This window comes from Poecilia mexicana, unplaced genomic scaffold (assembly GCF_051168715.1).
Source record: "Poecilia mexicana isolate PSO_F unplaced genomic scaffold, ASM5116871v1 scaffold_4, whole genome shotgun sequence".
NCBI classification, from domain to species: Eukaryota; Metazoa; Chordata; class Actinopteri; order Cyprinodontiformes; family Poeciliidae; genus Poecilia; species Poecilia mexicana.
The window spans coordinates 652,610-761,130 of record NW_028263373.1 but is presented as its reverse complement, the minus strand read 5'-3'; the positions used below and the strand labels follow the sequence as shown (position 1 = coordinate 761,130).

Below are 108,521 nucleotides of genomic sequence, written 5' to 3'. Positions count from 1 at the left end.
GGGAGTGAAGGAAGAAAGGGAGGGGAAGGGAAGTGAAGGAAGAAAGGGAAGAGAGGGAGGGAGGGAAGAAAGGGAAAGAGAGGGAGGAGAGAGAGGGAGGGAGGGAGGGGGAGGAAGGAAGAAAGGGAGGAAGGAAGAAAGGGAGGGAGGAAGGGAGTGAAGGAAGAAAGGGAGGAGGAAGGGAGGGAAGGAAGAAAGGGAAGAGAGGGAGGGAGGGAGAGAGGGAGGGAGAGAGGGAGGGAGGGAGGGAGGGAAGGAAGGAAGAAAGGGAAGAGAGGGAGGGAGGGAGACAGAGAGGGAGGGAGGGAGGGAGGAAGGAAGAAAGGGAGGGAGGAAGGGAGGGAGGAAGGGAGGGAAGGAAGAAAGGGAGAGAGAGAGGGAGGGGAGGGAGGAAGAAAGGGAGGGAAGGAAGAAAGGGAGGGAGGAAGGGAGGGAGGAAGGGAGTGAAGGAAGAAAGGGAGGGAGGAAGGGAGGGAAGGAAGAAAGGGAGGGAGGGAGGGAGGGAGGGAGGGAGAGAGGGAGGGAGGGAGACAGAGAGGGAGGGAGGAAGGAAGGGAGGGAAGGAAGAAAGGGAAGGGAGGGAGGGAGAGAGAGAGGGAGGGAGGGAGGAAGAAAGGGAGGGAAGGAAGAAAGGGAGGGAGGGAGGGAGGGAGGGAGGGAGGAAGGAAGGGAGGGAAGGAAGAAAGGGGAGGGAGGAAGGGAGGGAGGGAAGGAAGAAAGGGAAGAGAGGGAGGGACGGAGAGAGGGAGGAAGGGAGGGAAGGAAGAAAGGGAGGGAGGAAGGGAGTGAAGGAAGAAAGGGAAGAGAGGGAGGGAGGGAGGGAGGAAGGAGGGAGGGAAGGAAGAAAGGGAAGAGAGCGAGGGAGAGAGGGAGGGAGGGAGGGGAGGGAGGGAAAGAAGGGAGTGAAGGAAGAAAGGGAGGGAGGAAGGGAGTGAAGGAAGAAAGGCAGGGAGGAAGGGAGTGAAGGGAAGAAAGGGAAGAGAGGGAGGGAGTGAAGGAAGAAAGAGAGGGAGGGAGAGAGAGAGGGAGGAGAGTGAAGAAGAAAGGGAGGGAGGAAGGGAGGGAAGAAGAAAGGAGGAGGAGGAGAGGGGGGAAAGGGAGGGAGGAAGGGAGTGAAGGAAGAAAGGGAGGGAGGAAGGGAGTGAAGGAAGAAAGGGAAGAGAGGGAGGGAGTGAAGGAAGAAAGGGAAGAGAGGGAGGGAGAGAGGGAGGGAGGGGAGAGGGAGGAGGGAGGGAGGGAAGGAAGGGAAGGGAGGGAAGGAAGAAAGGGAAGAGAGCGAGGGAGAGAGGGAGGAAGGGAGTGAAGGAAGAAAGGGAGTGAAGGAAGAAAGGAGTGAAGGAGTGAAGGAAGGAAGGAAGGAAGGAAGGAAGGACACCTACTTCTCAACAGCCGAGCGTTTTCTGGACTTGCACTCTGTAGTTGAGCGCCATCTTGGATTCCATCCCTGTCTTAAACGGCACCACCCTGCAACAGCACAGCAGGTCCAGGTAATTACACCAACCAAACGGTCAAAAACACCAGATGATTCGCTCACGAAACAACCGTTTCATATCAGTCATTATCAATAAGTACTGATTTGTTTTTTTGTTTGAAATATTGCCAAACTTGTAGCTTGACCTTTCCTGTTTCATCCAGTTTTCTCTCCACTGGGTTGTTTTTTTATTTAAAACATTTCAGAGGCGCAGTGGAGAAACCTGAAGCTGCTGCTGCGCTAGTTACTCAGCAGGCTGTTGCTAGGTACCCGGAGTTGTGGGGAACCTGAGGCTGCTTCTTACCCAGCATGCTGTTGCTAGGCAACCAAAGTGAGTTAGCTGAAGCCACCAGAATAGCTTAGCTAGCTGTGAGAGGTTGAGCTGCCATCAGTGAATATTTGATATACTGAATTTTCTTTCAGTCATATTGTGTATTGATGTTGATCATGTATAAAGTTATTTATTTATCTTTGTCTTTTCTGGGACAATGTATTTTGTTTTGCTCTCTTTTTCAGACTCACCAAATATTTCTTTGGTATTTTTCAACCTGGCCCCTCGGAGCAGCAGGTTCTCTGGACCCAGCGGTCTAAAAACGAAAGAAAACAAAACAAAGGAAACACAGAACTGGTTTAGAAAGAGGATATTGTAAACAAGTATTCCCATTTATCTTTAATGTTGAGCAGATCTGGCTCAGCAGGCACAAACGTTGGCGTGTTTTTCATTGGTCTGGTTTGATACGTTCAGTTAAACAACTAGTTCCTGTAGCAAATTTCATGTGTTGAATCTGCTTCAGATTTAAGTTTAGAAGATGTTATTCTCAGTGTCTTTTTGTTGGAGTGACTTGAGTAAAGACAAGTTACAAATACGCTAAGCAAAATCAAACAGATGCTAATTGAATTTCTTATCAGTCTTTTAAAAAGCGACACTTTTGACAGCTGCTTAACAGCATCTATCAGTGACTGCATGACTGTTTATTTATGTTTTTAAAAGGAGAAATAAATGCGTGGCACCAGGTTGTAGCAAAATATTCGAATTCCCACCTGCAGTCGCTGGACAGGCTGATGTAATCAAGAATGATTTAACAGATTTTGAATTTAGATCTCACTAAAAAAACTACAAAACAACAGACAATAATTTGTTGTCTTCACCAGAAGGAGTAGAAATCTGGCCATATTTTTGCTAAACGTCCAAACATTTTATGACCAAACTAAAACATGCTGTGGCGGTGTTAAAAATGTTCTTTTTCTTACATTTCTAATTAAAACATTTATTTTTACTTTGAGGTTTTCAGCATCTCCTCTTCCTAAAGCATAAAAATGCATCCAAGCAATCACTTAATTTTAGATATTGTTTTTATGAACTATTTGGGGCCAAATATGAGAGAAGTGTGTGACCGACATGCTAAATCTTTTTAACTTCTTTCTACTGCATCATAATGTTACAAGCTGTAGTAGTAATCAACCTAATTCCAGCCTTATTTTGATTTATTTTATAAATTCCTGTTGGTTCAATAAATTGGCAATTAACAGAAATACAGAAGACCAATCAGGCTGATCTGTAGCTAACTTTGACGTCCAAACTGAAAATTACGGTTTAGTTTTTGGACTTTAGTAGAAATGAGTAAAATATGAAGCAGGCTCTTCAGAATCCAGAAGAAAACAAAGGTTTTACTATTTTGTCCTAATTTATTCCTCTAACCTCCATCTTGTTTTCAATTAACTCAATTAGCTCAGTAATTAGTTCAGATGTTTATAGAACAGAAAATGACAGGAGCGCTTTGTTTTTGTTATTTATTTGCATCTATTAGAATAAAAAATAAAGACTTTCCACCTGCTGATCTCTGATTAGAACCAATTAAGGAAATAGGATCCAATTACAACCTCTGGCTGATTGATTTGTTCAGCTTTAGAGGGAGGAGTAACTGGATAAAACTTACCGGACGATCTCTTCGCCATGCTGCGTCACGGTTACACGTCCAACAAACCTGGAAGGCAGAAAACACATCTTACCACCGAGTGGAAACAAAAAATACAACTTCAAGCTGAGGAAGAATAACTGTTTATAAAGCAACATGAAAGGCATTTTGAAATCGTTTCACATCAACATCTGAATAAACATTTAACTAAACCGCCTGACCTTGAACTAATAAAGACAATCTAACCCTAAACGTCTATAGTGAATAAATACGTTCATGTAATCAATCTCAGTTTGATTTTTTTATTTTATTTTTTCAAAAATTGGTATCGGCCAAAATCGGGATCAGCAGGTCAGGCCTTTTAAAGATCGGAAATCAGCGATTAAAACTGCAATCGGTGCACCACTAGTAGAATGATGTGTGCATAGAAGCATAGATTACATATAAAATGTATAAATAAAAGCGTAGTTACCTGTAGAACGACGTATAGATAAATACAGTGCATTACGTTTAGAATGAGGTGTGAATAAAAGCGTAGTTACCTGTAGAGGTCGGCCTCTGGCTGCTGACACTCCACCACGGCCTGCAAGGCCTCCAGCTGGGACACCGACTGACACACCGACGTCTCTGGCACAGAAAAATGGGTCTACAAGAAAATCAAAGTTTAATATTGATGGGAAATTAGAGAAGCTTTTAAATAAATATACAAGCAAATTGACAACTAACAGATAAAATGAAAACAGTTTTTGTTCTTGCGAAGCAAAAACCATTTTTGTCTTTTAGACAAGAACAAAACAGGAAATAAATGTTGGTATGTTGTTAGGTGAGCATCTACAGTTAATCAATTAATTAATTGCACGACAGATTAAATGGAAGTCGATAATTGTCACTGTTATAATTAATATTTTTTGAAGGCCAAATTTCTTTATAGGGATCAGAATCCATTTTATTTATGGTTTCGGTTGTGTGTGTGGTTTTTATTTAATGTTTTTGTGTTTTATTTTGTACACTGTCTTCCAGTTTTGTACAAAATTAAAGTTTACTAGAGAGAGTGAACTTACATTATTATGTAATTACCAATATGTTAGTTGAAAATAACCTCAAAACATCAAATATTATCGTTCACAGCAGTAATTTCTGGAACAATTTGTCGTCCAGTGAGATGTGTAATCGTGGCTTTCAGTAAGACAAACCTCTGCTTCTGTGAATTATATTCCAAAAACAGCAAATGTGTGTATATAAATACTGAAACGCATTACAGCAGACGCAGTATATAAATAATAATGAACAGTATAAGTGGATCTGAACAGATCGATCGGTCCTGATCGGTTCCTTTAAATCAGTGATCAGCCGATATTTACATATGGAACAGATTTTATTTTCCTCTGAAAAAGTCTGAAAATCAGCCGCTGCTCTTTTTGTCAAAACAAAACACACAAACAACCAACGGAGGCTTCCTGTAGATAATTCATCTACTATCTTTGATCACATGAGGAGGTCAAAGTTCACTCTGCATCTAATCGAGTTTATGAAGGAGTCGCAGGTCAGCAATGATCGAGATAAAAGGTAAGAGAGGCTCAAAGAACAGCTGGACAGGGTGAAGAACGGACCGGCACACTGCAAAAAACACAGAATGTTACCAAACATTTATGATGCAAACATCTTGATGGACTTGAAATAAGACTAAACTAACTTACAGGCAATTCTTCAGCAAGATTAGGAGTTTAAGTAAATAATTCCCTAATACTGATTTCCACTGGCAGATTATTTCACTTATAACATGGAAAAATATCTTAGTAGTGAAATAATCTGCCAGTGAAACTGGAACTTTTCATCAATATTAAATGATTATTTACTGAAAACAAGCTCCTATATCTTGCAGAAAAGTTACTTGTAAATTAATTTTGTCTTATTTTAAGAGTATAAAAATATTTGCACTAGAACCTGCACAGAAATACTTGGTAAGATTTTGTGTTTTTGCAGTGACTGAGCCTAGGAATTACATTCACCCTGTTCATATTCTAGATTTTGGAGTCCTTTTATGCTGATGGTTGTACGTTTTATTTTGAAAAAGTGGAAGCACACGTTTGCGTCCCCACCCGTCTTCCAGAAGACGGACCCGTTCATTTGAATGGCCCTGGTTGGCGCAGAGGCGTGCATGCAAAGACGTTGATTTGATTACAGTCTGCAGACGGACCTTCAGGTTGGTTTCTCCATCAAGGCTGGCTGTGGTGATGTGACAGGTGCCGTCCGCGCGATCCGACGACAGCAGCACCAGGTCAGCTGGGAACGTCTCATCCTTAGCGACACGGACAATGTCCCCAACCTGAACATACAGAGTTAAAGCAACAACAAAGGTTGGTGTTTTGGGATAAGTTTTTTATTGCACTGTGCTGTTGAAATGGTTGGCGGCATCATAAAGTCACAATAAATATACCGATAGTTTACAAAGATTCAATCTTGTTGCTCAAATCTTTTAGGTTTTATTAATATTAGAAGTTTTTTAACAGATAATATAAAGGCAGTTCTGCTTATGATGAGGGAATAACATCATAACATGAAGCAAAGCTCAAAAAAGTCAAGTTTACTTAACACTGCCCCTTTAACGGGAGTCGGCGCTTCGGCCGTTTTTCAGTTTTCTGGACGTTTGATCCAGATTAGTGGAGCATAAAAACTGAATGCTGCTTCTCCCTGTTTGGTTCTGGTTCTGGGGATGCAGAGCAGAACCAGAACCAGAACTTAAATAAATGTTTGTTATGGTGTTTTTCTCACCCTGATATTTTTGGATCTCGTCTGGACCAGACTCCCACTGCGAACCACAAACACTGGAGCTCCGTTCACCTCGTTGTCCGCTTTGTGCCTCAGCCAGTCCTCATAGCCCTGCAGAGAAAAGAAAAGTCACTGCAGCATATAAAACAGTTCCAGTGTTAGAAATTAAAGTTTATTGAACTTTCAGCATGTGTTCTTCCATCATCATCATCACTTATCATGATAACTTCTGGGACAATTTACTGCACAGCAAAATGCGTTATGCATTTGTTCCTTATTTTAAGTGGACTAAGATATTTGAACAACAAACTAGACCAAATAGCATAGTGAAATAAAGCACTTTGGTTTTAGTTCCACATTTTCGGCACAAGCAAGAGGAAGCGAATGTTTACTTCTGTTCTCACCTGTTTAATAGCCGTAACTGTGATCACGAAGAGGAGAGGCAGCCCGCTGGTAACTGGGGAAGTTGGAGTGTCTATCATTAACTGCAAAGAAACAGAGAGATGATGGGAGTGGAGACGTGAACGACGTGGAGCAGCGAGCCGCCGTCATCGGAGCGGAGCTGGGCGTCGCCTTTCACAGAGAAACCAGCCAGAAACGCGAGAGAAGCAGCGGCTGCAGCATCAAACAGGAAATCTCTACAAACTTCCCTCAAGTGTTAACTGGCACAGCTGAGGAAGCGCCACACATGCATGTGTTTACACTCTGCTTTCTTAAAGTCACTGAAGACGTCACGGCCGAGGCAAATGTCCCAACGACGACAGCTGGGACATTTTATCTTTATCAGATCTTAACATCTAAAGTATCATTAGATTTTAAATAAAGAGAAGTTAGAGTTTAAATTCAAGTGAATTTCTAATAATGCGACAGTCCAGCTGTAAATGTAAAACCTTGGCTAGGATTTTAGTTTAGTCCTGGGCGCATGCAGGTGGTTTATGAAACAGGAAATGACTGAAGGCGACCGAACAAAAACAAACGTATATACAGGTCATGAGTTTGACACATATCTGGCTCTTCAGAGCGGCTCGACCGCCACCTCGTATTTAATTTCCTGCAAGGCTTTGAGGAACTGCATCACATCAGTATCTGATACATTTTTCTAACACTTCCTGGATTATTGCATTATCTGCATGCATTGGTGTAAACAAATGTGTTTTTTATGTTTGGTTTTTAATTATACAACAATGTAATGTTTTTTAATTACTGCACATATCTCCACATTTACATCAAAAAGATCTGCAAGGGGTGAAATAGGTATTGAATGCATCATATCTGTTTTATTTTCTAAGTAAACATGTTCCTAATGGTGGATTTGATATGAAATTATCACCAGATGTTTAGTAACAACCCATTCAAAGCAATCAGACCACAGATGTCCATAAGTTCAGTTATGAGTAATAAACTTAAATGGTAAAGGAGGAAAGTATGAAAACAGTGAAATGTATTTACTGCTTGGTGCAAAAGTCTTCAAAATGGCTCCCGTATGGAGAAACCAGTCGCATGCATTCAGGCGGGATTTTAATCCACTCTTCTAAATCCTGACTGTTCTGCCGTTTGGCTGAAACATGGAGGCATTTATAAAGTAAAACTGCTGCCATGGCGCATCAGAAAGGTCGGTGGACGTCAGCGACGTCTTCGTGTCGGGGTTTTTTCCTCACCGTCGGCCATGTTTGTTTACTCTGTGCTCACGTTTGGTCTCGAGATTTAGTGAGATTTCCCATCTGACCTCTGAACGTTGGTGAATGAAATCAGTTTGTGTGATCAGGCAAAAAGCAATGAATCAATTAATCAATTAAAACAAGTGGAATAATTTCCGTCTGCATAATTTATTGTTTTTCTCTTTTCTACCAAACTGGATGATAAAAGTCTTCAGTCTGGTGTTTTGGCCTCGGTTTGCCCCTTTCTGAAGGATAATGTTGCTTACAGACTTCATAATTCATTTATTTGCTGTTTCTGTTTGGTTTATTCATTTTGTTTATTTAAAGAGTCTTCCAGTTCCCGTGTTAAATTCATCAGAATTTAGAGTTTATCTCTAAAATCGTGTTCTTGCGTCGTTACTCAGCCATTATATTACTTGAAATTATTCCTTAACAATATTATTGTTTACTGCAGTGACCTTTATCATCCTGTTATCGTGACAGGTCTGTGTGGTTTGCACTGAACCTGCCACAGGTCATTTATCCTCATATCTTTGGTCTCCAGGCGTTTGAAAATCTTGGACGTTTTGAAATTACTGTGTAAAATCTTGCAGCGCCGCCTGGTTCTGGCCGGTTTATGGGGTAATGAGGTTCTCTTAAACGTCTGGATTATGATGCAAACGGCGCTGACTGGAACCTTCAGTGGTTTAGAAATTCTTTCATAATCGATACCATCAGCATGATTTGCAACAGGAGCAAAGATCTCGTTGGTTTTCCCCATTATGAGACGTTATTGCTTTGGTGCCTTTTTACAGACCATCAAAAATCCAGATTACTGACTTCAAGAGGCTGAAATGTTTTATAATTACTAGGTTTCAGGATTCTTCCTTTCTCTTTCCATTTTGTTACACATAACTTAATATATTGGTGTTATGCTTTGTCAACATTTTCTATTCCTTTATAATGTACGATTATCATATCGCCCATTTCTATCAACATCTGGTGAGACATTTATGACTAGACCCGTCGCAATAGACCAATTAATCGCAGGATAAATTAGAACAGACTGAATCATTTTTATTTCCATGATTTATCATTTTCCTCCTTTCTTTTTCTACCCAAAACTGGACGATAAAAGTCTCAAATAGTCCTTTTTTTTTTTTGGAAGGATAATTTTGTTTACAGAGACTCCATGATGTATTTTATTTGTTTTGTTTATTTTGTGTATTTAAAACAATTTACGTTATAAGGAGTACTTATCACTTTGTTATAATAGTACCACAAAATATAGTGGTAATATTTTTTATCCAAAAATGGGGTTTATTTTATCCTGAGCAGGTGATGCAGAACATTTCTAACTATTTTATTCAACATAAGGATGTTAAGGAAACAAAGACATTTAATTTGTTAGATCAAGAAGAGGAATCCCTAAAGCTGGCAGTAATTTAACATTTAAGCAACAGGCTAAACTGTTAAAGGATAAAACACACAGTAACTAAATCGTTTTGCTTGTCAGAGTAAAAATTTATGTATCTAGGAATCCCTTGGAGATAAATTTGACCCAAAAAGCTCAAACTGTCCATTTGAGAAAATGTCCCCTTCACTTCTCGCCGTTTTTCCTTCAGATTTCAGGACCAGATGTTTTCAGTTTCACTGACAGCTCGAGTGGGTGAAAAGACAAATCCTGAGAGGAAGCCAAGTTGATTTCTTTGGAGCATCAGGGCCACGGCAGAAACGTCTGAGAGCCAAAGCCATCGTCTGTGCAGGCTGACTGATTCGCTGTGAAAGCCCGGCGCTTTGGGCCGGACGCAGCGACACAAATATTACCAAACGTGGGCAGCGTTTGTTTTTTATGTTTATAAATGAAAACACGAGGCAGACCTCTCTACCTCCAGGTCCTTAAGAGTTAATGACACGTCCACTGACACACACACACACACACACACTAATATGAGCAGCAGAGCAGCTGAGGTCACACATGACTCATCACCAGCTGACGGAGGAAAACAGGCACTCCCTGAACCGATGTGTGTGAATTTACCTGCACAAGGAAGATGATGAGGAAGTAGAAGTTGGCTATCCTGCGAAACTGCTCAAACAGATTCTTGGGGACAAAATTCCAGATTGTGTACTGAGAGAGAAAGAATGAAAAGGTTTATTTATCTGGATTACATTAAAATAATCCGAAATACGCTTTAAATTACTCTTCCAGCACTGAACTTAATGTTTTCAAAATCTTTTCCTGTTAAAATCAAAACAGGTCAATAAATCAGACATGAAAAATCACAGTCTGCTGTCAGCAAGCAGACAGACTGGACAGTCTGGACTAATTCACTGTTTGCGCTTTGCTCTGCCACCAAGTAAAGCTGGAAACTTTCGTTTTACATCAAACTACAGGCTAATGGAGATTTCCCTGGACCCTTCGTCCCTTTACCGCAGCTGCTGTCACTGCCGAGGCAAAATAAAATGAAATCAACTTAAACCAACTTATACTGAAGGAAATGAAATATATTTTCTATCAGTTTATGCTGTTTATGGCCTGGAAGAAACAACAGTAACAAAGCTAAGCTTAAAGGGACCGTGGCAGAGACTAGCTTAGTTTAACAGCCTGAATCAGGAAAGCTAATTGGCTAAGAACGGTTGGTCCTCCAGCCATAACATTTATGGTTCTGATACCTTGGATGAGATGATTCTGTTGTCTGCGAAGCGCTGCGGTATGTAATGGCCATGCTCAGGGAAACGGTTTGCTACATAAACAGTCCTGGTGTCACTTTGATGAGGAGGGTCAAAGCCCTGAGGAAACGGAGACAGAAGGGAGGAGAAAACAACTTACTCTGGTTGTTCCTGCAGCATGAACACGTAGATGTTAAAACAAACACAGCAGCTAACAGAAAGAGGCACGAAATACACAACGATTACATTTTAATCAGAACCATTCCACAGAAACAATGGCTGCAAAAACAGAGTATAAACTGATTTACTTTATTATCAATAATAAACATTTTACTGCCTAAAACACATTTATTTAGTAAACGCCAAATCATTTGTAGCAAAAGATGAATCTCCAGTTAAAAGATACTTCTAACATCTCAGCACTTTCTGCTTGCCTTAGCATAATTACAGCACATGGCTAATCTGATGCTAATTTTTTGGATTAACCGATGAATTGTTGGATTAGGGAGGAACCGATCCACGATATCTGAAGTTTAGTATCGGCCGATACCAATTCAATAAAAAAACAACAGCTGAATGTTTTTATTAAACAAACACAGACATGATAACTCTGCACCAGGACAGAGTTATCACACCGACAGCTTCTCCAGTTTGGTCAAACATGTGAAAACAGCTTTAATTTGTTCAGTCAGCTCAATTAGCAGCAAAATTGGTAAAGTAAGAATAAATAATAAAGAAATGGAAACTGACAAAAACAACAGGTTTGGTCAAACGTGAAAATAAACATCAGCAAATGTTTCCTTTCAAATGGCTCAGGAAGTAAAGTTAGGAGTTCTAGACATAATTTAAATAAACAATAAGGTGTGACGTCGCTCAGAGCACAAAGCGTAGAATCAAATAGATCTGCACTTACAGATCAGGTATATTGTCTCCAATTCCCGGACTAGAATTTTTTTTCAATATTGAATCAATACAGATATTAATATTGGATCGGTGCATCTCTAAATTGGTTCTTGATATGAGATTTTTTACTGAATTTGAACCAGGTGAAGCCAAAACTATGCCAGCTGAGTTTCAGATAAACATTTACGCAAAATGTAAATATTCTTTCTACAGCTTTGGTCTAATTACTGCTCTGACTGTGTTGTCCTTTCAGCAATTCTTCAGTCTGTATTTTCTAGTTAATTAACCGATTAGTAAATTAGTTGATTCATCTGGTCTCACCAAACCAACACAGGTAATATAATTATTGACAGCGAACTGCATCTCCCAGTTTTTACTTTGGATCAGTGATTTGCAGAAATTTCTCATCTGGTCAGAACTCTAAAGTCTCACAGGGTGGCAAAGAGCAGAAAAGAAACAGCTTCCTAATCGATAAGACTAGCATAAAAAAATAAAAAAAGCTACGCAGAGTAACATCCTGGTTATGAATGACCTACACTGAGACTGCTGTACCTGATTCGCCTCTGTGCTGGGGACTGCTGCGGGTGATTCACAGGAAAGGCTCAATTTAAGATGAAGCTGAACTCGAAGGCTGAGGCGCTTGGGACTCATGATTTACTTTGGACACCAGAGTTTCTGTTTTTGAAGAACCTGCAATTGATGCTGTTGGATTTCAAAGGGAAGTTGTGAAATAAACTGAACGGCTTGGCACCAAAACGCATGAAAGAGCCGCCGTCGTTGCCACAGCAACCCTCCAGACCGCCCAGGTCTCCTCCCCAGAACCAGAACCAAATACAGAGAAGCAGCAATCAGCTTCTCTGCTCCTCTAATCTGGAACAAACTTCCAGAAAACTGCAAAGTTGCTGAAACACTGACGTCCTGCTTAGCATTAGCGGAAAAACTTTATTTGAGCATAAAATTGACAACACCCATCACAAACATGGAGGAGTCTCCGTCACAATGTTTATAAGTGTTATCATGAATTTAGTGATGGCATTGACTTAATGTAATGTTTTGATGACTGATTCTATATTTCATGACTGTGTTTTTGTGTTTGTTATGATGTAAAGCACTTTGAAATGCCTTGCTGCTGAAATGTGCTATATAAATAAAATTTGATTGATTGAAGTGTCATTTGGAAAATAATGACAATTTGTCTTAAAAGTGTCATTATCAAATAATGAAAAGCTATCACTTTTAATGCATCTTTTAATGCAACTTATGCTTTAAAAGCAGGGCTGAAACGATTCCTCGATTGATTCGAGTTCCTCGATTATTAAACGGAAAATGTTTGTTAAATTACGTTTTATTATTTAGTGACAGTGTTCCGGCCGGGTGATTATTTGTGTTGCGCAGCACTCTCACTTCTGGCTGAGTTGTTGATAAAAACTAAGTGCATAACGTCCAGTTTTCAGGTTCGGCCGTGGGGATTTTATTGACTGATGACTTGGATTTTATCATTTAATGTGGGACCAACAAGCATCCTTAAGATGACGGGAGCGATGCCTGGAGTACGGCAGCCTTTCTCCTCCCGGAGCTGCTGGTTCAGAGCGAACGGCGGGAAGAGCGGTAAAGGTGTATTTATACAGGTGAGCAGACAGATTGAACATGGTAGACTGACTAACGAAGGTTTCAAATTCTGTCACTAACATGAACACAAAAGCTACAAATGGCTGGGAAAGGTGAGAGTTCATCTATTAAACTGACTGAAGATGAACAAACTAAAAGCTGGAGTACAGACACACACATATAAGTGTATTTGTGAGCCTGCCTCTTTAAGTTGAATATAATTTCAGATTTTTGTATAACTTTTGTTCAGCTTACCTTAGAAAGTGAGCTGTTATTGTTACAGGTTAATTTTCTAAACTACATCAAAGTTAGGGAAGTTCAAATATGAAAAACAGGACTGATGTTGGTATCCGATAGCAACACTGCCGTTATGCTAGACTTACCAATGTTTTATTTTACCAATTGTTTTTATCCAATTACTCGATTAATCATAAGAATAATCAATAAATTACTTAATTACTAAAATATTAGTTTACAACAGCCCTATTTAAAAGTATCATTATTTATTGAACAACGCTAAGTTGACAATGGACTTTCAACTTTGCTTTAAAACATCATAATTTACTGAATGACACTTCATGACAACAGTTATAAACATTTACAAAGACTCCTTCATGTCAGTATTAGGAGTTACCGAGTTGCCTTTGATTCCTGGAACGTTGATCAATATATCTGGTACATATTTTCTTGATGATTTTGATTATATTTGATCAAATGTAAAGTTTTTACTTGTTTCATAACTTATGTAAATGATGAATTGCCTTGTTGCTGAAATGCGTCAAACAAACTTGAGTTGATGGGCAGAGTCTTTCATTTCAAGGAAGGCCACAGATGGTAAAGAAAAGCAATTATAATCCTGTGAATGATTTAAACTTTCTGCTGAAAGTACTTCATTAAATAGTTACTGAGCAAAGTAAGCAAAGCTGTAGTTTGAAAGTATAAACTATAAATAGAGGATACTGAAGGAAGTCCAGGCCAGAAACCCAACATACAGCAGAGCAACTGCTTGGTGACTCAGCTACATCAACAAACTATTATACATTTCCACATATCCTACATGAACCGTATTATAGTATGTCTGGAGTAACACGCCGTTCACTTACTGTTGCATTAAAGGACTTAGAGTTTGGAAAACATTTTCCATTAATATCAGCATGGCAATTAGGCAGGTTGACTAAGAGCAGATTGCCAAATCACTTTTGTCTTTTAACACAAAAAACTTTGACTATTTGTCTGACCACATAGACACATGACATCAAGCTAACAACGTCCTCGCTAACGGTGACTACCATTGGTTTTAGCTGCCAAGTTGTCAACATAACGCGCTAAATCTTTAATGTGCGCCTGATATACAAAAGCAAAAGGGACGCAGTGCTTTGCTACCAATTGTCAAATACTACGACAAACAGGCAACAAGGTCAGGAAAAGTTTTAATTTACCAAAAAAAAAAAAAAAGATAGCGATAGAGAGGGAAGTAGGTCAGTCATACTAGCGTGACTCTGGAAACATTAACTTAGATGTTCTGCAGAATTCAGCGTTTCGGTTCAGTTAAAACATTTTTAAAAACTGCGACCTACACACCAACTCTGGCAGATTATCACCAGGACCTTACACTAGCTAATTAACCGCCGCTGTGTTAGATTAGAAACCTGATACATTAGTGGCATTCTTGTCAGTTGCTATGGCAACGAGTCTATAGCATCGCTGGCAAAGAGAGCGAGAAAAAAAGAATAAAAGTGGTTTTGAGTTATTTTTCCTCTTGCTATGGGGCTCTGCACTGAACTAAAGCCAACACCAGAGTCTCTTCAGAACTTTACTTGTTGACATCGGACTGAAGTTGCGCCACTGTTTTGCTTTCATTCTTGACAGCCTGGTATAATTTCAGCTGGCCACCTGCCATGACTATTCTCAGACTGAAGCATACAGTCTTTGTGCTTTTTAAGAACAATTAGATGGGAACCTTTAAAGCGTTAGAAAACTTCATCAGCCCATTACTAGAAAACAGAAAAATACAGCAGTAACTACATGAGGCGCTGTGGACACTAAAAATTAATGGAAATCTGCCAGTTTCGACAAAAACTCATATCTTTCGAAAAAGTTTTTTCTCTAGGTTTAGGGGGTTTGTCAGCTTTATCAAAATTTGTGTATTTTGCAAAACTGCAATGGAAATACCTTTTAAGCATCACGCGAGTCACATAACAGGATGTTGCTACTGGTGGAAATGACAAAGAAGGCAACAGGAAGTAGTTGGAGAATGACGGCAGGCATGTTTTCAATGAAGAAAACTTATCCATGTGTGATTTTAGATTAGTTTTTTTATCTAATGAATATTGTGAAATTTTGTTTTTTGACATTAGCAGAACATCAACAAAGTTGTAGTAGAAACTCAGTTATTGTCACAGAAATGCACCAAGCTAAAGTAGGTATGGAGGTTGCACATAAACCTGGAAGGCTGAGGTCAAAGGTTATAATAACTGTGGCTGGACTGACAAAAATATATTGTTTCAAGGATCTTAAAAAGTGGTTTCTGTCATTGCAAAGCCAAAACCTTATTAAAAAGATGTTTGCATATTTTTAGGCAATGACTTCAACATCAACAGAGCTTGTTTCCTCTGATTAGGCAACAAATTTAACTTCTGAATGTGGCCATCGAGTCAAACTTCAAATGTTTCTGACCACAGCTTCTACCAAACGTTCATCATTTCAGAAATACCTCCAAACTCAGAAGGCTGATGTCTAAATGGGAACTTTAAACATTTTTTTTTTTGCCTCATCTAGATTATTGTAATGCACTTTTTACACATTATATGTAAAAAACGCTTTGTGTCCGTCCTCATAACTCAAGTAGATCTATTTCTAGATTGGGCTTCCTTTGGTTTTTTTGTTATTTTGAGTGTAGCTTCATTTAAAAAGCTGCTGAAAGGTTCTTATTCAAAAGTGTTGTGGCTCTGTGAAGCCATTTTGTAAATACACATCTACCAAAGGAGTCATGAAGAAAATTTACCTTACTGCAACATTTATTGCCAGTTTGCAACTTTGCAGCAAAGGAAAAATGAAGGCACTCAGATAACAAAAAAATGTAATAGTCCTGCAAATCATAGAGATGCAAAGTAATGCTAAGGAAGATCATCTTGAAATATTTTCTAGAGTACAGAAAGAGGTGAATGTAGGAAGCATTTTAAACAGATTTCACTAAACCTTTTTTATTAATCTTACACTTTACAAAAGGAAAAGCTGAAAACAACTTGTACTAATAAATTGTAATTTTGCACAACTGAATTAAAAGTAAACACAAAGCGGCTGACATTAGACCTTTCATTCCTTCTCTTCCAGACTCAGATGCCCACATCAATTTAAAGGCAGACAGATAATTACTCCCTGCCTAAAGCCTACAATTCCCAGAGTGCATTGGTGGAGTCACTGCCATGACGAACATCATGAAAAACAGCCAGAGCTGAGCTCAGAGTCGTGTTAAAGACCAAAACGTTTTCTGACTGAAGCAGAAATCATAAAAAAGAACAGCTGCTTTAAACCTCATGATTGATAACAGCCACAATAATTGCAATGATGCACAGAAATGCAACAACATGGCAGGACAAAGCTGCACTCTCTGAAAGCAGCTACTTTATGCCATCCTTTATTGATACAGCACAGTTATAAAACTTGTTCTGGAATGAATTGGGTTGCAGCCACCCTTAGTAATATGCTCATATTTTCTTTCTCTAGCGTTTCTGAACATGTAGCTAGGCCTGTCGCGATAAACGATAAATCAATTAATCGCACGATAAATTAAACCTATCGACCTCATCGTCTTTATCATCTCTTCCTGCCTTTTTTTCCTTTCTCTTGATGACACTGAATGAAAACAGGCTCAGCTCCGGTCTCTCCACTGACCCTCCCTTCCTCATTTCCTTAGTCTAATGTCCAGCGCACACAAGTTGTCTGCCGACTGTCACCTATTTTCAAAACCTGAGAGACACATTAACCGACAGAAATCCTCGGTATAACGGTTCTATCGGGTTCGTTGTGCCGTGTGGTGTCCAGCCACATGGGCACAAAATAACGGCTTCAAGTCCAGTTAACTAATTTTAAAACCAGGCATTAATCAATGCTTTACTAGAATCTACCTGTGATGCATGTGGATAGATTCAGCGTAAAGTTCTGACTGAATGAAAATCATTGTAACTTATTTATGTCACGTTAACGAAGATCAGCTGAAAACCTACCGGGTTTATCAACTGCGGTAGCAATTTGGCTTCAACTCCTCTCCCTGTCATTTCTATATTCTTTGCACGAAATGTTGAATAAATATTAATGTTGTTTCCACATATCATCTCCAATGGCCGCTGGACTTCGGGTTGGGCCGTGTCAGCTGTTTGGGATTCCCCTCCGTAATTTCCTCTCAGAAAGCAGGAGGAGAATCCGTGCTTTCTGATTGGCTACCTGTCACATTCAGCGTTGCGCTCCCAGTTGGGGGAACGGCCACGACGATCTACCGTAACACACCACACACTGCAGGATGATCGGTTAGATCGACCAGCGATCTAAGATTGTCATAAGGGGAAAACGGGCAAAAAATGGTGTAGTGTGAACTATTGCATTAGGTAGTGGATGTGCCCGTTTTTTCTATTTAAATCTAGAGATTACTGAAGGGCAATACAGACTTCATAATCTGCACTCTTTTGGTTGAATGCACTATTCATTGTTTAGTTTTTATTCAAGTACGTTTTTTTTTGTTAATGGAGACTGAAAATCCATTTTATTTTTGTTTTTGGTTGTTTCGTTTAGTTTATCAGTTCCAGTGTTATGTGTTATTTTGAAAATAAGGTGGATCTATCAGGAAATTGCATGTATTTTTAGTCATTTCCATTAAATCAGTGTCAAAAGGTCTTGAAGCAATATTATCGTTTATCGCAATAATTTTTTTAGACAATTAATCGTCCGGCAAAATTTGTTATCGTGACAGGCCTACACGTAGCATCAATGATGGAGTGGTACAAGATTATTTTCCAGTTTTACTGCTTTCTGACAGTATATTATTAGAGTTTTTATGACAATGTCTGTAAGAGATCCTGCAGGAAACTTCAAGTAACGACGCCCCGCAGGAGGTGTGCAAGTCACTAATGTTACTCTTTATGTTACGGCTGTGTAGCAGAACAAAAAGAGTCCGTGTGAGTTTTCACAGATGCTCGTTACATAAGCTATGATTACAGAAGGTTTTTATGGTGTAAATGCAGAAGTCAACGCATGATGTCAGCTCTGCGTATGTAGGAAGTTTGACATTAAAAGCCAGTCGAGCCGCCACTCTGACATCCTTCTCCTCTTTTCTGTGTCAAAAAGAAACTAAAGAAGAAAGAAAAAGCAGCAGGCGGACTGCCGCCTTCTGACAAGCCTTTTAATTAGGCCAGGTGTGCTAAAGTGCAATTTAATTAAACTCTTAATTAACTGGGCAGGTCAGTTATAACAGAGAGGTTAAATTAGCCGGGTTTATCTCAAATTAGGACCCAAATTCTCTGGTCAGATAACAGCCGAGGATTAACCTCTGAAAACAGGAAAAAAACTAAAGTTTGACGTTTCTACAGAGTCAAAGAGTCAGTGGTTAAAACTAAAGCAGCAGGAAGTAGTCAAGTTTATTATACTCAACTAAATGTAAATGCGGGCCTCCAGGCTTTACTTTCGCCCCAGCCAGGCTAAGCATTGCTTACTTATTTTAGCTTAATGTTTGCCTTTTTAAAGTTAGAGATTTAATAGTTGGTGTTTAGGTTAATCATGTCTTCCAATAACACATAATAACCTAGTGACATTTTCAAATTTCCTGTCAAGTCAAGTTTTCTGGGGTGAAACCCTCATTTCTGCACCTAAAATTTAACCAAAGCATCAAAAAATTAAAACTACTACAACTCATAAAAACTAATCTAAATCTAAACAATATTTATCTAATAAAAACTAGAAAACTCACTAAAAACTAAATAACACCAATTGAATTAGACACAACGAAACAAAGCTAAACTGTAATGAAAGACCCAGTAACCCTGAGTTGGTCAGTGATTAACACATGGGAGTTAAAAAAATAAACTGAACTCAATCTTTACTGTGACATCATGGTTTAAGCATGAGTAACTTATCTCACGTATTCACACTCCCTGCAACCGTCTCTCCATTTATTAACCGGATACTGAAAGTCAATGAAGGCCTGGATAAAGGTAGCATTGATACAGGCCGCAAAACAAAGAAAAACTTGCTTACTTAAAGCCAGAACTGCAACATTTCTCAAGTAAAATCCTGTAAATCAAGTATCCCACAATGACTTAGAGCAACAACTTTAAAATGGTAACATGCATTTCTATTTCTAAATTTGGTCTGCGTACTCTGGTTGCTTTAAGATTATTCTTTTATGACTTTAATAAGTCACAAGCATAAACTAAAGTACAATCAACGAGTCTGGGCCTGTTGGCGATTACAGTACCAGCCACGTCGTCCATTTAATCACAGCTTTTATTTGTTATTCTGGTTAGCAGAGTTGGTACATATTTACTTGAGTAACTTTAGAAGAAATGTACTTTTAGGAGTATTTTTACTACACTGTACTTTTTACTTTTACTTGAGTAATTTTATAATGAAGTATTTCTGCTCTTAAGTAAAATTTCTGGATTTTCTACCCACTGAATGAAAAGCAAACATGTTTTAACTAAGAACCACCAAACACAGACACACACCTTTTCTGTTTCTGTTAAAGTTTTTTAACTAAAGAAACTGATTTGGAAAAATGTTATTTTACCAGATTGTTATTTTTTGTTACTTATATGAATTATTGTCATTTTGGTTCTTAAAATACCAAACTTTCCACTAAACTTTATATTTTGTTCTGTCTGATTGTGTAATCTTTAATTTGATCAGTTACTCAGTACTTGAGTAAACGTTTTACCAAATACTTTTTTACTCTTACTTGAGTAATTTCTTGGCTACTTTTTAATTTTACTTGAGTACAAATATGTTGAAGTAGTGATATTCTTAAGTATAATCTTTAGATTATTAGTTAGCAGATTTAACACCTTTTAAAGACATTAGCATTTTTATTTCAAGTCTAATTTTTATACCACATTTCAGCAACAAAGCAGTTCAAAGAGCTTTACACTGTAAAACCATAATACAGTAACCAATTATGAAACAAGTAATCAACATAACATTTTGTCAAAAGCCATCATCAAAATCAATTGGTCCAGTTGCTAGGAACCAAGAGCAGCTCTGACCCAGTGGGTTTTAGTCTAAATTTAAAGGAACTCAGTGTTTCAGGCGTTTTGTAGTTTTCTGGAAATTTTTCCAGATTTGTGGTGCATAGAAGCTGAATGCTGCTTCTCCATGTTTGGTTCTGGTGATACAGAGCAGAACCAGAAGACCTGAGAGGTCTGGAAGGTTTCTATGACAACAGCAGCAGGTCTTTAATGAATTGTGGTGCCAGGCCGTTCAGTGATTTTATAAACTAACAAGTATTTTAAAGTTTATTCTCTGGAAGGACTGTAGAACTGGGTGATTTAGTCAGAACTCCAGCAGCAGCGTTCTGAATCAGCTGCAGCAGGAGGTTTATTTTTAGTCAGACCTGGGAAGACACTGTTGCAGTAATAAATGTAATTAAAGATAAATGCATGGAGGAGTTTCTCTAGATCCTGGAAATGTTTTTCAGCTGCTAAAAGGCTAAATTTGTAACCATCTTTATGTGTCTTTGAAGGTTCAGGTCTGAGTACTTCACTACATGTTTCTAGCTGTAATAACTGAAGCTGTGTGCTGACTCTAGATCATTCCTATTTAGGCCCAAAGACAATAAAATAAGTTTTTTTCTGTACAGCAGGATAAATTTATGGCACCTCCATGCACTGATCTGTCGTAAATATTTGTTCTAAGTCTTTTTAAAGCTTTTATGAATTTAAACTTTGGCATAAAACTCATTTAAAAATGTTGCCAACATACCAAATACAATGGAAACAGCAAACAATTTCAAAGTACTTAGAGGAGAGAGTAGTTGCAATTGCAATTGGGTCACCGGTAAAATTTCAGCAGGGGTGCTTAATTTTTTTTTAATCAATATTGTCAATTAAAAAAATGCAACCAAATTCAAACTGCCTCAATTTTTTGGTTTTGCTAATCTATACAAATTTATCAATACAAAGTTAAATATGTAGAAGATTATTTCATATATAATAGGCCAGCTGTCACATGATTAGGTCTGTCGCAATAAATCAATTAATCGCATGATAAATTAAAACAAAATTAATATCCATTAGCATAATTTCTCTCTTTCTACAAAAACTGATAAAAGTCTTCAGTTTAGTGATTTGGTCTCAAGTAGACCCTTTTTGAAGGACAAGTTTAGTTTACAGAGACTTCCCAATTCATTTTATTTGTTGTTTTGTTTATTTATTTTGGATATTTAAAGTGTCTTTCAGTTCTAGTGTTAATTTTGATTAGAATTTAAGGTTTATTAATATTGAGAATGTGTTCTTGCATTATTATTATATTACTAGAAAATGGTCTCAAAACAACATTATCGGTTATCACTGTAACTTCTGGGACAATTTATCGTCCAGAAACATATTTTGTGATTATTGGTTAATCGGTTTTTACTTTGCTCGTTTAGCCATTACATCAAAGCCTGCTTCCATTTTGCTTATTGAGGATCTGAATTTGGATTTAAAAAATATTAATAATCACACTGATAACTATTTACTTCCCAGGACATAGCATCGACCGATATAATGGTGTCATCCACTGTTTCTCCCTCTCCTATTATCTTTTCCATTAACATAAAAAGTACTTCTACAAGTTTCTTCCTGTGAAAGGGGTGATTTTCCTCTCCACTGTTGCTACATGCATGCTCAGTATGAGAGATTGCTGCAAAGTCAACGATTTTGGCCCAGAAGGAGTGAATGCTGCAGTCAGTGACTTGCTGCATTCTTGTTTTGTTTTTCTTAAAAATAAATTACTCAGTTAAATTCCTGAAATGTAACTTCATGTCACTAAAAGCCAATTACAAAATTAATTGGAGATTGATTTTCTGTCTGGCGCCAAATTATTTACATATTTCACATAAACTGAGAAACAGAAATTTGTCATTTCTATCGTTTTATCGCGGAAATGGGCTTCCATTCAAACAGGTAAAATACCGGGAGATTTTATTTTTAATGCTTTTTTTTAGACTATTTCGTTTGTTTTTAATCCATATGTGATCTCAATCAATTTTAGCCACTGTGTGTATTTACAGTTAACACAATAACGATGGCCGTTTAAAGTTATCTTGAAAGTTAAAACAAACTAAACGTTTTCAAATATTCTACCGAGGGAGAGCTAATGTGCAACCAACTGCTAAACTCAAGCTAGTTTGAAAAAAAAGAAAAAAAATAGTTTTAAGTGCTGTTTTAAAAGTTTGAGAGGACTCGGTGTAACTTTACCTACTTTTACGTTGTTAGCCATCTAGTTGGTCCATATTCCACAGAAACCGGTCCAAGCTGGATTAAAATTGTAGCAAATTGTCACTTAAAACCGAGTTTAAACCTGAACGCGACCCGTTGTTTAGTTCCAAACAGCTGAGCTACCAACTGCCAGCTAGCTCCGAAGGTAGACGTTAGCCAACCGTAACGTCTACCTGACGGAAGACGACAATATTTTAAACACCTCGACAACAGCTAAAAAAAAGGGCTAGGTTAGCCTGCTAAAATCCAGCCAAATAAAGTTCGTACATCTCTCCGAGAGCTGAGGCGTGCGTTAAATTTGGGGTATTGCTGGAAAGCGGCGCTAATACGAGGCAGAGAAAGCATTTTTTTACCAGCTGCTGCCGTATCCACCGCAGCATCTTGACAGGATACGCTCCGGAGAAGCCAGCACAAGACGTTAGCCCCGCGCTAGCACCAAGCTACTCCGACGAAGCAGTCCAGAAGCCGCAATATATCCTCCGAGAGGCAGCTCTCCTCGGTCGCATTGCGTGGCTCATTCGTAAAATGCGACTCCTCATAAAGCAGGCGCTTCAAAACGTCCCCATTGCGCCGGACAGATGATTACAAGTAAAAGTGACAGAGAGTCCCAGTGCTACATCTCTCTCTCTCTCTCTCTGCTTTGCCACGATCACTTTACACGGACACACACACCGACTGACACACACCAACTTACAGCTCGGTGAGGCGCATACACTGGCTGCTCTCTCTGCAGCCTGTGAACGCCCCCTGTCTGTAAAATATTTACTTTATGACAAACCAACACACAAAAAGCTCATATTGGTCAGGAAGAAGGAACAGGAGGCACCAACTTCACTTGTTTGTTTTCAAACTAAATTGTGAAAAATGTGGTGTTCAGAGTCCTTTAAAGCTGCAGTATGTAGCTTTTATAAAAATACTTTTTTACATACTTGTTGAAACTGTGTTAAGAGACAATCTGTGAAAATATTGGAGCCAGTGTGAAATAGGAACAACCAATCAGAGCCAGAAGGCGGGTCTTAGCGCTGTCAATCACTATCTTCTTCCCTTGCAGCTAGCATAGCCTGTTGTGAATGCTCTGGCTTGTTCCTATAGCCACAGATGACAACGGATAAAAGATTTTCGTGTAATGTAAGTTCTTACAGGAATATCATTAGCACAATGAGTACAAGAGATTGATTGACAGCACTAAGACCCTCCTCTAGGCTCTGATTGGTTGTTTTCTTCTTCAGATTATGTGTCTCATATTATACTATTATAGTGACAGTTTTAACAAATATATAAAAAACACAGCTGCTGCATGTAGCTTTTATATAAAATGCTTTTTTCTATATCACCACCTTCCTAAAATAATGGCTGTTTATTTTTTTTTAAGAAAAAAATCTCTAAGGCCGTTAATATAGGAAGGTGATATTTATTAAACTTTGACCATGTCTTGATGGTTTAAGACAGAAAAGTGAGCCATTATTATTGTCTGAAGAAATGTATCAAAAACAACCAATCAGAGCCAGGAGGAGGGTCTTAACGCTGTCAATCAATCTCATGTTGCAACTTACCAGAAGTCTGAGATTTTCATGTTTAAGTATTTTTGCTACAAATGATCAAGCACTAAAGGAATGCTGTTAAAATTTTACTTTTCTTATTAAAAAAGGAAACTATTTGCATCTTGTAATGCATTTCTAATACTGTATGAAAAAAGGTCTAAGTGGTTAAATGAAAATCAGCAGAATTTGCCAATTTTAATCCAGTTAATCAATTAAAAAAATGTATGCTTTCAGATTGTGTTATAAAGTATTACAGACTTAAAGTCTAAATAACTGCAGTAACTATGAGATGTTTGTGAATATGTCCCACTTTCAGCCGTGTTGCATTTGACTGAAAACATGCAGTCGTTAGCTGCAGGAGGAGCTAATGCTAATGATCCGGTGTAATTGATGTGTGCCAGCAGCTATATTTGGAGCAGAACAGCTGCAGCCGCCCGCCTCTATCTCTCCAACTCTCTAACTCTGGTTAGTGGACGAGTTTGGATGTTTTCCACTGATCCAAATGCAGTTATTCTTGCTTTATAAGGCAGCCCATTCAGCAAATTGTTCTGTTTTCCATTTGGATTTCCTATGTGGGGGTCATGATAATAAAATAAATGATAGTATGGGGTTCAGTTCAGGTTTACTGGTCAATGTGATGTTGGAAAACTACTGAAGTGTTTTTTGTTATTGTAAAAGCAGACATGTTACAAACTCTGTTTAAAAAGGCAGATTTCCTCTGAAAATCCAGGATTTAATCCGCTGCCTGCTGGGTTTCACCCATGTGACAGCCAGTGAAATCTCTAGTTTACGCCGACTTACGTAACACCACCGCAGCGCCAACATCTGGGACCTCCTTTCCTTCTCACATCTGGGCTGGACTGAGCCTGGGGCTTTCAGGCAGGAGGTGGCCTATTACTCTTACAAAATTCAATTTCAAAAATGCTTCATTGACAGCTTAAATAATCTAATTAAAATATGTTCATTACATTTTTGCACAAAATTATTCTTAGATAATGAGATTTTGAGCTTCTTTCAGAATGAGCCGTTTTGTACCATGGCATGACAGACATCACAGATAGAAAGAAAAGGGAGTACATTCCTGCCAAAACAACAAAAAAACTGAATTTTTGTAGATTAATCTACAAAAATTTCTTGAAACAAGGAAATTACTGAGGAAGTTCCAAAATTGAAATTTTTCAGAAATTTCTAAAAGTTGAAAATTTTCTAATTTTTAAACAAAAATTCAAGTTTTTTCTAGGGAATTTTTATTATAAAAATGAGTTTTTTTCTAGCATTTTTTTCATCCAAAAAAGCATCTTATTTCCACAAAATGCTAGAATGTTTTTTTTAAGTGCTTGGATTGTTTTTAGAAGCAGATGAGACCCAAAGGGGCGTTCAAAAACTTGCAAAATTAAGACTAATAAATCCATACAAAGACAGAAAAAAGAAAATAAAATCAAAATACTCAGTCATTTATTTTGATTAGATTTCTGGGGTTTTACCTCTTTAATTTATTTCAGGTCTTTGTAACATGAGTTTCTGCCGATGGTCACAGACAATTGGCTACGTTTTTCTAATGGAGGCAGGAGAATGAGAGCCACTGATCCACAACAGCCTCAATGTCGTTTATGGAAACGGATGATGGCCAGGCACAAGATAATGTCTGGCTGCTGTCCCAGCTTTGTGCAGAATTGAATTTAAACTGCAATCATGCAAGTGCTTGGAAGAGCTTTTGGCTAACATTTTAACATTCACTGCCATGCTTCATGGGAGACACCAGTCCTCCTGCAGGTGTGGCCTCATGTCTGCCGTTAGACAACGTCCTGAAGACTTTGGGGAGTTTCTGCAGTTATTTAAAGATTTCTGACAAGAAGCTTGCCATATTTTTCAGAAATGGAAAAATACATGAGCATAGAAAAACAGTAAAGAATGTGTTTGTCAAACATTTAAAAAATAAATATATTTAATTTTGTGAAACTCTATGCATGATGCACCAGTTAGGCCACATTGCCAGTCCAAGAGCAAATTAATTACCTTACAATTTAGTTTTCCACCCAACATTACAGTACCTTAAAGTATTAATAGGGGAATTTTATTCACATTTGGTCATAATTACAAAATTCAATGTATTTTAATGGGATTTTATCTAATAAACACAATGTAGTCTGCATGTGTGAAGATGAAGGAAAATAATTATATCCATAAATAAAAAAAATGAAAATTGATCTTCTGAGTCAACAGTGTAAAATAATAATTTAAAAGTCAATTTATTAAAACTGGAAATAAATACAAATAATTTACTAAGCATACAAATTACTATGTACAGTGTTGGTATTGTAATAATACAGCAAATATTAATGTTTTTAAAATAGTTTTTAAGTTCGGTCTGCAATTTTGTCATTACATTGCAGACAGAACTTTATTTGGGCAAAATTATTATTATATAAGATATTATTATACAACAAAGATCTAACAACTTCATATTCTGGATTTTCCAAGTTAGTAGACAAGATTTATACATTTAAAATACTGTAAACTTCCTTTTGTCAGGAAGTTTACAGGTTTTATTTTTACTGTAAAAGTTTAAGGGATTTAATTTATGTTCTGGTGACGTGGGATGAGTTGTAAAATTAAATAAATTATGACAAAATTAAACTGCAAGATGGTTTTTATTTTAGATTCTCAATGATATAAAGTGATACGATTTTAAAATAAATAATCCTATGAAATTCTAAATTGAGGCAAGATTAAAAGCTGGATATAAATTAAACTAACATGAGCATTAAAGGAATAGTTACAGAAACGAATCCAAAATCTGCAGTGTTTGTGACACTGTCAGCAAACAAGCAGTTCACAGAAACACAAAATAAATCTTAATTTGTATTTTAAAACATAAATACGAAACGGAAAAGCAGAAATTGAATTAAGGTAAGTTTTTAACTCTGCAATGATATTTTCTGATAAACTTTTCATAATTTTAGTTTCTGATATCTCACCTCTGCTGTGGTTTTATTCCAGATTATTAGTAACTTTTACTTAATTGCTGCTTTTTGTGTCTGCAAAAATCAGAAATAAGAACATACCGCTATGAAATCCAAAGGTTTAAACTATCAACTAAACGACCAGTGAAATACACTGGTCGTATTTTTAAAGAGTATTTGTTATAAAACATCACAGGTGGCTGGGTGTATTTAGAAAAAAATCATTTATTACAGTATTTGACAAAACTAACAGTTATAATCAGCTACAAACAATCCAGGAAGTGAACACAGAGAATACAGCCTCACCGTCGGTAAGGAGAGAGAAATCCGTCAGACTGTCCTGCGAGTGAAAATCATCTGCTGGTGGAGAAAAACAGAAACAAACATCTGCCTGCCGAAAGCAGCGACCCACTTATGGAGCAGCACGGGGTCAATCTGGGGTCACAGCGACCGATTTACACCAAGAATAAAACATCCTCCCACAAAATCCCTCTGGAGTGTTTCTGATGCGAACGCGAAACTTCTGACATCAGGATTAGTAAAAATGTTAGAGTTTGAGGTTTTTCTCATGATGGAGTTTTAGAGCCATGCTAAGAAAATATAAAAAAATTTAATTGCAAAAATAAAGTCATAAAATTATAAAGTTATGTAACAACTTGAGTTAGTTTGGTTTTGTTCGCAGAATATGGTTTTATTCTCACATTATTTAGACCATTTTTGGATTACAACTTTATTATTGTTTTATTTTGACTTTATTCTCATATATTTGAAATCTGAATAAAGTTTCATATTTCGAGACTTTAATCCCAAAATATGATTTTATTTTTGTATTATTCCCACTTTATTCTCTTAATTTTATTTTTTAGTTCTTTTCTTAGCATGGCCCTGATGCTCCTTCATATTTTCCAGTCAAATGAAACCTTTGCTTTTCTGGAAACTTTCAGTTCAGTAACAAAGCGCCGTAAAGACCTGCTGAGTCGCAGAGATGAGATCACACTTCACCTGTAAAAATTTACTTTTTTTTATCTCCACAAAAGGCAACTTTGAGCAGAGTTGGAAAATTATTTAATCAACCAGTTTCTAATGAAACTTCTAATAGCTGTTGTACTTCCTGCTGTTTTTCTTTCGTTTGCCACTTTTCATGTTTTGTGCTGCTTTAAGCTGCACATTATTTTCACATTTTTCCCTCTTATGTGTTGAGTAAAAGCAGGAAAATGACACCAGACTGAAGAAAAGAGGCGTCCTGACACCAAATGCATCCTGAAGGTGCTGCACATGATTCACTTGGAAAATAAACTGGTTCCGATTCTGATGCATTCATGTGAGTAAGAGGGAAACTCTGAAAAACTTTGCTGCTCTACGACAGGAGATTCTGACTCTCACTCAGCTTGCCTCCTGCTCTTCTTCCTGTCGGTGGGTTTGAACGTTTACTGGCTGCTCCCCTCTTCCTCCTTCTCCTCCTCTTCCTCCTCCAGTTCCACCAGAGCGGCGTGCCGACTGGCCTGAGATCCCTCGACGAAAAAAACCTTCTTAATCACACCTGACTTTGGAGCCCGGATCGTGTGCTGCAGAGTCAAACACCAGCGCCGTCATAAACACGCTAAACCAAAGAACATTAACCTTTGACCTCTGATGATGATGCAGAATAGCTAAAGAAACATAAACTTTTAGAATGTTTTTTAATCATCATTAAATAATTATTTCATTCGCTTTGCATAAAAGCTGCATTACAATATCTGATTTTACTTTTTTTAATTTTCAATATAAGTTAAAATTAACTATTTTAACTTATATTTTATTGTAGAAAAAGACTGAAAAACAGAAATGATTCTAAAAATAAAGATTAATTCCTTTTTTTTATTTTTGCATTTTTTTTCTCCATTTTCCCTCCAACTTTTTAAAGCCGCCACAGCGCCCCCTGGTGGCAATCACTTCAGAAGTCCTGTGTAAACCGTTGAGTGTGTGTGTGTGTGTGTGTGTGTGTGTGTGTGTGTGTGTGTGTGTGTGTGTGTGTGTGTGTGTGTGTGTGAGAGCGGGTCGGTCACCTCCATCTTCATGGCGATCATGACCATCAGCGGGTCTCCAGCCGTTACTTTATCTCCAGCCTTCACCAGCACCTGGACACAAACAGGAAGTAGGTCAACACATCTGAGAGACTGAAATGTAATTTCAGACCTCTGCAGCCGCCTCGGTGCCGGAGGTAAACATTAATAAACTCAGAGATTCAAATAAATGAAAAATAATAAGGAGAAAATTCTCCTGAGTTGTAGTGCAAATAAGAGCAGCCGACTCTCAAAATCTGCTGTTTCACTGCTCTAACATTTTAAAAACAGACTTTTCTGATACCACAGCCTTAGAGGTGCCACATTATTCTTCCTTCACCAGGTTAGGATGGGTCTACAAAACATGCTTATTAATTTTTTCTCAGCAGCCATTGTAGATCGGTTAGAAACGTTGACCAAACCTGCAGGGTTCCGTTTGGGTTGCTAGGTAACGGGGCTGGGCCTGGCTGGGGTTGCTAGGTAACTAACCGTTACCTAGTAACCTCAGGTATAAAATGTATAAAATCTAAGACAATCAATAAGGAATAATATTAGGAATAATAAACCTTAATCACATTGAAACAATCCAAAGTAATGGTGTTAAAATACAACGTACAAAGAAAGTTGCATAAAATCTCTAAAAGTTGCTCTTGTGAAATTTTCTGACACAAATAAAAATAATTTTTGTAATTTTAACAGAAATAAAACAACAAAAAAATATCTATACTAAACTTCTACTGTTTTATTTTAAAAAAAATTATCAAAGTTATTTTGATTTGCTAAATGCCAGAAAACGATGCGAGACATTTTTTTTAGAATTCTTTTTATGTTTTCAGATTTTTCAACCACCCAAAAAAACAGAACTGCGTCTTTTATTAGGTGGTTTCAAGTGTAATTAATGTTTTCTAAATTTAATGTTATCCAAATTTAAGCCAGCATTAGATTGCACCCTTTTACCAAACTGTGCAGTTCAAATATCGAGTTCTGTCAAGGACTTTCTACAGAAATCAAGAACAAAGAATAATTAAAATTCAAGCATTTTTCAGGATTTCAAGCAGAAAATCAGCCACATGTACAGTCAGTATGTATGGAAAATAACAACTAGCGCCATGTTGCGTCATGCTGACCTTCTCTATGGTTCCCGTCATGGGGGCGACGGCGCCGCCCTGTTGGCCCGACCCGCTCACACCGGCCAGGTGCTTTGGCACAGGAACAGAAAGCTGAGCGCTTCCTTCCTGTAAGATTAGACCATCCAATCAGCTTCAGTCTTCAGATCAGATTATTTCAGTATTTTATGCGTCTACGTTTGAATTCCTACAATTTCTAACAGAATTTCTGATCTTATTGGTCCTGATTTCAAAAAATTTGGAATAAATCAGAATAATTGTGATTAATTGATCATTTAAATATTCATAAACTAGTTTAGTAACTGACTAGTTGTTAACTTGAGTGTAAAGACTCATAAAACAGCCATGTGCTGAAAACCAACCCCCTCCTCAGAGCAGTAATTAAGACAAAACTGTTAAAAAATATACATACACTTTACATTTACAACTAAAAACAATTCTCACTTCTCAAGTGGCAGCTTCACCTTCATTTGGTTCCAATTATGTAAAAAAAGATCAAGCATCTTTTTGCTATGCAATTACAAATAAATTAATTTAAGAAATAAACAGTTGAGCTCTACACTGTATTGGTAAGTCAAGCAAAAAGAGCCGAGTTTTTCACATGTTGATATTGAAGTTGAATTATTTGCTACAAAAAAATATTTTATTTCTTTGCATTTTTATGCATTTATAACATTGTATAAAATATGCTTAAGTTAAATGAAAATCCAGCAGAATGTGTTTTTTTGTCCGATTAACTGATTAAACATCAGAATGACCAACAGATTAACTGGTTACTAAGACAACAGTTAACTTGTGGCCCTGGTTTGGATGGTACCATGGAGAACAGGTGAACCGTGTCGTCCAGAACCACCAGTTTGGGTCGGGACTTCACTCCGTTCACGGAGCAGTGGAGGAACGAAGCGCCGCCCTCCAGCTCCACGGCGCCGGTCACATGGTACACCGCCTGTCCAACCTGAAGCCAGAACCCACAGGCTCACTTTCAAACCTACATATATTCACATATAGCATTTACTCTAAGCCGTATTTTTTAACTGTACACAAAATTAGAAGAAAAACACTTTTTCTACAAATTCCCATCTCAGAATCCCAAACGTTTCCAAAACAGAAACGTCCAGCTCTCTAAGTTTACAACGGCTCATTTAAAGGTTTTTACTTTTACAAACATCTCTGGCTGACAAATAAAAGAAGCTATTTTATTTAAATACGTATAAAAATAATATTACCCATATTAGAGCACAGAGCATAAAGGACAGACAAAGCTCTATTTCTAAGTTTATTTCTACCGTTTTAAAAATCTATTTAACACTAAAATATTGAAACTGTTGACGTTGATGTAAAAAGTTGTTTCATTTACTTATTTTTCTTCATTACCAGAGAACAGAATGAGCGTAGAAGTTATTATGTTGCTACTTATTGAACAATCTCACCACTAAAAATAGGAATTAAGTCGTCATTTCATAATGTTTCTCCTAAAACAAGAAGCTTAGAAAAAAGATACTTTGTTAAATGTCTTTAACTTACATGGCAATTTAAAAAAGCCTGGATTTGTTAGTTAAATAACTTTAATTCACAAAACAAACAAGTCACTCTTAGAAAAGCAGAGATGCTGACATGATTAATCACATTTTTATTGTAAAAGATCATAAGAAACAACTTTATTTCCAGTAATTGTTTTTGTAGATTAGTGACAAAATGTAACAAATGGTGGAGGAATCTAACAAATCTCAGGTAGATTATTCTAAAACAGCTAAAGTTTAATCTGTTTTAAGGCATCAACAAGGGTGCCAAGGAATTAATAGGTTTTACACTAATTTTTAATTACAAAATATAAAAAAAAAATAATAATTAAAAACAAATTTGTATTGAAAGAAGACTTTCCAGCTTACCTGCATTCTGTAGCTTCCATCTGAGTTATATGTGACGACAACATCGACCTCTAGAAATAATCAAGAAAAGGAAACAACTTAAACTCTGGTCTGAGTCACGTTCAGCACAGCGAAGCGTTTAAGTCTGAAGAACGGATGAACGTCTTAATGTTCATTCAAAACTAAACAGCAAAAAAACTAAGTAAATACCAAAACAATCCCACAGAACAGCTGGAAAACAGGCAACCAGCTGATTTTAACATTAAAACATTTTTAATGTTGATCAATCTGGTAAACGCCAAGAGATTTTTTATCAAATTTGGGGTTTTTGAAGACTTTTTCTTCTGTTTATTTAGAGTTTGAGTTCATGTTAACGATAAAATATCAGATTTAGATTTTTAATTATGAAAATAAAGCCATAACATTACAAAAATAAAGTTTTAATAGCAGAATGATTTTATGAGTGCTCAAACATGGAAAATTAATTATTAAAATTATTTGAGCATCTTGCAAAGTTATACTTTGGTACAAGTTTCATAAATAAGGAAATATTTAATCTTTGAAAACACACATTGAGCAAGCTACGTCAGGTCGCAATAATGTGACCCAAGCCTTTTTTCACATTAAAACAGCTTTTTTCTTCAGTATTTTGGTCTAATTTCTGGTACAGATGTCTTAGTGCATTTGAAATCAGACTAAACTAAATTACAAGCAACTTTTCAGCAAGACTTATGAGCTTGTTTCGAGAAAATCATTCCTGAATATTGATGAAAAAGTACTAATTCACTTATAGCTGGTACTTTTTCATCAATATTAAAGAATTATTCACCTAAAACAAGCTGATATATCTTTTTGAAAAGTTACTTGTAAGTTAGTTTTGTCTTATTTCAAGTATACTAAGATGATTGTTAAAGAATTTAGACCAATTTTGTGTTTTTGCAGTGCAGAAAGATGCCATAAATCAACCTCTGACAGTAGAAAACTGCATGTTTGTCACTCACTTTTGTCTCCCAGCTGCAGCCTCATATTTCTGTTAAACTGAATGTTGTTCCTCCAACCACTGCTGGAGCCAAACGGTGAGAAGGGATCTAAAATAAAAACATCAGAAACATTATCTTCTCTGCCTGTTTTTGCAGAAACGCCCTCCGTATCCTGCTGACCTGTGGAGGCCTGGGTGAAGGCCTCGGTGTGTTTCCTCTCCTGCAGCAGCAGGCCCAGGGCGGCCTGGCAGAGCGTCTCCCCGGACGGCGCTCTGGGAGCGGGGAAGAGGTCGGCGTAGTGCTGAGGGATGAAGCTGGTGCTCACGCGTCCGGCCTCGAACTCGGGGTGGCCGGAGAGGCTCAGCAGGAAGTCTATGTTGGTGTTCAGACCTACAATCTGACGACACGACCAGCAGCAGAGCAACATCGTCACATTCCTTCTAAATATGATTTTGTTAAATTTGGAAAATCGGATTTTGTATGCGAACAAAGTTAGTCTCTTTGAGATCAGATAACATAACTACAGTCACAAGGGCGCCCTCTACAGGCGAGTGCAGCAGTTTTATTAAAAACTGTCCTATTATATCGCGAGGAGTCATTTGAATAGTTTGCCAAATGACTTTGTAAGATGTTCTGCACTGCAGAAACAAAATCTTACCAAGCATTTGTGTCTAGTGTTTTAGTGCAAATATCTTAGTTAACTTGAAATAAGACAAAACTAACTTACAAATAACTTTTCAGCAAGTAGGAGATTGTCTTAAGTTAATATTGATTTCAAAATAATTAGTTGAACTGGAGGATTACGTCACTTACAAAATTACATTTTCCCATTTTATAAGTCAGATAATCTGCCAGTGGAACTAGTACTTTTAAAAATCTAACCTAAGCAATTATTCACCTAAAACAAGCTCCTACTTGTAAGTTAGTTTTGTCTTCTTATAAAAGTGCACTGATATATATATATATGCACTAGAAACTCAACCAAGCAATAGTTGGTACAATTTCGTTATTGCAGTGTAATTATAAAATATTTGGACATTTGGCAAAAATGTGGCTGTTAAATATGTAGATTTGTTCTATGAAATGTCTATTGGTTTGTAAATTAGTTTGTTCCACTGGAGTGAGATCTGAATAATTAATTATCAGACATGAATGTAATTAATTACTAAACTCCTTTTCACCAATTAGCATTTTTTGCTATAACCTGTATCATGCATCTCATTTTGAAATGTTAATGAGATGTTGTATATCGTCTCTGTGAAAATAAATAAACAGTATCTTACATTATATTGTCGTAAACAATATCTCAGTTTCTTCAGGGCAGCAGATCGGTCTTCTCCCCAAACTACCAGCTTGGCGATCATCGGGTCATAGTGGGCAGAAACCTCGTCACCTGGAACCACAGCAACAGGAGAGCTTCAGGTTTCTGCATATTAAATATTAAAATATCTGCATTAACACACGACAGCCCTCAAAATCAACTTTGATTATCAGCGCCATGTTTTTTTTTATCATGTTACAATTTTTCCTCTGCTTTTCTGTCATGATATAATCATGTATTTATATAACAGCTCTCTTGTTGTTGGAATGAGAGACGTTTACAATGTGCTGCACAGCCACTTTTTGAAACGCCAGAAAAGATGGAGTAACTTTACTACGACGTCTTAACTAGAGCGCCTTTACCTCAGATCTAACCTCCAACCCAGCTCCGAGTTTCCACTTCCCAGGAAACTGAAACGCAACATTTGGTGAAACTCAGGAACCTGGTTTGTGTTTATATTTTGAAACAAAACCGCATAAAGTCCATTTTGCATCCAACACCGGACTCTTTTAGGACCGTTTGTCCTTTTCGTTCTATAATATCACCGCCATCTTTAATTTCTGTACCAATGGCTCCGCTTAAGGATGACCAGCAGCGCCGTCTGCTGGATGGAGGCCAAACTACAACATTAACAGAAGCGCTAAGCAGAAATTATTGGAAATAATTTTAATCTAATAAACCACTAATCGATCATTAATCCTGTGTTAATACCTTCTCTGACGCCGGTTTCTATGCGGGTGTGCTGGTCTGCTGCAGGCGTGGACAGGTGCAGCAGTGGCCCCGCTCCAGGAAGGAAGTCGTTGTTTGGGTCCTCGGCATAGATTCGGGCTTCGAAGGAGTGGCCGCTTAAGGTAATGTCCTCCTGGAGGAGAGGCAGCCGCTCCCCCGCTGCCACCTGGACGAAATGTTTCATTAAAATAATTTACTATTGTCTGATGGGACCTGAGAGTGAAGTTGCCCCCCCTTTCATCTTCCAATCAGACAAAATTGGAGTCAAACGTTCGTGCAGCAAACGTTTGACTTTTGTGCTGCTTTTTCTTTGAAGATATTAATGAAAGTTAGAAAGGTCAATCAGCCTTCATCGTTACCCAAATCTAACAAAAAAAGTTTTGTTTGTGCTGCCATCATATTAAAGATAGGCATGTCGTGATAAACGATAAATCAATTAATCGCACGATAAATTAAACCGACCTCATTTTAATTATTGTCTTTATCGTCTCTTCCTGCCTTTTTTGCTTTCTGTTGATGACACTGAATGAAAAAGGCTCAACTCCGGTGCTCTCCACTGACCCTCCCTTCCTCATTTCCTTAGTCTAATGTCCAGCGCACACTACATGAGTTGTCGGCCCATTTCCAAAACCTGAGAGACACAATAACCGACAGAAATCCTAGGTATAACGGTTCTATCGGGTTCGTCGTGCCGTGTGGTTTTCAGCCACATGGGCACAAAATAATGGCTACAAGTCCAGTTAACTAATTTTAAAACCAGGCATTAATCAATGCTTTACTAGAATCTACCTGTGACGCATGTGGCTAGAGTCAGCGTAAAGTTCTGACTGAATGAAAATCATTGTAACTTATTTATGTCACGTTAACGAAGAACAGCTGAAAACCTACCGGGTTTATCAACTGCGGTAGCAATTTGGCTTCAACTCCTCCCCTTGTCATTTCTATATTCTTTGCACGAAATGTTGAATAAATATTAATGTTGTTTCCACATATCATCTCCGATGTCCGCTGGACTTCGGGTTGGGCCGTGTCAGCTGTTTGGGATTCCCCTCCGTAATTTCCCCTCAGAAAGCACGGAGGAGAATCCGGCTTTCTGATTGGCTACCTGTCACATTCAGCATTTAGCTCCCAGTCGGGGAAAAGCCCTGATTTAGATCCGAGCGGCCACGACGATCTACATCACACTGCAGGATGATCGGTTAGGAAATCCCCAGCGACAATCTTAGATCAGCCAACGATTTAAGATTATCGTGTAGTGTGAACTACTGCATTAGGTGGTCGGATGTGCCCGTCTTCTATATTTAAATCTAGTGATTACTGAAGGGCAATACAGACTTCATAATCTGCACTCTTTTGGTTGAATGCACTATTTATTTTCACTTTGGCTTCGTGTTGTTTAGTTTTTATTCAAGTACGTTTTCTGTTAATGGAGACTGAGAATCCATTTTATTTTTGTTTTTGGTTGTTTTGTTTATTTAGTTTATCAGTTCCAGTGTTATGTGTTCTTTTCAAAATAAAGTGTATCTATGGCAGGAAATCGCAGGCATTATTAGTCATTTCCATTAAATCAGTGTCAAAAGGGCTTGAAACAATATTATCGTCTATTGCAATAATTTTTTCGATAATTAATCGCTCAGCAAAATTTGTTATCGTGACAGGCCTAATTAAAGATATTAATAAAAAAGTTTCTTCACGGCAAAAGCAGAACAGTCAAAAACTGTTTGCTATACAAACATAGCAGAGTTGTTTGACACCAGATTTGTTTAATTTTGTAAACATGGACGGGGGGTAGAGGCTGACCTCTGATGACCTCTGGAAACTTTTTTATTACCATCTTTAAAACGATAACGGCGCAAATGTAGCACAACCATTTCACACCAATTTTGTTAGATTTGAAGAGAGTGGAGGGACTTCACTGCGGTTCTGATGGTAAACAGAGTCTGGGTTGGTGGTTCTGCCTCACCCGGAGCTGCCACTCCACCAGGTCGGTTCCTGTGATCATCTCACTGACTGGATGCTCCACCTGCAGCCGGGTGTTCATCTCCATGAAGTAGAAGTTGTGCTGAGCATCCATTATGAACTCCACCGTGCCTGAAAGATGATGAACAGCATCCATTACTGCGTTCCGTGACAGCAAAGAGGTTAAAGGTCGCTGCAGCCTAACCTGCTCCCACGTAGTTCACAGCCTTGGCTGCTCTGACGGCGGCTTCTCCCAGTTTCCTCCGAACATCAGGACTGATTCCAGGCTGAGAGGAGATTCAGAAACAAACAAAACAAACATGAGGTTCAGAACTGAAACACACTTAGACTCAATGTCTGAAGAGAGGGAGGGAAAAAGGAAAGAATGAAAAATTAAAAGGAAAGATGGGTGGGGAATAAAGCCTGGAAATATTTTTTCTTGCAGATCTTTTGGGTTTTTAATAAAAACTTAAATTCCAGATTTTTTCCCAGATTGCATAAAAACAAAATTCAAAATGTGACTAAAATCTGTTTATGCATTTTTATCATACAAATCTGATAAACGATGACCCAACATGACATGAACACGCAAACTTCTGAAAACACAACAAAGATCTAAAAGTCAATTATTCCTGGAAAGTTGCTCCTACTTCCTGCTGAATGAATGAATGAATGAATGAATGAATGAATGAATGCCCAGCGTTCCGTTACCCCCGGAGCCTCCTCGATTATCTTCTGATGTCTCCTTTGGACGCTGCAGTCCCTCTCAAACAGGTAGACGGCGTTTCCATGCATGTCCCCAAACACCTGAACCTCCACATGTCTGCAGGAAATAAATAAAAGGAAAAAACAGGCATTCAAACACAATCCAACCTGAAGTTAAACCTAAAGCTTTTCCTACCTGGGGTCTTCGACAAACTTCTCCACCAGCATCACGTCGTCGTTGAAGGACTTCCTGGCTTCCCGTCTCGCCGACTCCAGCTGCTCCAGGAAGTCGGAGTCGGACCGAGCGATTCGCATTCCCTAAAATATTCCAGGTTGTTTTATAGTGGCAATAGCTAAAATTATGAAATTCCCTTTAGTTAAAGGTTTCCTCTCACTTTCCCTCCTCCTCCACGGACTGCCTTGATCATGACCGGAAACCCGATCCGGGAAGCCTCAGCTTGCAGCCTCTCATTTGATTGGTCCTCTCCATGGTAACCACCTATGATTGGCACCCCAGCGGCAGACATGATGTGTTTGGATGTGCTGTGAATGAAAATAAGTTAATTTTTCTCAGGCTGTTTGAATATTTCCAAATAAAACCCAGGCGGAGGTGGGTCACCTCTTGATGCCCATGTCTCGGATGGCAGAAGATGGAGGTCCAATGAAGATGATTCCTTCCTGTTTACAGGCCTCAGCAAACTCTGTGTTTTCAGACAGAAAGCCGTAGCCTGGATGGACCGCCTGGAAACATAAACACATTTAGCCAAATGTGAACCAAATCTGCTTTTTGGGGGATTTTTTGCCCAAATGTAACTAACATCCAGAGTTTGGTAATTATTTGTTACCTTAACTTGAGTAATTTTATGGGGAAAAAATACCTTTACGGGTATATTTTACTATGGTGTACTTTACTTTTACTTGAGTAATTTTATTAAGTATCGCAAACTTTATTTGAGTAAAATTTCTGCATTCCGATGTTTTCACAGCCCAAATAAAACCGATGTGTGTCACCTCCGTATGTGGTACTAAATGAGATGCATCGGATTGCTTTCAAAGAGTCTGTTTGGTCATGTCGCATTTTATTCGGTTTTTACGTCATTGACGTGAGACAGCCGCCAAAATTCTGCACCAGAAAAAGCTAGAAGCAGTAAATCAGGACGAAAACAACGGCTGAAATTTCTAATTATGAAAGAAGACATTATCTGATCTTAACTCCGAGTCAGTGAAGGGCATCCCATCAAATCCCAATCCCGCCACTCCGAACAAACTTCCCTACAGAAATTTTAGTAAATTCTCCACAAAAAGCCGTCGCTATTAGTTCTGCTTTACTTTTATTAGCTTACTTCATCTTGTTATGATTTTATAACGATACTGTCGGCAACCATTGATGAACAAACTTTAAAAAAAAATCGATCTATAAACGGTGGAATCCATCATTACTTCCGTAAACAGAGCGCTGACGTGTGACGTCAATGTTCTTCTTCTGCGCATGCGGCTTGCTTTGGGTACCTGAGCCGTTAACACAGAAGTCTGATTTCGGTCGGAAAAACGAAATTGAGTATCAAGGCTTGCTGTGTGAACGACGTAGCCTTAAGTTACAAAATACACATAAAAAATAACATTTTAATTGAGAAGCGCTACTCACATGTGATCCGGATCTTTTGGCCACTTCCAGAACTTTCTCCATGGAGAGGTAACTTTGTTGGGAAGGAGGCGGCCCGATGTGGTACGCTTCATCCGCCTGCAATAAACAAACTTAAGACCTGATGAAGAAGATAATATAAAAAACAAGAGTATTATGAAAATATATCTGATCTATCACCATGGCAACGTGCATGGAGTGTCTATCTGCGTCGCTGTACACCGCCACAGAGCGGACGCCCATCTTTTTAGCCGTTCGCATCACACGGCACGCAATCTCTCCTCGGTTGGCGATCAGAACCTTTTCGATTCTTCCCACCTCTGCAGAAGTTCAAGAAAAATAATCTCTATTTATCTGGAATCCTTATAAGCACACATTTATTTTGATTATCATAAAGACATGCTCAAGTATTAGGTTTTTCCATTATAAAAGAATAGACCTCTGCATATTTTCAGGATTTAGTGATTCATAGGAATACACTGTAATCCCATAAAGTTTCAATAGTCCCAATAAAATGTCCAATGTAAAATAAATACTAAATTATTATTTGGGGACTATTCACAAATTATATATAAAGTGAGAATCAGGACAAGAGTTTTACATTGCAGAAATATTCATACCCTTTAATTTTCTTAACATTTGACAATACAAACATGAACTACTTTGTATTTTTATTAGGATTTGATGTGACAGACTAAAACGAAGTATAGTGCATAACTGTGAAGTAGAAGAAAAATTATACATGGTTTTATTTTTACAAATATTAACCAAAATAGTTTGTAACTGTCCACCTTAACTATGCCTCTCCTAAATCAACGTAAGCCCAGTGACCAGAGGATAGCTTCAAGACAGCAAGTTTAAAGATACATTTGGAGCTACAAAGGACTTGTTTAAATCAAAACATAAGTATGGCCTAGTCAAAGTTCAAACCTAAATTAAGTAATTAAGTACTGTGACAGCACCATTTTGAAAAACCAAATGAGTCCCTAGATGTGTTGATAGAGACATGCATCAAAAAGGTGGTTCTATGAAGTATCGACTCAGGGGTACTGAATAAAAAACTTTTATTTTCGTCTCACAATTATGCACTTTGGCCAGTCACATTAAATCCCAACAAAGTACTCTGAAGTTTGTGGCTGTAACATGACAAGTGAAGTTAAAAATCATGATTACACATGGAGGTCAGTCAGTGAGATTTCTGTTTTTAGAAATTAGAAGGCATATAATTCATCTGAATGTTTTATATTCCAATTTCTGTTTTAATAAATGAAGTTCAATAAAATCATAGATGCGATAAGCTGACCTGTAATCATATTCATAGTGATGATTATACATCACTCTTATGGTCCAGGAATTAAATCATGTGATTGTTCTCTCACCTCCTGAAACAAACCTCACTCCTCTTTTGGTCCATAACAGCTTCCTGAGGAAGGAAAACAACATTCTGGGTTTAGTTTTTAATCTACATCGTTGTGAATCTGAAGGATGATAAAAGATCACATCTATGTGGCTAAGACATTAGAACAGATAATTTAAGCAAGAAAACCTCCAGATGTCAGAAGTAAACAAACTGCAGCAGCTACTTTAGCATTCTGCTAACTTTATTTAACCTTGCTCAGTTCATCTCTCATCTACTGGTTTTCACAGTTTGAATTACATCTTAATTCATGGTGGAAAAAGCAAATTCAATTAGAGGAGATAATAAGTTGTGACTGTTGAAAGATGAATGATGGTTTTTAGAGCGCATCTGAATCCTTATCTCAGATAGAGGATAAACTGCGTGCAAACTCGAAAGCTAACACTGAAAAACTAACAATTAAAACGGAGGAATGTTGAGAATTTCTAACCGAAGTTAACCTGGTAAACTGTTGTACTCACTGTGTGAATATCCTCAGACCTTGCAGTGTTGGAAAACTCAGAATAACTGCAGCCATTGCTACCAGCTGCTGCTAAGGCTACAGCTGCTAGCTACCTGTTTGACTGAGAGAACAGCAGAGGAGCAAAACGCAAAGCTTTAATCTAAAAACTAATTATTTACAATCAAATCCAATAGCGATATCTGAAAAAAGCTCACTTAAAGAAGAAATGAACCGCTGTACAATTAAGTCTCATTCAACATGTTCGATTTAGCTTTTTAAAATTTTTATTCATTTCAGACCCTACTGAGCACCCGTAGAGTGTTCTAGCCAATCAGAAAACGCGCTGCGGAGGTGGGGAGGATGATGTAGTTACAAAGTGTCAACACAGGAGGGGGGTGTTTCTCTGTTCCACTGATGGCAACGATAGGAAACCAACTCAAAACTTCCGTTTTGAATATTTAAAATATAAAATATTAAATATAAATATTAAATAATAATTATTATTGAATATTGAATAATAATTATTAAAAAAATTAAATAATAATTAAATATTTATATTTAAATATTAAATATAAAATATAAAAATTTTAAATTATTTTAAAAAATATTTAATAATATGGACAAAAATTCAATTCAAATTTGTTTTGAAAATTATTTAACAAATATTACCTAAATCATGCATATTTTTTTAAAAGAATAGATATTGAGTAAAAATTATAAATATTTGAATAGCTTGTGAACATATGGACAATTACCTTTAAATTTCTGGCGTCCATTTCCGGAGATTTTGAAAATTCAAATATTTGATAGAAAAACACCTTAAAAACTGAAAATTTTGATTGAAATATATTGAAGGTTGTGGTTATAAACCGACAGAAACTGCTGCAGTTTATGGGATTATGACTGTTATTCCTTTATTTTTTTCTAGTGCAGTTCCAAAGAGAGATAACTAAAGTTACTGTTTATATTTATTTATACTTTAATGTCTATTTACAGAGTAAGTTCCAGAAGTGAATTTGGCTTTCATTTTAATGTTCTTATAGAAATTTTTCCTTTCTATTCAAAAGGCGAGTTGAAAAAAATGCAACAATGTGCTTTACATGCGGCAATATCTCCATACTTTAACAATGAAATTGAGCAACAATGATAAATAAAAATGCTTGTTAAAAGACAGAAACATAAACACTGATATAAAACTGTAAACAGTTTAAATTTTAGACATTTAAGGGGTTTAAAAAGTGAAACATTAAGTTCAGAGTCTCTCATATCCTGGTGCGCGGCGATCTCTGATGATCAGGAAGCTCAGCACGATGCTGAGGAGGACTCCGGTTGCTATGGACCCGATGATGATGGGAACCGCTCTGTGGTTAAAATCAGCCCAGCACTCATCCTCTGACACACAAGAGAGGCAAAAACTCAACATTTAAAAATACTCAGCAGTTTCTGATAGAGTGAAAAATGCCATCAGACAGAAAAAAAGTAAAGTTATATCCAAATATACAAGGAAGAAATAATACAAATAATTAAAAAATAACAGATTCAGGCAGAAGAAATACTTTCCCAAACCTGCCTTTTTAAAAATTTGATTTAATGAAACTAATAGAGTTAGTAATGTAAATATATTGTATGTTAGAATTAAGTAATTCCAGTGCAAAATTGCCATTAGTATAACAAAGGTTTTGCACAAACAAGACGTCTCATTTCAACTTAAATTTTAGGTGCGTCTGTAGCTCATAATTTATTTATTTGTGTAGTTTAGTTCCTCACAGTGGTAATATCCTGAACATTTACTCAAATAAAAGTAGCGATACTTTATAAAAACATTACTAAAAGTAAAAAGTAGTGTGGTGAAAGTATTTAAGTAAATGTAATTAGTTACTATCCACCTCTGTTTATTGATACCTTTTGATAATGAGACTCTTATCCCTCCAATGTTTTATAAGCTCTTTTCTCCTAAATGGTTCTTAATTTGTTTTTTAATTTAGTTATGCAGGCTAAGGTCATATTAATGGTGGAAAAGTTCAAAAATCATTTATCTAGGCCTCTTGTAACTTTAAATCCTAATAAGCTGCTGGTGGTCATGCCCCCCTACTCAGCGTTTTCAGTCGTGTGTCAAAAAAGGCTGCAAACAGATGTACAATTATACAACTGAACATCTTTGAAAAGCAGAAGTGGATCCTCCTGCACAAGCAACAAAAATACAGCAAATGGTTTCTGGATGGTAAGTCAATAAAATACTTGTGTTTTCCAGTAGCCATTGTACTGCAAATACAGCCGTAAAACCAAATGACAACACGCTGGAGCTCTGCTTGGGTTGCTAGGTAACGGTGACAAAGGGTTTTGAAATGACTCATTTTCCAGACATCAAACATCATGAACTTATTGCTAAAAACTGGCCGGATGCGTTTTTAAGTGCTTGGACTGGTTTTAGAAGAGACCCAAATGAAAATAGAAAAACATGCAAAATGTGAATTTTGAAAAATAGATCCGCTTTAAAATGACTTTTATGTTCACTAGACACATTTTTTTTATCATTTTATGATGCGTCAGGTTTTCAGCCCTCCTGCTACCTTCTCTGAACTTCCCATCAGGGACACCGAAGGCCTGCATCTGCAGACGAACCAACTTGATCCGCAGCTCAGAGGAAACCGAAAGGAGCGACTCTGACGTACACTTGAAGCTTTTGTCCTTTGCTGCTTTGAAAAGCGTCTGGTTGGTTAGAATCCCAGAATATGTTTTATCTGTGAAGAAAATAAAGCCGTAAGACAGAAACGATTAAAGTTTTCATTTTACTGTTCCAGATAAAATGTTTTCTGTAATATCTGAGCTCTCACTGGGGCATCCTTTGCAAACAGGTAGAGGGAACAATTGAGCCGCCAGTTTGGTGACGTAGAAATTATTTTCATCCTGCAGGAAAAATAACCAGACAATAAAATTTTACACACAAATTAGCATGTTTATGCCTTAAGAAAATCCTAAACAGTTAAACTTGTTCCTGTTCTGTTACTTTTCTGAAGGTGAACTCCAGATGTGCAGAATTATCCGGCAGGACGAGGGAGAGAAAAGCTTCATCTTTGCTGCATTTACCGCTCAGCGAAACCCTGGACGGATCAACGCTGAAATACCAGTTTGTCTAAACAGACAAAGACAGAAACACTTCAAGTTATATTCACTAATAATCTCAAATCTCGTGCAGCATCAGAACCTCAAATCTGATGCTGCACAGATGTATTTAATCCCACGTGTCAAAGATGAGGTGCGAGGGCCAAGCACGGCCCACCATAGCTTCTTATGTGGCCCTGTCTAGACTCCACAATATAACTTTCAAGGCAACAGCTGTGTGCTTAAATGTTATTTTGTCAATCAAATCAAAGCAGTTTTTATCTGCATTCTTGCAAATTACATCACCTGGTCCCTCCAGTGTTTTACGATTCTGTGATCAAGTAGATTCACAGAAAATCAACAGATTCCTGCATTTTTTCACGCTAATGCTTAATTGTGAATTTATTGCAAATTTTCTGCAACACGTCAATTGGGTTAGTTACATTTACCGTCATACGTAAGAGCAAATATCGCAAAATCAAAATATATTTGAAATATTTAAAACTAACACACAAAAAGTGATTTTGATTGCAAAGTAAAAACAAAGTAAAACAATCGCAAAATTCTGGAGAGGCGGATCAATGTAAAACGATGTTTGATATTTAATTTTAAGAACTACATGTCGAATGCAGACACAGCTACTTATTAATAGTTTCAATGTATTATTATTATGTATTATTATGTATTATTATGTATTATTCAATGTATTACAGTTTCAATGTATTCTGTCAGAACCGACCCAGAATGAAAATGAGTTTGACACACAAACACACCCTGCTGAATCCTTCACAGCCTCTCACCTTGTTTTCGGTAACAACATACTGAGCTCCCATGTTGGCTTTGATGCACGGCTGTCCAGCATAATCTCTCAGCATGTAGCTTCCTGAAGACGCAACAAATGCAAGTGCATTAAGTCTGTGGTTGGACAGGTGGCTTGAGACAAGCAAACAATAAATTACTGCCTGAATATATTTGTTGTTTCATACTTTACATCAGGTTGAGCTACACTGATGATGACATTCAACAAATTTCACTCAGTTTAACAAATTCTTCCACTAGGTGTTTTTAAATCAAATTTTAGGTGTATGTAGTATTATTTTATAGCTAAAATACTACATACAGAACATGCAGAGCCATTTTCAGGCGCATGAAAACGGCTGCAAACAGATGCCCAGTAATAAACATCTTTCCTCAATGGTAAGTCGACAACAAAACACTTGTTTTGTTTTTTTTACAGCAGCCACTTTAGAGCGCACACAGTGGTAAAAACCAACCAACTGTTCTGTAGCTCTACTCGGGTTGCTAGGAAACGGGCCTGGGTTTGGCTGAGGTTGCTAGGAAACGGGCCTGGGTTTGGCTGAGGTTGCTAGGAAACGGGCCTGGTTTGGCTGAGGTTGCTAGGAAACGGGCCTGGGTTTGGCTGAGGTTGCTAGGTAACGCTGCAGCGCCTGCACAATGGTGCTTAACAATCCGCAGGTTTTTCTAACGGCTAAAACAACACATTAACTCATTGAGAAAAACAGCTGGGTGTTTTTTTAAAAGCTCTTGAGTTATTTTTAGAAGCAATTGAGACCCAAATGGAAGTAAAAAAAAAAAAAAAACGTACAAAATGTGAATACGCTCCAAAAAGCTAACATTTTCAGCCCTGTAGCTCGTTCTTCTGGAAAGTTCTCCTGAAGAAAAGTCCAGACAGTTTGAGAAAACCTCAACAATGCCGCCAACACCTCCTAACACGGCTTGTGCCATCCTCTTTGCAGCTTATTATTTATTGTTCTTGTCATAATTCAGGTGCTGGACTCACCAGTTGTGGGAATGGTTTCGTTGTGTTGAAGAACAGGCCTGTAGAAAAGAGCCTCAGCGCTGCCGCTCCTCTGTAGGCAGAGACCTGGAGAACAAGGAACTTTATCACTTTTACTTCTGAAAGTTAATTTGATGCTGCAGCAGAAACTGTGAGAAAATGTGAGGATGTCAGAAAAATGCTTAAAATTGAAATAGAATATATTTTATTATCCCCTAGGGGAAATTTGTCATAATAGCAGCTGCTATATATATATATATAATAAATACACATACAATACATATAAACAGCTAAAAAGGCAGACTACAAACAACTGTTTAAAAATAACACACATAATTACACCAGAAGGAATACGAATATATCTTGTACCAGAGGTCTCCGAAATTTAGAGACTTATGGTTTCTACAATTCAAGAATTGTCCAAAATCACCACAACAAACTATTGGTGCAAATGGAGGGGTTTTATATTTCTATAGACTTTTTAGGAACATTTTTCACCAATATGAGCTTTTTTAGAAAAAAAAAAGATGTAGAAAAATCCAAAAGTTACAAAAAGCACAAAATATTTGTCTGTAGTTTAGCAAATTTTTATTTACTTATTAATTTGATAGTAATTGAATCACAACCGTGCAGTCAGTGCCTATTAAACTAAAACAGTCAGTTGGGTTTAAGATACTGACCCATATATCTTGATGTTGCTTAGGATAAGATACATTTTAATTATTTTCCCAAAAAAATAGAGAACAATGGACCCAAAAAACTGCTGACATTTCTTATGAGACAAAATGTCTGCAGACCGCACACATCCTGGACACAAACTGTTTAGACTTTTACCTTCAGGATGGCCCTAGAGAGCCGTCTCTCTGGTGAAGAGAGCCAACATCAATAAGATTCATATCTGCATTAATTCAACCTCGTCTTCCTCTTTAAAAAAAAAAACAAAACACTGTACATATCTATACTTAAAAGAAATAAAAAATTATATTTTTTCATTTTTACAGTTTTCAGATATTTAATTCAATGTTTTCATTGAGAGCGAAGCGAAGTTTGGTTTTATTTCTAGTTTGTGTGCACAAACATGGTGAAGGTTCAGAGGAAACACTGCAGCTGCTTGCATGTGTCTTAAACCCACAGAGTGAGAAAGAACAAAACTGAGAGACCCCCGAAGCTGTCATCACCGCATGCGGGAGAAAAAAAACAAGATAAAAGTGAATATTTTATCCATGAACATGGATTTGTGTAACAAAGTCTGATATCTGACTTGGTTCATCTGAACCAGAATCAGTATTTCTACCCTTCAGCGGTTTTATGAAAAGATGTACAAATCAAAAGAGAAACCACAAGGTCTGACCTGGTTCCTCATTTTAAACCAAAAATGTAGTGAAAAAGCATCAAACTTACCTGGAAGAAAAGCAGCTGAAAGGAAAACAACCAGTCCGCTCATATGGGAATGTAGCTGCATGGTTAGAGAAGAAATGTGAAGGTAGATTGGTGACAGATAGGAAGTGCAGCTGTGGTTTGCGCTGTAAATGTGAGAACAGCTCAACATTTAAGAGAGGCTTATGAAGAGAGACCACAGAAGCAGAAAGTCAGTTGAGAAGTTCGTCTGCAGCATCTGAATTTTCCACTTACTGAGTAAATTATGGATGTAAAGAAATCGCAATGCAAGATGGGAACTTTAACTCATTAAACGGTAAAAAAATAAACATGTCAAGTTTAATGCAGGATTTCCTTTTGTCTTTAAATAGGCTTAGCAGCATCGTTAGAGGAGAGAAACAAAAAGCATCAGCTTGTTGTGTGAAGACAGTTTGTTCTTTTTTGGTTTCTTTGGTCAAATTTAACTTAATAATATACTTAAAGTACCAAATTGAATCTAGTTTAGGTTTTTTGTCCAACTTAAATGTTTCAAATAATCAAATAATCAATAAAACTTGAATACCTACAAATTATGATAAAATGCTGACTTAATTTAATGGAAATAGTGCGGTAGCTGAAAGAAACTGCAAAACACAGAAACACAAAAAAACCAGATGAAAAACGCTTAGATCACAGAAAATGAAAGTAGAAACCCACAACCAACAAAACAAATCCAAAACAGATCATGCAACCACAGAACAATGCTGCAACCACACGAAACAAAGAGAAATGCTGCAAATAGCAAAAATACCTGGAAGTATAAACGCTACAAACTCACTCCACATAACAGAAGACCTCCAGGCCACCAGGGGGAGTCGACCACCGAATCACAAAGCACCAGACTCTCAGTAAAGACAATGAAAGTTGGAGGAAGACAGAAAAGGAGTGACACATTTCATGCGTTTTTCAAACATTCAGCATCATATATTATAGAAAAGCAGCATATTTACATGTTTTATCCACTCTGAACCAACAGGGGCTGAAAGACCGAGGAAGAAGCCATTACTCCTATATACAGCTGGGCGATAAACTGATTTAATTAATCCAATTTGAAGATCAGGATTTTTTTCACCAGTGTACTCCTCGCGTTTCCATAGCTACGTGTGATGTAAGCAGATCAAGGGCGGCCATCTTGTTTTGTAGCTTCTATTTATTTGGACTTTGAATTCAGGTCAACTCTAAAATTTAATATTTGGACAAGACTAAGATTTAATTTATTTTTAATTTCAGGAATAAAGTCATAATGTTACCAGAATAAAGTCATAATTTTATCAGATTTTTATGAGAAATGTAGCCATACTTAGAAGTACAGATGCTTGTTGTTGAAATATGTTTTCCACAATAAATTCACTTTTTGCGCTAACTACTAGCTTTTAGAAATCAACAAAGTTGTTTGCTTAAATATGGAAATTTATTCTCTCCCTGGTAATCTTCCTAAACTTAAAGGTCATGGATCTCAATAACAAAATCTCTAATTTAAGTGTTTAAATATTTTTTTTGGTTTAAATATTTAAACATTGAAAACCAACAAATCTCTTTACAGTGCAAAAAACTAAATTTTACCAAGTATTTTTGGTCTCATTTACATTGTATTACATCTTAATTCACTTGAAATTAGACCAAACTAACTTATAAGTAACTTTTCGGCAAGATATGATTCTTTAATATTGATTTATTGAAGTTCTGGTCCCATTGGCAGATTATTTCACTGTAACATGGAGAAAATGTTTAAAGTGACATTATTTGCCTTTGGAACTGATACTTTTTCATCAATACAAGCTCTTATTTCTTGCTGAAAAGTGACTTATAATTTAGTTTTGTCTTATTTCAGATATTTGCACCAGACCAAAATTACCTGGTAATTTTGTGTTTTTGCAGTGTAAGCTTTAAATTACGTCTTTTTAAACATCTCAAACAAACCAGAGATGGAGGAATACAAAGAATATGCACTTTTTTGAATCATACCAAAAATAAAAATCTGATTATCCAGCATCTCAAATCCCAAATACAACTTCTTCAGAAGAATTTAATTTACCACATCTCCCTGCAATCTTAAACCTCATAGTATGTTTTAAATCTGTAAGTGGCGCTGAAGTGACTTATGAACTGTAAACAGGCAGACTGGGGGCAGATCCACAGAAAAGATTTCGTAATCTGTTGATCTGGGTGCATGGGAGCTCTCCTCAGCTTGTCTGACGGACAGTTTGTGGGGAAATCACAGTGGCTGGGGTTAAAGGTCGACGGGGACAAAGTTCCACGTAAAACCGACTCAAAAACACAGCGATCCTGCTAACAGTGGCATGTAAACACAAACGTTGCAGACGAATTAAAATCTGTGTTTTTCACTGTATGTCTGATTCGGAGTGTAATGTGGGGAAGTTTGAGCGTCCTGCTTTGCGTTGCCTTTGCCTCTGAAATGGACTGATGTATTGACTGGACATGTGGGAGGGCAAACAGAAGAGCAAACATTTACTCCTCTTTCACCAACTGAGCGCGGCGAGCATTGTCCTGTGTGTGTGTGTCCTTTGTGCCCTTTGTGTCATCATCTTCCTCAGGAATCCCAGCTGCAGCCGAAGAGGACAAACTCACTCAATCATCCGCCAACAGGAGAGAGGAGTCGGGATTTTCACCAACTGTGAGCTAGCTTTGGAACGAGTCGACTGGGGGAAGCTGGGTCTGTGAGGCGAAACCCTGATAATTAGTGTGATTTTATGTTTCTGTGGTTTGCAGCTGAATAAAAAGGCGAAGCAGGCACCAACGTGCATGATGAGCAGCGGAGTGGGGCTGTTTGTCGCGGCTCTGCTGTGTTTCTGCAGCTCCGCGTTTGGGCAGGTAAGAGAAAAAAACAGCAGAAAAGAGAGAAGAAGAGGTTTAAGATGCGAGAAACTCTTCAATTACTTAAAGAAACCACAAGGTTTGATTTATAAAGAGCTTAAAAAACAAGTCATTTTGGTTTAGTTTCTAGTGTAAATATCTTATTACACTTTAATTAAAACAAAACTAGTTTAAAAGTAACTTTTAAGCAAGATATAGAACAGGGTGTTCAAAGTGTGGCCCGAGGGCCATTTGTGGCCCTTCGACTGAATTTTATGCAGTTCAAGAATGATTCAAATGTGTTTAGACTTTATTTTAATCCATGGTAAAAAAAAAAAAAAAAAATACTGACCCAATTTGGAATAGAAAATGTTAAATATAACAAAGTATTCATGTTTTTTTTTACTTGTAACAGAAGTTGAACCAAGCTGACTTTGGGCCACATAATTCAACTTTTATGGAATAAACTCATCCAAACGTTTTGAAATGAAACAAATCCTGTTCTTATTACTGAGGTTTAATTTGTTCAACTAAGCCTAAAATAATTTACAACTAGATAATTTAATACAGCAAGCGTGCAAAATTCTTTAGTGTTTTTGATCTGTGATGGAAAAACATCGACTTCCCTCAAGAAAATAGATAAAAAATAACTTTATTTGCTTGATTGAAGGTTTATTTTGTGCTTTTGACTCATAAAAGGTTTGACCCATAAAAAGCCCTGATTTAGGAGTTTATTTTAAGTAAATATTTTTTATTATTGATTTAAAAAGTTCTAGTTCCACTGGCAGGTTATTTAATTTAAAACGAGACATTTTCCAAAGTGATAATAGGGGAAATGTGTACAACCTGAACAGCATGAAGTTTCTAATTATATATTGAGATGGTGAGTTATAAGCAGTCTGAGCAATTAGATCCAAAAGAGAAATAAAGTTTCATGAAACTCATCAATAAATGCTCGGGTTGAAATGAAACCTGTAAATTATGAAACTTTTACATTTTGGACCAATTTACTCATTTTACCAGCTTCAGCTTCGGAGCGAATTACCTTGTGATGTCAAATGAACTGAATCACTAAAGAGGAAACAAAGAAATGCATCATTACTGCTCAGGAAAACCTTCATTACTTAACTTATGAAACTTAAATATTAAAAAATATATATAGACAATACCTGAAATTGAGGCTTTTATTGTGGGTGCCTTTACTCCAAAATGATTTTAAACTGCTGATGTATTTGTAAAGCAAAAAACAGTTTAAATTTGTTGTTGCTGTTATTGTCATTTTTCAAATAACTTGCATATAAAACTCCAAGTAATTATATCTGGTTCTTATTGTGTCTTACCAAAGATAATTACGATAAATGAGGCAAAAACTGAAGTGCAGGACACACAACCATGCACACACACACTCACACCTAGGGGTAATTTGGAGAGGCCAATTAACCTGACATGTTTTTGGACTGTGGGAGGAAACTGGAGAAAACCCACCATGCACAGGGAGAACATGCAAACTCCATGCAGAGAGACCAGGGCTGGGAATTGAACCTAGAACCTTCTGGCTGCAAGGCAACAGCTCTACCAACTGCACCACTGTGCAGCCCAGGCTTGTCACTGCAAAAACAAAACATTACCAACTATTTTTGGTCGAGTTTCTAGTCTAAATATCTTAGTACACTTTAAATAAGACAAAAATAACTTATTAGTAACTTTTCTGCAAGAAAAGTTAAGTGAATAATTTCTTAATGTTGATGAAAAAGTTTTTGTTCTTTTGGCAGATGAATTTACTAATAACAGGACATTTTTCTCATGTTATAAATTAAATAATCTACCAGTGGAACTAGTAATTCATCAATATTACAGAAACCAGTAACTTTAAACTTTTTCTTGAAGAAAAGTTACTTGTAGATTATTGGACTTAAAATAAGACGAAAACACAATGTTTGGACTAAAACTGGACCAAAATGATGAGATGATTATTTCTTGGGATCCACATGAAATCATCCACTTACAGATGATTTCATGAACCAAATGGTTTCACTTTATCGCTTTGTGTTTCATATTAAATAAAGATTATACTTTACGGAACACCTTCAGTTAAATGTGTTCTTTTTACAAATGTGCCATAAATGCCTCAAATGTTAAAAAGAAATGTACTTTTGTGTGGGAGTTTGCCATTAACGTTTCTGGTATTTTTGTTGTTGTTTGGTCCAGACAGACGTGGACGGCCAGCGAGGCGTTCTGGTTTTCTGCGATGACCCGTCAGTGCAGAAGGCCGTCACCAGCGCTTTGCACGAGTTCAACAGCAAGCTGACCGTCGGACAGAAGCTGGCTCTGTTCGAGATCACAGTGGCCAAGAAGGTACAGCAGCTGGAGAAACGATGGCGCTTCTGCAACAGCACAACCCACGACCTCATCAATATCCATTAATATTCACAACCTCGTTATTATTATCCCGTAGTTCAGACACACTCAGATGTGATGAAGCCATGTTTCCATAATCCTGTTTTAGACATAAATTGCAGCTTTTGTTGAATTTAGAACATATTTTTCAAAACAAACTCCTGGAAAGGTTGACACATTCCTGGAAAATACAGTCTGACCCTTTGACCTACATGCTGATTGCAGAGTTGGGTAGTAACTGGTTAAATTTGCTCAGGTATGTTTACCTGAGCAACTTTTCTGGAAAAAAAAAATACTTTTAGGAGTATTTTTACACGACTGCACTGCAAAAGCAGAACATGTTACAAAGTGTTTTTAGTGTAATAACATCAGCAGCAGGAGGAAAAATCTAATAAATAAACTGGTGAATGTCATTTCCAGGCTTGTTCACTGAAAAAACACAAAATCTTACGAAGTTATTTCCAGTCTAGTTTCCAGTGCAAATGTCTTGGTTCACTTGAAATGAGACAAACTAACTTATAAGTTTTCAGTAATATTTAGGAGCTTTTATTAATTTATTAATATTAATGAAACAGTTCTAGTTTCACTGGCAGATTATTTCACTCATAAGATGTTTTTCCCATGTTTTAAGTGAAATAATCTGCCAATGGAACAAGTATTTTCATTATTATTAAGGAATTATTGACTTAAAACAAGTTCTGATGTCCTGCTTTAAAGTTACTTTTAGTTTTGTTTTATATCACCTTTATTAGAAACTAGACAAAAATACTTTGTAATATTTTGTGTTTTTGCAGTAGTGTAGTAAAAACACTCCTAAAAGTAATTTTTTTTACTCTTACTTGAGTCATTTTTTGTATATTTTGCCCACTGAGAGAAACTTTACAGATTTATTTATTTTTCCTTGGTTTTGCTATTTTGTATTTATGTTATTTATATGAATTATTTTCATTTTGATCTTTAAAATACCTAAATTTCCACACAACCTTACATTTTGGCCCGTTAGATGATGTAATTTTTCAATATTGATTTATTGTTTTGATCGCTCAGTGCTGGATTAGACTTTTTACCAAATAAAATGTCAAACATTTCCAACTTTTCAAGCTCAGAAATTGTATATTTTTTAAAGAAAATGTATTATATTTATCTCAAACTTGTACATTACTCTCTTTTGCTAAAAGTTTTAAGTTCAGAAATTTCATACTTCTTTTCTGTAAAATTTCTGACGCTCATTTCAAAATTTCAGAGTTGTTTCTCGGAAAAAAAAAACTTCAACTTTTGGGATTCTGAAATTTCCAGGTGTTTTTGCAAAAATTTATTAGATTAATCTCAAAATTTCTGGGGTTTTTCTAGCAAATTTTAGACTTTTTGTCCTTAAAATGCTGTTGTCTGATTGTGTGATTGCAGACAGAGGACGGATCCGACTCCATGTACTACCTGGAGTTCACAAGCAGGAGGAGTGACTGTCCAGCAGGGGGCAGCAAAAACTGGACAGACTGCGACTATCTTCCCACAGGAGCTCTGGTAAAGACAATAAAATTATTAACGGATATTAAATTATTTTTAAAAACTCTCTCAGTCTTAATATTTGTGTTAGGACAAACTGTAAGTTTTAAAAAATGAATCTACGATGTTTTTCCTCCAGGCAGCAATTTCATGCAACTCTACAGTCCACATGAATGAGAAAGAAACCGTCACCAAAGAGGTTTACTGCAATATGGGTGAGTGAATGATCCACCTGCATCCTGCAGTGGAGCAAAACATTAAATCAAATAAATTATGGTACATTTCCATTTATTTAGCCATAGAAAATCTACAAAAAACATCTAAGGCATAAAATATTGAAATAGTTTGTATGGGGCGGGGTTGTGTCTGAAATAACAGAATTGAGAGGTGAAGGTCAAAGCAAAGAAGATTTGATCAAAAATGTCTCAAAATTTGCAAAAGCAAAGCAGTTTTAGAGAAAAGTTCAACATTTTCCCAAAAGTGGAATAATCTGCCAGAGGAACTGGTCATTTTTTATCAATATAAAGTAATTATTGACCTAAAACAAGCTCCTATTTCTTGCTGAACCGTTCATTTTGTCTTATTTAAAGTGAAATAAAAATGAACTGGACCAAAATAAAATCATTTGGGGAAAATGTTTTCTTTCCCTCATTTTAGCACGTATGTAGCTTCATCCATCATTTATAGTGAACAGCAAAAACACTGAATATTATTTGTTGTAGTTTCTAGTGAAAATACCTTAATACACTTTAGATAAAACTAACTTACAAGTAACTTTTCAGAAAGAAACAGGAGCTTGTTTTAGGTCAATGAAATAATCTGCCAGTTCTACTGGCAGATTATTTCACTTTAACAGCACATTCTTCCCGTGTTACAGGTGAAATAATCTCCCAGTGGTACTGGGACTTTTCCATCAAAATTTCTACGCTTCTGGTCAAAAAATCCAAACTACAACGTTGTCCAAAAGGTTTACTTTGGACAATACCTGAACTTGTTCCAAGATTGTGAAACACATTGGAGCAAATAAGAAAAGCCCAACATTAACCTATCACTGCATGGAAAACAGCAGCATGTAGACTTTAATCTGTTTGCTTTCTACGGCCCAGGCGGAGGGAGGCAAACGCAAACAGATTCTTTCAAAGCAGGAGGCAACATTTTCCAGGATCTACATGGAAAATTCCTCCTTTTATAAAATACATTTTTCTGCTGAAGAATTTAAAGTTTATCACACGAGCTGAATCTGATGTTTAGATTTTACACATTTTAAAATGATCTGATCTATTAGAAGAAAAGAAAATACCAGTTACTAAAAATATAAACATCTGGCAGAAAACAGTAAAAGTAATGAAAACACTGAAATTAATAAAACATTTTGGTGCTTTGATGCCTCCTAGTGGTTTTCCTCATTTATTTTCTGCTATCCTGTTCATTATTTCAAACACTCAAAAAATCCTAAAAATGATTGATTTACCTTTTGAACACTGCAAAAACACTAAATCTCAGCATGTTATTTTTGTCTAGTTCTAGTGCAAACATATAATTACATTTAAAATAAGACAAAACTAACTTAGAAAACAACTTTTCAGGAGACAGGAGCATGTTTTAAGTCAGTAATTCTTTAATATTGATGAAAGGTTAATAGTTACACTGTCAGATTATTCACAGGTACGTTTTAAATCAATATTAAGGATTAATTTATCTAAACCAAGCTCATATCTCATTGAGAAGATACTTGTTTTAATTCAAATGTACTAAGATGTTTGCACTGGAAATTAGACCAAAATGCTTGGTAAGATTGTCAAGCTCAAAAATGACATTCACCTTGTTTATATTCTGGCATCTTTTTATGCTGATGACAGTGTTATTACACATTGTTTGTTACTACATTCATTTCTTTTCTTCAGACGACTACATTTCCTCAGAGAAAGCGAAGTGCTTGGGCTGCCCTGTGGAGATGGCAGAAAACTCAGAGGACCTTAAAGTTCCTCTTTTAGCATCTGTGTCCAAGTTTAACTCCATTTCCAACTCAACTCACCTGTACACCCTGAACAGAGTCGGCCATGCCACCAGACAGGTACAGACCGACAGCGGGGGAAAAAGACAAAAACAGTAAGAAATTATTATTCCTGCTCTGAACTTACTGTGCCGATGTTTGCAGGTTGTTGCAGGTTTCAGGTACAAGCTGAGATTCGACATGAGGAAAACAACGTGTGCAAAGGCTGAGCACAAAGATCTCAACGACCTGTGTGTCCCAGTTGTGGACAATGAGGTAAAAACATTAAATAAATCGACTGAATCTAGAATTTTTGAATATGACTGGGTTTTCACTTTTTAAAAACGTAATTCAGGAGTTTGTAAACTGTAACGCTACGGTGGATATGGCACCATGGAGACTGGAGCAGCCGGTTGTCTTCCTGGGAGAGTGCGAAAACAAAGCCCTACCTGTGGTGAGACACTTACTTTGACTTGCAATGACAAAACAATATGTATTTCTGGCTTTACTTTAAATGAGCTGACAGTTTACAGCATGCCGTATTCAAGCTGTTATTGGAAAGCTGAGTGGAAGGAAAGCTTTTTGGTAAAAGGAGTAGAAGAAAAAAACATCAACTTCGCAGTAATTTAAGCAAAAAACCAACCAATATTGCAGACATATACTCTGCAGTAGGCCAAAACATTTCTGAATTAAAATTAGCATCTTAAACTTGAAGTTTAGATTTTATGAGGATGCTGAGTTCATTAGCTGTAAGCCCAAACCATCTAAATCATGGGAGAATCAGAATGTCCTAAGAAAGGCAAATGGTGGCAGAAAATATTGGTAAAACTTCCCATAATAAACTGTTGAAAAATAAATAAATAATTGTCTCTAGATTTGATGAAAACATCTTGAAATCTCATATTTTTAAACATATTTTCACATTAATGTAATTCAGCACAATGCAGGTAAAACTGCTGATTTTATCAATAAAATCATATTTCAGCACATTGATATCAAAGATTTCTAGAGTCTGGAGGGCCTCATAAACACTTCTGGTGGGCTGGATTTGGCCCGCAGACCTCAGGTCTGACACATTCTAACTTAATTAGAATAAACACTTGAATTCTTTTTAATGTAGTTTACAGTCTCAGTTTATTTCAATTCCTCAATTAAAAGTGTTGCTAATGTAATAAATTTCTACAAAAGTCAAGAGCAGTTGTACTAGTACTTTTTTCTCAGTAACTAAATATTTATGTTATGTGAAGTAACGACCATTTTTCTCAAGATATTTTTTTTCAACGTTACAAGAAGTTTTCTCAAGATTTCAATAGAATTTATCTAAAAAGAGAAACAAGGAAATCTGAGCATGAAACACAACATTTGGTAGAAAAATACATTTTAAGATAAATATCAGAAATTCTCTTTAGAAAAACAAATAAGGATATTTCTCTTTGAAGACAACAAATTTGCTAGAAAAACTCAAATTTTGAGATTAACCTCAGAAATTCTGTAGAGAAAAATCTGCAATTTGAGTATGAAAAGTTTAACATTTGCCTAAAAAATAATCAGAAATCGTTGAGAAAAACAAGGAACTGTCTGAGTTTCAAAAGTCGATTTTTGTTTTACTTTTGAAACTCAAATGTCCACGTTTTTGTAGAACATTGCTGAAATTAATCTCAAAATTTCATTTTTTTCTAGTAAAATTTTAGAATTTTCAAACTCAGAAATATTCTTGTTTTTTGATCAAATGTGTATTTTTTGGCAGGAATGTACTCCTGCTTTTTCTACCTATAACGGCCCTAATAACGGCGTCGTCGTGAAGTAATTTATTCGTCTCCATTTAATCGTTTGTACCTTCCCCTCAGTCTCGGCGCCGTCCTCCCGGCTGGTCTCCACTCAGGAACCTGGAACCGCCTCCGTCCCCCTCTTCACCCCCGCAGTCTCCTCCATCGATACAATCCCCCTCCAAGGCTCCAGCCAAAGAGGAATCATCCGAGGAGGACACGACGGCCTCCAAACTGTCAGCCTCCCCCAACGCCAACAAACACCCCTTCCACTGCCCCTCCAGCCCCTGGAAACAGTTCAAGCCGGTCCAACCCGTAGCGCCGTCAGACGCCGCAAAGGCCTCCCAGAAGCCGCCAGTGGAGGGAGATTTCAGTGATACTGACCTGCTGTCTTAATTATCTCTCAAGAAGCCGCATTTATTGTATGTTCAGATAAAAAAAAGGTTGTGTCCTCAATGAATTATGTTTAACTTTTTATTTCTAGACAAGGATCCATTGATCATTTAAGTCTTTCCAAAACCACCTTCGGGGCTAAAAGCTAACTACTGTTAGCATACATACTTTTATAGTAACCCCTGTTTCTCTATTCTTTGGTTCAAAGTAACCAGATTTTCTACTTAAAAGTGTTTTGGAGTAGTATAATTCAGGTTTTCTGGATGTCTTCAGAAACTTTTTTTTTTGCCCAGAATTTAGGCAGCATTGTACAGATTAGCTACAAAAGTGAGCTAGTATGTTTGTGTCACTGGTACAGGCACAGAACATAATTGTCTGCGTGCGACCCAAACTTTTGCCTGATAGAAAAGCCTCACGACAAAAATAAACTACATTGAATATGTTAAAACTAAGATCCCTATCTTGTAGTGCTAATTTCTTCAAGTCACTTTCGCAGGAATATATTTTCTTTTTAAGGCCATTTAAATGTGAGCATTTGTGAATCCTTCACCCAATAAGTGAGGTCTGATTCCCAAAGATCAACTAACAACCTAAAACACATAATAAATGAGGAGCAGAAGAATCATATGTCAGGGTCACAATTTGCTGTTGTGGCCATCCTAAAATTGGATAGAAAATTAAGAGAAAAAGCCAAATTTCAAATAAAACCCCTTTTAAGATATCTTAAAATTTCCCAGTTTTTTTTTAACCTTAAAATTAAATACATCTCCATGGAAACAAAGAATAAAGGAAAACAATATTGTAAAACACTTAATATAGACGTGTAATCAAATGCAAGAATATACCAGAAACAAAGACCTGGAAAAAAGACAGAACTTGTATTGGATGTTAATTTTAAAGAGCTGTTTTATATTAGTTTCGTTTAAATAAAGATGAGTAATTATACTCTTATAAATGGAATTACTTAAATTATCAATACATTTTATGTTTTTGTGAGTGAAAGTATAAAGGCTTGCAGTGCCTAAAAAATATTAACTTCTGTTGCTTTTACAAAATTATCAGAATTTGACTTTACATTACTGTTAAATGTTTAATGCTGAAGTGAAATCTGATTTCTACAAAATAACTAAAAACACTGCATTCAGGGGATCTCCATCCCACTCAGAGGCTGGCACCAATTGGCTAAACCTCTGTTAAATTAGGTCACTTTAAAGGAATCCCATCAGTTATTTTGCAGAAATCGTTTTTTTCTTTGGCATTAAACAAAATCGTTAGAAAAGTCAAAATTTGTAGCTTATGATTGATTTGTAAAGAACATGAAAATAGTAAAAATAAAAATAAAAATCTACATTTAAGAGTTGAATATTTGTGAAAATCTGAGAAATATAATTATCTGAATGAATAAAAAAATCCTAGTAAAAGTAATAGTGACAAACAAAAGTTTGCAGGAACAGTTGGAACTTCTTGTGTTCAGCACAGGAGCAAACACACAGGTGAATGTTTAACAAATTTATTTACACACTTCACAGAACGCCCTGGTGACCAGTCAGTCGGTCGGTCAGGGAATACAACCGTCGCCTCTCTGAATGTTGAACAAAAGCAAAACAAATGTACATCCATAAATAAAACAGCAATAATAATGCAACTTAAACACCAAATGTCCCAAAACCTACAGGGAGCAAACTTAAGGCATTTGTTAATAAGGTAAATGTATGCTTATCAAAATAAAAAAGGAGGGGGGGAGATTATAAAACTAGGAATTAGGAAAATAAATACTGATCTCATGCAAGTAGGATGTGAAAAACAGAGTTCTGGCAGCACGGTACATTACTACTCTAACTCACAGAGCTGCACACAAGTAAAATATTTCATCTTTTATATTCCAGAGAATTTGCTTGAAATTTAAAAACAGAATTTTAAATCCATTTTGTGACATTTTCTCAGTTCATGGCTCAATCTGAGGCTCAGTAGAAACAGTGCATTTAAACAAAAACAAAACAAAACCATCAGGCGACGACTGAATTCAATACAAAGACAAATGGCTTATATGGTAGATTAAACATTTTAGTCCAACAGTCATAATGAAAGCCACTAAAAAGGCAGGATTATGGCTTATTGCACTTTATTGTGTTGAGCTTCCTAAAGTGTTCTTGTTGAAGGTGCACTGCAAAAACACAAAATCTAATCAAATATTTTTGGTCTAGTTTCCAATGCAAATATCTTTGTACACTTGAAATAAGACAAAATTAACACGCAAGCAGCTTTTCAGCAAGATATAGCAACTTGCTTTAAGTAAATAATTCCTTAATATTGATGAAAAAAGTACCAGTTCTAGTGGCAGATTATTTAACTACACAATCAATGGTCACTGTGCCGTTACTTAGCAACCCCAGCCAAGCCCAGCCCGTCACCTAGCAACCCAGTTCTAGTTCCACTGGCAGGTTATTTTCACTTTTAGCAAAACACTTTTCCTGTGTTGTAAGTGAAATAATCTGCCAATTGAACTAGTATTTTTTCCACCAATATTAAGGAACTATTGAGTTAAAGCAAGTTCCTATAACTTGCTGAAAAGTAATTTATTAATTAGCTTCGTCTTATTTCAGGTGTACTAAGATATTTGAACTAAAAACTAGGCCAAAAATACTTGGTAAGACTTTGTGTTTTTGAAGTGTGATTACTTCCAGGAGGAAAAACTTGGATTTGAGTAATACAACCACTTTAACCTACCATGCTTTAGAAAGCTGCTGGAATCTTACAAGATAATAAACATTTTTTTAGTCTTCAAGGTATTTAAGTATCCCTCAGATCGAGATGTAATTGAGTCTTCACTGTGGCACGAATAACATTCACTACTCGTACTAAACAATGCTTCAGCCATCGGTGCTTATACAGTACAATACAGACTCTCATAATTGGAACTAATTAGACATAATCTCTCCAATTCATGAAATTTCAAGTAACACATGTACATACATATATATAAAAAAAGTTTGTTTCCCCTTATTTATCTTTCCTTAGAAACAAAAAAAATGCTGGCAAATATTTCCTGCCAGGGAAGATGGGGGTGTTTCCAAACCATTTAGACACCGTTATAGCAGGCATCGCGCGTCGTTTTCCATTGGAACCTGCCAATGAAGCTCTGCAGCCTGCACAGAATGACTCGGAGGATGCATGGGATGACAACACACAACATAGTTGCCACACCTAATTACACATTTTCCGTCATACACACTCGCTATGCTATTTGCAAAGCATGCAAAAAAAGGCAAGAATATTTCAAATTATTTAGCATTTCTTTTTCATCTTGTAGTGTATTTCCAACATGGTTCTACAATATGAGCTTTCACAGGAATCACTCGTACAAAAAAAACAAACAGGAGGTCCACTTGGGTAATGAAACACAATCAGGCTAATGACGCTGCACAAACATAACAAAATGGTTGAATCAAATTAAAACAAATTACCACTTTGGCCTCTTAATACAACTGGCTGGTCTGGTGAAGCTCTTCAGTATATTCATTTACTATAATGGGTTTTTAATTACCCAATTAATTATACAAAGTATTCTAATTTCTGGAGCATCACAAAGTTCAAACTTCAGCCAATTGAGCGGTTTAGTGTCACATGTTGCAGTTTTCAGCACTGATTACATGCCAAATAACTGAAATACTGAAAACATTTTAATTTCAATAAAGTTCCCGTTACATTTAAATGTAATCATTAAGTGTCTTAACTTTTCAACAAATAAAGTTTTAATCCATCTTAAGTTGTCTTTTTGGCCATATGAGTACTGGTTGAGCAAAACTAATCTGCCATATTTCAGAGTCAGAAAACAACAGTTGGATGTATGAAGCAAATCCCAATTCACTTCTTGGGGCTTTTAAAAGTGGAGTCGACGTCTCCGAGAATAAAATATATACTTTGTGTTGTTTTGTCACAAATTACTTCAAAATTAGCTTTGCTAGCATAATTTGCTGTGCTAAAGTTGCGTAGAATTAGCCTAAAGTGACAGTTTCAGGGCTAAACAACATTTTATTGTGGATAAACTATAGAGGGAGCTAAAGACTGATGTGACAGATAACATCGTTAACATTTCTGTTAAACTCTCAGGTAAAACTGTCTATGTGGAGAAAAGTGAGGCATGCATACTCAGCACAACTCCCCATTATGAGGCGTGTTGGTGACAGTTGTTTGAGGCAAGGCAGCACCGGCTCAGGCCCAAACACAGAGGGGAACCATGCAACCTAAATGTCTTGTAAATTAAAGACAGATTTGGCTCGTCACAGAGGGCTTTTAAATCTTTCCAGAGGGTGCCGGTTTTTTAACTCTCCAAGCTAATGCTTTTATACACTGGCTGCTGGTTTTCTCCTTGGCACTGAATAGCAAAACGTAAATAGGTTGTACTTTCTCCTACTAATATCCAATCACAACACACAACAATTGGTTATCTGGACATTTTTGGGGATAGAAAAACTCTAGGTTGAAAATATGTAGTCAGAGATGATTTTTATGTTACTTGTCGAAAATATTGCTTGACTAAATTTACTATTTTCTATAAACCTCAATTTTTTTGCTTTATTACTCTTAGTTCAGTTTAATTTACTCAGATTGTGTATTTTGGGACTTAACCGCATGTGGGGGGGAAGTGGAAGGTGTGACAATCTCCATTCCTGTTTGTACACAAAGTGCCAGGATGCGTTTTCTCCTCACTTCTTGTTGTATATGTAATGCAAGACCAGAATGTTCACTCTTGCAGTTTTTGCTTCTCTAAATAACTGATTCTGGACTGGACATAACAAATAGGCCAACTTTATAAATGAAAAGATATCAGCATTATGTCTAACCAAGAAAAAAACCTGCAATGGTGCCAAAAGAGGCTTTAAGTGACAAAATTCCAAACATATGTACAAAATCAATAGTATCTTGTTATATTTCTGACTTTCAAAATGAAATAAACAAAATACATAAATTAATTTAAAAAGTCATACATCTGTACACATTACTTTTTCCTTGTTTTTTTTTGAAGGAGAGGCATCTCTGCCCTGAAGTTTAGGACAAGAAGTCGCCAGAGAAAGAAAATCTCAAGAGTCTATGTCTCTGATGCCTTTTAGTCTTTAAATTTCTGCTCAAAAAACCCAAACAATGAAAAAAGGTCAAATTATCTGTGGAAGACATTATAGATGGGGGATAATCCACAAAATCTGTGCACACCGTTTCCTGTGCCTTCCCTCTCTCCAGTGAAGTTGAGAAAAAGTGCAGCACTGCAAAGACTGAAGGTCAGCAAGTGCTTTGCGTCTGCCAACACACCTTGGGGGACGTGGCTTCTCTAAGCTGTGTTGGTTTTATTTAAAGAGCAGCAAAGTAAGGGAAGAGATTTCCTTTTTTTTCCCCAAACATGAAAGTCTGGGGAGGTTATTACCGTCAGGGTCCTGAGGAAAAATTGACACACTGACAAAAGCAGCTCACCCCGAATAAAGGCAAACCGAAAGGATAATGGAGGAAAACCCAGAACCTCGTTTACAAAACAAGGGAAAAAGTACTTCAAAAATTAATCAAAAGGCAAACTTCATAGAGTTTTATAGAGTTTGCGGTCAATGGAAAAATAAATCCCTTCAAAAAGTGTAGTAATAAATACTCCATGTTGAGTTTAATGCGTTTAGTTTAGTGCATGCTGCCGAATCGTGTGGAAAATCCAGTCCATCTTGGTGGTCCAACCTCCATGGTGAGCGTCGTTCATCTGCTTCATGAAATAATCCAAAGCCTCCTGCGTCACACAAGAAACAAAACCCATAAAGAAAGGAGGAGACTCTGAAGTCAGGCTGGACGATACGGCTGAAAACCCTATTCCATGTCAGTCGATTTTTGTTTTAAATATCTGAAATACAGCTAAACTGGAGACCATTCCCATTTTATCCACAGTTTTCATTCCAAGACGGTTTTTTTTTTAAAGCAGTTATGAAATACGGGGGAAAAACCTGAAACTGCTGCTGCACACGTCACTCACCAGGTCGTTGCTAGGTAACCAAAGATTGGGGGGAGTGCGGGGGGGTGTGACTTGAAACTGCTTCTTACTCAGCAGGTTGTTGCTAGGCAACCAAAAAGTGAGTGGGCTAGTTGTTTCCTCCAACTTTCCTTAGCTAGCTGCGAGAGCTTGCTAAAGCAGGGGTGTCCAAACTTTTTGTAACAAGGGCCAAAATTGCCAGCTAAATAATGAATAATAAAATTAGTGTGAAATATTTTAGTCACACAAAGAAAATAGTTTGATTAATTTTGCAGTAAAGGAATATGTAAATCACTGTAGATCCAGACGTCAAAAGGTTTCTCCATGCTTTCCATTTACTTTGGGCTCAACTCAAATCTGAAAAAGATTTGGTCTATTTTCAGCAACAAAAACAAGATTTAATCTTTATTTGAAAAAGTTTAATGGTGTAAATAAAAGCAGATTTTGGTGCAACAAAGTCTGTATAAGTGTATTAGTTAGTGGATAAGTGGAAATCAGAAATGTTGTAATTAAAAGATAAATACTTTGTTATATCTGATGATTTTGTGAGAAGATTTTAATTTGTGGGACATACTTTTGTCCTAATTGAGAAAAAAAGTCTTGCATCAACTACCTGAGACACATTTGTATAATTTAAAGGTCACACAAAATCAGTCCAGGAGCTGCAAATGGAAACACTTTGGACACCTCTGAGCCAAATCCTTTCCTCTGCCTACATCCCCCAGAATGCTGTGCGGTCCTGGATCAGTGAATATTCCCACAGGTGTTTATCGCGATACATATCGTTACTGATTTATTGTCCAGACGTTTCCTGAAGTTCCTTTTGACGTAAAGACGGAGAAGTCGGGACTCACCTGCTCGCTCTTCTCCAGCGCCAGCGTCTTCCGGATGTAGGCGATGTCGTCGAACGACTGCAGCTCGGGCATGCCGGAGCCCAGCATCATGGAGAACAGGTTGATGAAGAGGTTGGCGTGCTGGCGGATGGCCAGATACGCTTTGTAGCACATTTCCTGGAACCTGGAGCCAAAATGGCGACAGGATTACAGCAACGGATGGGAAGAGAGACTGAACTTCAGAACAGAACTACGTCCACATACGTTTACTCAGCTAATAGTACAAAATATCCGTCTAAGTAATTACTCAACCGTAAGAATGTATTTGGCAAAAAGTTTACCAAGTTCTGAGTAGCTGATCAAAACATCAAACACGTAATATTTAATAAGTACATTATTAGACGGACCGAAGTACAATATGTACATTTTGGTATTTTAAACACTAAAATTGAAATAATTCATATAATAACATAATTACAAAATCAGAAAAATTCCTCAAAATTAGTTTCTTTCAATATAAAGCCTATAAAACTAACAAAAACAGGTTTTTGTTGCAACCTCAAGTTTTTACTTCAAAATAAAAATGAAGAAGTACAATGTAGTAAAAATAATCCTTAAATTACATTTTTAAATGTAACTGTATGAATGTAGTTACTACCCAGTTCTGCTCATTTCATGTTGCACATTATTATCTTTGCAGAAATCACTTTAATCACTTTCCTCTGATATTAAGACATTTTTGTCAGAAGAGCCACATTTTGTTGATAATGATGAATTTGTAAAGGCAACAGAACATATTTACAGAATAAAGTTTGTTTTCTTCCTTAAATGAAAACTCGTAATACTTTTTGTACAATTGTGGGTTAATTATTTGGCTTGATTTATGAGTATGAACTCCAGTTTAATCGATTACTAAATTATCTAATTATTTAAATAATCACAATTAATCTGGTTAATCGTGTCAGCCGTATTCTTTCAAATCGAGAGCCGATTCTCCCTCCATGTTAAGGCTCCACAAAACATGTACAGCAGCTAACAGGTTTCCAAATTTCATCAGATTTAAAGAGGTTGCATATTTGTGTCGGACCAACACAAAGCAGTCACAATAATAAACCAGAAAGAAAGAAATAACCTTTCAAACTCTTTGGTCTTTGTGCACTCCTGGGATCCCTTACTGATGACGATGAGGAAGTCCTGAGTCAGTACGAACGGGACTCGCTCTCTCTTATAGCCAAATTTCTTCTTCTTGTGATCCAGGAAATGGCCAAAGTCTATATGAAACAACTGAAACAGAGCAAAAACCATCAGCTCAGCTGCCAATGTTTTACTGACTAAAGCTCATCTAGGAACAATTATATTAGTCATCGTCCGATCGATTACTCTGACCATTTATCGAATTAAAAACTAGCACATTCAGCAGATTTGCATTTAGCCCTTTTTATTCAAAAGTAGAAATACATTAAAGTTTCAAATAAATAATTCAATTCCTTCTTTAAAGAAAAGAAACATTTTATTGCATAAAATGTACTGTTAGCTTGATTCCTCTGCAGCGAAAAAAAGAAAAAAAAGAAAAAAGAAAAGAGAACTTCTTGCATCAACCTATGAAATTCCCAAACCTCTCTGGTTTAACACCAGTAAAGTCTAGGAATTATCTCTTGATTATTTTAACAACTGAACAGCAAAAGGTGCTGATTAAGAGATTTAAAAATATATATTTTTACAGAATTTGAACTAGATACATTTAAAACTATGTATTTGAGACGTTTTGGTTAGAATATACTTACAAAGGATTTTTTGTTTTTAAATCGACTGCTAAATTAGTAGACAATTATATCAATTATATATCATTCAGTAACTTCACACATACAGAGGCAATGTTTTGCAAATGTTAAATGAAGTAGAAGAGCGGTGGATGTCTGTTTGCATGCGGGAGTTACCTGTCCGTCATCTTTGACCATAATGTTGCTGTTGTGCCTGTCTCCGATCCCCAGAATAAACGTGGCTACACAGTAGCCAGCGCAGGACCTCGTAAACAGATCCACAGCCAGGTCATACCTGCACAAATACAGAGAAATATTTAAATATCAATCAGATTTTAGCACAATGTTTTCTGGTACAATAATGCCAACAACAATGAAATGATGATAAAAGCTATTTACTACTCCTCTGTTAGGTAGCTGTATGGTTATGACTGCGTAGCACAGCATTCATAGCACCAAAAACAAAAACTTCTCTTGAAAGGCATTTCCATTTGAGACCAGGCTCTTCATATTTCCACATTTTTACAGCAGTATGATTCCAAACTGTGAAAATTAATTACATTTAATCATATTTTCAAATTTATTCATATCTACTGATGTTCTTGTGGAGCAAACAGTGGAGAAAATGGTAATGACATTTTTGATGTCAGGTTTTTTCTAACATTAATTGAAATTTAACAAGATGGTAAATAAAAATTCTTATAAGAAATTTTCACAATTAATAAACAATATGATGATGCTCAATCGCTAACAGATTTAAACCAAATAAATAAAGCGAAACAGACATGAAAATGTCATTCTGTGGGAATAAGATGGCCGGTAATTATGTCTTCGTTAACAGGGACGCACCGATCCACTTTCTTCACTTCTGATACGATATCTGAGGTTCAGTGTCAGATGATACTGATCCAATACAGAAAAACAGCTGAATTTACAAAAAAAATTTCTTTTTTAAAGCAACAGATATAAATGTACTGAATGAAAATTTTATTTGGTAACTCTGCACCAGTAGAGCAAACTGAAATACACAAATAGCTTCACAAGCTTTGGTCAAACATGTAAAAACAACTTTAATTCGTTCAGTCAATGCAATTAGGAGCACAGCAGCCAATGTAAAATAAACAAACTGAAACTAATAAAAACAGTAAGTGGACTGCAGTAAACCTTCTTTCAAATGGCTCAGGAAGTGCAGTAAGAAAATCTATATTTAATGCAAAGTAAATAATAAAGCATAGAATCAGACTGAATAGATCTCCCTTTATGGATCGGAAACCTTGTCACCGATTCCTGATCTAAATGTTTTTAAATATGGGGACTGATACAGATACTAACATCTGTGAGTCTCTAGTTAAAACCAGTGGAAAACTCACGTCTCTCCTTTGTTTTTGTCCTTGAGCCACTGATGCAGCGTGTTGGAGTTGAACTGCAAGGCTCCTTTCAAGCCTCCTTTACACTGAATCTGCATGATGGTGTGGGAGTTTCGGACCACCTCTATCAGGCCCACGCAGTCTCCCAAAGACAGGCAGCCGTAGGGGAGCATCCTGAGGAAGCAAAGCAGACCCGATGACACCAAAGTACCCAAACTGAGACTGAGAGATCGTTACTGATTGCTGTACCGTAGGTCCAGTCCCTGGTTCTGCCAAATGTTCTCCATGATTCTGATTATCTGCAGCGTCAGCATATCCTGCCGCAAATCTGCGACAAACACAAATGATTACAGATAGAAACCAAGATGAAGCCAAACTGCCACCTAAGGAGATCTGGAAAGAACATAATTACAGAAAAAGGTTGTTTTTTTTATCCTAAATGCAAAATCTAAATATTTTTTGGAAACATTTTAAATTAAATAATATTCTGAGTCTGTTATTTCAGCAAATTGCATTTTGTAGACTGTATTTGCCAGTTAAAGATTAATCAATTACTAAATTAATTGACAATTATGGCAATAATTGCTTAATCACGATTAATTTGATTAATCGTTTCGGGATACATTTAAAGTTATTCGTGAGGACGTGTGTTGTTGTAGGTTTCCATAAGGGATTAGAAATGTTTGCTGGAGTGCAACATGTGTGAGATTGTTACCATCTCCATTTTTGAAGATGATCTCATTATTCTGAAACAGTAACTCAGACATGATGTCAGGATTCTCCCAGTTGAGCCACAGCGGTCTCTTTGCGGATGACATGATCCTGCACTCCTCCAACCTGAGACATAAAAATGTTTACAGATATGTGGCGCTGTCAGTTATTTTCCCCTCGTCCACTCTGAACTAAGAGACGCCATGACAGCTCATCATTTTGCAAACCTCAGATTTCCCAGCTGATGTGCAGGGTTGAGTGGAGAGGTGAAGTTCTGCAGAGCGTCCATGTAATCGGGTCTCTTCATCTGGTCTACAAGAAACTTCATCTGGACCTTCACCAAAAACATAAAAACAAATATTTACGCTTAGATTTAATTTCCCTTAGGGATCAATAAAGTATTTTTGAATTTAATGTCAGGGGTTCTACACATTCATAAAACTCTTGTACTCAAATTTTCAAGGCTCAGCATTTGTAGATTGTATTTTATGTCTATAAAATAAATTGTTCAAAACATTATTATGGATGCAAGTAATCGATTAATAAGTTAATCTAAAACTGATTGATCTTAAATGATTGACTATTACTTAATAAGTGGCCATTTTCTTAAAAACTTATGTTTATAACATAAAAGACTAAACTTTTTATAACGTGCTGAATAAAAAAAAAACGCATTACAAATTTATTTTCTCAGTTTAATGAATAAAGAGGGAAATCGTGGCTTTCTCACATTAATAAACTTAAGACATGTTTATAAAATATAGCAAAATAAGTTTCTGAATAGAAAAATAAGGGACTAAAATGTGTTACAATTAATTCCCCATTAATTAATTCCTCCCAACTGAAATACCATCTGTTCCTGAATGAATGTTTTCTCCGCTTTTCTTTGCCTCCGTAGCATATCAGTCATTTTCGGTTGCTCCTGTTCCGTCATGAAAACTGGCTGAACGAGCGCTACTAAGCTGATAAATCAAGAAGTTTGTCGAGTGTTTATATTTCTAAGCTGAACCGCATAAAATCTGTTTTCCATCCCACACCGGACTCTGGACTGTCTCTCTTTTTCGTTCTAGAATGACTCCGCCGCCATCTTTAATTTCTGTATCAACGGCTCCGCTTAAGAATGACCAGCGGCGCCCTCTCCTGGATGGCGGCCAAACTACAACATTAACAGAAGCTCCAAGCGGACGTTTCAACTTAATCAATTGGAACTAATTTTAATCTAACGAGAAAATCGAGAAAATAATAATTGTTGGCATCCCTACTAAATATTAAAAGAATAATTTTTAAAATATACAGAGTCTTGAAACAAAGTGAAGACTCGTGTGCTGATGGTACCTTTTGCGTCTCATCCTTCTTTTCCTGTTTGAGTATGTCGGTGAGGTTGATGAGCTTCTCCATGGCTTCCACCTGCCTGCTCAGGTGTTTGAGGTACATGCCACAGGCCCTGCAGTAAGCCTCCAGCAGCAGCCCAAACCTTTGGCTCACAGTTTTATTGTGCATTTCTGACCTGAGATCACAACACATGCAGGAATCTCAGCATAAAACAAAGAATCAATCACTCTTTTAATGCAGGAAGTGAATAGATGACTCACTTGAGATGCCAGAAGAAGAAATGGCCTATCCTTTGATTGGTCAGGGCCTTTTTGAGGAGAAAGCGAGCTAGCGGACTGTCAAGATACTGCTCGTATTTTAATACCTAGAAGAAAGTGTACATGGTTGTCAGTTATTCTGACATCTAACTTTAAATAAGTGAGGACTTGTACATTGTAATCTGTCAAAAGTAGGGCTGGACAATAATTCAGTATCAATAGAAAGCACATCTGATAGAATACTAAATATTCAATGCATAAGAAATTCACTGAAGTCTGATCTACAACCGCACAGCATTCTGGGAAATGAAGGAATAGGAAAGGCTTTGCGGTTTCTATGTTGGACACTAGAAACCTTTTATAGCTCAACCTCTCACAGCTACAAAAGGTTGGTGACATCAACTAACTCACACACTGTTGCCCAGCAACTCACTCTTTGGTTACCTAGCAACAACTAGTGAGTGACTTGCGCAGCAGCAGTTTTAAGGTTTTGCCACCATGCCTCATAACTGCTTAAAAATAAACAACAAAAAATTTTGAGATTAATGGACATTTTCTGAAACTTCTAAATTTCTGAATTTGAAAGTCAAAAATTTTCTAGAAAAAACTTTGAAATTTTGAGATCTCAGAAATTTTCTAGAAAAAGAACATGGAAATCTCTGAGTTTCAAAGGTCGCTTGTAAAGTGATGTCGTTTACAGACATCATCCAGCCCCAGTCAAAAACTAGTTCCAATAGGAGGAACTATTTAACAAAACATTTAATAAACATCTTGCCTTAGGGTACAAACCGAGTGAGGCGAATTAAACATTTTCTGCTCCTGCAAACGTCTTTTGTTTTACTTGTCTTCCAGTAATGCATTATATTAAATATAGTCTAAGCAGACAGTCTGTATTTAAAACCCTTTATGCATCAATGGATTTGGAAAATTTTTGATAATTTATTTTAAAATGTTAAGACAAGTATTTATGTTCTGTACTAGACTGAGACCAACCTGAACAAGCTGGATAAGGTACTGGGAGAGTTTATCGTCGGTCAAGTATTTGTCAAGGCAGCGTACAGCAAAGTGCCTGACCACAGGGTCTGGGTAGTTACAGTCCAGCAGCTCCATGGCCTGTTCTGGACGGATCGATGGCCATTCCTTCAACAAGCAATACATCTGGCACGAAGGAAATAAAATACATTGACTTGGGAACAAAAGACTGAGGTGCACTTAAGTCATCTTTAACATCAACAAATAAAAAGGTGGACAAACATTTATGAAATAACACGTGCAATATTTTTTTATAAGAGTTGCATATGTAACATTTTGAAGAAAAAAACTCTCATAAAACAATTTCAAACATAGAAAGGCTTTAGAAAATTTTTTTGCATTTGAAATAAAGTAAAATTTTCTGGAAATAAGTCTTTGCTTCCCAAATCAAAACCAGGGTTTGTGCAATTTTCCCCACAGTAAAATTCAAGAACTTTTCAAGCATTTCCAAGGTAGGTTTTCAAACTTTTCCATCACCACACTTTGGAAATAAAAAAAAAACAGAAGAAACTGTAAAAAAGACTGTTTCAATTCACTCTTATACAACATCCTTTATTACTGTAATTAATTCATTGTGATAGTTCTGTTTATACTGTTTATTTTGCAAGTATTAAGTGATCGCTGTGGTAGATTAGCTATCGCTGCTACAAGCTAAGCTAACACAGCGGCGGTTGATTAGCTCATTTAAACACCTGCTCTACTCATGACCTGTCATGGTGTGTGGGTCGCCCTTTTTTGTTTTTCTAATCCAACCGAAACACTGAATTCTGCAGCACATCTAAATGTTATGATTGTCATAGTCAAGCTAGCATAACTGAACTACTTCCCTCTTCCTCACTATTTTTTCTTAATTAAGACTTTTTCCTGACCTTGTTACTAGTTGTTGTAGTGCTGACAATTGGTAGTAAAGTGTACATTTACCCTTATTTAATGCGTTTTGTTGACAACTCGACAGGTAAAACCAATGCTAGCCATCGTTGGGGAGCAGCTCTGTGCCCTCCTAACACACCACAATGTGTCGATAACCATGCTTTACCTGCGCTACATCATCTCTGGAGTTCCATTTGACAGCAAGAAGTATCTTGGGAAGGATCTCTGGGATGTTCATACAGTAGTGCCTGGCAGAGGAAGCAGCAGGAGATGATTGTGATGTTTGGGTCGCCATATGGTTCCAGTGTGAACGAGTTGCTCACCTGTGTCTCCAGAGGAAGTCTTTCTCCTGCTCAGTGATTTCAGACAGAGGGTCCCTGTTACTCAGCTGTCGCATCTGTTCGCCGTCGCTTTCCGTCAGGGCGTGATCTCTGGCCGCCCGACTGCTCTGGAACCGAACAGAAGCGACACGCTGAAACACTTCATCACTACCCGCAGTAACCATCCAGTAACACTGGAGAAGTAATCGCCAATAAAAAAACAGCTTTTAAATATCAATACAGACCAAAAGATTGTTGGAAAAAAACTACCCAACATTCATTGCAATCATTAAAACCAGAAATAAAATTTAATCAGTTTGGCTTTTATAAGAGTGGCAACCTCAACAGCTTATAAATTTCTCTATAAAGTCCTTGTTCACAAGAATTTCACTAAGCCAAATGAGTCAAGTTTACTGGCACAGGGTAATTTAAACGGTTTTACAGGACACTCTAAAAAGCCACAGAAGTTCAGGATAAGAACTGTGGGGTTAATCATTACTTTCATAGTGAATTAGTTTATATTTGTATAGTGCCAAATTACTTCATCGTTTAATATAATTTAAATTTCAGAATCACTCATTGAATGCAAAGGAAGATATTTTAACAGTTTGCTATTAGATGGTTTTATCGACACATTTTGTCACAACCAAGCCTTTAAGCTTTAAGTTGGAGAAAATTCTGACCAAATCCACTCATTGACAATATGGACAAAAATAAAGTAGTGTGCCATTCGAATTTCTATGATGAAATTGGTAGTAATCTAAAATCTGAACTATTTAGGCACAGAATGAGAGGAGCCCGAGAATGGAGCCCTGAGGAACCCCACATTTGATTATTGATTTGATTTTGATTAGTCCGATTAGACAAAGTAGTTCTAATCGGAGATGTAAAATCTAAACCAACCTTTCACAGTATCACTATCTCTGTGCTTTCCCAGTACATCAGTGAATATGTAATAACTTTGTCTAAAGCAGTGGTCCCCAAAGTGGGTCCTGGAGGGCCGGCATCCTGCATGTTTCAGTTCCCTCCCTGGTGGTAGAAACAACCTTTTCAGCATGTCAATGTTCTTCTTAGGCCTCTAATGATGCTCTAAACCAGGGAGAGACCTAAAACATGCAAGATGCTGGTCCTCCAGGACCTACTTTGGGGACCACTGGTCTAAAGAAACACTGAAATCCACCAACACAAAGAAATAAGTTTTATACGTTAAGATATATTATTTGAAAATGTTATGAATGGTGTCTCAGCGTGGGGATGTTTAAAAACAAAAGAGATTTGTTGAGTTTTTTGTTGAAAAAATTTGAAAAATCTGCTGATAAACCCACAATTCTCCAAATATATTACATTAAACCAGCTTTTAAAACTATGAATCAAGTATAAATCATGTTCCACCATATTTAAAACTATATAAAATTATCCTGCTATGAAGTCAAAGACTGATCTGCCAAACAAAAAACAAAAGAAGAGATGAGCAAATCAGCTAGCATCATTCATGTCCTCTTCCTTGGCCAACTATCTTCAATGTGTCACTTCAACATGGCAGAAGTCGCGGTTTTCATGCCCCACATCATGTAGAAATCTGATAAGACAGAGCATCATCTACACCGTCATGAATAACTGAAGAGAGTAATCTGAACTGGCACCTCTGAGCCACCATTATAGTGTTGGAAGTAACAAGTTAGCAAAAGGTTTTGTAGTTAAATATTTATCCCTCCATCCATCCATCACACTCTTTCATGAACATTAAAACAAAATCAAAGGTCAAAAATATAAATAAATCAGATTTTATTCTCATTTCCCATTAGATTTTTTAGAGTTTTGAAACTATAACGGGATACCTGAGCTGACATTAAACCCGCTAAGCTTCCTGTTTTCCCAGTAATATCAAAAGCAAGCCCATGTTTCCTCAACGTAACGACCCTGAATAAACGTGACCCATTTTAAAAGTTTCACTGCACAAACACGGAAGTGATGTGATACACAGAACGACATGTGAGAGGGTGTGAACAGTGTGAGGAGACGTGTTAATTATAAAGCGTGTGTAAAATATCAGGAGGCAACAAAATGTGTTATAAAACCATCGGGCTTAAATCACAACTCATTCAACAGATTTCCCCTTCACACGTTAACAGCATCACACCCTGCAAACTATGTCAATTCATGTAATTTCATTTATGGAAGGGAAACTCCGTTAGAGCAGAAACTGATGTCAACTGCTCACATTGACACTGCTCGTCAATTTAAATACAATTCCAGATAAAACTAAATGCCTATTTTTGACAGACCTGTTGAGTTCCCGAGTGGTTGACTGAGAGGTTGAAGTTAAAGCCCAGTTCCCTGGAGATGATCCAGTTTGCATGATCTTCCACTGCATTCATGTCTGGGTATTTGACAGGACAGCTGAAGTGGTCAAACTCCAGCTCCAGACATGGCGTTTCCTAAATATACATTAAAATAAACGAAAAAAATATTCAGATACCATGCAGACTGCTGTATGCCATTTAAGGCTCATTATTTATTATGAAAACATGTTAAATACCTTATTGGGATTAGATCCAGTGACTCCTATTGGGTTGAGGAGGTCTTCCAGGCCATGAGGGACTGGCCAGAGGTTCAGAGCCATCTTGTTGGCCACCAGAGTGTGAGTGTAGTCAAACAGGTTAATGTTGCCCCAAGCTAGTGGACAGTGTTCCTGGAAAACACCACAAAAAAAAAAAAAACACACAAGGGTGAATTTTACAAGATTCCGCTTTCATAAAAACCCAAAAGATTATAAAACAAGGTTTCTACAGCTTTCACTCAAATGTAAGACTTTTTAAGATCATCATCAATGAATTTAAGAGCTGTATCACAAAAGAAAAATCGCAAATAATGGCTATGTATGGGTTAGCGGGTTGCTAACAGAAGTGAGCTATTGTCCAGCCAACTGGCAATAAATGTACACATACCCACAATGATAGCTAGCTACCTAGTAACCGGCTAGCTAGCTATGTAATAACCAGCTAGCTAGCAAAGGAAGATTAGCAGCTATTTATCGGTAGTCGCAACTCCCTAAAATATAACACAGCATTCCTTTCATCATTTGACTTATCAATACAAATACAATGGGTTGATCTATTGATTTTTTTTATTAACCAATTAATAACTTTATAGCAAAAGGTTCTTAGACTTTTTATCAGATTATGAAGCAGCTGAAGCTAAAACTGCAACTTGAGGAGTTCTGGGTAAAACATTTACATACAAAAAATGGAGGGGGGTTTATATCTTAAGTGCAAAATGTATACATTTCTGTACAGTTTTAGCTTAATTACTGCTCTGAAAGTGTTGTTCTTTTAGCAAATTGCATGTTCCAGAGTGTACGCTCTAGTTAACGATTATTCAGTTACCAAATTAGTTGACAACCATTTGAAAAAAACGATTAATCAAATTAGTTATTTCAGCCTCATTTGCAAGAATTCAACAAAAGTGGCCACAAAGCTATCAAAAAGGACAATAGCTGTGAATATGGCAGAGGCAGCTACCAGCAGCCAGCAAGTCAAAATGCACCTGTTAAGAGTAAGTGGTGGGACAAAGAAAGATGTTTATCTTTAATTTAGACAGGCCATGAAAGGGCATCCGCTACTCTGACATCAACCTAGCGCTGCGGGTCAGGAGACGGGACTCACCTTAGGTGTCCGTTACAATATCCATGTCTGGCTTTCATTGACACACTCCACCCACACAAACCTCATCTAAAAGGTTTTCTAGATATGATTCTTAATCTGCATTTGTGTTTTCAGTAAAATTACAACAAAGCGAGTTCAAAAAGAAATTTTTCAACATAAAAAAATCCCAGTTTAAATAAATGGTCAGGTCACTTTAGCTGGTTCTGTTCCTATTGACGTTTTCTGCCACCAAGGTGCCCATGACTGATTAGTAATTAAACAGAGCCAAAGATGACGCCACAGCTTCCATTCACCTCAGACTGATGAGGAGGAGAGGCCTTTCAAACAGCACACACAGCAGCAAATGAAACAAATATACTGCTGTCTGTGTGCCGTTTCTAAAAGTTACCCTATACTACATATTTACCCCCATCATTTGACCAATGGTGGAACCTCTAACTAAAAAGCTAGCAGGGCTAACCCTAAAAGCACTAATCATAATTTAATATTTACTGTACTCACTTTTTAGATGGAGTAGCTTGTCAGCAAAAAAGCAAATTTCCCCTTGGGGATCATAAAGTATATTATATTATACTCACATGAGTTCTGCTAATGCTAAAACATTACTTTAGCATTAGCTTCCACTACATAGCGTATTAGTATTTAGCTGAAGCTAATGCTAAAGTGCCAACTTCAATTCCAATAGCATCAGCCCTTGAAAGACTACAACCCTAAAGCACCAATTTAATGTGGATAACTTGGACATAGCCATTGCATTTATGTTTATATATTGTTCTCTATCATCCATTTTTTATTTTGTTCCTGTATGTTTGAAATAAAACATGTTTTGTATATTTGAGACAGGAGGGGAAAAAACAGCAACATGGAGAGGAAACAGAACTGCTGTGTAAACAATGTTCTTCCCCTTCAAAATAAGAGCATGAGTAATTACCTCAATTCTTAACAGTTGATAACAAAACTTCAGAGACGTCAAACTTTATTCCACTAAAAGTGGAAAGTTTATAAAACAGTCAAGTTTTATAACTGTTTTTCAGATTAAATTTAATCTGGAAAATTACAGTTAGCGCACAGTAGGCCAAGTGTGCCAACTGTTTTCAGAGCTAGCTAAAGAGCAACACAAACAATTTGCACATATATACAATCAATTAATCAACCAAGTTGATTTGTACAGCACATTTCAACAGAAAGGCTGAATACATAGTTCCCACAAGTCTGAACCGGAAGTGAGCCGCGGCACTGAACCGCCATCTTGGTAGGCAAACGCAGCGCAAAGCATTGATGAACCACAGCTTCAAGACCAAGAAAAAGAAAATAGAGCACTCAAAAAAAGTTACAATGTACTTGTACTGTTCATAAATTAGGTAGAAGCTAGGCGAGAGCTAGGTCTTAGCTAGTGTCTTGTTTATTGTTGTCGTAGCAACTCCATAGCAACTGTAAAGACAGTTAGCAAAAGATGCCTACCAAGATAGTTGTCAGCTACGAAGTTCCTGGAAGTGTAACGTCACATGAGGTTTATGCGTTAGCGGATTATCAGAGGTTTTTTTTCACTGTCCTGTGATTTACACCCATAACTTTGCAGTCAGAATTTAAAACAGAAGCATTTCTCTGTTTTCTAGTAGACATGGTTAAACGCAGAGATGTCTTACCTCCTTGGCTCCCTTTCTGCCTTTAACAGAGCAGATGGAGAGACAGAGTCTGGCAGCTCGGGGGACGTCCGGGATGTACATGTCATAGGGGAGCCACTCATTCCACCTGCACAAAATGGAAATCGCAGTGCAAAAACAACGCATCAGACAAGGAATGGAAACTTCTCAAAGGTGAGGAAAAAGGTCTGGTTCAACAGAAATGAAATTCAGCTATTTAATCTCACCATCCTGCTGTTAATCCATCCTCCTGTTCTGTGTCTTACTTAACAGGACACAGAGCAGGAGGATGGATTTTTTTAAAAGTAGTGACCACGTACCTGGGATTAGAGCAGGGTACTCTCTGTGTGTTGACGTTGTCACACATTTGTTCACCTCCATGGTAAATTCCGGTCCTCACATAAATCTGCAAGAAAAGAGGAAATTCAAAATTACATTTAAAGGTTGCACAGGCTAGGATAGCTCTATGGTCTATACAAAACATGTTCATAGCATTTTTGAACAAAATGATTTTAATATGAGCTGTTTTAGGGCTTCTTGTCACATTAAATCTAAATGAGGCCCTGCTGGCCACGCCCCCCACCTCAATGTTTACACTCGCACGTAAAAACGACAACAGACAAATGCAATTATACAACCGGACATCTTTGAAAAGCAGAAGTGGAGCCTCTTGCACAAGCAACAATAATGCAGCTTGTGGTTTCTGGGTGGTAAGTCAACAACAAAACTGTCTTTTCCAGCAACCATTGTAAAAAGCATGCAGTGGTAAAACCAGCTGACCAAATGTGCTGGAACTCAGCATGAATTGCTAGGTAACAATCAGGAGGTTTTTGAAACGGTTCGTTTTCCAGACACCAAGAAACATGAACTTACTGCCAAAATATCTGAGTATTTCTATTTTTTACTCAGGGCTTGTGCTGTTTGCTACTCCGTTTATCTGCCTTCCTTTACATTTAAAGACAAGAAACAGATCTGGTTCCCTTTGGTTGAACTCAGTTGGTAGCTCCATTTATTTCAACAGGAAGCAACAAGTAGGAACAAAGGAAGCTGTGCAAAGCTAAAAAGCTAAAAAAATAAATAAATAAAAAAAATCAGTCAAGTGATTCTGCTGTAAAACTAAGTTTAGGTTCTGCTCCGTTTATTATTGAATGTAAAAGCACTCATGTAGATTTGTCCCCACCTTGTCTATGTCACGTATATTCACGTTGACGTAGGTGGCGCAGAGGATTCGTATTCGCAGAGTCCCGTTGATGCTCCACAGCGACTTGGACGAAGCCTCTCCATTCATGTACGACGTTGCCGTGGAGATACGTCGAGAGTACGATGGCATGACGAAGTTATCAGTCGGCAGCTGAGTGTACAGGCTGTCCTTAGCCATTAGCATCAGGTTTGGCATCCTGGTCAGCATGATGCAACTACGAATGTACTGCAAGAAAAACAAAGAAACAGTTTGTAAGACACTACGGAAGACGATTAGTGCCACTAAAGAAAAAAATAATCCTGCCTTTAATCTCATAATTCTAATTCTGTATTAATCTTTGACAAAAAATCCAAGTAAATAAACATTGTTCCTTCTTTGTTACAGATTTTGTAAACCTACAATTTATTCAGCCTGTTCCTAATTTTTATTTTTTTTAAAGATTTTGTTTTCCAGATGGTGCATGACAAATTTAAACAATTATGAGAGGAAAAAAAGTCATAATTCTAAGACAAAAGGCAGAATTCTAAAAAAAAAAAATCTAAGGAAAAAATGTTAAATTCTGAAGAAAAAAAGGTCAGAATTCTGAAAATAAATATTCTGCGAAAAAAGTGAGAATCCTAAGGGTAAAAATTATGATACTAAAGATAGATTTATGAAAAAAATATAAATTCTGAAAATAAAAATTCTGAGGAAAAAAGATCTAAGAAGAAATAAAAACTCAGAATTCTGATAGAAAAAGTGAAAATTCTGGCACTGAAGTCAGAATTATGAGAAAAACAATTCATCTGAGAAAACAGTCAGAATTCTGAAGAAGGAAAAAAAAGAATTCTGAGATTAAAATCAGCATTTATGCATCTTTTTGCAGTGGCCTTTACCTTCTTCCATAGATGCCAAACAGAGCCACTGGGATTAAACAGTCCCATCTCCCAGAACCAGTCAGCTGGGTCTTACCTTGTACTGGCTTATGGGATACTTTTCCAGCAGGTATTCGTCACAGCCACAAACTTTGAGGATGTATTTCCCCTGATATTCTTGAACGCACATCTTCAGCTGCTCTGGGGACAACAGCATGCTGCGCGTCTTCTTGCGAATGGCCTCTGCAATCACCTTTAGGACGCGATGCATGCAAAGAAATTATGCTGGAGTTTGGTTTTGGACACATCAATAAGTGAACCACGTTTCTGTAGTTATGGTCTTTTGCAGCTTCTCCTTGTGAAAGATGCCAATAATTATGTGCTGGACAAGTCTGCATGTTTTTCAGTGACTAAGTAAGTTGTAATGTACTTTTTATGTAATAATATAATTTTCTGAGACCCAGAATTTTGGGCTTCCCGTAGCTACTAATCATAAAAATTTAAAATATCATAAATAAATGTTTGAAATAAATATTCAACAATATTTTAATGTAATGAGATGCCCTATGCACTCTTTACTGTTACATGTTATAATTAAGTCAGCTTTAAAAGTGTATTTCTAATGTGTGGTTAATGAAACTCACCTGTTCTGGCACACAGTCGTGGCTGATCTTTAGTGTATACTTTTGCTTGTCATTGTTTGGGGAAACGATCACCCATATTACAACAATAATCTGACCTGTAAGACCAACAGAAAATAAATAAATAAAAGAAATCACAAGAATACTGTTCAACGAGAAAGAATGCAAATTCATTGTCAAATAGCATGGGGCAAATGGATGGAATATGGTATTTATGCTGTACGGGTATCGCTCCAGTTACTCCTCTGATCATCAGTAATGAAGTTGTGTGATTGGATTGTAAATCGTTGCGTACCTTTGTCCAGTTTGCTATAGATGTGTTTGGGGAGTTCCTGTGTCGACTCGACGTTGGGAGGGTAGACGTACAGCGCTCTGCTGTGAGGACCGCTGGAGTTTCTCAGCTCCACAGAGTCTTTGCAAACATTCAGGATGTTTCTCCTGAAGTCCTGGACCTCTGGGTCCTTCACCAGGTCAAACTCACACACAGGCATGCCAATGGCAAAACCTTACACAGCACACACAAAATGGAGGGTTAATTCGTTTTAAGTTAACTTGTATTAATTGTGGCCAACTAACAACAACAAAAATACTGAAATTGCAGAAAATCCATCATTTATTCAATTTACTCCAACAAAATGATGTTTACAGATTTAGAAAAATCCTTGTTTAGTGTTTTATTAGAACCAAGGATCTCACCGATCTCTCTGTTCAGGATCTTTTCCTCTCTGTTGCCGACCGGCTCGATCACTTTGAGGAAAGGTTGGAAGAGTCGAAGGTCACACAGCCTTCGAGTCTCATCGTAGAACTCCTCCCGCTCTGCTTCCTGTTGTTTTAGAGCAAAAGATAAACAAAATGTAAAAAAAATAAAAAATGAGAGTGCTTGATCAAAAGTAATACACGCAATTAATCTTTAAAGTGACCCATTGTGCTCTCTCTTGAACAGGTTAGGAAAGGTCTCTGCATAGGTTGCTAGGCAACGGGCAGAATTCTGCTGGGGTTGCTAGGCCACTGGCAGAATTCTGCTGGGGTTGCTAGGTTACGCACTGGCCTTCCCTCGGTTACTAGGTGATTCATGACGTTGCATTCAGAAGGGTTTTGAAATGACAAATTTTCCAGACACTAGGGAGCATTGAATTATTTTAAAAAGTCAGATGGGGTTTTTTAAGCACTTGGCCTGTTTTTAGAACCAGTAGAGACAAAAAACATGTAAAAAGTAAATTTTTCAAAGTACTTTTGCCCCACAACCCCAAAAAAAAACATCAGTCAAGTTCTCACCTGTGTAACACTGACAAAAATGTAGGAGGTTTCCTCCTGCAGGAGGTGATGGAGGGGATACTTTCTGGCCTCCTTGAACAGCTCATGCTTGATGGTGATTAGCGTGGCCTCTCGGAGACACTCCAAGGTCAGAATCATCCCATTGGGCAGCAGGCAGTCCACTAGGATCCTGCAGTCACAACGAGCAACACTATCAATGCTTTCCTGCTGATATTTCTGCTTGGAATAACATAAATTAACATTGAATTTCAGAACAGGAAGTCATACCTTGGGGGCATCAAGTGGATGCCCCACAGCTCCCCTGAGGACGGCCTGGGAGGCATCTTCTGCTCTGTCTCTCAGCTCTGCTGCACAGGTAAGCTGAAGAGAGCTACCTGAAAACACAACATCTTGTGTTTTATGACTTGAAACTATTTTAAATCAGATGTCAGCTTGTAGGGAATTACTGCAGCATGTCTGGTCCAAAATGTTCTGCAGCAGATCGCCTTTCATATCCCGCAAAAAGCAAACAAAACAGCACATTGTATGAAACAACCAAAGCCACAAAAGTAGGAAATGGAAAAATGACCACCACCTATGTAAAACATTCCAGAGTTGCATAAAGGGAACTTGTGGGTTTACGTAACATGGTTGTGTCAAAGTATTTGACTTTAAAACTTTCATAATGAAATGCAAAACTTGCCCATTTGAATAATTTCACGTTTATGTAAATCTTACTTATTTTGGTTGGTGAACCAAACAAGGTAATTCTGGTACTTTCATTTTATTGTGAACAGCTTTAAACTGAGGATTTGATGAGGTTGGTGAAAATCTGTGGTTCAGACACTGTTTGCTGAATAAAACCAAACAAGTTCATGAACAGACCATCAGAGGAACTTTTTTTTTTAAGGTTTTGTTGGCACTAGTGGCCTTTATTTGGAAGTAGTTGACAGGAAGGAGGGTAGTGAGAGAGGGGGAAGACATGGGGCAAATGTCACCAAGCTGGGAATCGAACCTGCGACCACCGCCATGAGAACTAAGGCCTCAATACATGGGTTGTGCTTTGCCCCTGTGCCACCACAGCACCCATCAGAGGAACTTTTAATCCCTAATTATCAACTCATTTTGACTCTCAGGAACAGGACAGAAATTTAATCAGTGTTTTATCAGACCAAAGAAAAATCCAGTATTTTCTCCACCCTCATTGAGAGATAAGAATTAGAAAAATACACAAAACATGTAATCATAAATTCATCTAAACTGCAACCATGAGCAACGTCCAAACTTTGAGAGTTGGCTTTATCATCTAAATTTCTTTACATTAAAAATATAGCACATATTTTAAGTAAAATCAGCAACAAAATAACCTTTTCAGTACTTAAACTATTTGGAGAGTTTCTACCACATGCTAGAGAGGATACTAAAGAAAACAGAACTAAGTTTTAACTCAAAGACGTACAAAAGCATTCATGCCACTTGGACACTGACATTTTGTCACAGTAAAAGCTCAAACTTTATTATAAAATAAACTATTCTACAAGTTTGTTCAAAACTTATAAAATTGTTTTCAATAAATATTTTGTTTACGTTGTCTTTTCCTCTTTCAGTCACATAATTTAAACAGAATCTCCAGATTGCTTGAATAGAGAAACTGGTTTCTGAATTAAAAATCGTCCAATAAAACCAAAACATAATTTGAGTTTACAGCGAGTCTCTCTGTTTGCAGAAAGAAATTTCCAGCATTTATCATTTTGTTCCCCAACTTTGCATTGAATATCATTCATTGAAATTTTTTTTTTAAAAATGTTAAACGCCTTAAGAAACGTCAGTTTTCTAGTAATGCCATCAGAGTTTTCTCATCATAAAATAAGAACATGGGGGAATGTTTATGATTGAAATTCAACAACATATTCAGCTTGGAGAACCTTAACTTTCAAACTCCAGAGAGCAGGAAACAAGACACTTTCCCTCTAATACTTTGAAATAAATCAGGATCAGGACCTGGAGAAGAGCTGGTTCAGTGGCGACCAGATCTGTCCATCCAGGTGAGGAGAGTAACGGTGAGACCGACTCATTTCGCTCACAGCTCCGGTTTTATTTTAGGAGCACAAATGAAGTGGAACGAAATGGTGATTCAGTCCAATTACTTCTACATGAAAGCTGCGTCACATCAGGAACTGTTAAAGAAACTGAAACCCAAAGTTTCGCTTCTGTTTGCATAAATGTGTGATTCAAGAAGTATTTATTATGAAATATGGATTTTATCTTTTGCACCAAGATTGGCAAAAGGGCAAAACTGACCAAAGTGCTGAACAGATATCAATCAAAAACACCAACATAAATAAAGTCATGATATCACCAGGATAAAGACATAATGTTAGGAGAATAAAATAGCAAATTTGTGAGATTTTGTATTGGGAAAAACAAAAAAAAAAGAGTAAAATAATAAAATGAGGAATGTTGATCGTTCCTTATTTTATTAAGAGATAATCTATAAACATAACAGCATCAAAATATTTTCAGTAAGCTTTTAAATAATCAAAATTATCTTTTTCTAGTAATCTTAAGACATTTTTCTTTCAAATATCTTTTTATTTATTTTTAGCAACATATTGACATATTTGGTACAAAATTCATGCATAATCTAATTTTAACCCCCAAATAAATGACAGGAGACACCCAGCAAAACTAAACTGCAGTAAAAAACATAGAAAAAAGAGGCATCACAAATAAATAACGTCACCCGAGATAACTCTACGACAATAAAATACGTTACCCACAAATGGGTAACATATTTTATTTTATTTTAAAGAGAAAAAATATACAAAACTTATTTTTAAAAAAGGACAAGAAAGGGAGGCTTTTAACGGGATTTTTCCAAAAAAATGCAGATTTTTTTCTGCAAATATCACTTTATTTATTTTATAACAAATATTTTCATAGGTATCCTGCAACTCAGACGGACGATTGAAATATGAGCAACTGTTTGAAAATACTCATTTGAAATTTCTGTTTTAGAAAAGAAAGTAAGCAAAAGAAGAGAGAAAAATCTATTAAAATTAAAATAATGAATCAGAAACTCAACCTTAAACTCCAAACAATGTCTTCTTTTCAGAAATCAAGGAGTAGAAAGCAACTCAACACCCAATTAGAAAAATAAGTAAATAAAAACAAGACGATGACAGAAGCTGCAAATCATGCAACTGGTCAGAAACAGCCAATTTCAAATGGCAAATATTTACAAATAAAATGAACTGGGATGAACGAAAGCGCTGCATTTTAGTTACCAGTCATGATTGGCTCATTCGGCTTTGTGCCGGGAAATGACACAACTACTTTAGCCAGTCTGCTGAGGTCCAGAAACTCAAACACGACAACACGGTGAGTCAGCTGCAGCCGACACGGCGATGGGAAAGCAGGCCACTTTCTGCCATTAACACTTAACAATAATCACCATTTTACACCATTCTGGATGTTTTACTGCACGGCTGAAATGGTTTACTTACATTTAATAAATAAATGAGAACAAAAGAACAAACCTTCCCTCAGAATATCAGTGAGATTTATGGTGTTCAACTTTGTGTTTCCTGGATGAGTTCTGGGAAAAGATCCGGGTCCATAAATGAATAATATTTAATCTAGTTTCCTCAAGAAGGTACAAGGAAAAAAATGAAATATTTATTTTAGTGCATTGAGCAAAAAGAGCACATATATATATGTGTATTCCTAAGGTTAAAAATATGATTCTGACTCCATGATTTCCAGCTTGTAGTCGGCACATTTAAGCTCGTTTACAAATTCTGCTGATGTGAAAAACCCAAAAGATTAAAAAACAAGCTACAGATGTCGAAGTCACTTCCTTCCTTTCTTAAAGGCATACAAAAGGATTTAACAACACAACCATATTAATACAAACACAAGACAATGACAGAATCTGCACATTATGAGGAAATGTAATTTGTCACAAACAGCAAATTTCTGACAAATCTGCTGAGCTCACCAACATTTTTTAGTTAAAACAATGACATTTTTTAAATTACTTTCCAAAAAGTTACCAGTGTTTTCCGTGAAGACGCTGCAAAAATACACAATCTTACCAAGTATTTTTGTCTAGTTTCTAGTGCAAATCTTGAAATAAAACAAAACTAACTTACAAGTAACTTTTTAGCAAAACGTAGCTTATTTTACGCCACTGATCGCTTCATATTGATTTACAAAAAGTATCAATTTCACTGGCAACTTATTTCTCCTATAAATGATTTCCCATAAGTGATATAATCTGCCAGTAGAAGAAATACTTTTTCAAAAATATTTTGGAATTATTAACTTATAATACTCATATTTCTTGCTCAATAGTAACTTGTAAGTTAGTACCCTTGAAATAAGAAAATATTTGCACAAGAAACTGGATAAAAATACTTTGTAATGTTTTGTATTTTTGCAGTGTAAAGAAAAAAAAGACATTCAGTACATGCTGTTTGGTTTCTCCATCTTTGTTTCAAAACAAACCAGGACGACAAAGCGTCAAAAGATAAGCCACGCTTTAAAAGTTAGTCAAACTTATCTAAAATGCAGCACTGCCTCAAGTGAGGCGCAGATAAAAAGTGGTCTGGACGCTTCGAAGAGCTTTTCTACGAAAAACTGCAGCACAAGCAACACGTGAGATTAGCATCTGCAGATATGACAGGAACAGTGTCGAGATCTTATTATTTTATTACTTTTACTCTGATAAATGTTAGATGTGCGAGTCGGCGACATTCCCTCTAAAAATGGAAACTTTCAGAGACAAGATGAGCAAATCAACTTCATCCAATTAGAATTACAAACTAAACTAAACTCACATAATAGAAACAGTTAACAATTAATGCAACATTTTTAATAAAAAGCTCTAAATGGCACTCATGATAGAAAGTATTAGTGCTCATTTACAAATATTTACTTACATTTTGTTTAATGCTTTGCAGTAAAGGCTTAATTAATTGTAAAAGAAAAAAATAATGATGAATTGATACATTTTTTAAAAGTGGCAAATTATTTGGAAGAAAAAAACTATTAGGCAGCGCTAATTGTACCGTTTTGTGTCTTTTATTTACACTAAACTAAACCAATAAATGCCTAACATGTTAAATCTGTACTTTTTTGCTTATAAAAGAAGGAACAAATATATGTAATTTCTACATTTAGCAACCAGTTAATCCACATATTTTGTTGGCATTCTGGATAAATGCAACCAAAACAAAGACGAAAGTCTAGCACTAGCGGGAAAAAATGGCTCAATGAGAGAGAAATCCTACAACCGCTAAAATATGACACTTAATCCATTTTTGTAAATAAGCTGCGTTCAATGTCTTCTTCTGAGTTTTTTGTGTCATTTCATTCAGTAGTTCTTGGTCCAGCGCCCCCAACGGGAGGAGAGGAGCAGGTTTTACAAAAAGTTTGGTTCATCTGACAGTGTGAAAGCAGCTGAAAATGTAACAAATGTTGCAATTCTGGTCCCCAATCAATCCCTGAAAAATTCAGACTTTCTACCCATGTTAAAGACAAAAGACATGAACATAAACTGAAAGAAACACTTAGGGGAATTAATCTGTGGCAGCTTTCCAGTAATAATAATTATAATTTAAAATTCTCCACTCCCAAAGGAAAGGTACAAAAAACAACCCAGAAAAACCTAAAACTAAAAAAGAACACTACTATTAAGTAGTTCTGTGACCTCTGACCCTGGCCAGGATGTAGCAAAGTACTTTAGGACTAAAGAGGAAGCTTCCTTAAAACACAGGATGTGGCTAGTGGGGAAATATTGACCTATTCACGTTTTTCTTTCTGTAACGCCATATAGCTACACAACAGATCTGCGGTCAGGCAGCGGAGATCAAACATCTGTTGAGGCTCTGCAGGACACAAGTCGATATATTTGTGGGCAACAGAGGGTTTAGCCATTTGCACCACTCTGCATGACGAACTGGGCTCAATGGAAACACTTGTGACCCAGTGATCGGGTTACACTTTGTTCATAAAATTAGCTCTGGAGTTGAAGTTAATTGAAAGATGACAACAGAAGAGATGTGAAAGAGAAACATACCTTTGAGAGGGAGAGTGAGAGGCCCTCCTATTTGGATGATTAGACAGTCCCGCTCTTCATTTTTTAATCCATTTCCACGCTGTCGCTGAAATATTTGTAGAGAGGAGAAATTAAAATCCCAAAACAACCTGAGGCTGAGTCTGAATAACAGAAATGGTGATTCATGTTGGCTAGTGGGAGCTAACGATGACCGCTCAAAAACAACAACCACATACAAAATAAAATACAATTAATTTAAGTGATGACAGTAATAAGTCAGAAACCCCTGTAATTACACTTTCTCGATTCTATAAACACACATTGAACTAATATCCAAATGTTTGCCCATGGAAGCTAAAGGCTAATGCTATGCCTATCCTCCCTTTGTGGGAATTAAAATTCCTCAAATAACAATGAAAACCCACTAAAATATTAAGAGAATTTAAAAACACACATATATCTCAATTATTAATAAAAAACCTACCCCCTGCTCTCTAGTCAAAGCTCAACTGAACGGATATCCTCGGTTTATATGCCTGTTAGCTTCCCAGCTAACAGCCGTTGCGGTTGGTTCCCTGCGGCCGATCCGGGGTTGGTGGCTGCCCGGCGCCGGGGAAGACGCAGCGACGTGTCGGTCTTTCCCCAATCCCCGAGCCTTTCGCTTCCGCGCCAGCGTTCAGTGAAAACCAAGCCAAGCTCACTCACACCCTCCCGGTGTCACGGAGAGCACAGACTGACCGGCGGCATGTCGAGTCGGTCGGTCGGACGGACTCGACCGTTGGAGGATGTGTTATAGAAAGGCAGCTGCTCGACTGGAGAAGTTGTGTTACTGCGACAAAGCTTCTTCCACTTCCACGCTGTCTCCTCCTCCCTTCCTTTAAAATACACACAAACACAGCCAGAGTGAGAGCCAATGACGTGTCGATTCAGTTTTATCTCCAGACTACCGCAATCACTGGAAACAGAGGCGCAAAAACATGGGCATGCGACGCACAGGGGCGCTGCGCTAGAGGGGGCGCCAAAACAAAGGCGTAAAATTAATTTCCAGTCGGCATTATGTGTATTTAATAGTACAACAGCATATTAGGACTGTTGTGGATAGAAAAATAAAAAGAAGGGGCAAATTTCTGCTAAAAAAAAATAAAGATAAATTTTATAGAAAAGAACAAGGAAATTTTTGTGTTTGAAAAGTTGAAAATGTGCTCAATAAAAATAAATAAAATAAAATAAAAAATCAGAAATGTTCAGAAATTTTTTTGAAAAAAATTTCTGAGATTTTAAAAAAATGAAACAAATTGCTACAAAATACTCAGACTTTGAGTTTAGCTGCAGAAATTTTCTAGAAAAAAAAACATGGACATTTCTGAGTTGCAAATTTTCGAAAAGTTTTTTTATTGAAAGAAATTGATTATGTTATTTTGTATTGAATTATTTTGGTTTGGTCTTACACACAATTTTATAATGATGAACTATTTAAGATTTAAATATTAATTGATTGATGTTTTGATCAGATACTCAGTACTTGACTTGCCTTTTTACTTTGAGTAAGTAAAAGAATTACAAAAAATACTTGGTAAAAAGGCAATTTAAGAACAAAGTAACAGATCAAAACATCAATCATGTAATATTTTAAAATTACATAATAAGAAAGGCCAAAATATAAAGTTATGTTGAAATTTTGGTATGTTAAAGACCAAAATTAAAATAATTTATATAATTGCAAAATAACAAAACCAGGAAAAATAAACATTTTTTCCAAATCCATTTATTTCAATTGAAACTTATGAAACTTTAACAAAAACTGCAGGTGTGTGTCTGTGTCTGGTGAATTATTTGTTAAAACATGTTTGTTTTTCACTCAGTGGGTAGAAAATCCAGAAAATTTACTCAACTAGGAGTAGAAATACTTCATAATAAAATTTCTCAAGTAAAAGTAGAAAGTACAGCAAAAGTCATCCTAAAAGTAAATTTTTTCAAAGAAGTTACTCAAGTAAATGTAACTGAGTAAACATAAGTAGTTACTGCCAACTCTGTCTAAATTATGTGATGGTGGTGCATGTTGGCCCAGGGCACCAAACAGACTGGAAACGCCCCTGGCGATAAATTGTCCCAGAAGTTATTGCGATAAATTATAATATTGTTGTTTTCAGACCATTTACAACGCATCCTCAAATATCAATAAACCTTAAATTATCATGAATATTTAACACTGAGACTGGAAGACATTTTAAATATCAAATAAACAAAAGAAACAACAAATTAAATTATTTATGAAGTCTCTGTAAAAAAACAACAACAAAAAAACAAAACAAAATGTCCTTCAAAAAAAAGGGCAAGTTGAGACCAGAACTTGAAGACTTATCATCGAGTTTTTGGTAGAAAGAGAAAAATAATTAAACATGAAAATGGAAATTATTGAGCTCGTTTTAATCTATCATGTGATTAATTTATTGATTATTGCGACAGATCTAAACAAATATAAACTGTAAGTATGATGATCATAAGAGATTCACATTCACACTTTTACTCTTTACAGCCCGGACTTCAGCAGTCAGAAGTTATTTTATTGGTTTATTTCATTGCTATTATTAATTTATTATGTTTATCTTAATGCATTGCTATTTGTTTACACGCATATCGGTTTAGTCATAATTCGCCACCTCGGTGGCTGGAGTTGACCACAGAGGTGTAGCATATTTATACAATGTGTCATTATTGCCACCCATGCAAAGAAGCAGCAGTGGCATCGGAAATGGGCCGTACCAAGACGGAGAGGGATGCTGGGAGAACCTCCGGGTGCATGTAAGCAATCCAAAAGCGCCTTCGCAAATTACACGACATTTTCCGATTATCTGTGGCAACAGCAAAACCAAAACGCGCGCAGTGGATGAGGAGCGGCGTGAATTTGTGCTTTGGGTTGGGGATCTTCTGCGCGCTGTTCCCCTTCCGGTGAAAGCCGCGGTGTGCGCGTCCTGGTCGGGACTGTCATCCTGTCTGACCGCCCGGTTTTTCAGAGAGGAGAAGTTGGCAGAGGGATGTTCCGGCGATGATGGCGCTGCAGCTGAGGAGCGGGGATGCTGCATATTACCAGAGCGCAGAATACTGCAGAAACTACACTTCGCCGCCTGTCGGCTACAGTGACAGCAGCCATTATCTTGCACGATTGCCAGGTAAGTTGAGGCTGACGTGGAAAAACTCTCCTGCGTTATTCTGCAAAAAAAAAAAAAAAAAAAGAGAGAGAGAGAAAAGAAAAAACTGGTGAAAGCCGGTGTGAGGTGATTGCAGATCGCTTCGCGGTCCGTGGGTGTAGAAACGGGGGTTGCCCCTGCCGCTGTTATATTTCATGATGTTGCTGCTGGGGTGCACCAGCCTCCATTCTGTTCAGCAAGATGCTGCGGTGCAAAAATCTGTGGATAGCTCTAGGAAATACGTGCACTGGAGAGACTTCACATCTGAAGCCGGAGAGGAGCAGGCAGAGCTTTAGCTCGATCTGAACTGCTGACATGTGACAGCCATAAAGAAAGTCTCCCTGGTGAACCTGCGTAGTCGCCTTCCTGTGAGAAATAAGGCACATAGGGCCAAAATCTGTCATGCTGCAGCGCTGACCATGTTCACAGCGAGAGACTGATCAATCCACTTCATTATTCATGTTAATAAACCTCCAATTATTCATTGGGAACCCATAGATGACCTTTTGGATTTAATTATTAGGTTTTACAGTGTATGTGTTTGCCGCTTTGGTGCATTTCTCTCTCTGTAAAACTGTAAAACACAATGGTTTACCTGCAAAAGCATGTTTCTTTCCAAAAAACCTTTGGTCATATCTCAAAATTTAATATCTGAACATTGAAGCAAGCCCTTGCTTCATCACATTGATTAGTCATGTTTTCAGTACATCAGGATTTTCTTGAGTAAAGTTTTGATGACAAATAATGAGAATTGCAGCTAGACAAGAAACTGGACAACATTCACGCTTTTGCTTTTGTTGTAATTTGTTGGCAGGTAATGTTATTGTGATTCTGAATGGAAAAGTAGAAATGGGAACATTAGACAGTCTGCAGTTTTTCTCAGTCACTTTGGTGCATTTCTCAACATTTCTCATAGCAATTCAGTAAAAATGGTTTAAAATGCAAAAAGTCAGTTCCTTTCTCAAAATTCTTAGTTCTCAAAATTAAATATTTATCAATGAATAGAATCACAAGTCCTTCTTTCACTGCGTACAGATAAGACAGTCAGATTAATTAATCATGTTTTCAATATAACAGGATTTTATATAAAAGTAAAGTTTTGATGACAAGTAGACCTGTAACTATATTTAGCTGGACGATAAATTGTTCCAGATGTTATTGCGATAAACGATAATATCGTTTACATCAGACCATTTTCAAGAAATAAAATGGTCATAATACAATGACAACGATCAATAAACGTTAAATTCTAATGAACAATTATCACTGGAACTGGAAGACATTTAAATATCCAAAATAAATCAACAAAACAACAAATAAAATAAATTATGAGATGTGCTAGTTGAGACCAAAACAGCAGATTGAAAACTTTTATCATCCAGTTTTTGGTAGAAAGAGAAAAAACAATAAATCATACAAATTGGAATTATTGAGCTTGTTTTATTTATCATGTGATTAATTAATTTTTGTTGAGACAAGTTTCAGATTTATTGTTTTTACTGTAATTTGTTGACATATGATGTCATTGTGATTCAGAAGGAAAAGACTAAAAAAATAGAAATGGGAACATGAGACAGTCTTTGGTGCATTTCCTGAATCTTTTTCAATCTTTTCAAAACAGTGAGTGTATTCCTCAAAACAATTCAAAAAGCAAAACATAAGGAACTACCTGTAATTTATTTTACAAATATTCTGAGAAAACCTTCTGTTTATTCTGCAACTGACAAAAATAATGTTCAAATTTGTTTTTTTCTTTTTTAAACTTAGCATTTCATGAAAAGTTAGTCTTTTATGTTATGAAAAAACAGTGAACCCTCTTAATACAAAATAAATCTTTAGATTTTAAGAAAATGTCAGCTTATCATCATCTTTAGATGAACTCATTAATCGATAACTTTCATCTCTACAAGACCTCTTGCTCTGCCAAAATCAATGTTAAATGCAACACAATCACTTAAAGGGCAACGCCTCTCAGTTAATGTTGAGGTTAGTTAAATTCCTGAAAAATTCATCAGAAGTGAAAATAAAATGAAGAGTTTACAGTAACTGACGGTTACAGTGAAATGTCCAGAAGGATTCAGTGCAGAGGGCATGTGCTTCCTATCGCTCCATAATTGATGTGACACAACGCGGCACCTACAAAAGAAACTCAAGAGAAAATGAACACTTGGCCTATTTAAAGACTCTCAGAGGAGCGAGTGAAATTAAAAAAAGGCTTGAAGACTCTGTGTTTGCGTTTTGTTTCTGGGCGCTCAACCAGCGAGCTGCAAACTCCTGAGTCAAGCTCAAAGAAATCTGACAAGTGATGGAGCGTCTGAAATAACATCAAGGATTTTATCTCTGGCAGCTCCTTTGGAGGCTGTGAGAACAAAACAAACCAGCTGAGGAGAAGTGTGATGGGTGGATAATGAAGCATTGGAAATTGGGCTTTATGTAATCCTGATTGTTGACCTGCAGCTGATTGCTGCGGTCAAAATGGTGAGTATTTATATGAACCTGCAGCCAGGAATAGCCATGTTTCTGTGTTTCTGCTTACAAAGTGCAAAGTCAGAAGTGAATAAAATGCTAACCTTGACCTATCTAGCCAACATAAAGTCTACGGGAGCTCAAAGGGGCCAAAATTATAGTGCAGACAACAGAGGATTTTACTCAACTAAACAAACAAACTGCAACGGAAACACTTTTTACCATCACGAGTAAAAAAGTGATGGTAAAAACAACAAGATCCAGTTGTTGTGATAACAACTGGATGTTACTACTACCAGAAACGACAAGGAAGACGAAGACAGGAAGTGGTAGGAGGATGACAGCGCAGCATGTTTTTAATGAGTTATCTCGTGCACAAACTTATTTGCATGTGATTTTAATGCATTTCTTACTTAGTGGAAACACAGAAATTGTGTTTTGTTTTACATTAGTGGAATATCGACAAAGTTCTGTGCACTTCTGTAATGGAAACACAGTTACTTTCAGCATCAATACATTGGGAAACATAACCTTGCCGATTATTTTTGTCTAGTTTATAGTGCAAATATCTTAGTACGCTTGAAATAAGACAAAACTAACTTACTAGTAACTTTTCAGCAAGAGAAAGCAGTTTGTTTTTCCTCAACATTGATTAAAAAGTACTAGTTCCACTGGCAGATTATTTCACTTATTTAAAAAAAATCATTGGAAAATGTCTTGTTATAAGTTGTAGTGACCTAGTCAAAGTCTGGACCCAAATCCAGTCAAGAATTTGTGGTGAGACATAGAAATCGCTGTTAACAGATTCCCAACTGAGCTTAAACTAGTTCAGTTGTTTAACTGAACTAGTTAAACAACTAGTTGTTTAACTAACAGCTGGATTCAGCCGTTAGAATCCAGCTGTTAAGGCTGTTATTTTGGGTCTGAGTCTCACTGCCAACGGCGTTCAATCGGATTTTCAGATGAAAGCGTTCAGCAAAGTGGGTTTTGACACAGCTGTTTGCCGAGTACTGACCTGACAATTTAGAGTTATACATACAACCCCCACCTCAATTTAGTCTCTTTAAACTGTTAAGAGATCTGGAGTTGTAATTTGGTTAAATGCAAATTCAAACACACTTTTCAGAAACATGGTTTTGCCTGAAAACCAATCATCTACTTCCCGATTTTGCACCACGTTGAGTTAATCTGCCATTTAAAATCTAAATAAAACACATTGGATTATGTGGTTGCAACCTGCTATAATTAGGAGAAGTCGGTATTTCTGCTCATATCTCCTGCAGTTTTCTTTAATGTCATCTCTAAGCAACAAGAGCAGGACTTCCTCTACTGAGGCACATGTTCCCAAAAATACAATTCAAAAGCATCAAAACACAGTAATATTTCTCCCCAGTTCCTCAAATCAGCCGTTAGAATCCAGCTGTTAAGGGAAATAAAAAATGAGGCTGGTAGACTATTGTGCATCAAGAGACTAGATCTATTGATTTCCAGCTCGAGTCAAGAGTACAATAATAGGCTGGGAAGTATCTATTGTCTGTGTTGTTCTCCTATATATGCAGTGTTTTCAGCCAACTAAGGGTTAATTATATTGGAGAAAAGCAAACAAGAACAATGTGGTATAGAAGAAGAAAATCTGCCTGAGGTCTTTGTATTCTTCATTCAAACAGACTCAGGCTGCAGTTCATAATTATGCTACATGATTTTAACAGTAGAGTCTGGGATGTAAGAGGCTTCATGTTACATGTAGAGGAACAGAGACAGTCCAACACAAAGCCTGGATCTTCCTGGTTATGTTGAGACATGCGGAGAATTTCTGTGTGTACGTTTGGGCTCAACTAAAGACGACAGAAACAGTGGGAATAAACCTCGATTTGTTTTTTGAATTCACATTTTGCATGTTTTTGTACTTCCATTTGGGTTTCTACAGCTTCTGAAAACAGCAACACACTAAACACCCGGTCATTTTTTTTGGGCAATTAGTTAATGATCCATTTAAAAAACCTTCAAAATGTAACATAACAAATCAGCAGGCACTACCCGTTTCCTAGCAACCCCAGCGGAACTCCACCTGTCACCTAGCAACCAAAGAAGAGCTCCAGCACATTTGATCAGCTGGTTTTACCCAGGAAGAGACAAGGATTTTGTTGTTGACTTACCATCCAGAAACCGCTTTCTGCACTCTTGTTGGTTGTGCAGGAGGCTCCACTTCTGCTTTTCAAAGATGTACTGTTGCAGCCATTTTCACATTCCAGTTGAAGGCGTGTCCTCAAAATCTCATTATTTAAGGATCCATCCGTCCATTTTCTTGCCCCCAGTGGGGTCAGGAGGGCTGCTGGTGCCCATCTCCAGCAAACATTTCGGGCGAGAGGCAGAGTCACACTGGATAGGTCGCCAATCCATCGCAGATTACTTAAGAATAATTTTGCGCAAAAAAACCCTTCAAATTAAAAAATGCTTTATTGATTCCAAAGGGAAAATAAATGTAACTCATATTAATTCAGATTCTGTGATTTTACAGCTGTTGGCAGCGGTCTGTACAGTGAAAACATGTAATCAACATGTTTTGAATAGGCCATGGACCTACCTTAACCCGATCAAGAAGCATAATGTGTCGCCTTTAAGAACTTGGGCTTCTTTTCAGAAGCAGCTGAGACCCAAAGGGAAGCTCAGAAATGTGTCAAATGTGAATTTTACACAATAGGTCCCCTTTAACCCTCTTTTTTTTAGTTTACTTTAAAAAAAATCAGTGTTTGAAGATTTAAAAACATTTCTAAATAAGCAGCTCCAAAAAACAAAGGCCAAAAGGGCAGGACTCAAAATATCAATAAAGAATGAAATGGACTGAGTTGGTTCTCCTCGTTGGCCGTGTGACTCCTCCTGATATGACTAATAGTAAGGTCGGCTTGTCTGGCATACCTTTCTCCTGAGGTCAGCAGGACCGGGTGACAGACAGCCGGACGGGGCGGACAGAGGGACGGACAGGCAGCGGCGCTCGGAAACACAAACACCCCAGGCTGTTATTTTGGGTCTGGGTCTCACTGCCAACGGCGTTCAATCGGATTTTCAGATGAAAGCGTTCAGCAAAGTGGGTTTTGACACAGCTGTTTGCCGAGTACTGACCTGACAATTTAGAGTTATACATACAACCCCCACCTCAAACACACACACACACACACACACACACACACACACACACACACACACACACACACACACACACGCACGCGCACGCAGTGACAAAGCAATCCTGAAAACAGGAGTGAGAATACCCAGCTAAGCCAGAAGATGTGTGTGTGTTTGTGGCCTATAGGATGAAAAAGGGGGGAAAAAAACATGGAGATAGAGTCGGTACTGCCTGTGTGTGTGAGTGTGTGTGTGTATCTGATGTCCTGTATGCTTGACTGCAGGCGCTGCATGCTCAGCCTGATCTTGCTGAAGCCCACTGAAGTGTGAAGCTCCAAGCTCTGTCCAAGAATGTGTTTCTGTTCACTCTTCATCCGTTCTGCCGCTGGGCTTTAAATCTGCGCCATCGTCAGAATCCACCAAATAGACATTTATCATTTTAATAAAATGGAAGTTATTTTATCTTCAAAAAATGTTTTGTTAAGTTTAAAAGAGTTTTTGCATTTATGTTTGCAATAACATTGAAGCTTTTAGTTAAAACCAGAATTTCATGTTTGGCTTTTTATGCTGCTTCTTCGTTGCTGAATAGTCCTTCAGGATTCATTTCACTGTGAATAAAAGCATTCTCTAAAACCTACAGCGGCGAATTAGGGCCACTGAAACAGGAGGAGTCAATTTCCACCAAAATATCTGAAATTTTCTGGAAAAAAAAACATTTCTGAGTTTGAAGTCTTAAATTAGCTAATTTCTGAGCATGAAAAAAATGAAATTTTGAGATTAGTCACAGAAAGTTTCTAACAACAAACATAAACTTTTCTGAGTTTGAAAAGTCACAAATTAAAAAAAAACAGAAATTTTAGGAGTCTAGAAATCTTCGACAAAAACTTGTGAAAAATTTCAAAAGCTGAACAGTTTTAAAAGTTTGAAAAGTAAAAAAATTGCTTAAAAAATGAAATTCTGAGATTAAGCTCTGAAATTTTCTAGAGAAACTTGGAAATGTTCTGAGTTTCAGAAGTTGAACATTTCCAGCCAGTTCCAGCTGAAGGTTGCTCAGACATTTCACAGCTAACAGAAACGGTCCCAGGCCTGACAATGAACAAGAATTAAACACCTTCAGGGTCTTCTGGCCTCTGATGTGCTGAAACATTTGCACACAGTGTTACTTATAGACCTTTAACTCTTCACAGACTTCACACATCAACCAGCTGACCTTTGGGTTTTCTCAGGTCCGGACGCCATGTTGAAGCCTCCTCTCAGTCTCTTCAGTCATCCCCAGCAGCCCTTCCATTACATGGACTCTCTGCACCATTTAGGACCTCCACCCATGGCGCCCACCCAGCCCCTCGGCCCACCACCCATTGCTGCTACCCGACCAATCGGACCCCCAACTCTTCCTCCCACTCAGAGTCTGGGGCCTTCTGCCCACACGTTGAGGCCTCCGTCCATTACTCCGCCGCACACCTTGGCCCCGCCTCCAATGCCCCCAACCCGACCAATGGGCCCTCCTCCAATGGCGCACACTCTAGTTCCTCCACCTGTAGATCCAACACAAGCAATAGCACCTCCAGCAATTGACCTCACCCAGCCTTTAGGGCCTCCTCACCTCCCCCCAGCTCAAGCACTGGTCCCTCCACCTGTGGCGCCCGCACCCAGCCGCTTCCCGCTGCCCCCTGGCCCCTTATCCTCGCCCCCCGCTCCAGACCCAGACCCGTCACAGATTACCCCACGGCCCCCAGGACCAGCACCGGTATCCAGCTACCCGTGTGGGCCTCTGCCGGGCCAAGCAGCTCCTGCCAGCGAGCAGCCCCAGGATGAGGGCTGCTCGCTGGGGCTGGAGGAGCAGGACGACCCTCTGGGTCTGGAAGAACTGTGCAAACCACTTTACTGTAAACTCTGCAATGTTACACTCAACTCCGCTCAGCAGGCACAAGCTCACTACCAGGTGAGTGCAAACACACCCCCAATTTAAAGCTGCAGTTTGCAACTCTTACTGTTTCGTTTTGTAAAAGTGACTTGATGTTGTGGCCGGGCCTGTCACCATAACCAATTTTAACGGGACGATAAATTGTCCCATTAGTCATTGCGATAAACAATACAAAAAACAATAATATTGTTGTTTTCAGAGTATTTTCAATAATGGTAATGGCATAATAATCTGAAAGATCAATAAACGTTAAATTCTATTGAACGTCTTATACTGTCACGACATATTAATAATTTAAATAAATATGTACATATGTAGCCAACATAAACATTCAGCAGCCATTTTACTTTGTACTTTATGTCAACACCTGAATTGGGTAGTAACTAGTTACGTTTACTTGTAACCGGCCACAAAAAATACTAACTTCTGCATCTTTTCACCAGGGAAAGAACCACAGCAAAAAGTTGAGAAATTTCTATGCTGGCAGCCAGCAGCCGCCTGCCATCAGGATACCAGAAGCCCTGGAGGGCGCCGGTCCGAATGCTGGCTCAGGAGCCGCTGATGCTGATGGAGGCAGACAGGTTAGACCAAGCTACATCATTTCTGCACCAACTTACCTGTTTAATCTGCGGAGGTGGGTGTACTGCTGACTGTTTTCCTCTGAGGAGGTGGGAGGGAGGCAGCTGCAGTTGGTTCATGGTGACCTACTATGCCTCCTTGAACAGGTTTTCATAAAAAAATTTTTTGCACAAAATCCTTCTCAGTTAATGAGATTTTGAGCTCCTTTCAGAATGAGCTGTTCTAGGGCGTCTTGTCACTTTAAATGCAAATAAGCTGCTGCTGGCCACGCCCCCCCCAGCTCAACATTTATATTTGCATGTGGAAGGTGGTTTGGGTTGCTAGGTGACGGGCGGAGCTCCGGTGGGGTTGCTAGGTGATGGGCGGAGCTCCACTGGGGTTGCTAGGTGACGGGCGGAGCTCCACTGGGGTTGCTAAGTAACTGGCAGTGCCTGCTGATTTGTGATGTTATATTCTGAAGGCTCATTTTCCAGACCCCAAGAAAACGACTGGGTGGTTCCTTTAAGCGCAAGAGTTGTTTTTAGAGCCAGCAGAGACCTAAACAGAAGCACAAAATCATGCAAAATGTGAATTTTGCATAATACGTCTCCTTTAATTGTGGATGCACATTCTTCTCTCAGCATTGAACAGTTTACATTTTCATCATCAGGCCTGATTTTTATATTAAAAACTCTTATTCAAACCATTTGTTTACATCAGACATCTGTTTCCTTATCTCTAAATGGTGGTTGGTGTGTATTTTGAAGTAAAAGAAAACAGAGAATGACTCAGAGATCTGTTTTTCTGCCTCTCGGTGGTTCTGAACGTTTCTTTTTCGTCTTTGCTTCGTGTTTGCTCCCTCACTCCTCTCACCACAAACAGTAAAATGCTTTGTCTGGTGTTTGCAGGCGCTGTATAAAGGGGCGCCCCGGGTCATCCTGGCCACTGAGAACGACTATTGTAAGCTGTGTGACGCCTCCTTCAGCTCGCTGGCGGTTGCGCAGGCCCACTACCAGGGCAAAAACCACGCCAAGAAGCTTCGCCTGGCGGAGGCCCAGCAGAACTCCAGCAACATGTGGGTCTGGGTTTAGAAACGTTTTCTGTGTCAGAAACTGTTTGTCTGAAAGGGATTTTTGTCTTCACAGGGAAGGCAGCAATGAGGGAGCGCCGAGAAAAAATCGGAAAGATGGCAATGAGTACCGGCTGGTGAAAAACCGCCGCAGCCCACAGCTGCCCGCCGCCATGCCAGGTGAAAAGTCAGGAAAAAACTAAAACTAGTTTTACCTCTGAATGAAGGTATTTCAGATCAAAGCTTGTTTGGTCAAGGCAAAAGTTTCATCTTTGAAACTGAAACCAACCTTGGGTTGCTAGGCGACGGGTGGAACTCCACTGGGGTTGCTAGGTAACGGGCTGAGCTTCGCTGCAGTTACGAGGTGAGGGGCAGTTTCTGTTGATTTGCTACGTTTCATTCAAGAGGTTTTAGAAGCAACTCATTTTCCACAGACCAAACAACATTAACCTACTGCTGTTAATCAGCTGGGTGGTTTTTTTAAGAGCCTGGGATGTTTTCAGAAGCAGTAGAGACCCAAATAGAAGGATAAAAACGTGCAAAAAGTGAATTTTTCACAATAGATTCCCTTTACAAAGCAGACAACGTGTCTGTGGAAACTTTCAACACATTTTGTCATAAATAAATAAAAGTTATGCTCCGGAGCAACATTTAGTCCAGAACATACGGTATTTAGTCCTGTCATGATAAGACATTTTGCTGGATGATAAATTCTCCTCAAAATTATTGCCATAAATGTTAATATTGTTCCAAATAATATCAAAAACACTTTTATTTCTGAAGAATATTTAGGAAAACATTTTAAAAATCCAAAATAAAAACCAAAGCAGCAATAAATAAAGTGGAATATCTGTAACCAAAATTACATTTCAGAAAATATTAATGATCCAGCAGAGACAAGGAGAACAGGCAAAAGTGGCAGGTAGTGCAAACTAACTACTTCATACAGGGTTTTTCAACAAGTTTCACTGAGAGTATCTCTTTAATAGCTGCTGGTCTAGTGGAAATGACTGAGTTCATTTTAATTTATCATATAATTAATTGATTTATTGCAGATTGTGACAGACCTAACGGTAAGCGCAGGCTTCCCTTCTGGACTTTTAACAGCTTAGATGCCGTTTTCCCTGCCATTAATGTGGATGCATACATAATATATAACATCTTCTCTTCAGCTTTCCCAGCTGGCTTGGCGCTTGCAAACGTCCTTGATGCATGGAGAGAGAGAGAAAGACTTTAAACCTGCTGATTTCAGACAACAACAGAAACTGCCTCATAATGAAAAACAGGAATCGCTTGGCAACTCTGTTGCCCCTGTGAGGAACGTTCGCTCTTTTTCAACAGTTTTTAAAGAAAAGTGTTGGTCCGGTGACTGGCGGCATCTTCAGTCGTGTTTGTTTTCCGTAAAGTGACGTCGGCTAACCTATAGAGTAACAGCTTGGTGAGAAAAACCTGCACAGTGTCTGTTTTCACCTTTTTGAGCTTGTGTGTGTGTGTGTGTGTGTGTGTGTGTGTGTAGGTGTGTGTGTGTGTGTGCGTGTGTGTAGGTGTGTGTGTGTGTGTAAGCAGATACAGCATAAGAACGTCAGACCTTGTGCTGACGTCAACATGCCCTTCTTGCTGTGTCTGATTCCGGATCTGCTTTTTTACAAACTCATTAGCAAATCGGTGAAGAGTTAAAGAGAATAAGAGTAAAAACAATCTGTTTATTCTCTTTCCACAACTATCTGCTCATGTCAGCAGATTTTATGATGGGAATATCCTAAAACAGCTGACCTTGTGCAGTTTGGTTGCTTTGTTGCTGTCATTTTTGTCTTTTTTTGACACTTTTCTGCACTTTCTACTCAAACATTAAACAACATTGTCCTGAGTTGTTTCTCACTGAAGACGGTTATTTTATCAGGATAACTGAATCATTCTGTCTTTTTTTTATCCTATTATTAAACTTGTTTCTGTTTGCACTGAACTTTAAGAAAAGCAGAATTAGCCGAGTTTAGAGGTTGTATTCACCCAGAATGCTCTGCTCTGAAATCCACTTCCTGCTTTTGGAGCGGTTTCTGGCCTGCTTGGTGTTCACATGAGCATTGGAACAGCACCAGAGTTCACTTCAACCGAACCAAGAGCCAGGTTTGCAGGTGGACCAGCGTTTCCTTATTCTTAGTTTGACTGGACTATTTCTTTTCAGACTGAGCTGTTGATGGGTGTCTTGTCACTTTAAATACAAATAATCTGCTGCATTACTCTTGCATGTGAAAATGGCTGCAAACAGATGCACAATTATAAAATGCTTCTGAAAAGCAGAAGTAGAGCCTCCTGCGCAACCAACAAGAAACAATGAAACAATGGTTTCTGGACGGTAAGTCTAAAGAATATTTAACACTGGAACAGGAAAACATTTTAAAAAATTAAAAACAAAACAATAATTAAAGTGTATTATGGAGTCTCTGTAACCAAAATTGCAATTAAAAAATTTTAATAATTCAGCTTAGACCATTATAACTGTTATAACAGTGCAACAGTTATATAACTGTTATAACATGTAATATTATAATGTTATAACAGGGAATAATTATAGTGTAAAGCTGACCAAACGTTCTGGAATTCTTCTTGGGTTGCTAGGTGACGTGCTGGAGTTCTGCTGGGGTTGCTAGATAACGGTTTGTGCTTCGATTTGTGACGTTACATTCCAGAGGTTTTGGAAACGGCTCATTTTCCAAACACCAAAAAACAATACATTATTGCCAAAAAAATGGCTGGGTGTATTTTTAAGCATTAGAAAACCAAATGAAAGTACAAAATCATGCAAAACGTGAAATTAACGCTGCCCGTTTGTCGTTCCGCCCCGTCCAGGGCCGTATTACAACCCGAGGCCGAGGCAGCGCATCCCCAGGGACCTGGCCATGTGCGTTACTCCCAGCGGGCAGTTCTACTGCTCCATGTGCAACTGCGGCGCCGAGCAGGAGACGGATTTCCGGCAGCATCTGGAGAGCAAGCAGCACAAAGCCAAAGTGTCGGAGCTGAGATACCGCCACGAGATGGAGAACCTCGGCTACAGCTAAGAGGGCCGTGGAAAGAGTCAACCCGAACAGATCCCAACATCCAAAATGGAGGCCAGATCTCACCGCAGATCATCTAAGATTTAATTTAAACGTCAAATCTAGTCAGGAGCATTTTAAAAAGTATTACAGCAGCTCAAACAGTAGATCAAGTAGTAAATAGTTACATCTGTGTTTTCCTCATTTAAGATGTTTTGGATTCTTACTCTGCAAAAACACAAAATATACCCAGTCATTTTGTCCAGTTTCTAGTGTAAATATCTTAGTATCCTGAAATAAGAGAAGATTAACTTACAAGTAGCTTTTCAGCAAGATATGCGAGTTTGTTTTATATTAATAATTCCTTAATTTTGATGAAAAAGTTCTAGTTCCACTGGAAAATAAAATCACTTATAAAAGGAACATTTTCCCATAAGAGAAATAATCTGCCAGTTAAGCTAGTACTTTTTCCATCAACATTAAGAAAATTATTTCCATAAAACTCCTATTTCTTGCTGAAAAGTTACTTGTAAATTAGTTTTGTCTTATTTTAATTGTACTAAGATATTTACACTAGAAACTAGACTTGGTCAAATTTAGTTTTTTGTCAGTGCCTATATATTATTTTCGTTTTAAACTGGTGATTAGTGCTTATCCAGAGTAAAACATACTAAGAAAAATGGATTTTTTTTTTGCCAAACAGTTTGGAGAAAATGAAAAAAACAACAATTTAGTCAACATATGGATAGGAAACAAATGACTCCCTTTTTTTGTACTTTTCCTGACCTGCTTTCCTTCTCAGCGTTGAGCAGGATTCATTCAGACTCAGGTTACTAGAGAGAATGCAAATGAAATGCAAATAAAAACTGGGCTTGTTCAGAAGACTAATCACAAACCGGAAGTCTGCAGGAACATTTAGTAACGAGACACGGAGCTAAAAGCATCCGAGGGGAATGAAAACGTGGTAAAAAATAAACAGAAGTCAATCAGGACCGAAGTCAGCAGGAGGCGAAGTAAAAACGGCTCTCCAGGTATTTTTTATTGGCTCTGCATAGCCACAAGTTCAGCATCTCTACAGCCTGACAGACGAGTTAAACCCAAAGCACGACTTGCTGATTTCACCTTTCAGAACCAACAAAAGCACAATTAACTTTGCAGGAGTGTTAAATGAAACTGGGGGCTTTGGTTGACCTCTGACCTCTGTCGTTTGGAGGGAACCGGGCCAAAGCTCTGGCAATACAATAGAAACCAACCTGTACTGTGGTAGAGCTTTTCTATAAGTCACAATAAACCATCCAGATGTTATGTAAATACAGAAACATTATAGGTGTAAATATAGTATAAAATATGAATCTTATTGATTCTTTAGTTCTTCTCAGCATCTTAAGCTACAATTAATTCCTTTAATCATCCCTGTTCACACTGACTCACTACATCAGACTGTATGTTTATTCATGTTTAGTTTATTTGGAAACTTTGGTTCCTTCAGTGTTTAACTAAAAGCTGCTAATAGTCTCAGTTTGACTGCAGAAATACGGTGGAGAGGTGGGGACAAGCTAATAAAACTACAAGAATAAAGTAATAAAATTATGAGAATAAATGTGACAATAAAGTCGCAGTATTACACGAACAAAGCCATGTTATTCCAACTCCATTCTTGCATTATTATGTGTTTAAATCACAAATTTATTTTCATAATATTAACTTTATTCTCATGTTATTTCAACTTTATTCTTGTATAACTTTATTCTAATAATATTGCAACTTTATTCTTGTAATATTACATTATTTTATAATATTACGCCTTTATTCTAATTACTTCAACTTTATTCTTCTAAAATTTACTTTATTCTAATAATATTACAACTTTATACTGGTATTATTTCGACTTTAGTAATTTTATGCTTTATTTTCTTACTATGGCCCCAGAACTCCATCAAGCAGCTGCGTTGTGGAGGGAAACGGCAACATTTCCTCACAGTGGAAACCGTTTAACGCCAAACTTTGAATTAGTTTGTAAATTGCAGAGCTGCTGCAGGTTGTTTTGGTTTATTCAAGCAGAAAAAATCGCCGGTTTCATTGCAGCTTAAAGTGGCAGTGAGCGGAAATGCAGCCTGTTGTGTTTTCCTTCACTCCCATGACCCACTTCCTGTCCAGTTTCTGGTTTTCCCCAGAAAGCTCCGTCCTGTAACTGGACATAAATGTGATTTTCCTGTTTCTGTTTATCTAATTTAATGTTCTAGTTCAGCTGAGCTGAAGAAACACATTCATCAGGCATTTTGAGTTCACAGACTGAAAACAGGGACTGTACCTTTAAATGTGGCTAATATGAATATAAACAATGAAAAATGTTTATTTGATGCAAAAGGTTAAACCCTTACTCATGGCGTGACCTAATGAAAAGGATTTCATTAGCCAAAAACATCTGTCAAAGTAAAAGATGATTTTCGAAAAAAGAATCATTTTTTTCTGCATACTAATTGACAAAAAAGTAAAAATAACAGGATTATTAGTTTGAAAACACAAAAATAAATTTGCTTTTCATCTAAATAATCTGTAAGATTAAGAAAGCCACAATATTACAAGAATAAAGTCAAAATAATATAAGATTAAGTTTAAATAATATGAAAATAAATTCATATTACAAGAACAAAGTCGTATTAGAATAAAGTTGTAGAAATACGAGAAAAGTTATAAAATTATGAGAATAAACATTATATTCCTGTAATTTTTGTTAATGTTATTTTTGTGATAGCCATAACATTCAAATTTTAATTTTTTAAAAGGAAATTTAAAAATCATTAATCTTTATCTTAGAGTTGATCCCTAAAATAATTTCCTACTAAAACATTTCAGTTTGTGGCTGCAGTTTAACCAAACTGCCAAAAGCACAAAGGGAGTGAATCACTTTTGCAAACCTCTGCATTTTAATTACCAACACACACCTGCCCACAATCACACACTGATAATAAAAAACAGCCATGTGAGTGTTTACATTGATTATTAAAATGCAAAAAAATCTGATCAGAAAGGAGCAATGAGGATCTGATGCGAGTAACCAGATTTGGGAGACACGGCTTGTCAGGAATGGCTTTCCTTTTTTTAAACCTTACCAGAACTCCTCCTTTTTCCTAAAATAAAATGTGTTTGTGCTTCATAAAGCACTGCTAAGATAAGATGATTTATTGTGTTGACAGAAACCAGAATGGAAAATGAGATTCTCTCTCAGGGAAGCAGAAAATGCAGGATGACCAGAAACAACAAAACAATATTTAACTCACTTTGATTTTTTTTTTATTTACTTTGAAACCAATTTTACTTTTTAGTGCAGTTTAACCAAAGATTGAAGTTTCTTTGTCAGATTTATCTGAGCAAAGTTGGACCTTAAAAACAAACTGCATTAATTATTTAAGATTTGCTTTAGTTGGATATAAAAGATACTATATTATTCATTTTTATGCTTTATATGAGCATTTAGAAAGAAAATTGTCTGTTTTTTGACGTTAGAAGTCCTAAAAAAATGATAGAGTAAATAATACGCTTGTTTATGAGAAGATTTGGAAATTTGTAACTACATCCTAAATACATCATGCGGTAAATCTGCCAGTTGTTCTGCCTCCCTGTTTACATTTAGATTTATTTTAACTTAAAGATCACCTACTATGCTCCTTGAACAAATTATATGTTTATGGACTAAACAAAACATCCTTATTGCATTTTTTTTTTACACAAAATCATTCTTAGAATATAAGATTTCAGTCTGGTTCGTTCCGAATATTTTGAGCTCCTTCTAGAACAGGGGTGTCAAAGTCAAATGGATGGAGGGCCAAATAAAAAATTTAGCTACAAGCTGAGGGCCGGACTGATCGAATGTTCATTGAAATTTTTTTAAATGACGCATATAGTCTAGTGAACCTAATTGAACCTACTGAAAACCTAACAAATATATTCCAATATGATCAGATAAATAAAGCAATATTTTCTTATGGCTCTGTCAGTAATCTTTAATTTTCAACAGACACAACTGAAATATTTTTAAAATATAATTGGATTGAAATACAATAAAATAAAGTGCAAAAATCTATTAATCCACATATGTCAGAGTCAAGGCATTTAGATGTGTCGCCGGCGACACATCTAAATTTGCAGTACCGTAATTCCGCCACACGTAGCGCTAAGTGGAAAAATTCCAACGGTTTCTGAAAGGGGAGACGTTGCACTTTCCAGCAAGTATCGGGTTAATACGGTAACTTCGCAGCTGCAGCTGCAGAGAGTGTAATTAATCCGGGGGGCACTCTTTAATAGACGGTATATTTCGGCAATAACTTGGTGGATATTGAAAGTTCCGGTTGTTATGGATACATGGGTAAGTACATAATCTCACAGAACATTTAAAGAACTACTTACAGTTCAAATAAGGAAGATATTTTTTTTCAGACGGGGTGCCGGCTTGCTGCGGTCTGCGGGCCGGTTCTAATAATAAATCAAGATCATCCCAGGGGCCGTAAAAAACCTTCTCGCGGGCCGGATGTGGCCCGCGGGCCTTGACTCTGACATATGTGTTCTAGAATGAGCTCTGCCTGGGGTTGCTAGGCAACGGCAGAGCTCTCCTGGGGTTGCTAGGTAACAGCAGAGCTCTGCCTGGGTTGCTAGGTAACAGCAGAGCTCTGCCTGGGTTGCTAGGTAACAGCAGACCTCTGCCTCTGGTTGCTGTAACCGCAGAGTTCTGCCTGGGTTGCAAGACAACAGCAGAGTTCTGCCTAGGGTTGCTAGGTAACGGCAGAGCTCTCCTGGGGTTGCTAGGTAATGGCAGAGCTCTCCTGTGGTTGCTAGGTAATGGCAGAGTTCTAGTCGAATGTGACTCAACCTTCAGAAGGTTTTTGAGACGGCTCATTTTCCAAACACTGCAACACATTAAATTATTGCCAAAAACAGCTGTTTTTTTTGTTTTTTTAAGTGCGTTAGCTGTTTTTAGAAAGAATAGAAACATAAATGGGTGG

The 108,521-nt window shown here is 37.3% G+C and overlaps 6 protein-coding genes across 9 annotated transcripts in view; 2 read left to right on the top strand and 4 right to left on the bottom strand.

The window, feature by feature from the left end:
• Positions 1 to 23,155, bottom strand: part of atp11b (ATPase phospholipid transporting 11B) — a 63,277-nt gene extending 40,122 nt beyond the window's left edge. The window contains exons 1-9 of one of the 3 annotated variants that reach the window (XM_088004685.1): positions 22,795 to 23,155; positions 10,470 to 10,586; positions 9,835 to 9,924; positions 6,561 to 6,641; positions 6,160 to 6,267; positions 5,585 to 5,713; positions 3,930 to 4,033; positions 3,409 to 3,456; positions 1,994 to 2,058 (exon numbers count right to left, since the gene is read on the bottom strand). In XM_088004685.1, coding sequence (XP_087860811.1) covers positions 1,994 to 2,058; positions 3,409 to 3,456; positions 3,930 to 4,033; positions 5,585 to 5,713; positions 6,160 to 6,267; positions 6,561 to 6,641; positions 9,835 to 9,924; positions 10,470 to 10,586; positions 22,795 to 22,821 — 769 coding nt within the window. In that variant the 5' untranslated portion in view covers positions 22,822 to 23,155. Of the gene's footprint in view, positions 1 to 1,993; positions 2,059 to 3,408; positions 3,457 to 3,929; positions 4,034 to 5,584; positions 5,714 to 6,159; positions 6,268 to 6,560; positions 6,642 to 9,834; positions 9,925 to 10,469; positions 10,587 to 11,921; positions 12,089 to 22,794 lie in introns of those variants that run through there. The other 2 variants (XM_088004686.1, XM_088004687.1) reach the window with 2 other exon arrangements.
• A 3,995-nt stretch (positions 23,156 to 27,150) lies between these two features.
• On the bottom strand, positions 27,151 to 41,504 carry mccc1 (methylcrotonyl-CoA carboxylase subunit). Of its 2 annotated transcripts, XM_088004684.1 has the most exons (20): positions 41,393 to 41,504; positions 41,197 to 41,298; positions 40,698 to 40,741; positions 39,499 to 39,638; positions 39,322 to 39,417; positions 38,296 to 38,417; positions 38,072 to 38,219; positions 37,873 to 37,994; positions 37,683 to 37,794; positions 37,177 to 37,258; positions 36,976 to 37,103; positions 34,995 to 35,178; positions 34,246 to 34,355; positions 33,143 to 33,359; positions 32,984 to 33,070; positions 32,004 to 32,053; positions 30,932 to 31,069; positions 30,115 to 30,222; positions 28,991 to 29,062; positions 27,151 to 28,510 (listed from the first exon to the last, which is right to left on the bottom strand). In XM_088004684.1, the coding sequence occupies exons 2-20, from the start codon at positions 41,250 to 41,252 to the stop codon at positions 28,373 to 28,375; spliced, it is 2,154 nt and encodes a 717-aa protein (XP_087860810.1). In that variant the 5' UTR covers positions 41,253 to 41,298; positions 41,393 to 41,504; the 3' UTR covers positions 27,151 to 28,372. The 2 variants fall into 2 exon arrangements, with proteins under 2 accessions (XP_087860810.1, XP_014861103.2); XM_015005617.2 differs by having other exon boundaries at positions 41,197 to 41,503.
• Positions 41,505 to 42,065: 561 nt separating this feature from the next.
• On the bottom strand, positions 42,066 to 47,632 carry lamp3 (lysosome associated membrane protein 3). Its single transcript, XM_015005619.2, has 7 exons — positions 47,479 to 47,632; positions 46,081 to 46,164; positions 45,080 to 45,162; positions 44,185 to 44,310; positions 44,012 to 44,084; positions 43,748 to 43,918; positions 42,066 to 42,569 (listed from the first exon to the last, which is right to left on the bottom strand). The coding sequence occupies exons 1-7, from the start codon at positions 47,624 to 47,626 to the stop codon at positions 42,430 to 42,432; spliced, it is 825 nt and encodes a 274-aa protein (XP_014861105.2). The 5' UTR covers positions 47,627 to 47,632; the 3' UTR covers positions 42,066 to 42,429.
• Positions 47,633 to 50,019: 2,387 nt separating this feature from the next.
• On the top strand, positions 50,020 to 58,811 carry kng1 (kininogen 1). The gene is made up of 9 exons (XM_015005618.2): positions 50,020 to 50,128; positions 50,224 to 50,325; positions 52,516 to 52,662; positions 54,109 to 54,225; positions 54,347 to 54,422; positions 56,112 to 56,281; positions 56,366 to 56,476; positions 56,556 to 56,654; positions 58,048 to 58,811. Exons 2-9 carry the CDS (start codon positions 50,257 to 50,259, stop codon positions 58,360 to 58,362), a joined length of 1,104 nt encoding a protein of 367 aa, XP_014861104.2. The 5' UTR covers positions 50,020 to 50,128; positions 50,224 to 50,256; the 3' UTR covers positions 58,363 to 58,811.
• Positions 58,812 to 59,853: 1,042 nt separating this feature from the next.
• pik3ca (phosphatidylinositol-4,5-bisphosphate 3-kinase, catalytic subunit alpha) lies at positions 59,854 to 89,458 on the bottom strand. The gene is made up of 26 exons (XM_015005623.2): positions 88,646 to 89,458; positions 88,183 to 88,267; positions 82,389 to 82,495; positions 82,122 to 82,290; positions 81,543 to 81,669; positions 81,142 to 81,351; positions 80,850 to 80,944; positions 80,303 to 80,458; positions 79,331 to 79,576; positions 78,471 to 78,556; positions 78,154 to 78,259; positions 75,382 to 75,534; positions 75,128 to 75,280; positions 72,846 to 72,970; positions 72,689 to 72,770; positions 71,614 to 71,778; positions 70,624 to 70,727; positions 70,367 to 70,538; positions 69,259 to 69,365; positions 69,036 to 69,157; positions 68,570 to 68,648; positions 68,324 to 68,494; positions 67,131 to 67,248; positions 66,326 to 66,477; positions 65,215 to 65,377; positions 59,854 to 64,123 (listed from the first exon to the last, which is right to left on the bottom strand). Exons 3-26 carry the CDS (start codon positions 82,442 to 82,444, stop codon positions 64,016 to 64,018), a joined length of 3,225 nt encoding a protein of 1,074 aa, XP_014861109.2. The 5' UTR covers positions 82,445 to 82,495; positions 88,183 to 88,267; positions 88,646 to 89,458; the 3' UTR covers positions 59,854 to 64,015.
• A 528-nt stretch (positions 89,459 to 89,986) lies between these two features.
• zmat3 (zinc finger, matrin-type 3) lies at positions 89,987 to 103,545 on the top strand. The gene is made up of 6 exons (XM_015005637.2): positions 89,987 to 91,331; positions 98,165 to 98,880; positions 99,306 to 99,443; positions 100,329 to 100,495; positions 100,566 to 100,669; positions 103,337 to 103,545. The coding sequence occupies exons 1-6, from the start codon at positions 91,208 to 91,210 to the stop codon at positions 103,543 to 103,545; spliced, it is 1,458 nt and encodes a 485-aa protein (XP_014861123.2). The 5' UTR covers positions 89,987 to 91,207.
• The last annotated feature ends 4,976 nt before the right edge of the window (positions 103,546 to 108,521 follow it).

Coding starts and splice junctions, on each gene's coding strand:
- mccc1 (XM_088004684.1), bottom strand. CDS start 41,252: ATGGCTGCAGTTATTCTGAGTTTTCCAACACTGCAAGGTCTGAGGATA. Junction 39,639..40,697: donor AGTGAGGTTTGTTTCAGGAG/GTGAGAGAACAA, acceptor GAACTTCTGCAG/AGGTGGGAAGAATCGAAAAG. Junction 34,356..34,994: donor AGAAACCGGCGTCAGAGAAG/GTATTAACACAG, acceptor CTGTGGTTCCAG/GTGACGAGGTTTCTGCCCAC.
- pik3ca (XM_015005623.2), bottom strand. CDS start 82,444: ATGCCTCCCAGGCCGTCCTCAGGGGAGCTGTGGGGCATCCACTTGATG. Junction 78,557..79,330: donor ATATACGTGACATAGACAAG/GTGGGGACAAAT, acceptor CTTTTCTTGCAG/ATTTATGTGAGGACCGGAAT. Junction 72,771..72,845: donor GACTTCCTCTGGAGACACAG/GTGAGCAACTCG, acceptor TTCCTCTGCCAG/GCACTACTGTATGAACATCC.
- kng1 (XM_015005618.2), top strand. CDS start 50,257: ATGATGAGCAGCGGAGTGGGGCTGTTTGTCGCGGCTCTGCTGTGTTTC. Junction 56,282..56,365: donor TCGGCCATGCCACCAGACAG/GTACAGACCGAC, acceptor CGATGTTTGCAG/GTTGTTGCAGGTTTCAGGTA. Junction 56,655..58,047: donor AAAACAAAGCCCTACCTGTG/GTGAGACACTTA, acceptor CCTTCCCCTCAG/TCTCGGCGCCGTCCTCCCGG.
- lamp3 (XM_015005619.2), bottom strand. CDS start 47,626: ATGTTGAGCTGTTCTCACATTTACAGCGCAAACCACAGCTGCACTTCC. Junction 46,165..47,478: donor TTCAGCTGCTTTTCTTCCAG/GTAAGTTTGATG, acceptor CTTGTTCTCCAG/GTCTCTGCCTACAGAGGAGC. Junction 44,085..44,184: donor TGGAGTTCACCTTCAGAAAA/GTAACAGAACAG, acceptor TTTTTCCTGCAG/GATGAAAATAATTTCTACGT.
- zmat3 (XM_015005637.2), top strand. CDS start 91,208: ATGATGGCGCTGCAGCTGAGGAGCGGGGATGCTGCATATTACCAGAGC. Junction 91,332..98,164: donor TTATCTTGCACGATTGCCAG/GTAAGTTGAGGC, acceptor GGGTTTTCTCAG/GTCCGGACGCCATGTTGAAG. Junction 98,881..99,305: donor AGGCACAAGCTCACTACCAG/GTGAGTGCAAAC, acceptor TCTTTTCACCAG/GGAAAGAACCACAGCAAAAA.